The sequence below is a fragment of the Hippopotamus amphibius genome, chromosome 8, assembly GCF_030028045.1.
Source record: "Hippopotamus amphibius kiboko isolate mHipAmp2 chromosome 8, mHipAmp2.hap2, whole genome shotgun sequence".
Classification (NCBI taxonomy): domain Eukaryota; kingdom Metazoa; phylum Chordata; class Mammalia; order Artiodactyla; family Hippopotamidae; genus Hippopotamus; species Hippopotamus amphibius.
This window is the reverse complement of record NC_080193.1, coordinates 119608154-119752332: the sequence shown is the minus strand read 5'-3', so window position 1 is coordinate 119752332 and position 144179 is coordinate 119608154. Positions and strand designations below refer to the sequence as shown.

Here is a 144179-nt window from a genome sequence, read left to right as displayed (position 1 = left end):
TTATACATTCAGGAACTGGGTAATAAAACACCAGCTATGTAATACTGTCCACTTTAACTCAATTTTAGGCTAAGCCTACATCTATCACCTGCCCACCATAAGCTCCCATTTGGATTGGTGGATCATGGTGGATTTGGGGTACCCAGAAATAATATCAATTCATAAGCCATATCTAGTAATCTCTAAAAAAGTCGGGGTATTTCCTTTTCCCCAGTGTGCAATCATTCTAGTAGTGACCCTTTGGGAAAGGCTTGGAGGAGAAGTCACAGTATATACCTGGTGGCTGTGTGTAGCATCCTGGTCTCCCCTTCAGTCAAGGAGTTCTAGGTCTATGAACTGATTTCGGTCTAGAAATTAAGTAGAAATTCATCACTATCCATAAGGTAACTGAAGTCAGGTTTTCAGCCATCAGATTGTGCAGTTTTTCCTGTTATGAATAATTAAGCAGCATTTTAGTAGTTTGCTCATCTTTTTCATTCCTAGTGACACTGTGGTCAATTAGTCAAGATATATCAGCAGGCACATCATGACAGGGGACAAATGTGAGAAACTCTGAACTTAAGCAGAGGATGCTTACGCACTAGTCAAAAATCAAGGTGATATAAGCAGGCTTCCACAAGGCTAGACCAGATCAGTTTCACTGCAATGGAGACCAGAATGAGACAATGAAGGGGCAAAACTCAGGCTAATAGAGCCCACCATGAGTAAATGTAAGCCTCACAACCAATACACACACACACCTAGACACACTCCTGAAATGGAGGAAGGAGAGGAAAGACCTTTGAGAAAGGAGAGAAACAGCCTTTTAGGAAGTTTGAACTTTAAATTAATTGACAATTTCCCCCAAAAAGGTTATTCTAGACAGAAGAGACTAAGTGATCTTTAATAGGCAAAATTGTGTACCTATCCTCCTCCCACCCCAGCCCCAGCATTCACAGAGTTACAAAGAAAGATCAGTTCTCAAAATGAAAGGGTACTTTTTACTTTGGCCCAGTTGTATTTTTAAGGTGTAACTTTTAATACAATAGCCCAACGGGCTCAAGTGCTGCTATGTCATGGATTAAAGTGGTGAGAGTTCATTGTTTTGACAACATCTAAATCATTTTCTTAAACCCAGAGCACCTTTTGACAAATATTCTCATCAGCCAACTAAACTTTGTTGAATTTTTTCCATAGTTTTAATGTTCAGAAAAAAAGAAAATTAAAGGGTTGTTTTGGTTTGCTTATATTTTCAGTCTCTTCTCTAACTTCACTTTACATGTAATTTTCACCCTTTAAAACAACAACCGCCTTCAGTAGACTATTTTTCCTTTCTAGAAGCATGTTATTTCTTTCTTGTCTTCTTGGTTAAGGATTTTAAATGAAGTCTCCCCACAACCATATTTTCTTCACCATTAATTCTCTCTACAATCTCTTACATTTTAAATTTTGTTCCCACACCTTCACTGAAATAACACTTTCAAAAATCCCCATGACTTCCTAACCATCTAATCCAATAGTAATTTCTCAACACTCAGTTTTTTTGACACCTCTACATATTCTGTCTCACTAAAGAGTCTGTAGTAAGACTTACTAAAAGAATTCATTTCGAAGACCTGATAATTCTCCATTCTAAATATTTCTTCCCTCAAAATCTTGCTTTCTGTTTTTACTGTTAATGCTTCGGTAGAACAGCTCACCACTGCACTATTACAGGTGGTTTTCATACTCTTTATCTCTCTCTTTTTAATCTGTTTTTTACACTACCATGAAAATAATCTCCCAGTTAGGTATACCTCATATGTAACTCTCCTGTTTTGAAAAAAATCCAAGATTCCTTCATTTGTTCCCATCTACATGATTTAACTAAATTATAAGAAATAGAATTTCTTAATCCTGGGTGCACAATGAAGTCCCTGAGGAGCTTTAAAAATATATGGATTCCTCAGTCTCATAACAGCACAGATAAATCAGACTCTTCAGAGTGGAGCTCAGCAATCAGTATTTTTAAAGAGGTCTCCAAGTGACTCTAATGTGCAGCCAAGGTTGAGAATCTGTGATCTGGAACTAGATCAAGTCAAAGTAAGAAGATACTGTCCTAGGCCTAGGGCAGTGGTGCATTACAATCACCTGGGAAAGCTTGTTAACATTCCTGAATTTCAGGCTTAGTGAATTAGAATCTCTGGTGGAGATTTCTGAGAACTTTTATTTTTAGCAAGTTTTCTAGGCATTCTTATTTAGCCAAAATGGTCCTGGTTTAGTGACGAGCATTGGAAACCAATCACCTAGCAATGTTTCTCAGTCTTTAATGTGCATATAAATCACCTGAAAAATCTTGTAAAACTGCAGGTTTAATTCATTAGATGTAGGATGGAATCTGAGATTCTATATTTCTAATAAGCTCTCAGTTAATAGCTATACTGCTGGCCTATGGTTCACACTTTTAAGTAGTGTTAAAGAAAAAAAATATTCAATGATGTATTAAAACACGATAAGGAAGACTTTTTCAAGGGAGTGGGGGAGATTATTGAGACGTTTACAGGGATCACTGAAATGGAATATTGAAGTGGGGGATCTCTCCCACTTCTCCATCTGGGCTCAACTCTGTATACAGCTTGGACAAGAGGGAATTTATAACCAAAGAGTAGGGTGGGGGATAAGTGGATGTAAAATTACCAAAATGAAACATCAGGGATTATGGAGGATTCTGGCTAAACCAACTTAAATAGGATTCTTGCTAAAGACAGGCTAGGGTGGGGCTTCCCTGGTGGCACAGTGGTTGGGAATCCGCCTGCCAGTGCAGGGGACACAGGTTCGATCCCTGAGCTGGGAAGATCCCACATGCCGAGGAGCAACTAAGCCATGTGCCACAACTACTGAGCCTGCACTCTAGAGTCCACGAGCCGCAACTACTGAGCCCATGTGCCACAACTACTGAAGCCAGGGTGCCTAGAGCCCGTGCTCCACAACAAGAGAAGCCACTGCAATAAGAAGCCTGCACGCACCGCAACGAAGAGTAGCTCCTGCTCTCCGGAACTGAAGAAAGCCCGCGTGCAGCAATGAAGACCCAAAGCAGCCAATAAATTAATTAATTAATTAAAAAAAAAAAAAGGCTAGGGTGATCAGGTATCACCTGATGGATGGTAGAGGAGAGGAACCCACTCAGATATCCAGGGAGAGGGATACTGATTAAATTGACTTAGCAGGATACTTGCTAAAGTTGGACAATTCAGAGAGAACTTGGAAGTCCAAAAGTCAGGCCTAGTTGAAAAAGAGTTCAGGAGAGTCTGAGTAGTTTGGCCAATGAGAGAATCTTTGTCAATAGCCAGCATTCAAACTAAACAAACCCCATTTTCCCCTATACATATATTTGCTCCATCTTCCTTACTGACATCATTTGCCTCTGTTCTGGTTATTGTAACTTTCCAAAACCTTCTTTCCTTTCTTCATGACCACACACTCCACAGTCCCTCCATCACTTTAGCCCCACCTCGACCTCTGCCTGCTAAACCTCTCCTCTAAACTGCTAGAATATTTATTATCTAAACTAAACATTTTCATGCTTAATAGAATAATTAACAATTATTTAAACATTTTGTTTCTGGTATCCCTGACTAGCTGTCTTCAGAGACTATGCTAAGTAAATAATAGGTATTTTTAAAATACTGGCTAATTGATTAATGGTTATTATAAGGGCCATTGTTATCAGTTAATTGAGACAATATATATTTAAAAATTATTGTAAATTTATTAATACTTTTATATAAACTTTTATTTAATAAAACAACACATACACTTTAAAATAGTTTACACACAGATATTATGAATTTGGACTGAGAACAAATAACTCAGAAATATTTAGTTAATATTCACACAAAAGGTTGCTTTATAAAAGTCAGTCATTAAACACTTTTCAGCAATAGCAAAAACAGAATTTATAAAGCAAAGAGGAGCCAGACTAGAAAAAAAAAAAAACACAGATTCAGAGCAGTGTGTTTGTTTTACTCTTTGGGGGGTAAGCTGATTGGCTGGAAACCATTTAAAAAGAAAAAAGAAAAAACCAGTCTGGGCAGTCTGCCCTGGAACAGGTTGGCTGGTCATTAGCAAAAGCTATTTTAGTTACTTCTGGATTCTCTGAGAAACCTTAAGAGTTTAGCTGAGCCACCTTCATGACAGGGTGCCTCTGTGTAATGTCTGCCAGAATCCTTCTGTTAACACATCCACTTCAGTTAAACTAAATTTACACCATTTGCCCCCTCACAATTTCTCAATTCCCTAGGCAACTCCTGATCTTCATTCTAATTTGTAATAATGATTTTATGGCCCCCAGATTGGAAATCCCCATTCTAAAGCATTGTCCATTTCATCTTCTTACGTGTATATTCAGTGGTTATCAACTGATCCAACAGAGTTGTCATTCTGCTACTGACATCACTCCAGGACTGAATTTTAGAAAACAGAGTAATTTCCCCAGAGTGAAAAGAATGACAATAGGACAGAAAAATAAGCCTGACAACTCCCATAATATCATCAGAATCCAGTTGCTACCAAATATTAGTGAAGATATACTATTTTATAATTAACCACATGCCTTTTCAGTCATTGTCTAACTCAATATGGAAACTTCTATAATTCTGATTATTCCAGATTGATGATTTTGTAAGTATGATCGGCTGAGCTTAAAATTTCAAATTTTGACATGTCTTCATCTGAACATGTAGAGTTACTAAAAATTAATCAGAATATATAAAAGTTACTAAAAATTAATCAGAATATGTAAAGTTGTATAAAAGAGGTATAAGTATTGAGAGACAATTCTCCATGTCTCTTGTTTCTGAACTTCCTATGAGCAGAGACACTGTCTTTTGTTCTAGATCTTTTCAAGTGTATTTGTATAGTGAATAGCTTTGGTAAATAGAGATATTGTTTCATCTGGAGCAAATGGAAGGATCCTTATTGTTCATTATAAAAGATTCAGATTTCCATGAGTTCAGAGTTTCTCTCCTATAACACAACTCACTGTGTACACAGGAATTATCTAGTCCTATTCACATCATACTGTGAGTATAGAGGCTCAGGGAACCTCACAAAAATACTTATATTCTGGCTACCACCACTACTGTAGTTAATTAAATTGTCCTTTCTCTCTCCTCTAGTAATCTCATGTCTTCTGATAGCATCCATGAGATTAACTTGTTAACCTGCAAATAGGGCAAATTTTCAGACCCTTAAAATTTCTTGAGAATAACAAATAAATTAGACTGAAGTTTATATATTGGTTCCTAACAGGTTACAATGAATCATCTACATTTTTTTAGAAATGGGAATTACACCAGTTGCTACAAAATATGTCATTGCAATGAAAGCAGGCTTTTCCATAAAGCACTTTGATAGCAAAGTTTAATTGTTAAGCTAAGAGAAGAGAGAAGACATATTGTTTCTATATAATATCAATTAAAATTTAGTACTAATAAAAATATTTACATAGTTGTGGGAGTATTCAAGAGTCAATCAAATGATTTACTTATGTAGTCTACCTTAAAAGGATCGATAAATTTCATTCATTTTCTGTATACATTTACTTCAAAGATATATCTTTTCCTTTATAAGAAATTCATGAAACTTTAGAATTGGAAGGGATAGGAAAGAAATCTAATATAAATTTCTACTTTTATGTGATGGTAATGAAGCTCAAAGAGGTAAGTAACATGACCCCACTTTTTAACACAGTCTATATGTGTGTTTGTGTGTGTGTAAAGAGAGAGACTGTAGCATGCAAAGAAAAATTAAATGATTTTAAAAATCACAAGAGAACAGTTTTTCAGAAAGTGTCATTTAAGAATATTTTTTCTTCAAGAATTAGCTATTTTACCTTAATAGCACAATGGGACAGCATTTAAATATAATATTAATTATTTTAAATAAATAATATTTGAATATATTGAAATTTAATTCTATTTGAGATTTTTTTTAATTTTGTTTTATGTATTCCATTTTATATATGATTATCACAAACTTCTTTAGATAGCATTTCTTTAAATATGTTGCTTATTCAACTCAAACTTCTAGGATACATTCTGTGATATAATAAAAACAAAGATTATCATAATAGAAAATCTTAACTATAAGAAAATCACCCTAATTTCTCACTTAAAAAAACAGATCACCTGTATTTTCTAGACTTACCACCCCCAAAAGTGGTCACAAATAAGAGCATAGCCATAAAACTAGGCAGAACTTGCCATCCAATAAAAATACTAATGCTTATAGAGCACTACTATATGCTAGGTAATATTTTAAGCTCATATATATGTATAAAACTGATTTAAAGCTAACAATAACAATAACATTATCATCCATGTTTTTATGGATGAGAAAGCTAAGGCACAGAACATATATAGCATTTGACCATAATCACAAAGTTAGTAAGTGGTATAGCCAGAAATTAAACCCAAGAAGTGTGCTACCAAAAGCTATGTATTAAAACATGATGCTACACTATAAACTAAACCACTGTGCAACATGACTGCAGTTGTATTGTCTTCAAAATTGCCTCAAAATTTGTCTCTTTATATAAATATTCAACAAAGTGCCCACAGTGCCTGCCAGTAAACACTATATAAAGATGCAATGGAACAGGATCCCACCCTCCAGTAAACCTTCCCCTCATTATACCCTTTAAATTTTTATTTTTTTAATCTGTGCTCTTACCTTAAATTTCTAATAATCTGGTTAGCTGTATTTGTAGAACTGGCAAATAAAAAGCTGATATCTCTATCAGTATGAACTTTTAGGATGCAGAGCCTAGGACAAAATAAAAATTGCCACACAATTCTGGATTTAATCACATTTGTTAATCACAAAGTTTTATTAAAAAATACATAATACCCCACCCACCCCAGTTCTACACACAAACTTCATAATCTATTCAGAATTGCCACCTCTCATCATAATGAAACAGGAAACAAATTCAGTGGTAGATTCAAAGGCATATACCCAAAGAAGTTCCATTTTCACAACTATTTATTAAAAATTTCAAGAATCCTGCTTTCTACTTACTGTATTTTCTTCTGTACATCCTTGACGTCCCATTTTATCAAGCAATGCTCCACTAGTCCCAGAAATTCTCTTCTTCCTAATAAAATTTGCTTAATAGATAGAAATAGGTAGAAACTTGCTTAATATATTACAGACCAAAATCCAGGGGTTCACTGAGAGGGGAAATACTAGAACCATTCTTTTCAAAGCCAAGAACAAAGACCAGGATAACCACTATAACTACTATTTCATGTTGCAATGGAAGTATTAATTTTAATGCCATTAAAAAAGAAAAGGCATTTAGGGTATGTGAATTGGAAAATGCCCTAAATGCTTTCTCTTTCTTAATAACATAAAAATCGTATTATCTGATATGATGTACACTTGGAAATCCCAGGAAAATCAATGGGAAAAAAAAATCCACAAGCAATAAGACAACTCAGTAAGGTAGCAGGATACAAAATTAATATATGGAAATCAATAACTATCAAAACAACAATCATTTAAATGATATAATGGAAACTAAAATCCCATTTAGCATAGCAACAAAAAATATTAAATGCTGGAAAAATACTTAATAAGTAATCTAAAAACCTCTATGGGAAGAAAATCATGAAAACACTTCCAAAAGGCACCAATATAGACTTGAGAAAATCGAAGACATTTTCTGGAGCTATTTCATGAAGAGGAAGACTCAGTATCTGTGTTAATTCATGAATTTATGTGATTCTATTTAAATCATCAACATCTTTCTTCCTAGAGCTCATAAAATTGATTCTAAAATCTATACAGAAAAATAAGCAAGCAAAAAATAGGACAGGAAAATTCTGAAATATAGGAACTATGGATGGGGGAAGATGGGCAGGAGGAGGATTAGCTGGTTCTACTAGTTATTAAAATAGTATCAAGACTCAAAAAGTAAAATTGGCATGGCATTGGCATATGAGCTGTCAGACTGACCATGAAACAAAATTGAGTGTCCAGAAATAGAAAAGGTACATATTGAAATTAAAGATAAAATCAGTATTTCAAATTATCAGAAAACAGGTGCAGTGAGTTCTGCTGTAACGGAAAATATATGTTCCCTAAAATCACCCATTATGCAAACTCACACAATAAAAAGTCACAGGGTTTATGGGAAAAATGGGTTAGGGTTCAACACTCAAAAACTTTATCAGTGAAATTTTAATAAGATAGGAATCTAATTTTTTAAGTATATCACAGTCTTACACACACTAAATGGTTAAGAAATACATAAATACTATAATAAAAATGGCACTGAAATTTGACAAAGACCTGAAGTTTGTCTGTGGATGTGAACTTAGGAAGGATTGCAGCCTGTGACTCACTATGAAGTGACAGAAAGATTATTACAATTTGTGATGTTTCACAGCCTTAAATACTTGGGCTTGCTTTTCTGCCTTTAAAATATAGGTCCTTCAAGGCATGCATTTTTCATAGATACCTGTTTCATCAAAACTATATATATCGTGTGATACATGATATATAACCTACTTCTTCAATTAACATCTGTTTCACTGCTGGAAATTTTGTGGCTTTCTTTTTGTACTCATCACTTCTCCAGACAGTTGAAGACTTTGAGAACTAGTGATGTTTAAAATCTCCACTTCAGCACTTAAATAAAAAAGGAGTCACTTCTGTAGGACTTGCGATGTCTAAGGTTTTGTATGTAGATTATGCTTTCTCTTTGATTGTAAGAAGGGTTGTTCACAATGCACTTTCGTCTTCAAACCATATTCCACGATCTTTCCATTTCTTCTACTTCTTTAAGTCTTATTCTTGATGACTTCACAGCCATAAAGGTTTCTTTTATTTTTGTGGAGTCTAAATTGTCTACAACGTGAATACCTTTATGCCTTTTGCTTGAGCATTATCACAAACTTTCTCATTTCTTTGAAAATCTTTATTTTAGGTTTTCCAGTTTTACTCTTCTAAGCACTGTTTGATATTTTTGAACCAGGATGCTTAAGCACGTTTGGGATTTTTAAATGAGTGGGTTATTTTAACACAGAAAAGTTTACAAATGTGAAGTAACAGCAAAGCACACCTTGTAGGATAAAACATGTGGTGAACTATGGTAGACAGCTGAGAGGTGTGTGTGTGTGTGTGTGTGTGTGTGTGTGTGTGTTTGTGTGCTTTCATTTTGTGTATTCCTGTATAGTATAGCTCAGATCAGCTGGGTAATTTTCTGTATGGCTCTAGTGTTTCTCACAGATAAATTGTGTGTAAACAAATGCAAAATTAATGTTATGTTCAAACTGTTCCCTAACATATCAATTTCATTGTAACAACTTGTACTTTCAAAACAAGTACTGTAGAAGAACTGGCTATACTTTCTAAATATGGAGAAAGATAAAATTGTGTCTCTAAATATGGAGAAAGATAAAATTGTGCCAAAGATGCACTCCAAATGTATCAACCATCTAAATGTAAAAAATGAAATTATACAAGTACTGGGAAATGAAACTATAGAAGTACTAAGAGAAGGCAAGTATAGGTCTAGAAGAATTTCTAACACTAACTCAAAATGCAGAAACAAAAGATTGACAAGTTCAACTATATCAAACAAATGCAAAATCAAAATTTTTAATGATCAACAAATGCAAAGTCAATGAAAAAAAAAAACAGAGGAAAAAAGCTTGCAATTTTTCACTAGCAAAGGGCTTAACTACTTTTTAGGTAAAGTCCTGAAGAACAAGAAAATGAAAAACAACCATATAGAAAAATAGACAAAAGAATATAATCAGCATAGAAAAAGTAAATTGAATGAAACCCAAATGGCCCTTAAACATGTGAGAAAATGGTGGACCTGATTCATAACAAAAAAATGCAGATTAAGATATCATCTCTTCCAGGATGGATGATGCCTTAGAGGACTGGGACGGGGAGGGTGGGGGGGAGTTGAGGGAGGGAGGGAATACGGGGATATGTGTATAAATACAGATGATTGAACTTGGTGTACCTCAAAAAAAAATAAAATAAGAAAAAAAAGATATCTCTAACTCTCAGATTGGGGATCAAAGTATGACAACACCTTCTGCTGGTAAGCTTTTGAGGAAATTTGTGATGAGAATGCAAAATAGCATAACAATGGATTGTCTTACAATATCTTTTTAAGATTATGTGTAAACAACACACCCAAACTATTTCTAAAACTTCATTACAAAGATAAACTGGCAAAATATTAAGATAATTTGTTTGAATATACTCATATACAAAAATATACAATATATGTTTTATATACTATATATATTATATTTTTATTTTCTAGCTAATTTAGACTGCCAATTAAATATATGAGAAAAATAAGTTACGCAAGCATTTAAGCTAAACAATTCTAAGAAAAACTCACTAATTTACTTCCTAATCTGCTTTAGAGACAAAACCTCAACCTGCAAACCGTTATGTAGGTAATCACTTCAAGGACAGACTTTCCTGAAGAAGGGTTGCTGACAATTATTTTTGAAACTCAAAACATGTAATTTTCAATTGTCCAGATAAATGTTAAAATCCTGATTTGTTAAATGACATATCAGAGAGGATATATCAGTATCATTCATATATATATATGAATTATCTATATACATATATACACATATTTACATATATACATATATTTACACGCATACATATATGTACACATACACACATATACATATATCTATAATTCAGAGAGAGAGAGAGGGAGGAAAAGGATATATACATCCAGAAAATAATTTTGTAAAACCTTGGCTATCAAAAAGAGACAGTTGGCTTGGCTGTATTATTTAACAACAAAAAAAAAAATGGACATTTTCTGCTTCTGAATCTCACTAAAGTTTTTAATGAATCAGTTAATGAAATATCTGTATACTTCATACAATATGTATATGTAATACTCATCTCATGTTCTTATTATTGAAGAAAATGATATAGTTGAGTATCCTTTCCTTTATTTCAGTGGGGAAACAATAACGACTTTGAAGTCACGCAAACTTGAATTAAAATTTGGCTTAGCATTTTAATAGCTGGGTCACTTTGTGCAAGATACTTAACCTCCCTAAAATCATCTCATCATCTAAATATTGTGAACAGTCATAGTGTTAGCATTATTAAAATGCCTGTCAAAAGCTGGGACCATGGGAGGTACTTGAATGTTAATCTCCTCTCCTGTCTACCCTCCCTCTGAATCTCCCTTTCAGGCCTCTGTGATTAAAGCATAGACATTCAGGACTCACCCTAAGCCGAAGGATGAGGTCAGTAAAATTGGTCCCTGAAGTACTTTTGCCTTCTTGATGGTGCACCTTTCTCCCCATCTTAAGTATTCAATATATTTGTCTTCCTTTCCACTTTCCTAATGAAGTCTCCTTTGTTGTAATTGGCAAATGGAGCTGAATACATCATCTCTGCCGAGATAATTTGCATTTTAATAAGACACAAAATCTATTCCATTAGTCATTAGAGCAATCTTAATCATCATATATCATATACTACATAATGAGCTTGATTTAAACCAATTTGAACTTGATTTGGATGGCCTTAGCAACCTGCTCTTCCAGAGGAACTGAAAAAGATTTTCTATACACTTTCTTTCCTTAGTTTCTACTACACAAGTTTATGGACTGGAAAATTTGCTGGTTGCTCCAGAAGCTACCTGCAAGCTGGGGTGAGAACTAAACTGAAAATATACCTTCCAAATATGCCAGAAACACCAAAAAAAGAGAAACATCAATTAATACAATTACATTGATTTTCTTGTTTAATCTGCTAAGGTAATGGTTCATATTAAGAGAGTCCCCAATATTAAACTATCTTTCAACCCTGAAAACCAAAAATTCACTTAATTATGGTCTATAACTCTTTAATAATACATTGCTGAATCTAATTTGCTAATATTTTATGATATTTGTATCTATATTCATGAATATATTTGTTTGAATTATTCTTTCTAGTAATACGTATTAAGGTTGTCTTTGAAAAATTAATTGTAGTCTTTTTCTATGGTCTGAAACAGTAAATAATAGAAGAGTTATTTGTTCTTTGAAAGTTAGATTGAATTCAGGTATGAAACAATCTGGACCTGGTGACTCTTTATTATTACCTCTAAAAACATTTTCCATTTCTTACACAGTAATCAATGTAGGCATGTCTACTTCCTCTTGGATCATTTTAGGTAATTTATATTTTTCTGGATATCTGTGATTATATCCAACTTAATCATAGATTACCTAATTTATTAGTTTTTTTATAAATCTATTTTCCATTTTTATTGCTCTAATTATTTGGCAAAATTTTGGTCTTAATTCCCCAAAGTCCTGTGAAACCGCTTCAAATTTCAAATATAAAAATCAGTGAAACATATGGTGAACTCTGATGTATCTGCCACCAACTTCAACAACTACCAATTTTGGTCAATGTATTCATTTGACTTCTATCCAGTTCTCCCTGCACTATATTATATTGAAGCAAATCACAGATACCATATCATGTTTGTAAATATTTGTAGTATTTATCTACACTTAAGAAATTTTTTTAGCATAATCACAATACTACTGTCACAACTAAAAGAATAAGAATTTCTTTTTTTACTGAGGTATAATTGACATATAATATTAGTTTTGTTTACAACAAAGTGATTCCTTATTTGTATATAATGTGAAATAATCACAGTAAGTCTAGTTAACACCTGTCATCATATATAGTTACAAAAATGTTTTCTTGTGATGAGAATGGATTTACTCTCTTAGCAACTATCAAATATAGAATACACTGTTATTAACTATACTCACAATGCTGTATATCACATCCCCATAACATATTTATTTTATAACTGGAATTTTGTGCCTTTTGACCCCTTTCATTCCTTTCACCCAAACTCCTGTCCTGCTTCTAGTAATCAGCAATTTATACTGTGTACTATGAACTTGTTTTTTGTGGATTTTTTTGTTTTTTATATTCCACATATATGAAAGATAGTACAGTACTTGTCTTTCTCTGTCTGATTTATTTCATTTACCATAATGACCTCAAGTTCCATCCATGCTGTCACAAGAAGCAAGATTTCTTTCTTTTTTATGGCTGAACAGTTTTCCATTGTGTGTGTATAACATTTTCTTTATTATCATTTTTATTCAAGTATAGTTGGAATACAATATTATATTAGTTTTCGGTGTACAATGTGGTGGTTAGACATTTATATGCATTACAAAATGATCACCAAGACACGTCTAGTAAGCATCTGTAACCTTTCAAAGTTATTAGAATATTGTTCACTATCTTCCCTATGCTGTTCATTATATCCCCATGCTTTATTTATTTTATGATTGGAAGTTTGTACCTATTAATCCCCTTCACCTATTTTATCATTTCCCCTATCTCCCTCCTCTCTGACAACTACCAGTTTGTTCTCTGTACTATGAGTTTGTTTCTGTTTTATTTTTGTTTTGTTTGTTTTTTATTGGGGTGGCCAAAAAGTTCATTTGGGTTTTTCCATAAGATGTATGGAATCCTAAGATTCCACCTATAAGAGAAATCATGTGATATTTGTCTTTGTCTGACATGTTTCACTTAGTATAATACCCTTTGGCTCCATACATGTTGTTGCAAATGGCAAAATTTCACCCTTTTTATGGCCAATATTCCATTGTATGTATGTACCACTTATTCTTTATTCATTTATCAATGGACACAAGTTGCTTCCATATCCTGTCTATTCTAAATAATGCTGTAATAAACATAGGGGTGCATATATCTCTTTGAATTAGCGACTCCATTTTCATTGGATAAATACCAAGAAGTGAATTGCAGTATCATATGATAGTTCTGTTTTTAATTTTTTAAGGAATATTCATACTGTTTTCCATAGTTGCTGTACCACTTTACCTACCCACCAACTGTGTAGGATTCCTTTTTCTCCACAACCTCACCAACAGTTGTTATTTGTTGTCTTTTTGAAAATAGACATTCTGACAGGCATGAGGTGATATCTCATTGTGGTTTTGATGTGCATATCCCTGAAAATTAGTGATATTGAGCATCTTTTCCTGTTGTCTCTTGACCAGCTGTATGTCTTCTTTAGAAATATATCTATTCAGGTCCTCTGCCCATTTATCAATTGGATTGCTTGTTTGGTTGTGTTTTTTTTTTTAATTAAGATGTGTGAATTCTTTGTATATTTTGGATATTAATCCCTTATTGAATATATCATTTGCAAATATCTTTCCCCATTCAGTTGGTTGCCTTTTTGTTCTTTTGCTGATTTCCTTCACTGTGCAAAAGATTTTTGGTTTGATATAGCCCCCTTTGTTTATTTTTGCTTTTATTTCCCTTGCCTGAGGAGACAAATCCAAAAAGATATTCCTAAGACTGATGTCAAAGAGTTTACTGACTATGTTTTCTTTTAGGAGTTTTATGGTTTCAGGTCTTAGATTTAAGCCTTTAATCCATTTCGAGTTTATTTTTGTATATGGTGTAAGAAAGATGTCCAGGTTCATTTTTTTGCATTTATCAGTCCACTTTTCCCAGCACTGTTTATTGAAGATACTACCTTTTCCTGTAAATACTTGCCTGCTTTGGTGTAGACTAATTGACCATATAAGTGTGGGTTTATTTCTGGGCTCTCTATTCCGTTTCATCCATCAGTGTGTCTGTTTTCATACCAGTACCATACTATTGGGATTGCTATAGCTTTGTAATATAGTTTTTATTGAAGTATAGTTGATTTACAATGTTGTGTTAGTTTCAGGTGTACAGCAAAGTGATTCAGATATATATATATATTCTTTTTTAGATTCTTTTCCATTATAGATTATTACAAGACATTGAATATAGTAATCTGTGCCATATAGCAGGAACTTGTTTATCTATTTTATATATAGTAGTGTGTATCTATCAATGCCAAACTCCTAATTTATCCCTCCCCATCTTTCCCCTTTGGTAACCATAAGTTTATATTCTGTGTCTATGAGTCCATTTCTGTTTTGTATGTAGATTCATTTGTATCATTTTTTTAGACTACACATATAAGTGATATCATGTGATATTTGTCTTTCTCTGTCTGACTTACCTCACTTACCATGATAGTCTCTAGGTCCATCCATGTTCCTGCAAATGGCATTATTTCAGTCTTTTTTATGGTCAAGTAATATTCCAATATTCCACATCTTCTTTATCCATTCATCTGTTGATGGACACTTAGGTTGTTTCCATGTCTTGGCTATTATAAATCATGCTGCTATGAATGTTATGGTGCATGTATCTTTTTGAATTAGAGTTTTCATCTTTTCTGGATATATGCCCAGGTGTAGGATTGCTGGGTCACATGTAACTCTATTTTTAGTTTTTAAGGAACTTCCATAGTATTCTCCATAGTGGCTGTACCAATCTACATTCCCACCAACAGTGTAGGAGGGTTCCCTTTTCTCCACACCCTCTCCAGCATTTATTATTTATAGACTTTTTGGTGATGGCCATTCTGTCTGGTGTGAGGTGATACTTCATTGTAGTTTTGACTTCTTTAATATGTAGTATAGTTTTAAATGTGGGAGTATGACACTGCCAGGTTTCTTTTTCAAGATTGCATTGGCTATTTGGGACTTTCATGACTTTATACAAATTTTAGGATTATTAGTTCTAGTTCTGTAAAAAATGCCATTGTTTTGATAGGTTTGTATTAAATCTGTAGATTGGTTTGGGGGGGCATGGACATTTTAACAATATTAATTCTTCCAATCCATGAGCATGTTATAACTTCCCATTTGTTTGTGTCATCTTCAATTTCTTTCATCAATGTCTTATAGTTTTCTGAATACATGTCTTTTCTACCTCCTTGGTTAGATTTATTCCTAGGTATTTTATTCTTTTTTTTCTTTTCATCTTTTTGATGTAATTTTAAATGGGATTATTTTCTCAATTTCTCTTTCTTATAGTTCATTGTTACTGTGCAGAAACACAACAGATTTCTATATATCAGTTTTGTATCCTGCAACTTTACTGAATTAATCTATTACTTCTAACAGTTTTTGCCACAGTATTTACAGGTTTTCTATACATAAAATCATGTCATCTGCAAAAAGTGACAGGTTTACTACCTTTCCAATTTGGATGCCTTTTGTTTCTTTTTCTTGCTGATTGCTGTGGCTAGGATTTCCGATACAGTGTTGAATAAGATTGGCAAGGTGGGCATCCTCTTGTTCCTGATCTTAAAGGAAAAGATTTTATCTTTTCTTTTTGAGTATAATGTTAGCTATGGGTTTGCCATATATGGTCTTTATTATGTTGAGGTATGTTCCCACTACACCCATTTTGTTGAGAGTTTTTATCATACATGGATGTTGCGTTTTGTTAAATGCTTTTCCTGCATCTATTGAGATGATCACTTGATTTTTATATTTGGCCTTGTTTTGTATAACATTGATTGATTTGTGGATATTGAACCATCCTTGCATCCCTGGGATCCATCTCACTTGATCATGGTGTATGATCTTTTTAATATATTGTTGAATTTGGTTTGCTAGTATTTTGCTCTGAGGATTTTTGCCTCTATGTTTATCAGGGGTATTAGCCAGTGGTGTTTTTTTGCTTTTTTGGCTTTGTTTGTAATATCTGTGTCTGGTTTTTGTTTCAGGGTAATGGTGGCCTTGTAGAATGAATTTGGGAGTGATCCTTCCTCTTGAATTCTTTGAAATAGTTTGAGTACAGGTAAAAACTTCTTTAAATGTTTGGATGAAATCACCTGTGAAGCTATCTAGTACTGGACTTTTTGTTTGTTAGGAGTTTTTTGGATAAATGATTCAATTTCACCACTAGAAATTGGTCTGTTCAGATTTTCTATTTCTTCCTGATTCAGTCATGGAAGATTGAATATTCTAGGAATTTATTTGTTTCTTCTAGATTGCCCAATTTGTTGACAATTAATCATTCAACAAATCTCTTATGATCCTTTCTATTTCTGTAGTGTTCATAGTAGCTTCTGCTTCATTTCTGATTTTATTTGAGCTCTCTTTTCTCTTTTTTCTTGATAAGTCTGGCTAAAGGTTTATCAATTTTGTTTATCCTTTCAAAGAACAAGTTCTCAGTTTCATTGAGCTTTTCTATTGTATTTTTAGTCTCATTTATTTATTTATTTATTCTCTGATCTTCATTATTTCCTTCCTTCTACTGAGATGTTTCTCTTCTTTTTCTAGATCCTTTAAGTGTAATGTTAGATTGTTTGAGATTTTTCTTGTTTCTCCAGGAGGCTCTCCAAGTTTAGGAAGTGAGTCTATACAGGCACTTTTCAAACTGCTGCTTCTGCACTGGGACTCAGATTGAGTGAGCTGTTGTGCATACCTCTGAGGAGTGAAGTCTTAGGTTCCTACAGCCTTTCAGCTCTCCAGGATTAAGACCTGCTGATTTTCAAATCCAGACAACTTGGTTGGTGATATCAGCATCATGGCAATGTGAGATGCTCGCTTTTCCTTTCCCCTTCCATCTACAACCAGTTAAATATCCATAACTCATTCCTCTGCCCAAAACAACAGGATGCCAGAGTGTTCCACACATCTGTACATCTAAAGCCAGGTGGACTGGAACACATAGAGAAGGCAGATTGAGGGAACAGCAGTGGTAGTACCTGTGATCCCAGATCCCCAGCCTTCACAGTTGAGCTCACAGCCCCAGTGAACTTGGTAGCATCAGGAGAGGTGGCACACATGACTCCAGCCTCCTAATCACAGAGATACACACAGCCAAAGGGAACCAGGCATCAGTGGAAGTAAGGACTGTGATCCCATCCCTCTAGCCACAGAGACACCTGAAACTCTAGCAACTCCACCAGCAGCAGTGAGCTTGCAAACCCAAAAATTCTGGACACAGCAAATGTGCACATGACCCCAGATTCCTGCACCCTCCCCCTCCTCCAGTGGTGGCAGAGCCCACAACCCAGTAGACCTGGACACAACAGAGGCACCCATCATATTGGTGCCCCAGGCAATGACACCAGTAATAGCTGAGAACTCCTAATTACCTCAACACAAAAAGACCTTATCCAAGATACATTATATTAAAACTTTCAGAAGTCAGTTACAGGGACTTCCCTGGTGGTGCAGTGGTTAAGAATCTATCTGCCAATGTGGGGGACATGGGTTCAAGCTCTGGTCTGGGAGGATCCCACATGCCACAGAACAAGTAAGCCTGTGCACCACAGCTACTGAGCCTGCACTCCAGAGCCTGTGAGCCATAACTACTGAGCCCGCCCGCCACAACTACTGAAGCCTGCTCACCTGGAGCTCATGCTCCACAACAAGAGAAGCCACTGAAATGAGAAGCCTGCTCACTGCAATGAAGAGTAGCCCCCATTCACTGCAACTAGAGAAAGCCTGCACACAGCAACAAAGACCCAACACAGCCAAGAAATAAAATAATAATAATGATTTAAAAAAAAATTTTTTTAAAAAGTCAATTGCAAAGAAAGAGTTTTGAAAGTAGCCAGGGAAAAAAGGATGGTACTTACACAGGAACCCCTACTAGGCTATCAGCAGATTTCTCAGCAAAAACTCTACAGACTAGGAGAAAGTAGAATGACATACTCAAAATATTAAAAGATAAAAGCTATCAGCCAAGAAAACCCTACCCAGAAAAGTTGTCTTCTACCTGAAGTGAAAAGGCACAAGTATACAAAACTTTGAGTAAGGTGATAGACAGACAGAATCAAAAAATTGAAACTTTATATTAGAATAGGTTAAGCACTTAATTGTGTCATAAAGGTTAAAGGGGAAAAAGCAATAAAAATAATAATGACTACTTCAATTGGATAATGATCTTACAACATAAAAAAGGATTATTTGAGACAACAAAAACAAAAGGGGAATAGGAAATGGACAGAATCCATATAGGTAAATGGAGATAAGGTGCTATCAGAAGAAAATGAACTATTTTATCTATGAGATTTAAAAAAAAAAAAAAACCTATGGTAACCACAAAATATAAATCTAGAGCAGAAACATGAAATATTAAAAAGGAAGAAACTGAGAAAAACATCATAGAAAACCACCAAACCAAAAGTACACACAGAAACACAAGGGTGAGAAGGAAGGAGATACAGAGCAATCAGAAAACGAAAGATAAAATGGCAGTACTGTCTTCATTTATCAATAATCACCCTATATGTAAATGGATTAATTTCACTAATCAGAAGACACAAAGTGGTGGATGGATTAAAAAACAAGACCCAACTATATGCTGCCTCCAGTAGACTCATCTCAATTCTATAGACAAACATAGGCTTAAAGTGAAGGGATGGAAGATGATACTACAAGCAAATGGCAACCAAAAGAAAGTAGGTGACCATACTTATACCGGACAAAATAGACTTCAATCCAAAAATAGGAAACAAGAGACAAAGATGGTCATTATATAATGATAAAGAGGATAAATCATCAAGAAGACATAATAGTTATCAATCAATAAATATGCACCTAAGAACACCAAAATATATAAAGCAATTACTAACAGACCTAAAGGGAGAAATTGACAGCAACAAAGTAATGATAGGGGACTTTAACAGCCCCCTTACAAGAATGAATAGATCATCCAGACTGAAAGTCAACAAGGAAACAGTGGCCTTAAATGCAACCTTAGACCAGATGGACTTCATAGATTTATACAGAACATTTCCTCCAAATGAAGCAGAATACACATTCTTCTCAAATACACATAGAACATATGTGTTTCTCAAGGATAGACCATAGGTTAGGACACAAAATATGTCTCAATAAATTTAAGATTAAAGTCATATCAAGCATCTTTTCTTACCACAGTGGTATCAAACTGGAAATCAACTACAAGAAGAAAGCTGAAAAAGACACGAATGGAGACTGAAAAACATGCTACTGAACAACTATTGGATAAACAAAGAAATCAAAGGAAAAACTTAAATACCTGAAGACAAATGAAACTGAAAATACCATACACCAAAATATATGGGATGCAGCAAATGTGGTACTAAAACGGAAGTTTATAGCAATACTGGCCTACCTCAAGAAACAAGAGAGTCAAAAGGTACAAACTGGATGGCGGTGAAGTAGAGAGACGTGGAGTGCATCCCTCTCCACAGAAGCATTGGGAATGCACGGAAGGACGCAGTCATTCCCACAGAGAACCAGCTGAACACAAGCAGATGGCCTCGGACACCAGAAAGGACTGCGGGGAGCCCAACATAGCCGGTAGGGAGGCATCTATGACGGCTCAAAGAGGGTGAAGCGGCGGAGCTGTGGCAGACGGGAGGGAGTGAGAAACATACGGAGGGTCCGCAGCGTAGCTCAGCGTTCCCGGACCGAGACATCGATCCGCGGCTGAACGGAGGGTCCAGGAGCGGGAGCGTGGGAACCGGAGAGCTGGTTCAGGGGGAGAAACATTGTTGCCGGTAGGGTGACGGACCGAGAGGACAGGAGGGAGGAGGTCCGCGGAGAGGAGTGCCGGTCCCTGAGAACTGCCCGGCCATGATGGCGGCTGGAGGCTGCAGGCTCCCGGGCGGGGGGGAGGAGCCACGCGCATAGCCTCTCCCTCTCTTTCGGGGCCTCTGCAACAGGCAGCGGAGAGACGCCCTGCGGGCCACCTAAGGGGCTCAGGGATAACAAGCACCCTCAGGCACTCGGGCGGGGCTAGATTAAAACTCCTTGCAATGCCAGCAGCAGGGAGGCTGCCGAGAGAAAAAAAAAACCAGCATCAAAAAGAAAAAACCCCGAGAGAGGCCCAACTCTAAGACTTTCTGTGTACACCTGAGCCACCAGCGCCCTCTGCAACAGGCACCTCCAAGCCTGACTGAAACAACAGTGCGCCACTGCTCACTCACTCCCAGGAGAAGGAGCCACTATTGTACCCTCTCCCTCCCCACACACCGAGGCTTACAGACGAATAATAAAGGAACCTCTGCTGGTCACAGAATAACGCAAAAAAAAAAAACCCAAGGCAAGGAGAAGGACACTTACAGCTGAGACGCTAAGGACACAGAAATAGTAGTATCAATACCTATTGAACTGGTCCATTCTGGGATCAGTTCTGGATTTTTTTTTTTTTTCTTTCTCTCTCTCTCTTTTTTTTTTTTTTTTTTTTTTGATTTATTAAATACGATCTTAGCCCTAAGGGATCTACAAGTTTTACAACATAATTTTTTAAGGATATTTTTTATTCTTTTTTTTTTTTTTTTTTGCCTTTTTATATACTTCTATATCTAGCTAAGTTTTTGGTAGTATGGACAAAATATCTTTCATATTTTCCTTTCATCCCTTTCTTTTATACACTTCTATTCCTTTCCTTTTCTTTGCATATTTCCAACCACATTACGCTCTTCTGTTCCCCTTTCTTCCAGCCATTTTAAGTGTATTTTATCTTAACATACTTATAAGCAACACTATCGGTCTGCTCAGACTCCTTGCTCTATTCTCCAGATGATGCACTGCCTTGGTATTAATATTAGGCTTTTGTCTTTATCTTAGTTCTTAGTACAGTTATCTAATTACATTCTGAGAATCTCCATTCTCTCTGGTGGTACTCCAGCTCATTTCTATATTTGATCCTAGCTTACAAAATCTCCCCGGATTGATGTTTGTATGTGTAGGGTGTTACTTGTTGTTTGTTTTCTTTTGCTTTTGTCTCTGATTTGTTCTGTTTCAGTTGTCAATTTCTGCTGGGTTTCTCTTTGAATATCTGATAGCACACTGGGGTTCTGTCAGGTCTTTCTAGAGCCTTATGTCCTAACGGATTCAATAATTGTGTGTCTTATACATGTATGTGTTTCCTAGACTGAATATTCATTTAATCCAATACTTGGACATTAGTCTGAGGCTTGGACAGTCTTCTATAAACACCTCTATCACCAGGACAAGCAACCCCAAAAGCTTGGACAACCATGAGGAAACAAAGAAACCCCATGCAGGCAAAGGAGCAGGAAAAAAACCCACAAGACCAAATAAATGAGGAGGAAATAGGAAAAATGCCTGAAAAAGAATTTAGAGTAATGATAGTAAAAATGATACAAAATCTCGATAACAAAATAGAGAAAGTACAAGAAACAGTTCATAAGAACTCAGAAAAACAAACAGCAATGGATAACAAAATAACTGAAATTAAAAATACTCTAGATGCTATAACCAGCAGAATGACTGAGGCAGAAGAACGAATAAGTGAGTTGGAAGATAGAATGGGAGAAATAAAAGCCACAGAGCAGGAAAAAGAAAAAAAAATAAAAAGACTAGAAGACAGCCTCAGAGACCTCAGTGATAACCTTAAACGTACCAACATTCGAATTATAGGCATCCCAGAAGAAGAAGAAAACAAGAAAGGGTCTGAGAAAATAGTTGAAGAGGTTATAGTGGAAAACTTCCCCAACATGGGAAAGGAAATAATGAACCAAGTCCAAGAAGCACAGAGAGTCCCATACAGAATAAACCCAAGGAGAAATACACCAAGACACATATTAATCAAACTAATGACAATTAAACACAAAGAAAAACTATTAAAAGCAGCAAGAGAAAAGCAACAAACAACATATAAGGGAAAACCCATCAGGATAACATCTGACCTTTCTACAGAAACTCTGCAGGCCAGAAGGGAATGGAAGGATATACTGAAAGTCCTGAAAGAGAGAAACCTACAGCCAAGAATACTCTACCCAGCAAGAATCTCATTCAGATTTGAGGGAGAAATCAAAAGCTTTCCAGACAAGCAAAAGTTAAGAGAATTCAGCACCACCAAACCAGCCTTACAATAAGTGCTAAAGGAACTTCTCTAAGTAGGAAACACAAGAAAAGGAAAACACCTACAAATACAAACCCAAAACAATTAAGAAAATGGTAATTGGAACACACATGTCAATAATCACTTTAAATGTAAATGGATTACATGCTCCAACCAAAAGACACAGACTGGCTGAATGGATACAAAAACAAGACCCTTCTATATGCTGCCTACAAGAAACCCACTTCAGACCAAGGGATACATATAGACTGAAAGTGAAGGGATGGAAAAAGATATTCCATGCAAATGGAAGTCAAAAGAAAGCTGGAGTAGCCATACTCATATCAGACAAATTAGACTTGAAAGTAAAGACTATTAAAAGAGACAAGGAAGGGCACTACATAATGATCAAGGGATCCATCCAAGAAGAACATATTACAATGGTAAATATCTATGCCCCCAATATAGGAGCACCTCAATACATAAGGCAAATGCTAACAGCTATAAAAGGGGACATCGACAGTAACACAATTATAGTGGGAGACTTGAACACCCCACTTACATCAATGGACAGATCATCTAAACAGAAAATAAATAAAGACACACAAGCTTTAAATGACACATTAGACCATCTCGACTTCATGGGTATTTATAGGACATTCCATCCAAAAACGACAGACTACACTTTCTTCTCAAGTGCACATGAAACATTTTCCAGGATAGATCACATCTTGGGTCACAAATCAAACCTCAGCAAATTCAAGAAAATTGAAATCATATCAAGCATCTTCTCAGACCACAACGCCATGAGACTAGATATCAATTACAGGGAAAAAACTGCAAAAAATACAAACACATGGAGGCTAAACAATTCACTCTTAAACAACCAAGGAATCACTACAGAAATCAAAGAGGAAATCAAAAAATATCTAGAAACAAATGACAATGAAAACACAACAACCCAAAACCTATGGGATGCAGCAAAAGCAGTTCTAAGAGGGAGGTTTATAGCAATACAGTCCTACCTTAAGAAACAAGAAAATGATCGAATAAACAACCTAACCTTACACCTCAAACAACTAGAGAAAGAAGAACAAAGAAACCCCAAAGTGAGCAGAAGGAAAGAAATCATAAAGATCAGAGCAGAAATAAATGAAAAAGAAAGGAAAGAAACCATAAGAAAAATAAATGAAACTAAAAGCTGGTTCTTTGAGAAGATTAACAAAATTGATAAACCATTAGCCAGACTCATCAAGAAAAAAAGGGAGAAGATGCAAATCAACAGAATTAGAAATGAAAAAGGAGAAGTCACAACGGACACCTCAGAAATACAAAACATCATGAGAGACTACTACAAGCAACTATATGCCAATCAATTGGATAACCTGGAAGAAATGGATACATTCTTAGAAAAATACAATCTTCCAAGACTGAACCAGGAAGAAATAGAAACCATGAACAGACCAATCACAAGTACAGAAATTGAGGCAGTGATTAAAAATCTCCCAACACACAAAAGCCCAGGACCAGATGGATTCACAGGCGAATTCTATCAAACATTTCGAGAAGAGTTAACACCTATCCTTCTCAAACTCTTCCAAAATATTGCAGAAGGCGGAGCACTCCCAAACTCATTCTACGAGGCTACCATCACCCTGATACCAAAACCAGGCAAAGATGTCACAAAAAAAGAAAACTACAGACCAATATCACTGATGAATATAGATGCAAAAATCCTCAACAAAATACTAGCTAACAGACTGCAACAGCACATTAAAAAAATCATACACCACGATCAAGTGGGGTTTATCCCTGGGATGCAAGGATTCTTCAATATACGCAAATCAATCAACGTGATACATCATATCAACAAATTGAAGGATAAAAACCATATGATCATCTCAATAGATGCAGAAAAAGCTTTTGACAAAGTTCAACATCCATTTATGATAAAAGCTCTCCAGAAAATGGGCATAGAAGGAAATTACCTCCATATAATAAAAGCCATATATGAGAAACCAAAAGCCAACATCGTTCTCAATGGGGAAAAACTGGAAGAATTCCCTCTAAGAACAGGAACAAGACAAGGGTGTCCACTCTCACCACTGTTATTCAACATAGTTTTGGAAGTTTTAGCCACAGCAATCAGAGAAGAAAAAGAAATTAAAGGAATCCAAATTGGAAAAGAAGAAGTAAAATTGTCACTCTTTGCAGATGACATGATATTATATATAGAAAACCCTAAAGACTCTACCAGAAAACTGCTAGCACTCATTGATGAGTTTAGTAAAGTAGCAGGATACAAAATTAATGCACAGAAATCTCTTGCATTCCTATACACGAACAACGGAAGAGCAGAAAGAGAAATTAAGGAAACTCTCCCATTCACCGTTGCAACCAAAAGAATAAAATACCTAGGCATAAACCTGCCTAAGGAGGCAAAAGATCTGTATGCAGAAAACTTTAAGACACTGATGAAAGAAATCAAAGATGACACAAACAGATGGAGGGACATACCATGTTCCTGGATTGGAAGAATCAACATCGTGAAAATGACTGTACTACCCAAAGCAATTTACAGATTCAATGCAATCCCGATCAAATTACCAATGGCATTTTTCACAGAACTAGAGCAAGAAATCTTACGATTTGTATGGAAATGCAAAAGACCCCGAATAGCCAAAGCAATCTTGAGAAGGAAAAATGGAGTTGGTGGAATCCGGCTTCCTGACTTCAAACTATACTACAAGGCCATAGTGATCAAGACAGTATGGTACTGGCACAAAAATAGAAAGGACGATCAATGGAATAGAATAGAGAACTCAGAAGTAAGCCCAAACACATATGGGCACCTTATCTTTGACAAAGGAGGCACAAGTATACAATGGAAAAAAGACAGCCTCTTCAATAAGTGGTGCTGGGAAAATTGGACAGCAACATGGAAAAGAATGAAATTAGAACACTTCCTAACACCATACACAAAAATAAACTCCAAATGGATTAAGGACCTACATGTAAGGCCAGACACGATCAAACTCCTAGAGGAAAACATAGGCAGAACACTCTTTGACATACATCAAAGCAACATCCTTTTTGACCCACCTCCTAGAATCATAGAAATAAAATCAAGAATAAACGAATGGGACCTCATGAAACTTAAAAGCTTTTGCACAGCAAAAGAAACCATAAACAAGACTAAAAGGCAACCCTCAGAATGGGAAAAAATAATTGCCTATGAAACAACGGACAAAGGATTAACCTCCAAAATATACAAGCAGCTCATGAAGCTTCATACCAAAAAAGCAAATAACCCAATCCACAAATGGGCAGAAGACCTAAATAGACATTTCTCCAAAGAAGACATACAGATGGCCAACAAACACATGAAAAGATGCCCAACATCACTCATCATCAGAGAAATGCAAGTCAAAGCCACAATGAGGTATCACCTCACACCAATCAGAATGGCCATCATCACAAAGTCTGGAAACCACAAATGTTGGAGAGGGTGTGGAGAAAAGGGAACTCTCCTGCACTGTTGGTGGGACTGTAAGTTGGTACAGCCACTATGGAAAACAATTTGGAGGTTCCTTAAAAAACTACAAATAGAACTACCATATGATCCAGTAATCCCACTCCTGGGCATATACCCAAAGAAAACCATAATCCCAAAAGAAACTTGTACCATAATGTTTATTGCAGCACTATTTACAATAGCCAGGACATGGAAGCAACCTAAATGCCCATCAACAAATGAATGGATACAGAAGATGTGGCATATATATACAATGGAATATTACTCAGCTATAAAAAGGGATGAGATGGAGCGATATGTAATGAGGTGGATAGAACTACAATCTGTCATACAGAGTGAAGTAAGTCAGAAAGAGAAGGACAAATATTGTATGCTAACTCACATATACGGAATCTAAAAATGGTACTGATGAACTCAGTGACAAGAACAAGGACACAGATACAGAGAATGGGCTGGAGAACTCGAGGTATGGGAGGGGGCGGGGGGTGAAGGGGAAACTGAGAAGAAGCGAGAGAGTAGCACAGACATATATATACTACCAACTGTAAAATAGTCAGTGGGAAGTTGTTGTATAACAAAGGGAGTCCAACTCAAGGATGGAAGATGCCTTAGAGGACTGGGGCAGGGAGGGTGGGGGGGACTCGAGGGGGGGCATCAAGGAAGGGAGGGAATATGGGGATATGTGTATAAAAACAGTTGATTGAACCTGGTGTACCCCCCCAAAAAAAATTAAATTAAATTAAATTAAATTAAATTAAAAAAAGGTACAAACTTCCCCTTATAAGATAAATAAATCATAGGGTGTAATGTACAAAAATAATTAACACTGCTGTTATGTTACATACAAAATTTCTTAAGAGAGTAAATGCTGAGTCCTTACCACATGTAAAAATATGTTTACATTTTTCTTTAATTTGTATCTATCTATATGAGATGAGGGATGCTCACTAAACTTATTGATAATCATTTCATGATGTATGTTAGTCAAATCATTACACTGTACACCTTAAACTTACACAGTGCTGTATGTCAATTATATCTCAATAAGACTGGAGGTGGAAAAAAAAGGTCTTTAAAGACGTGATTAAATTTAAAAAAAAAGAAAAGAAACAAGAAAAGTCTCAAATAACAGTCTACCCTTACACTAAAGGAACTAAAGAGATAAAGACCATAGTCAGTAAAAAGAAGAAATGATAAAGATCAGAGTAGAAATAAATAGAATGGTGATTAAAAAGATAATAGAAAAGATCAATGATGCTAAAAGCTGGTTCTTTGAAAAGATAAACAAAATTAACAAATCTTTGGCTAGACTCTCTAAGAGCAAAAGAGAGAAAGTTCAGATAAATAAAATCAGAATGAAAGAGAAGAAATTACAGTGGATAACACAGAAATACAAAGGATTATAGGAGAATGCATACCAAGAAGAAATGGATAAATTCTTGGAAGCAAACAACCTTCCAATACTGAATCAAAGAAATAGAAAGTTTGAATAGACCAATCACTAGTAAGGAGATTGAAATATATTTACATATGTATTTCAGAGAAAGAGAGAGAGAAGGAGAGAGATTGCTATATATAAACCTCATGGTAGCCATAAACCAAAATCTACAATAGCTACACACACACAAAAAAAGAAAGGAATCCAAATATAACACTAAAGATAGCCATTGAATCACAAGGGAAAGGAGAAAAAAGAAAAGAACAAAAAGGACTACAAAAACAAGCCAAAAACAGTTAACAAAATGGCAATGAGTACACATTCTTATAATAATTACTTTAAATGTAAATGAACTAAAAGGAAGATGTGATATATGTTTAATGTTTAAGGAATCATTTTAAAATTTTATTTATCTTTTCTTTGAATTTATTTTCTATTCTATTACTTTCAGAGATTTTTATTGTTTCCTCTATATGCATTTGACTTATGTTGTAATCATATTTGCATTACCTACATAGATGTCAAAAATGCATTCATTAATATATAAAATCGCCATACCTAGTAAAAATATAAGCAAATGGGAATGAAAAGAGACTACTATTTAACAAAAGACAATAACAGCTATCATATTAAACAGTAAAATACTAAATTAATTACCACTAAAATCAGCAAAAAACCAAGAAATATCTATCACCTCTAGCATTCAAGAGCCTTATGAAAATCCTAGATAATGATTTAAGATGAGTAATTGAAATATTGAATATAAAGATTGAAATCAGTGAGATAATTTAATTTCTATTTGTAGCTATTATGATTGTATATTTTAAAATTCAAAATAATCTTTTAAAATATTTTATAAATATAAGACAATTAACAAGTATAAATAAGAATTTAAAAGATAATAGGTGTCCTGTGGGATGAATCGGAAGATTGGGATTGCCATATATACATTACTAATAAGAAAATATATATATCAAATTGTACACTTTAAATATATGCAGTTTAGTGTGTGTAGATTATATCTCAATAAAAGTTCTTTAAAAAAAAGATAATAGGTGTCTTTTTTTTTTTTTTTTGGCTGTGTTGGATCTTCATTGATGCTCACAGCCTTTCTCTAGTTGTGGCGAGTAGGGGCTACTCTTCATTGCAGTGCACAGGCTTCTTTTTGCAGTGGCTTCTTTTGTTGCAGAGCTCAGGCTCTAGGCACATGGGCTTCAGTAGTTGCAGCAAGAGGACTCAGTAGTTGTGGTGCATGGGCTTAGTTGCTCTGCAGCACACGGGATCTTCCTGGACTAGCACTTGAACCCATGTCCCCTGCACTGGCAGGTGGATTCTTAACCACTGCGCCACCAGGGAAGTCCCTAGGTGTCCTTTTAATTCACTAGAGAAAATAATTATTTAGTAAGTGATGTATCTTCTATCTTCTGTTTAGGATGTAGAAAGCTGAAAAGAACATCACTTGCACACTAACAGTAAGAAAAATCCAAATAATCTATAAAAGTATAACTTCCCTTGACCCCATCAAAGATCAGAGATGTAACCAACTAGCCTGAAATCTGAGGAAAGATAGATGCCTCCAAGGAGAAACAGGTCATCAACAGTGGCCCATCTAGAATAGAGCACAGGAGAAAAACAGGACAGCCAAATGATCCAGTAAGAGTATTTCAGCTAAAATGAAGGAAGAGAGAAGGTAAAGGCAATAGGAATATATAGGGTTAAACCAATGCTTTATTTTATAAACTGGAAAAAATTAAAATTATTTCCTAGTAACAGGACCATTTGAGATGGCTACAGAGATCTCCAATGATGAGAAACTAACATGTTCAACTACTAAGATACATATTTCTACTCAGAGGTATATAGAATCTCTAAAGATCTTAAGTATAAGCTTTTTCAGATTCCAACAGGCAAATGGGTTAAATTTCACTTTGTATATGGCCAATAATCTACTAAAATACCCACAGGAATATAAACTAGTTTATATTCTGAACTTGGTTCAAGCAAGATGCAGTTTATGGCATCAACATGTTCCACACTCATTCCTTGCTATCTACATGGGATAAGGGAGAAGTGTCCCACAGAGCTACAGGGAGGTTACTTCCTAACTCCAGTCCTTTTTCTTTAAGCTCTTTATTGGAATATAATTGCTTTACACTGTTGTGCCAGTTTTTGCTGTACAACAAAGTGAGTCACTTGTATTTATACATATATACTCATATTCCCTCCCTTCTGTGACTCCTTCCCACCTTTCCTATCCCAGCCCTCTAAGTCATCACCAATCATGGAGTTGATCTCCCTGTGTTATGCAGCTTCCCACAAGCTATCTATTTTACATTTGGTAATATATATATATATGTCAGTGCTATTCTCTCACATCATCCCAGCTTCCTCTTCATCCCCACCTCCCTGCCCCATGTCCTCAAGTCCACTCTCTACATCTGCATCATTATTCATGCCCTGTCACTGGGTTCTTCAGTACCATTTTTTTAGATTCCATATTTATGAGTTAGTATACAGTATTTGTTTTTCTCTTTCTGGCTTACTTCACTCTGTATGACAGACTCTAGGTCCATCCACCTCACTACAAATAACTCAATTTCATTCCTTTTTATGGCTGAGTAATATTCCATTGTATATATGTTCTACATATTCTTTATCCATTCATCAGTTGATGGCCATTTAGGTTGCTTCCATGTCCTGGCTATTGTAAATAGTGCTGCAATGAACATTGTGGTACATGTTTCTTTTTGGATTATGGTTTTCTCAGGGTATATGCTGATTAGTGGGATTGCTGGGTCATATGGTAGTTCTATTTTTAGTTTTTTAAGGAAGCTCCAAACTGTTTTCCACAGTGGCTATACCAACTTATATTCCCACCAACTGTGCAGGAGGATTCCCTTTTCTCCACACCCTCTCCAGCATTTATTGTTTCTAGATTTTTTGAGGATAGCCATTCTGACAGGTGTGAGGTTATACTTCATTGCGGCTTTGACTTGCATTTCTCTAATGATTAGTGATGTTGAGCATCTTTTCATGTGTTTGTTAGCCATCTGCATGTCTTCTGTGGAGAACTGTCTATTTAGGTCTTCTGCCCATTTTTGGATCAGGGTATTTTCTTTTTTGGTATTAAGCTGCATGAGCTGCTTGTATGTTTTGGAGATTAATCCTTTGTCACCGTTGGACACTGGCAAATATTTTTGTTTCATTGGCAAATATTTTCTCCCATTCCGAGGGTTGTCTTCTTGTCTTGTTTATGGTTTCTTTTGCTGTGCAAAAGCTTTTAAGTTTCATTAGGTCCCATTTGTTTATTTTTTATTTTATTTCCATTATTCTATGAGGTGGGTCAAAAAGGATCTTGCTTTGATGTATCATAGAGTGTTCTGCCTATGTTTTCTTCTAAGAGTTTTATAGTGTCTGGCCTTACATTTAGGTCTTTAACCCATTTTGAGTTTATTTTTGTGTATGGTGTTAGGAAGTGTTCTAATTTCATTCTTTTCCATGTTGCTGGCCAATTTTCCCAGCACCACTTATTGAAGAGGCTGTCTTTTCTCCAATGTATATCCTTGGCTCCTTTGTCATAGATGAGTTGACCATAGTTTATCTCTGGGCTCTCTATTGTGTTCCATTGATCTATATTTCTGTTTTTGTACCAGTACCATACTGTCTTGATCACTATAGCCTTGTAGTATAGCCTGAAGTCAGGAAGCCTGATTCCACGAACTCCATCTTTCCTTCTCAAGATTGCTTTGGCTATTCAGGGTCTTTTACATTTCCATACAAATCGTAAAATTTCTTGTTCTAGTTCTGTGAAAAATGCCATTGGTAATTTGATCAGGATTGCATTGAATCTGCAAATTGCTTTAGGTAGTATAGTCAGTTTCACAATGCTGATTCTTCCAATCCAAGAACATGGTATGTCCCTCCATCTGTTTGTGTTGTCTTTAATTTCTTTCATTAGTGTCTTATAGTTTTCTGAGTACAGGTCTTTTACCTCCTTGGTTAGGTTTATTCCTAGGTATTTTATTCTTTTTGTTGCAATGGTGAGTGGGATTGTTTCCTTAATTTCTCTTTCTGATCTTTCATTGTTAGTGTATAGAAATGCAAGAGATTTCTGTGTGTTAATTTTGTATCCTGCAACTTTACCAAATTCATTGATGAGCTCAAGTAGTTTTCTGGTGGCATCTTTAGGAGTTTCTATGTATGGTATCATGTCATCGACGAATAGTGACAGTTTTACTTCTTTTCCAATTTAGATTCCTTTGATTTCTTTTTCTTCTCTGATTGCTGTGGCAAGGATTTCCAAAACTATGTTGAATAGTAGTGGTGAGAGTGGACATCCTTGTCTTGTTCCTGATCTTAGAGGGAATGCTTTCAGTTTTTCACCATTGAGAATGATGTTTGCTCTGGATTTGTCATATATGGCCTTTATTATGTTGAGGCAGGTTCTGTCTATGCCCACCTTCTGGAGAGTTTTTATCATAAATGGGTGTTGAATTTTGTCAAAAGCTTTTTCTGCATCTATTGAGATGATCATGTGGTTTTTATCCTTCAATTTGTTAATATGGTGTATCACATTGATTGATTTGCATATATTGAAGAATCCTTGCATTCCAGGGATAAACCCCACTTGATCATTGTGTATGATCCTTTTAATGTGGTGTTTGGTTCTGTTGGCTAGTATTTTGTTGAGGATATTTGCATCTAAATTCATCAGTGATATTGGTCTGTAATTTTCTTTTTTTGTCATATCTTTTTCTGGTTTTGGTATCAAGGTGATGGTGGCCTCATAGAATGAGTTTCGGAGTGTTCCTTCCTCTGCAATTTTTTGGAAGAGTTTGAGAAGGATGGGTGTTAGCTCTTCTCTAAATGTTTGATACAATTCACCTGTGAAGCCATCTGGTCCTGGACTTTTGTTTGTTGGGAGATTTTTAATCAAAGTTTCAATTTCATTACTTGTGATTGGTCTGTTCATATTTTCTATGTCTTCCTGATTCAGTCTTAGAAGGTTATACCTTTCTAAGAATCTGTCCATTTCCTCCAGGTTGTCCATTTTATTGGCATATAGTTGCTTGTAGTAGTTTCTTATGGTGCTTTTTATTTCTGCGGTGTCTGTTGTAACTTCTCCTGTTTCATTTCTAATTTTATTGATTTGAGTCCTCTCCCTCTTTTTCTTGATGAGTCTTGCTAGAGGTTTATCAGTTTTATTTATCTTCTCAAAGAGAAAAATCTACAGCCAAGAATACTCTACCCAGCAAGGATCTCATTCAAATTTGATGGAGAAATCAAAAGCTTTACAGACAAGCAACAGCTAAGAGCATTCAGCACCACCAAACCAGCCCTACAGCAAATGCTAAAGGAACTTCTCTAAGTGAGAAACATAAGAGAAGAAAAGGACCTACAGAAACAGAAAGAAAACAATTAAGAAAGTAGTAATAGGAACATACATACTGATAATTACCTTGAATGTAAATGGACTAAATGCACCAACCAAAATACACAGACTGGCTGAATGGATACAAAAACAAGACCCATATGTATGCTGTCTACAAGAGACCCTCTTCAGACCAAGGGATACATACAGGCTGAAAGTGAGGGGATGGAAAAAGATATTCCATGCAAATGGAAATCAAAAGAAAGCTGGAATAGCGATACTCATATCAGATAAAATAGACTTTAAAATAAAAAATGTTACAAAAGACAAGAAAGGACACTACATAAAGATCAAGGGATCAATCCAAGAGGAAGAAATAACCGTTATAAATATATATGCACCCAATATAGGAGCACTTCAATACATAAGGCAAATGCTAACAACTATGAAAGAGGAAATTGACAGTAACACAATAATAGTGGGGGAATTTAACACCCCACTTACACCAATGGACAGATCATCCACACGGAAAACTAATAAGGAAACACAAGCTTTAAATAACACAATAAATCAGCCTCCTTGTCTCTTGTAATAGTTTTTACTTTAAAGTCTAATTTGTCTGATATGAGTTGCTACTCCAGCTTTCTTTTCACTTCCATTTGCGTGGAATATCCTTTTCCATCCCCTTACTTTCAGTCTGTGTATGTCCCTAGGTCTGAAATGGGTCTGTTGTAGACAGCATATGTAGGGGTCTTGTTTTTGTATCCATTCAGCCAGTCTGTGTCTTTTGGTTGGAGCATTTAATCCATTTACATTTAAGGTAATTATTGACATGTATGTTCCTATTACCATTTTCTTAATTGTTGTGGCTTTGTTTTTGTAAGTCTTTTCCTTCTCTTGTGTTTCCTGACTAGAGAAGTTCCTTTAGCAATTGTTGTAAGGCTGGCTTGGTGGTGCTGAATTCTCTTAAATTTTGCTTGTTTGTAAAGCTTTTGATTTCCCCATTGAATCTGAATGAGATTTTTGCTGGGTAGAATAGGTTTTTCTCTTTCAGGACTTTAAGTATATCCTGCCATTCCCTTCTGGCCTGCAGAGTTTCTGCAGCAAGATCAGCTGTTATTCTTATGGGTTTTCCCTTATATGTTACTTGTTGCTTTTCTCTTGCTGCTTTTAATATTTTTTCTTTGTGTTTAACTTTCATTAGTTTGATTAATATGTGCCTTGGTGTGTTTCTCCTTGGGTTTATTCTGTATGGAACTCTATATTCTCCTTGGACTTGATTAACTATTTCCTTTCCCATGCTGGGGAGGTTTTCCACTATAACCTCTTCAAATATTTTCTCAGACCCTTTCTTTTTTTCTTCTTCTTCTGGGATGCCTATGATTCGAATGTTGATGGTGCACTCAATGTTGTTACCAAGGCCTCTGAGACTGTCTTCCATTCTTTTTATTCTTTTTTCTTTTTCCTGTTCTGTGGCAATTATTTCTAGCATTCTGTCTTCCAACTCACTTGCTCATTCTTCTGCCTCTGTTATTCTGCTGTTTATACCATCTAGAGTATTTTTAATTTCAGTTATTGTGTTGTTCATTAGTTTTTGTTTGCTCTTTAGTTCTTCTAGGTCCTTATTAAATGTTTCTTGTGTTTTCTCTATTTTGTTTTTGAGATTTTGGATCATCTTTACTATCATTACTCTGAATTCTTTTTCAGGCAATTTTACTATTTCCTCTTCATTTATTTGGTCTTGTGGGTTGTTATCTTGCTCCTTTGCCTGCAAGATATTTCTTGGTTTTCTCATTTTGCCTAATTTATAGCATTTGCTGTCTCCTTTCCCTATGATACCTAGTAGTAATTCTCTTGTTTCTGTTTTCTGTCCCCTGTGGTGGGGTTGGTCCAGGGTCTTGACTAGGCTTCCTGATGGGAGGGTCTGGTGCCTGCTTTCTGGTGTGTGGATCTGAATCTTTTCCCTCTGATGAGCAGGACCATGTCAGGTGATGTGTTTTAGGGTATCTGTGAGATTAATATGGCTTTAGGTAGTCTGTGTGCTGATGGGTGGGTTTGTGCTCCTGTCTGGTTTGTAGTTTGGTGTGAGGTATCCAGCACAGGCAGTTGCAGGCAGTCAGACAAAGCCGGGTCTTAGAGTCTGATAGATGCCTCTGTGAGAATTCTCTGCAGTTAGTCTTCCCTGTGGCTGAGGTCTCTCTAGTAGTCTAGTGTCCTGGACTCAGTGCTCCCTCTCCAGAGCCTCCAGCTTGACTTCTGGTCAAGGAATCCAGACTCCAGAGGTAGCTCATCCTGGCAGTAAAGGGGATTTAAAAAAACTATCCATGCCCCAGGCTAATAGTAAAAGGTTAAGTCATGCAAACAAATACTGAATCAAGGATACACATACATGCACAAGAAACACAAAACCAGAACCCAACAGAACATAAAGCACTAGATTAACCTGACTGAAGAACCCCAGAATGCAACCAGACAATTAAAGGAAAAATCATCAAAAATTCAAAACAAAAACAAAAACAAACAAACAAAACCAGGGATATTGTGAAAACGAGGACCAAATAAAACAGGGACCAAACAGAAACAGGGAGCAAATATAACAAAGAGCAAGAGAGCAACCAGATAGACTGATGATCCCCAAAATGAAATCAAACGATTATAATTAGAACTAACATAAAGACAAAACCTAATAACAAAACCAAAGCAGTGTGTCATTTGAAGAATAAAGCAAGGAAACAGAGCAGACCAATAATATTGATTAAAAGTATAATAAGATAATGTAAAATAAAAAGGGATAGAACACAGAGCAACAGAAGAGCATAGTATGACTGGAAATATAAAAAGAGAAAGAAAAAATAAAATAAAATAGAAATGTAGTAAAGATGAAGAAAAGAAGATAGGGGAGATAAACTCAGCACTACAAAAAACCTAGCTAGAAATAGAAATATGTAAAAAGGCTAAAAATAAAAAAGTAAAATTAAAAATATATTATAAAACATGAAGATCCCTTAGGACTAAGATCTTAGAAAAAAAAAAGCTAGAACTGACGACAGAATGGATCAGAGCAATATAATTAATAATAATAATTCTAATTCCTTAGGGTCTCAGCTGTAAGTGTCCTTGTACATGCCTTGAGCCTCAGGCCAACTTCACCTCTCCAAGAGGCCCTCTTCTGCCTCTGGGTTGGGTTTTGGACTTGCTGTGGGTCCTATGGAGTCCACTTAGGCTCTGATCTAGCCCAATTCCTGTGTGTGCTTGCTCCCACAGTACACAGCTGCCAGAGCTGGACCCTTTTCATTTGTGGGGATATTCATTGTCTACTCAGATATTCCAAAGACATAGGGTCTACCTCGCTGATCACTGGGATTTAGTCTGCAGCATGTATATCTGATGGAAAGATTTTAGAACCTCTTCCTTAGTCTCCCTGTCCCTGGTGTTCAGCTTTGGTTTTGTCCCTGCTTCTGTGTGTGATCTAACTGCCAGAGTCTGGTCCTGAGGCTGCCTTGGAGCTCTTTGGGTCTGCCTTAGTGAGGGTTTCCTCTACTGTTCATCTGCAGACGCAGGTGTGTGGGGGGAGAGAGGCTTTGATAGTGGCTCCTCTCCCTGTGTGTGATGCAACATTAGCACCCTGCTTGGATAGTGGGAGCCCCAGGGATGGCATCGAATGCACAGGGATGCTGATGGCCACGGGTTTAGGAAATCTGGCCTTAGTGTGGTTCTTTACTGGTGCCGGGTGCAAATATGCCTGAGGAGCAGCCCTTGGGGGCTTTTTATATTACTCTGTGACCAGACCAGTGGAGCTTCCTTTATTGTTCATCTGTTGGCGCTGGTGTGTGGGGAGAGAGAGGGTGTAATAGTGGCTCCTTCCCCTGTGTGTGAGTCAGCAGTAGTGCCCTGCCTGGGTCACGGGAGCCCTGATGGTGGTGGCACCAGTTGCAAAGGGAAACTGGTGGGCTGAGGTGTAATAGGAATGTCTCCAGAGTTGTGCTTCTCCACAGACTTCTTCTGGCTCTTGGCCACAGGCACACCAGGCCAACCCTGCCAGTAGGCTCTTTCTATTTCTTGTCAACTGTGACAGCCAGGCCCAGAGGGGGCCTCCCTTTGTTCATCACAGGCGCCAAAAGAGAGGTGACAACAGTGGCTCCTCTCCCCTGCATGTGAATCAGCAGTAGCGCCCCACCTCCATGGCCGCCCAGCTTTCTGTGGTAGGCATTCTCCACTGTGGATTTCTTCCCTCCTGTCCCCTCAGTCCATTTCCCCACAGCCAACAATGTTTCTCACCCTGAACCAGTTCTCTGGTTCCCATGTTCCAGCTCCCAGACCCCCTGTACAGCTGTGAACCCCCGTCTCAGTCCAGGACTCACAGTGCCATGGTATGGACCCTCTGTGTGTTTCTCACTCTTTCCCATCTGCCACAGATCAGCTGCTTCACCCTCTTTGGACCATCCCAAATGCCTCCCTTCTGACCCAATCAAATTCCCCATTGGAGAGAGGGTTTCCCCATCAGATAAGGGGGGTTTCCATGAATTCAGCAATCTCTCCTCTGTTTCAGCTCCCCCTGCCCCAGGGTGTAGGTCCTGTACCTTTCCTTTCTCCTCCTCCTCTTTCTCCTTTTTTTTCCCCTCCATCCTACCCGGTTATGTTGGGATCTTTGCAGTCCTTTCTGATGTCCAAGGTCTTCTGCTAGTGTTCAGCCAGTTTTCTGTGGGAATTATTGCATCTTTTGATGTATTCCTGATGTATCTGTGGAGAGAGATGCACTCCACATCCTTTTAGTTCACTGCCATCTTTTTCCTCCTCAGTCATTTTTATTATTGCACAATTCACTGTTATACTTCCAGCTTTCTTCAAAAGTTTACATTTAATAAGAATTTTTATATGTGAACTAACTCCAACAGGATACACGTTCCTAGACAATTATCATCTGAGTCTAGATTGCTGAACTCAAAATTCCTCTCTTCTGGGCAGCATTGGAGGGCAAGCAGACTGGGGAGCCCTGAGGAAGAGAAGGAGGCAGCAGAGAAGAGGTAGCCCAGGGCTGCATCTACTGCATCTCCAACCCCTTGGTGAGGGAGCACTTCTGTGAGGAAAGCCCTCCCACTCTACGCACAGCCGGGAGACCCCTAACTCTAGTCCTTGATACTACATGCTAGGTTAAGTCCTTGACTGCTACCAAAGTCACACTATTCAAGAAAGGTGTAGGTTTTCCTTCTCCTGGCCCATTGTTGCCACAGGAAATCATAGCCCTGATATCTTGGAGTTTCCATTCTTTCTGACTGTATTTCCTCTTTCATTTTCAGAACTAAAAGTAAAAAAATAAAATATCTCAGCTTTCATTCCTACAAGAGAAATGGTATGGTTTCAAATTTTTAAAAAAGAATATAATATCTAAAGTATACCCCCATGTATTGATCTCTACTTTCTATCTGAGAGACTACTGCTCTAGCTCTTTTTTCAACATTTGTTTCCTAGAGGTAATAGATAAAAGTCTCATCACATAATTGCCATTGATCCAGCTCCCCTCTTTCTAAACTATGGCTCAACATAAATTTGTTTTGTTTTGGTTTTTAATTGAGAAAAAAGTCACATACCATAACATTCACTCTTTTAAACTGTATAATTTTGTAATTTTTAGTAAATTCACAAAGATATATAACCATCATCACTATACAACTTCAGGATATTTCATGAGCCCAAAAATCTCATTAGAAGTCACTGTCCTTCTCCCCACTACCCCATGGCAATTCCTAATTTACTTCTGAATCCATGAATTTGCCTCCACTGGACATTTCATACTAAGGAAATCATAGAATATATGCCCTTTTGTGTCTGCTTCTTTCACTTAGTGTAGTGTTTTCAAAGTACATCAATGTTGTAGCATATATCAGAATTTCATTTATATGGTCAAATAATATTCAATTGTATGGATACACCACATTTTGTTTATACAATCATCAGTTAATAGATTTTGGGGTTGTTAACACTTTTTGGCTACTATGATTAATACCACTATGAACATTTGTGTATGATTTTTGTATGCACACATATTTTCATCATCTTGGGGTACATATCTAAGAGTGGAATTATGGGAGTATATGGTAACTCTGTTTAACCTTTTGAGAAACCATTACAAAGTAGCTGCATCTATTTACATTCCCACCAGCAATGTATGCAGTTTCTGATTTCTCTACATCCTTGCCAACATTTGTTCTTTTTTTATTCTAGCTATTCTATGAGAAGTGGTATCTCTTTGACTTTATTTGCATCACTCTTATGACCAATAATGTTGAGCATAACTTCACATGCTTACCACTCATTTGTATATCTTTGGAGAAGTATCTTTGCTCATTTTTAATTGGGTTATTTGTCATTTCATTGTTGAGTTGTGAAAGTTCTTTATATATTCTGGATATTAGACTCTTATCAGACATATATTTTTCAAATATTTCTCCCATTCTGTCTGTTTGTTATGTGTTCACTTTCAAAATAGTGTCCTCTTAAGAATAAAACTTTTTAATTTTGATGAAATCTATCCATTTTGGGGGGAAGGGCTTGCTTCTGCTTTTGGTATCACATCTAAATGTCAAATACTATTGCTAATCCAAGGTAATAACAATTTATACCTATGTTATATATATTTACACTTATATATGATATATATTATATAATCTTAGCTTTTACATTTAGGTCTTTGATCCATTCTGGGTTAATTTTTGTATATGGTGTGAGGTAGGAATCCAAGTTCATTCTTTCACATGTGGATATCCAGCTGTCCTAGCCTCATTTGTTGGAAGACTACTTCCTTCCTAATGAAGAGTTTTGGCACCTTTGTAGAAACTCAATTGACCACAAAATGTATGGGTTTATTTCTGGACTCTCAAGTCTGTTCCATTGATATATGTCTATTTTTATGCCAGTATCATGCAACTTAGATGCTACAATGAGCTTAGATGAACACTGTGCATTTAGTGGGTCTGTATTGTACCTGAGGAACCCTGGGCTTGGAGAATTCACTGCTTTTACAGCAAGCAGCAGTTAAGCCTACTGTTTGTCTAGAGGAGGATGTATCTTATGTCTTAAAGTATTAGATACACAAACAATCCTGAGAAATGACCCAGGTAAAGGAACAGGCAGGACATTGCAGTTTTGGCACACTCAGAGGGCAAGAGACCCATGAAGGACTGTCTCTCCTGACAGGAGGAAGGCTGCTTAGAGTTGGAAAGGGCAGATGTGTCTGTTTTAGAACAAATGCTTACATAAAGGACACATACCCTTAACTATATAGCCTATTCATATGCTTAAAAATAAGAACCCAGAGAGAAGAAAGTTTAAAGATTCAGGAAGAAGAGGAGTAATTAATGGCAGAAGCTCTCAAGAAAATGGATTATGGAACCCAGAGCTCCAGTGGGAGGAAGTGAAAGACTATTGATTTTACATAGAGGAAAAAAAATGGGCAAAAATTTGTAAGGTAAGAAATACAAAAAAATGTAAAAAGTGATTTTGTGTGATCATGAGATTATTGATTTGTTTTACTTCATTTACTTTTCCATTTTTTGAAAGTAAATTATTTTTATAATCTAAAAAGCAATGACTATTATGGACAAATTTTAAAATCTGGAAAAGCATTCATACTTTGAAATTCAAGAATTTATTAGCTATAACTGATAAAGTATTTCTTTCTTTGAAAGATATCTTTTAGAATTTCATTCCTCATGTGATTTAAAAACGAAGCATTATCTTCTGAAATATATGGAGCAGGAAACAATACTATTTCTTGTAGATCATTGTTATAAAGTCATGATTTAAGTTTAAGTCATAGAACTCAAAAATATTTATGTATCATTTTTTAAGTATTTCTAAATGTATTTTTAAAGTGTTTCTCATTATAAAATGTTGTCTTAGATTTTAGGCATTGACTTTTCACTCTCATTTTTTTGTGTCTTGAGCTTAGTCAGGCTGATTGCTATAGCTGTTCCAAAAGTTGTAGATGGATTCATCATTTGAGAAATGTCAAAAGGCCAAATTCTCCCAAATATCAATCTTTCTGGTCTACCAAGATGCCTGAAATTCCCACCATTAGAGTCAGTCCTATCCCTTAAGATAGTATGTCCCCAGAAAGTCTCTATTTAAATAAGAATGTGCTGGGGGGAAATGAGACCCATGAAGGCAGTAGTGCTCCTTGGCACGATGAAAAGAACATGGGCCTTGGGGTCTGGTTTTGAATGTTGGCTCAGCCACTTGCCACTTACCTATGTGACCTCAGAAAGTTGCTTAACATATCTGAAGCTTAGGTTCCTTACCTATTACAGAGAAGCAGTTCTCCATTGGTTTGCATTGACCAGAAGGCAAGACACTACATAGCCAAGTGGACAGGAAACTGCCTCTTATCTTCTGGGGCCTGCCTGCTCTCTTACCCAATGAGCACCTGTGTTTTTCATCTTTATGTGATAAGCAGACCAAGAGGGCCTGCTTTCTCAACTCCAGCTTTTCACCTGTAAGCAGATAGATAATAACAGACAGATGGATTCCAAAATCTAGGCTTGGAAGGAATTAGGAGGCATTTCACATCCTTCAATCCAACTTTCGCAGTAATATGTCTGAAACCCTGAGCCCAGTTTGAATTGGGTCTCTGATGCTGTATTCCATTGACCAGAACCCTGGAGGGGAAAAGAGGTGAGTGGTATAATTGAGGCAAGAACCCCTACTATGTAACTTAAACAATAATAAATGTAAAATAACAATCACTGTGCCTGGAGCCAAGGAGACACTCAACAAATGCTAGTTCCTCTTTCCCTCCTTGAGGAGTTTACCAAGTTGAATACATGCTCAGTTTTCTATTAAACTCCTCTCGTGCATCAGAAGAGCAGCAAAGTCAGTCAGCATATTCCTCTGGTAGCAATGCTGTTAAATGGATTTTATCAGTGACAGAATGCAACTTCCATATACACCCAGATGCTATTCCTAAAATGCAGTTCCTCAGGACAGCTTTCAAGTACCATATTTTAGAAAGCTGATTAGGTTTTTACTAGGAAAAAGTAGTTCCTTGCCTCCTACTCTAATGTCTTGTGGGAATATAACCTAGATCATAAATATATCTTTGAATTCTAAAATTCAACTCTTGAGAATCTAAAGGTAAGAAATCTAAAACAGCAAAGGTTTTATGCAGAATGATACTTACATCAGCATTCTTTATATTAGCAAAAGGAAATCTAGAAACAACTTTAAAAACTGGAAATAACCATAGGGTGACTGTGTAAATAAATTATGCTAAATCAATTTGGTGAAATATTATACTCTACACTATCATTAAATATATATTTATAAAGATTATGTTGTAACATTGAAAATATTTATGTTAGGAGTTTGAATAGCAAGAACAGAATAAATATTTTCATAGATCTGTAAAACAGAATGAGATGCAAAAAAGTGCTAATAGTAATTATATTGGGGTGGTGGAAGATGAGAGTCATCTTCTTTTTCTACTCCTTTATGTGCCTATTCTTATTATGAAAAAATATATATATATAAATTTATTTTTAAAGCCCAGAGACATTTGCATATAGTGAGCACATAACATATCCCATCACCAAGGCAAAGGGATAAAACTACCTGGCTATGACTTCATTCCCCTTTTAAGGCTGTTCTTAATATTCATTTCAAGTTGATTTCATCTCTAAATATACCCATGTGGGAGAACATGAGAACACAGTGTATTTGGCCCTGAGACCTCTAGTTTCTAAGAAATGTCTACAGACACTTGGCAGCACTTGTAAACTAACAGGAGGAACAGGTAATACTGTATTTCAGTTATTCTTGAGTATTAAAGACTGCATGACTATGCCTGACATAGCCCTTATCAGCAATAATGTTGATGTTTTGATTCCTGTTTGACTCAAATCACCGTGATTATTCTCTTTTAATCATAACTCAAGGAGAAGGGATTAAATGGTAATACTAAGTCCTCAGCACTTACCCTGAATTTCAGAAAGGAAACCAGGCTAGAAATTATACTCATCAAGATAACTTATGCTTCTAGACAAAGCTCTGTGTGAAATAGTTGACTATCCACTCTCAGGAGACAATTTACTCAATTTCTTTTCCCAGTAAAGGAATGGGTATGACCTGCTGATCACTTCAGGTTCACAGGTGTTGCATTTTGGTTGATATACCAAATTTTAGGACCAAATTTTTCTCACTTTTTAGTTTCTAGAAACTGATTTTATCACTTCCCTGAGGAGATAATAAAGCACTATAAGTTTGATGCCCATAATATATTTTAAAAGAAACATTTAAAGTCAAGAATGCAGATGTATGATTTTATACTGTAAGATAATTGTTATCTCACTTGAGCTAATTCCTCTTCAAAAAATAATAGAATATAGGAGGTTACTTAGAGTATGCAGAATTTTAGATGACAGTTACTGGCTCTTAAGAAATATTTCCACTAAGCTTAAACAGCATGATGAAATACCATCCTCTGCTGTAAGAATATTTCTGTAGAAAGAAAAAGGTTGTTTGCTTTTTCCTTTTATGTTACCATTTGTGAATGAGTATCATGTATCAGGCTTTTTAAAGACATGGTCTTTTATAATTCTCGAAACAATTCTGTGAGAGCATAATTATGACTATTTTACAGATAAGGATAAAAGAAGTTAACTGATTTGTCCAGGGCTAAAACGGCATAGCGGGGATTCAAACCTAGGTCTTTCTTACCGTTCTGTGATCTCTGCTCTTGATCATGGTACTGAGGCTGCTGCCAGCACTGCTGGTCATCAAGCCCTGTTTCTCTCCTGAAGAAAATGGACAAGACCTTATTCTCCAGATAAACGTACACATAGGTTGTAGGAGATGCACATCATAAAATATGTGCAATGAATTGTCAGATGGGAGTCAGAAAATGGAGATTCATTGCCTTATTTTTTTTATAATTATAAAAGCTATAGAAAAGATATTCCTGAATAAGGAAATGTATTTCATTAATTAAATGAGGACAATACTTTTTAAAACTATTTCTTAATTATTTAGGTTACTCTTAATTTATCATAGGCCATGTTAATAATTTTTGCTTTCACTAAATCTAAATTCATTAGCAAAGTGACTGATGTTGCTCCCTCACCACACCATTGATGTGACTAGTGTAAATGCAAGTCTTTTCCTGTTAGAAATAAAATTAGTAAATAGGTGGCAGTCAAAATATATCAGTTTGGGTTGTTGTGAATTATTCTCTTCCTTGTGATCTTTCAGATAGGTAAATCACAAAAAGTACTTTCTAAAAAGATAACCATTACTTTTTAAGATTTCAAATAGAGATGAAAGTTAATGATATGAAACCATTCATGTATTTTAAGTTGATTATTATAGTGGAACGGAACCAACCAAGTTGTTCTAGATAGACTAATAGAAGCAGGATAGAATTTCTTTTCAGGAGGGTATATGGGGAAGTATTTCAAGATATATGTTTCCTGTTATGTAAAATATTCTACCTGAAATTTGATCTTATTTTGAATAACTGTTCAGTCCTCAGAGGCAATTTATTTTTTGTATGTGTGCTTATTGCATTAAAGTTTAATAAGGGATGGTGTATGAGTCAGGGAGTATTTTCATAAACAGTAATAGCAATATTAGAAAAAAGAAGTTAGAATATTTAAACACATCCATGTCTTTTTAGAGTAAAATCGGGTTCATCATTTTCATTGTTAAGTGAATTAAAGAGATTTCAAAATAACTATTTTGTTCTCCATTAACCTATTTTTCCATAGTGTCCATAACTTGTCATGACATACGTGAAGTTATTCTTAACTATTGCAAAATTAGACATTATCTTTGTCACAGGTACTGCTTCCAAACTGACAGCTATCAAGGACAGTGTCTGTATCCAGAGCGTATGACACAGATATATAATTAGCTCTGCTACTTATCATTCCTGAATATGGAAAATCATAAAAATACACTAAACATTCTGCTTGACTCTATGTGCTATATATTAAATGCTATTGATATGTACCTGATAGGCAACTTATTTTTAAGTTTCTCTTAGACCAATTCTAATTTACATTCTGGAAAAAACTGGCCACTCATTAATTTTCACAGCCCTTGAAAGGTCAATGACTCCCCATGCTAAAAGATCTCTGATTAAAATGCTTTTATGAGCAGAGGGAACAGTTGGAAATTCTGATTCTGATCGGGGGCTGGAATGATCTGGGAGAAAATAGAAAGAATTTTAACACAGCTAAGTAGGACTCACCTCTTCAGTTGGGTCAAATTTGTGTCTCAAGTCTACAAAAATTATTTATTAAATATCTCTTATGGTGCAGACCTCCCCCAGTGTAAAACCTAAAGAAGAAACATCACAAAAGAAATTGAAAGGCGCCTCTTGCTCACATGGCTTGGGGGACTAATCAGGCCAGGCTGGGAATTTCCACTCTGCCAGTTAGCTGTGCTGCCTTGAACAAATTATTTCACTTCTCCTAACTAGGTTTCCTCATCCATGAAATGAATCGATTATGTATACCTCCAAAGAAACTGAGGATTAAAAATAATAGAAGACGTAAAGTAGCTAATAGAATGTCTGGCATACTACAAACCATCTGTAAATAAGTTTCTAGCTCTAGTCAGGTCTCATTGCCTTGGTTACATGAATGTAGGGGTTACAGGAGAAATATTACCAGTTATAAAACTTCAGTTCTTTGAAGCTTACCATTCCTACTCTTACTTCTTCATACCTCTCCAATCAATTTTGCTTTTCAATCAAGTTGCTATAGGTATTCAGAACTCTGTAGAATTTAAGATTCAAGGTAATTGATCTGGCAGTGAATCTAGAGCTGGAGGGGGAGGTGGGGGAACATAGGATACATAAACTAGAAACAGAGTTGGGGTCATTAAAATGAGTAAGGATCTTAGGTAAATGTTTAAGTACACAGTTCTCAGGATAGAGTGGGAAAAGTAGGAAGTTTTCTGGGCACTCAGATTGATCAGTGGTTCATAAACTCTTGCCTCAGGATCATTTTACACTCTTAAGAATTGGTAACTTCAAAGAACCTTTGTTTACACCTGTTGTGTCTACTGATATTTACCATATTAGAAATTAAACTGAGAAATTTAAAATATTTTAATTCATTTAAAAAATAACAAATCATTACATATCAAAATACATGATTATGAAAAACTTCCCCCCAAAATTAATGAAGATGACAGTATTTTACATTTCTATAAATCTCCTTAATGTCTGGCTTTATAAAAGACAGCTAGATTTTCATATCTGTTTCTAAATCCAATCTACTGTGATATGACACATCATGTGGCCTCTGGAAAATTTCACTGTATACTTGTGACAGAATGAAAGTGAACAAAAATCTCATTATTATTATGAAAATGGTTCTGACCTCATGGATACCTAGAAAGATACTGGGGTCCCCAAGAGTCCCTAGATTATACCTCATGTACTAATGACTGATTGAAGTATTTGAAGACCTTTTTTCCTCAGATATGTCCTGGAGAAAATGTGGCAAACTGCAGCCTATGGTTTTCTTGTTTTTGCAACTGACAAACTGATCGAGTAGAAACAAAATCAAATAAAACTTTTAGTGTTTACCTTTAAGAATATAGAAAACCTCCAAGTATCCTGAAGGACCAAATATCACGTACAATAATTTTTCAAACAACAATTCAATATGAGGTGAAGGCTTGCTCATTGGAAAGACATTTTTCTTTCCCAGCATACTTTGGCAGCCCATCTTACCTAACTAACAGTGGGTGACACTCTTTGCTGGCTCAGTGGCATTTTTATGAATTGAACAAAAACAATAATAATGGAGATAGGAGGAAACAGTTATAGTGACAGTGTGTTTGCTGCCATCAACATGGTGTCAATCTGCTCCTTAGCTTTGTAAATTAAAAAATTATTCAACTAATTAACATTGCTAATTAATAAAGGAATAGGCATTAAGGAGAATATTTTTTACAAGAAGTAGATTAGGTCTTTGGGATATAAATTGATCTTGATAAAGACTAACTCTTCAAATGAAAATTTATGACAAGAGAATCAAACAATTACATTTAACTGCAGAATATTGGTGATTTCATTATTATGCTATAAAACTTTCTTGTAAATGGAAAGCTGCATTAAAGTATCCACTGTTATTGAGAGGGAACATATCAGATTTTCGTAGTCAGTTATGCCAAAAGAATTGTTCAATATAATACTGAGCTTTTGTTGAAAAGTCTGACTGTTATAGAAATTAAAACCTTTTAATGGAGAACAGGATAGATGCCTATATCAATATGTGAGAGGCTGTTGTAAGGTATGACAAGCCCAAAAGTTGTCATCGCCAGGTCAGGCACTGTATCTGGACCTATAGGAACAATGGTTCAGTGTTTAAAAATCTCAAAGAGCCTTTCATTGCCTTTCATAGTCTACTCCCTTCCCTGAAATCCCATTCCCCCATTTAGAGATAGAGAATGCTTGTTCTTTTTATGTAGCATCTCCATTCAACTTCGAGGAAGATTCTCTGCTTATTAGTATGCAACTGAAATTTTAACATTTTTATTTTTAATCTTAGTTTTGAGTATATTAATTTGGGCAAAAGGCACATTCAGTTCTGTTTGATGTTTTAAAATGTTGAGGAGGGAAAAATGAATAACCCTTGGAAACAACATTTAGTAAAGAAATTCTTAGGTATAAAATAAATTCGCCAAGAAGTAAAGAGTCATATAACTTGAGGCTGGTTACAATGAGTGATATATTCCAAGATGTCCAAAGTAAACTTTTCTGATTGAAAAAGACAATTAATGAAGTAACAAGATCTTTTTGTAAAACACCACACCCGTATTCCTCTGTTTTCTTGTTCCGACCATAAAATTTTAAAGGGCACGTGGCTGCTAAAACAAGCAGAAGTTGCACAAAACAAGTAATGGTTCTCTCTTACCCACAGAAAGTCTGGTTAATTAGAGATCAGTTATATGTTAGTAATATAAGAAAGACTGGGCCCTCAAAGCATTTTGATTTTACACTGGTAGTAGCAAAGGAGGATGAAAGAATAAGCAGTGGTTTGAGTCCCAGGGTTTACAGTATCAGAGGTAAGAGAAAATTCAGGTTCTTCCTTAAAGCAGAATGAGGAAACTCAAAGGCAGTGACAATAATAGCTTATGCACAGCAATTATTATGTGTGGGGCACTGTTTCTAAGCAAGTCATTTCTACAATAAAGTGGTTCATTTACTTCTTCACAACAATTATTTGAGGTAAGCACTAGTTTTATTCCCCTTGTTACATCTAAATAACCCATGGGCTAAAGAAGAATTATAAGGGAAATTTAAAATATTTTTAATCGAATAAGAATGAAAACACAAGTGGGATATCATTAAAATGGTACTTAGAAATTGATAGCAGAAGAGGGACCAAGATGGGGACACAGCAGTCTCCTGAACTTCCCTCCTTCCACTAATGCATCAAATGTACAGCTACACACAGAACAATTCCCTCTGAAAGAAATCCAGGAACTAGCTGAGTGACTCCTGCACATTAGTCAAATGAGACTGCACTCACAGTGAGATGGGTAAGAAAAGCTGAGACACATTCTTGCCACAAACCCCACTCAGCACAGCGCCACACAATCAGGAGGGAACCCCCAGCTTCCAACATCTCCCCGAGAAGTGAGAAGTTTGGACCACACACCTAGCCACCCAACTTTTAAGATTCCCACCCAAGGGATGGGTCCCCAAGACACCTGGCTCTTGAGGGCCTAAGGGGCCTGCATCCATGAGATTCTTGGACCTGTGGCAAACAAAGGAGCAGTTCCTAAAGGGTGCATGAACGTTTGCCACAGCTATCCCCCTGGGGCCGAGTGCAAGAGGAGTGGGCGGGGCTCACTCCCACAATAAAACTAGGTCACCAATATCTCTCTGGGAAGAGCTTTTGGAGCTCCACCTTTTCCACCTGCTGCCTGCGGGATGGGGCCCTGAATTGCCTGGCCCTGATAGCCAACATGATTTGCATTCATGAGTCCCACAGGACTGTAAGCAAAGAAGCAGTTTTCAATAAGCGTGGGCATGAGCGCTGGCCATGGCTATCCTGCTAGGGCTCAATACAGAGGGAGCAGGTAAAAATGCCCATTTCCCATTCTTTCCCTGACAGGGTCTTGACTGCACATTTCACAAGCTGCTGCCTGAGGGTCCAGCTTCCAATTTAACACGTATCTAGGGTCTGGCTGTGATCTTCCACGGAGACCGGGGAGCTGGAGGGGCACACCTCTCACCTTCTCACAGGGCTTGCATGCACGGGTCCCCCAGGACAATAACAAAAAAAAAAAGCTGTTTTTAAATGATATAGAAGCAACGCCCACAGCCATACACCTGGGACCTGACAGACATAGACAGAAAATTTCAGCCAATGGAAGCAGAGTGCACATTCTCCTTATACACAGGTCATGTCCCAGGATAGATCATATGTTCAGCCAAAAAAAAGTCTTAGTAAATTTAAGAAGATTGAAGTCATATCAAACATCTTTTCCAACCACAATGGTATAAAACCAGAAATCACTTATAAGAATAAAACTGGAAAATTCACAAATATATAGAGATTAAACAACATACTCCCAAACAACCAATGGGTCAAAAAAGAAATTAAAAGAGAAATCAAGAAACACCTTAAGACAAATGAAAATGGTAATACAACATACCAAAACCTATGGGATGCTGCAAAAACAGTCTTAATTTTATAGCAATAAATGCTTACTTTATGAAAAAAGAAAGATTTCAACTAAACAACCTAACTTGACACCTCAAAGAACTAGAAAAAGAACAAACCAAGTCCAAAGTTCATAGAAGGAAAGCAATAACAAAGATCAGAGCAGAAATACATGAAAGGGAGCCTGAAAAGAACACTGAAACCAAGATCTGGTTTTTTGAAAAGATAAACAACATACACAAGCCTTCAGTTAGACTTGTCAAGAAAAAAAGAAATAGAATTCAAATAAAATTATAAACAAGAGGAGCTGTTACCACTGATAAGACAGAAATACAAAGAATTCTAAGACTACTGTGAACAATCATGTGCCAAAAAATTAGATAATCTAGAAGAAATAAATAAATTCCTAGAAACATGCAACCTACCAAGACAAATCATGAAGAAATCAAAAATCTGAACAAACCCATTACTAGTAAGGAGGTTGAATCAGTAATCAAAAACCTCACAACAAAGAAAAGCCCAGGACCAGATGGCTTCACAGGTGAATTCTACTAAGTATTCTAATTAGAATTAACACCAATCCTCCTCAAACTCTTTCAAAAAATTAAAGAGAAAGGAACATTTCCGAAATCATTATACAAAACAAGCATTAACCTAATACAAAGCCAGATATGGACACTGCAAGAAAAATTACAGGCCAATATCAATATCACTGATGAATATAGATGCAAGGATTTCAGCAAAATATTTCCAAACCTAATTCAAAAATACATGAAAAGGATCATACACCATGATCAAGTGGAATTTTTTTCCCTTGGGTGCATGGATGATTCAACATATACAAATCAATACATTTGATATACCACATAACAAAATAAAAGACAAAAATCATATGATCGCCCCAATAGACACTGGAAAAGCATTTGACAAAATTCCACATTCTTTCTTGATAAAAACTCACAACAAATTGGATGTAGAAGGAACACACCTCAAAAGAATAAAAGTCATATATGACAAGCCCACAGCTAATATTATACTCAGTGGTGAAAAGCTAAAAGCTTTTTCTCTAAAATCAAGAAGACAGTCTCACCACTTTTTTCAACATACTAGAAATCTTTGTCAGAGCAAATAGGCAAGAAAAAGAAATAAAAGCATCCAAATTCAAAAGGAAAAAGTAAAGTTGTCTCTATTTGCCGATGACATGATATTATATAGAGAAAATCCTAAAGATTCCACCCAAAAGCTGTTAGAATTAGTAAACAAATTCAGTAAGTTTGCGGAATACAAAATCAAGATACAAAATCATTTGTGTTTTATATTCTAACATATAACAATGTATATCAGAAAGAAAAATTAAGAAAATCTCATTTACATTAAGAATAAAATACCTAGAAATAAATTTAACCAAAGAGGTGATAGATCTGTACCCAGTACCTTTCACCATACACAAAAATCAACTCAAAATGCATTAAAAACTTGAACATAAGACCTGAAGCCGTAAGACTCCTAGAAGAAAACATAGGCAGTAAGCTCACTGACTTTGGTCTTTTAGACTTGACACCAGAAACAAAGGCAACAAATGCAAGAATGAACAAGTGGGACTCTACCAAATTAAAAAACTCTGCACAGAAAAGGAAACCATCAACAAAATGAAAAGGCAGCCTACTGAATATGAGGAAATATTTGCAAACCACATCTCTGATAAAGACAATATCTAAAATATACAAAGAACTCATACAACTTTGTCAAAATTAATAATAATAATAACACAATTATAAAATGGACAAAGACCTAACTAGACATTCTCCCAAAGAAGATATGGCCAACAGGTACATGAAAAGGTGCTCAACATCACTAATCATCAGGGAAATGCAACTCAAAACCAGCGAAATATCATCTCACTCTTGTTAGTATGTCTATTATCAAAAAGACAAGAAATAAATTTTGGCAAGGATATGGAAAAAAGGGAATCATTGTATACTGCTGGTGAGAATGTAAATTGATACAGCCACTACAGAAAACAGTACAGAGGTTACTCAAAAAGTCAAAAATAGAATTACCATATGATCCAGCAATCCCACTTCTGAATATATGTACAAAAGAAATGAAATCATTACTCAAAAAGATATTTGTACTCTTGTTATGCTGCACCCCACAGGCCTACAAGCCCTGTGCTCGCCCAGCTTCAAGGCTGAAGAAAGAGCCCAGAGTCAGCAACAGAGACATTAACAGTTTAATGGATGGGGGAGCTTACACGTCTGAAGCAAGGTCCTGGAACAACACACTACCGTGTGCGTGCGCGTCAGGACATAGTGGTCGTCTTCACTCCCAGGAGGAAGGGGAGATTACCAGTTATAGGGGAATTGACACCAGGTGGGCTTAGTTAGCAGGGAAATCAGCAGAGGGGCACGCTCCTCTCATTTGAGTGCTCATTTGAGCCTTTAGGCAAGGCACTCATCAACCTTCCTGGGCCCTCCGAGTTTTTTCCCCTATGAATTTAAGAAGTAAACTTTACAACCCCAAAGATTCTACCTGGTTCTAAAATTCCAAATTTATTAAAGAATTTTTTTTTTAACTTAGAAACATTCATACTGTCCTCTCATTCTACTCAGTACACTTGAACCCAGAATTGAGTCCCTGTGGAACACATTGTTTATATCACTCATTCAACATTTACTATATTTCTACAGGTGAGTGTGTGTTCTTCATGCCTCTCCTGCCAGGACAGACATTAATGACTTTAGAGACAATGGGCCGCTCTTTCCTCTTTGCGCATAATAAATATTGATTTTTCATTCCATCATAATACATGTCTTCAATAAGTGCCAAGTACTGTTCTAGCTAGGCACTGAGAAAAAAAGTAAATAATATCTGATGGCTGATCTCAAAGGATTCATTATAGTAGACCAACCACTGAAATGTAATTATGGTGTGATAAATGGAATAATAAAGGATGGAGTGATTAAATATGCTTGAATGACTCACATAAAAATAGTTTTTAGAAGAAATGTGAACTGGATCTTAAAAGATGGATAGCAATTCCCCAGATAGAACTAAAAATGGAACAAAACAGTCCCGTTGTTGTAACATATGTCACACATATATGATGGAGCTACTGTATCAAGTTTTGATTAATTATACTGAAGCTGGGAAGGCTTCGGTTTCTCTGAAGCAAATGGACATTAATTATCTGAAGTAGAGATCTGTCTTCAGACATCTTTCTTGTCCCCACCATGAGCAATTCATCACCAAATCCTATATATATTACCTCCTGCTTTTTTCTTGAATCTGTTCATTTCTCTACATCTGAACTAACTCCGCCCTAGTCCAAGACATTATCACCTATCACCTGGGCCACTGCAATAGTCTCCTGGTCAGTTTTCCTATATTTACTATTGCCCTTTTATTATATATTCTTCAAACTATAGCTAAATTGATTATCAAAAAATAATCCTGGGCCTTCCCCATCCTGAATAATTCAGACCAAAAGCCATGAGGTGGGTTTGGCACAGAGTTAGAGCCCAACCAAGATGAGGAGAGTGTCTATACTGGGTGAAGGCACAGAGATGAGGGAGCGAGTGACTGCATATTGGAGCCATTTCAGGGTGTCCCTGTGGGATGGCAGCCTGGCATAGGTTGGAACCTGTGTGAAGTGAGTGGAGCATCTGTTCAGGAGAGTGACCCAGTATAAAGTGTGGGAACCCAAGTGGAATGAAGAGGGCAACTGCACAGGAAGGGGGCCAGCATCCACAATGGGAGGTTGGTTACATGTATCAAGGATAATGGGAATCAGGTTTCTCATTGTCAGGGAAAGGCATTGCACATACGGAAAGGAGAAAACTAGAATGATTGAAATGACTCCTGTGGTGTCATACTGGAATTGGAGGTACTGCTGTGAGCTCATAGTTTTACATACGCATAAATGTGAACATGTGTATGTGTGTGAGTGTGTGAGTGCACACCCATACATTTATGTATTCCCAGCCTCTATCCACTGATAAGACCTGGGAGTAACAGCATCCCCAAAGCATGGAACATGGTTAGCACCAAGATCTTGCTATCTAAATACCATTCAAAAGAATCAAGACTTCTTATAGAAATGGCTGGTATCAGGGCTAAGGCAGGAAGAGTGCTGGATGAGTCTAGAATATCTTACTGTTCACTAAAAGAAGCATACTCAAAAAATGATGGGGATTGTCAAAGAAACATGAAAGTCAGCTTGAGAGAATTCCAAATAGTCAAATCTAAAACAACTTAGGCATCTAAATAAATGATAGTAGTGGATTTTAACCCTTTAAACAAATAGAAATCCATGAATCCATAATAACGTAAATTAATGAATAAATTGGAAGTTTAATGAGGAATAGGATATTCATAGAGTTTCAAACTATCTACCCACAAAGCACTTCTTAATTACAAAAAGGAAAAATGTAACTTTACAGTGGAAAGTCCTCACAGACAGCTCTTTAATCAAAGGATCCAATTTAACACTACCAATAATGGGACAAATCAAGATTTGGGACCACATGATAACATGCAATGAAAACAACATAATGTCAGTTCTATTATATTCCCAACAAAGATATATAACCTAAATCTATTTTTTTTCCAGATCTTTATTGGAGTATAATTGCTTTACACTGTTGTGCTAGTTTCTGCTGTACAACAAAGTGAATCAGCTGTATTTATACGCATATCTCCATACCCCCTCCCTCTTGAGCCTCCTCCTCCCTCCCTATCCCACCCCTCTAGGTCATCACCAGTCATCAAGTTGATCTCCCTGTGTTATGCAGTTGCTTCCCACTAGCTAGCTATTTTACATTTGGTAGTATGTAAATGTCAATGCTACTTTCTCACTTTGTCCCAGCTTCTCCTTCCCCACCCCCTGCCATGTCCTCAAGTCTGTTCTCTACATCTGTGTCTTTATTCTTGCCCTGCCAATGAGTTCATCAGCACCATTTTTTTAGATTCCATATATGTGTGTGTTAGCATATGCTATTTGTTTTTCTCTTTCTGACTTATTTCACTCTGTATGACAGACTCTAGGTCCATCCACCTCACCACAAATAACTCAATTTTATTCCTTTTTATGGCTGAGTAATATTCCACTGTATATATGTGCCACATCTTCTTTATCCATTCTTCTGTTGATGGACATTTACATAACCTAAATCTAATCATGAGGAAACATCAAACAAACCAAGAAAGGGGTACATCTACAAAATAACTGGCCTATATTCTTCACAAGTATCAAGGTATTAAAAGTCAAGGAAAAATTGAACTGTTTCTAATTAAAGGAGTCTAAGGAATTATGACAACTAAATGAAACAAGTAGCTCTGTGCTGGATCCTACAATGACATTATTGGGACAACTGGCAAAGCCTACAAGGAATATAAGGATTACATAGTAGATTAGATGGCAATAATGTCTTAGTGTTAATTCTCTGACTTTGATGATTGTGTTGTGGGTATATAGGAGAATGTCCTTGTTTGTAAAAAACACACACCACAGTTTTGAGAAATAATGGGAAAACATGTCAGCTACTTACTCTCAAATGGTTGAGGAAAACAAAGTTATTTGCACTATACTTTGAATTTTTTTGTAACTTTGAGATTGTTCCCAAGTTTTTAAAAGTAAAATAACAATAACGATGATGATGATGATATTCCACCATCTAAAACTTGTCTGTGACTTCCTACTGCTCTTAGGAAAAAAGATGCGTATAATTAAAATGAACCATTTAAGATGTTGCGTGATCTTGTCCCTGTGTACTTTACCAGTGTCATACTGTTGACTCTCTCCTTTAGGCTTACTGCGTTGTTGTTCTTTTAGTTCTTCAAACAACCCATGGACTTTTGAAGTACGAAGCCCATGCACTTGCTCTTCTCTCTGCCTAAAACAATCTCTAATTCCTTGCCCATATACATTAAATTTTCTTTTTTTATTTTATTTTGGTGATACATTTTCAAAACCTTTGCCCCACAAAGGTCAGTTCCCCATTATTTATTCTCACAGCACTGTGTATTTTCCCTTTATAATTATAGATTTGCTTGAATAAAAGATTAACATGTCCTCATTATCCTAGTTCTTTGCGGCAGAGTTATACCTTTGCTTACCACACCATCCCAAGGACCTAGCCCAGAGGACAATAAACAATATCGATGAATACATGAGCTGTTTAAGATCAATCCATTCACCAGGGCCCTTGACTCTCTCCTATATCTGCAGCCTCCCTCTCTTTTTTGGCTCCAACCCAACTTTTAAATATGTTCGAGTCTTTTCATGCCTAAAGCATTTCCTCTCTTGAATCCACATCCTCCTTGTATTGCAGAAAGTTTACTTGCTTCTCTCTTCATACAAACTTTCAATAGATTCCTATAGACTTACAATTTCCATTTCCTCAGCTCCCATCCAATCTCTAGTCTGCTGCAATCTAGCTTCCACCCTTACCACCCGCGAAGATTGTGCTTTCTGTGGGTGGCTATAACCTCCTAACTGCCAGACCCAATTAACAAGTTTTAGTCAGTATCTTACCTAAACCATTCTCAGTAACTTCCTTGATGTTTAGTTCTTTTTGAATATATCTAATCAGCTCATTTTTTTACTCCTTGATGAGCTCTTCTTTTTCAGATCACTTTTCAAATTAATTTGTTTTATTCAAAAAAATATTTATTTAGTACCTACCATATGCCAGGAAGAGCTGAGAATACAACCGTAACTAAAACAGACAAAAATGCCTGTCTTTTGTGGAGCTTACATTTTTCTTTTTTCTTTTTTTAAATTAAAGTAGAATACACATGCAGCATTATATTAGTTTCAGGTGTACAACATAATGATTTGATATTTGTATATATTGTGAAATGATCACCACAATAAGAATTTTACAGAATTTTATTCTTGTGATAAGCACTTTTAAGATCTACTCTTTTAGCAACTTTCAAATATGCAATACAGTGCACATTACATCCCTGGGACTTATTTATTTTATAACTGGAGGTTTGTACCTTTTGATTCCTTTCTGCATTTCACCAACCCTCCTACTCCCAGCCTCAGGCAATCACCAATCGTTTCTCTGTATCTATGAGCTTGGTTTTTTGTTTTGAGGGGTTTTTTTAGAATGCACATATAAGTGAGATCATACAGTATTTGTCTTTCTCTGCCAACTTATTACTCGTAGCATAATGCCCTCAAAGACCATTCATGTTGTCCCAAATGGCAATATTTCATTCTTTTTTATGGCTGAATAATATTCTACTATATATATATTTTTTCTTATCTAGTCATACTTCAAAGGACATTTAGGCTGTTTCCATATCTTGGCTATTGTAAATAATGTTGTAGTGAACATATTAATGCATATATCATTTCTAATTAGTGTTTTCATCTTCTTCTGATAAATACCCAGAAGTAGAAGTGCTGGATCACATGGTAGTTCTATTTTTAGCTTTTTGAGGAACCCGCATACTGGTTTCCATAGTGTCTAATCCAGTCTAGATTCCCACAAACAGTGCACAAGGGTTCCCTTTTCTCGGTATCCACTCCAGCACTTGTTATCTCTTATCTTTATAGCAGTAGCCATTCTAACAGGTATGAGGCGGTATCTCATTGTGGTTTTGATTTGCATTTCCCAGATGATTATGCGACAGAGAAAAACCTTTGTATTCTATTACAAGTTAATCAATAAAGGGATGTTGCCTATAAGCTTAAATTAAACATAATGCCCATCTCTGGTAACCCTGCCTCCCAGGTAATGAGCATTAAGGTAAAACACCTTTGTATAGCTCACAGGAAACATCCTGACCAGGCCCACCTATGAATGACTGCAGGAAGGGAGAAATTAACACATACCCTCTGCAGGTTGACCAGAACCAGGAAATGTTTGACTTTACTCTCCTTTTAGTATAAAAGAAGCCTGAATTCTAACTCAGGTAAGATGGTTTTTTGGGACACAAGTCTGCCATCTTCTCGGCCTGTTGGCTTTCTGAATAAAATTACTATTCCTTGTCCCCCCAAACTGGTCTCTTGATTTATCGGCCTGTTGTGCAGCAAGAAGTATGACCCTGCTGTGTATCTTTATTTGGACATAATCTAGAAAACTTGAAATAGATATATCCAAATCAGAATCCTTTATCTTCTTCCCTAAACAGATATTCATTCAGTGAGTGGTACTCAGCCACCTAAACCAGAAGTTAACCTTAGATCCTTCCTCTCTTTTATCTCCCACATCCAACTAATCACCATTTCTTGCCAAATCTACTCTTTCTCTAATGTTCTCCTAACTCTTCTCCCTTTCTCCAGTCACGTCCCCTTTGTATTCACTCTCCCATAGCTACCAGAATGATCTAAAATACAATCTCAGCCCCTTATTTAAAAGCTTTAAGGAGCTTCCTCATTACCTAAAAGGTAGTCTATGTCTTCATCATGATGTAAAACCCACTGTAATCTGGCCCTTCCTTGATTCTCCAGTTTTCTTTTTTGCTCTTCAATTTCCTCTAAAGATCTTGGTGGTTCACAGTGTGGCATAATGATTAACATTACAGTCTTTGGAGCCAAGCTGCTCTATCATATATTTACCTTGGTTTCCTCAACTGTGAAATGGATCTAATAGTCTCAATCATATAAGAGTACTTGGAGGACTGAATTACATGTGTGCTTAGACCAGCTCCTGGCACTTATTAGCTACTATTACACCAGGCTGCTTCTAATATTTGTACCTTTGCTCTGGCTACTTTCTCATCTTTGGGCAATATGTTAGTTTAGCTATGGATCCTACGTGGTCATCATTTTTTTCACAAGCTGACATTTAATTTACTACACATGAAATTGTTACCAATTGCAACTTTTATTAGGGTTGATGTCACAAGCAGGCAGGCATCCTCTTCATCAGGATGTTTTCTCTTTTGGCAGTTGCAAATGCAGCTACTTCAATTGTTCTAGTTATGTTGCTGCAGATCAAAAATGCAGTTTCTATACCATATCATTTAGATGTAAAGGTGGGAGAGAGGAGTATGGCTAACTCTAGTTTCCCACTTGGTTGACTAGGAAGTCAGGCAATACTGTAGAATGTTCAAAGGTTTGTCATCCCCATACACTCATAAATATTTTTATTTCTTCCAAATTTCCTATTGCCTCTTCAACCCTCTAGACTGACACTGCTTTCAATGTCACTTCAGTTAAGTTCCCCTTGTGCCCCACCCACCCACCAGAAAAATCCTCTATAGCTCTGCCTTTCCCTTTAAGAAGAACAGGGTCACAGGGAAATTGCACTCCTAAACCCGCCCTCTGGGGGAGGGTGGGGGGGGTTGGTCCCATCACCACAGCAACGGGAGCCGGAAGGGGCGGGCTTAGTCGTCCAGCGTCCGGCCGGCGGCGTGCGCCTGCCGCAGTGGTGTGGGGGTGCGGGCTGCTTGGTTACCGCGTGTTCCTCAGCTCCGGGTTGGAGCCGGAGCCGGAGCCGCAGCCGGATTCCGCGCAGACGGCCACGTCAACCTAAACCTACACCGCCCGCCCCACCCCGCTGCGCCCGCAGGTCCTGAGGCGTGTCCTCCCAAGCAGCGCCCTCCACGCCTTTCCCACAATGCCCCGCGCCAGGCCCCGCCCCGGCTCGGCGAGGAGACCGCCGCGCGAGGAGCAGAGCGGAGCCGGCCGCGCTCGTCGCTGCCGGTGCGGCTGGTCCTACCCCGTACCGGGCGCGGCGGGCCCGCGGTCAGAGCGTGCGTGCTTGCTTCCCGCGCGCACAGCTTGTGTTTGGCCGAGTGGGGTCCGCCGCCGGCGCTGAGGATGGGGGCGTAGCTGCGGGAAACGACCCCGCCACACCGAGGTGGGCACGGGCCGGGGGCCGGGGCGCTGCTGGCGCTGGCGGCGGCCTGGGCCCTCCGGGAAGGGAGGGGCGAAATGCCTGTGTGCTGCAATCTGTCCTCTTCGTCCCCTACTGCTGGTTTATTGTGTTCTCGCGCCCATCCTCTTCCCTACTATCTACGCCACCATTCTTCCGCCCAGCAGTTCCCGGCTTTTTGCTCCAGTTTCTCACTTTAGCCTCAGTTATCCAGGTTCCTTTCTCCCTAATCCGGCCTGAGATTTCACACAGCAGCAACACCTGACAGTCTTCACCCAATGTCTCCATCTTTCCCCTCTCCCCGCAACCCATTCCGCAGTGGTGGCAGCTAGGAGATAGAATTGCATTTACCTGCAACACACCTGTCGCACAGCAAGTCAGGCACGCCCACGCGGACTGAGAGCCACCGCTAGGCAGGGAACAAAAATCACTGATCCCAAAGTGGTGGCTGAGAATATGTACTCTATTCTAAACGTTGTTTTCTAGTCTGGATGTTGTATTAATCTCCATCACTCTATTTTACAAAGGTTTTTTTCGTGGCGTGAAAAGAATTAGAAATGAACCAGAACCATTCACAGGTAAGGAGAAAAAAATTAAAATAGGCATTTAGGATTAAATGAAGAAAGGAGGAACTGAGAATAGTAGGAAGGTTAGATTTTTTCGAAGCATTGTGAGATGTTTGAAACTGTTGATAAAGTATACGGGTTTACCTGTGATCTGATTTTATTGTTACCCTACACAGGTGAGCATGTCTAAATAACTGATTACTCTTCTCCTTTTGTTTCTTTTTCTGTTTTTATTTATGCCAAATGTAAACTCTGCAATAAAATTACGATTAACTTGCAGTTATTCTGCTAGTTATATAAAATAGTAAATAAAATAGTAACTAAGATATAATATAAGCACCTTCTGAGAAAATTAAGGGGAAAAAAGTCTATGTAAGTTGTCTGTTACAGGGACATAAATTCACTCCTATTCTTGGACCGGTTATATGAAAAATACACACACACCCTTTGGAAGGATCTGGTGCTACTTTCTAGTACCCCCAAAGGATATTTACTACAAATGAAATTTTATTGAAATGAAAACTGAGTAGTCTTAAAGGGGTGAAGAAATAACGAAAAAGGAAGTAGATCAAAAGGGCCAAGCTTAAGCTGGGTAGGAGAAGGAAGGAAATAAATCACCACCCAAAAGCTCCCCCCCCTTTTGTTTTGGTGCCAGTAGAGCAGATTGCTGCATTTGTTTGTTTGTAAAGACAAGGTAGCTGCAACCACACTAGCTACCTTTTACCTTTATCTGCTATCTTGAGTGATCTTACAAATCTGGCTACCTAGATAATGGAAGCAGTGAAGGGGACCCCCAAAGAACAGAGCCTGAGGCACACACCCTGATTTGCCATTTACTGGAGATTGTGTTGCTGGCCATGTTATTTAATAAATGGTGTTATTGATGGGTTTGTTTTTTTATTAATGTATTTCAACTGCCTGATTTTCTCTCTTTAGATTAACATTTTAGGAAACAATTCGTGATGCCTGTTTCACCTTTGGAGTAATGTGGACAGAAGTTCTCAAATTTGCATATTACATCAACTGGAACCAGTGGCATTATCTTAATGTTCACTTAAGTCAGAACTTGTATGAGAAAAACAATGGGAGTCTGGTTAAATAAAGATAACTATGTCAGAGACTTGAAAAGGGTCATGCTCTGTTTTCTAATAGTGTATATGGCCGTTTTAGTGGGTACAGATCAGAATTTTTACAGTTTACTTGGCGTATCCAAAACTGCAAGCAGTAGAGAAATAAGACAAGCTTTCAAGAAATTGGCATTGAAGCTACATCCTGATAAAAACCCGGTAGGTAAAACTTTCTTTTAAACATATCTAATTAATGTGTTTTAGTAAGTTTTGATATGTTTTTAAATTATTTTAAATAAGTGCTCATAATGCTTAAGAACAATCACATATCAAAAATCATAATTCAACTTCTGCACTAAAAACAGAAGCAAAATGTTCTAAGTTAAGAAGAGTGTAAAGGAATGTCAATACCAAAAATGCAATTCTCTCAATTTGAAAGCTTGTTTCCAACAGTTACATTACAGATGTTAATCACAAAGCAGAATTAGTTTTCTTAGCAAAGCAGATTAAAATCAAGCATTTTAGAACAGTAACAGAAAAATTATTTGATTAGAACTTAGAGAGTATGTCTTGCTAAAAGTGGCAGTAACAGCTAATAATAGCATGTTTCAACTTTGTTTTCTCCCATGTGCAAGTCTGAGACCAGAGTCAGGAAGTATTATAAATTAAAACTTGAGAGCAGCCAGATCGAGTTAATTCCAATCATAAATATTTGATTATGTATCCTGTAATCTAATCTTTCAAAACTATGTTAGTTTTAATTCTTAAGGTATTTTTATCTCATTCATTTTTTTCTTAATGAGATTTGATATTCATTACGGAGAAGGATTTAATTATAATTTTCTGTTTCCTAGGTAGAATATTTTTTTACCGTTAACTTCAGTAACTGTAATTTTTTTTTAATCTTCTTATTTTTTTATTTTTGGCCGCATCACGTGGCTTGAGGTTTCTTCTCTGACCAGGGATTGAACCCAGGCCACCGCATTGAAAGCCTGGAATCCTAACCACTTTCAACCAGGGAAGTCCCTAGGTAGAATTTTAAATAGGATTATTTTATTTCGATTATATAAAGCTGAGCAATAAAATCAGTATTTCTCTAAATTGGTGATTAGTAATCTTTTCCTGAGATCTACATTCTATGTGTTTAGGATTTTCATTTTTTTCAGATTTTTCTTTAAAATTTCAGAATGTTATTTCTTTTACGATTATATATGAAAGATGGTAGACCATCTACAACTAAGTATTATTTAGATGAACGCATTCTTCAGAAAACATTCTATGAAACTAACAAATGTAACGTATCAATCCAGTTTTGAGTTGTTACTCTGATATTAGTTTTTATGTCATTATCTGATTGGGATACATTTCTTAAAGTATTGTTTTGCCTCAAATAGAAAAATAACCCACAAATTTCTTTCTGATTGTTTTAAGGGTAACACATAATATTTACAATATTAAGTGTTTCCAAGTGTTCAGTGTCAGTTTTTTTCTGTTGCATCTCTTAGAAGTAGTGACTTATATTGTATGACCACCTCTATCAATCTTTTGAGGCATCAGTTCTCATTTCTATTACTTTTTGTATTTTTTAAGATTGTAGTTCTTTAAAAATACTTTTTTACTTTTTTTATTTCAATGCATGATCACCCATTTCATATTGTACTACTGATCTCGGCAAGGCAGCATTGAGTAGTGACAAGAAGTGAGATCTTAATTTCCTGTCCAGGAATTGAATTTGGGTAGCCTGGATGAAACTTGGGTAGCCAGAAGTCCTAGCCACCAGACCAGCAAGGGCTAGAGGCTAGAAGCTATTTTTCCCTGGCTCTTGTCCCCAGTGAAAAATGTATTTTTCATGAAAACTAAAACTGTAAAAGCAGGTACAAAGTTTATTATTAGAGACATAGCGTAACAACAAGTGGGAGAGCACACAGAGAAACAGTTTGTTAAGACAGAAGCAAGGCAGAGATGTACACCTGGAGAAAAAGGGTGTGGGCGTCCCCCCTGATGAGGAGGAGCACTGTAAAGAGGCGGTTAAGTCATTTATATAGGGCAGTTTTTCCTGGTCTTTGTTTACCTTTGGCCAATTATCTGGGTTTCTTTTTTCACACCTGACCTGTCCTGGGACCCTCCCCATCATGTGTGTGCAACTTTTTTCCACCATGGATTTTAGCCCAGAGGCCTATGGGAGAAGCTTAGCATGACATATGAGGTGGTGTCCCCTCCTTTTTGACCTCCAGGGAGCCTTTTTGTGCATGTATAATGTCTCCCTTGTCCCAAGGTTGGGGAGTGTATGACTTCTTGATCTCTTAACAGGGTTTAGCCCCTCTCTGTCTCTGCCATAAAAGTGCTCAGTGTCCAGTTATTTACCCTATTCCTGTTGTTCTTTTTTATATCAAAGTGTAGATATCGAAATGTAGACAGGAGTCCGGTCATAAATATGTAGTCGTGGAGCCCATTTGTCTCTTGTCTCAGGAAATGTAAACAGGAGGCTGGTAATGAATGTCTGGCCTGGAGCTCATCTTTTTTTTTTGCCTCCTGTGATGTAAACAGGAGGCCAGTTGTAAATGTCTAGCCTGGAGCCCATCTATCTCCTACCTCACTACTCCTTATCTTGGTATCTATTCGCACAGAAATCTGGGGATTAAGTTAAATCGATTGTATATCTGAAACAAATATTATATCTAATATTTTTTAATAGAATAACCCAGATGCACATAGTGATTTTTTGAAAATAAATAGAGCATATGAAGTACTCAAAGATGAAGATCTGCGGAAAAAGTATGACAAGTATGGAGAAAAGGGACTTGCAGATAATCAAGAAGGAGGCCAGTATGAAAGCTGGAATTATTATCGTTATGATTTTGGTAAGATGATATGATACTCCTTAAGAAATTCTTGTTTATTCAAGTAAAATTAGAAAAGTAATTTTGTTTCACCACCTAGCTTATGTATAAGCTGTTATGTAGTTAATATGCGTCTCCTTGACACTCATTTTAATATAACATGGGAGTGGGATTCAAAAGGAAAGTCAAGTAGTATGTAGGTATCTATATCAATATGAAGGTGTTTTGGTCATAATCTTGTTAAATCCTTTTAAAATAAGGATTGCTATTTAATTTTTTAAAATATTTGTATTAGAAGTTAAATATTGAAGTCTTTCAATATTGTTGTAGCGTCATATTTTCCAAGGAAGACTAAAGTTTCCTTTAATAGTGGTCACCTCAGTAGAAATGCCATCCTTAATTAATGGTTTAAGGTATTGACAGGAATGAGAAGTGAGACGAGCAGAGAGAGTAAACAAGTTGAAGAGATCGAGGGAGGGGGAAAGTAAACACAGGTGTCAAGCAAAGAGGGAGCGTTCTGATACCCAGTAGCTCTCTTGGTCATTAATTAGCCTCAAATGCAGGCAGAGAGCTGAAGTATGCTTTTATCTTAGACTAAATAAAATATTTTCAGTTTGTATCTGGAGTATTTGTTTCTCAAGACTGACTTTTCAAATAGTATTTTCAGGTATATTTGCTATAGTTTGGTAGTCTACAACAAGTGTCAGCAATCTATATTTCACAGGCTAAGGCTGCCCTGCCACCTGCTTTTGTAATTAAAGTTTCATTGGAATACAGTTTTGCTCACTTATTTACATATTATTTTTCACACTTCAAGGGCAGAGTTGAATAGTTGTGACAGAAACCATATGTCCCACAAAATCTAAAATATTTACTAACCCCTGGTATATATCCATCACTAATATTTAGATATTTTATATAGTAATGAGAAACTTTCTCACATTGGTATTAATTATAATAAATAAAATTTATATTGTTAGCCTCTACATCTGCAAATATTCTGATTACATCAGACTTTTAACAATACAAAATATTTTTAAACGATAGCACATTAGAAAGAAAAAACATGCAGTCTGGAAGTGAATGAGGTCTGTGATCTAGTTAACAGAAATGTACTAGTGCCAGTTTCCTGGTATGTCACCATTAGGGGAACCTGGGTAAAAGGTAAATTGGAGTCTGAACTATTTTTACAATTTCCAGTAAATCTATAATTATTTCAAAATAAAGACTTTTCTTTTTTAGAACATAGTAGAAATCTTCTGTGGAGGTGAAATTGTGTGAATATTGTGAAGATCCCCCACCACACACATGCCCACCCACCCACACTCATGACAGTCTGTGTCAGGAAACTAATGTCTTTTGATAGTCTTTAAATATATCACCAATGGTATTATTTACTCTTTGCATTTCTCTTAGTGTGTTGCATATTCTTCAACTTGGAGATTTAGTATAGTAATCTGATTTTTGATGATTGAAACAAAAGTAACATTTTTATGTGATAATTTATTTTTATGATGAAGTTTTAATTTTACAATTTTATGTACTTTTAAAAATAGGTATTTATGATGATGATCCTGAAATCATAACATTGGATAGAAGAGAATTTGGTAAGTTTGTGGGTATATGATTTTCTAAAACTAGTTCAAGACTAGTCTCTTAACTAAAACTCTCAAGGACAAATGTATTTAGCATCTAGAAATTTTTTGAATTTTAGCAAGGTAATATGGTATATACTGTATTTTAAATAATGTTCTATAACCATAGTTGAGGTTTTCAGATAGTTTCTTTTATTGTCATCATCACCTCTCCTTTTTCAGATAGTTTCTTTAATTGTCATCATCACCTTTCCTTCCGTTATGTTAATGAAGTTCTATGACATTCCTGTGTGTTAGCTACAGTTATTCCTCTCATTTGGCAGTTGAGGAAATGAAACCAGTGCCAGCAACATCTTCAATGTTCTGTACATGTGTGTTTATGTATAATTGACATATTTGAAATAATGAACCAATATTCTTTTTTTTTCTGTTTTTTCACATTAGTAAAAAGTGTTTCTATTTGAGTATGTTATGTGAAAAGAAAGCCTAATACAAAATCGTATATGCAGTATTAATACAAATCATACAAAAGGTGCACACATATATACACACAGAATAAAAGCTAGATGAGAACAAAATACAAATATCAGCACTGGTAAAAAAAAAGTTCTTAGCAGAATGTGGATAGTATACTATTTTTTAAAAAGCAGTGTTTATGCAGCAAAATGCATAAGTATGTATACTAAATAAAGGAAGTAAAAATAATACAGAGCCCCCATATCAGTTCAGGATAGGTTTGTGTGCCAGGTGAGCTTCCTACAAACTTACAGAAATACTTCTGGTTTTAGAACTTTTGTATTTTAGAGTTTAGAATAAGTATGAGGTTATTTTTGGAAGCAGATTTAATATGATCTATGATTTGTGTGAAAATGGATTTAAAAATATATTTCTACTGCACTTTGCATTGCATTTTACAAAACCTTAGATTCTTATACTTGTAAACTTGTACACTTATAATAAAATATTCTTTTCTACTTCAAACCAATACATTTTATCTCAAATCATATTTCAACTTTATTTTGCTATGTTACAATCTCACTTAATTTAGAAAACTAAAATAGCATACTAGTTGCAAAATAAATGTATATAATTTCTCATATTACCATCATAAACAATGTGTTACACTCACTTGATTTTGTACAGTTCGTCCTAAGCAAGAATTGCATCATATTCTTATTTTCTACATCATGTTGGCAAGTTCAGGCCTACAAGGTAGCTATTCAGTACATTATTTTGTTAAAAGTCTTGTAGTGAACACTTAGCTGTGAGGAAAATGAATATCTTTACAAAGGAAATGGAAGAAAAATTGATTCACTTGTGTTGTTGGTAGACAGAACTGACACCCATGTCACAAGCTGACAGAATCATAACTTTTTGGCCTGTAGTTATGTGAACCTGTTGATTTTTCTGTGATTATTGTCTCGCATCTGCTAGTCCGTCAGTAAATATTTTGTGGTCCTGTGAGGCAGAAAACTTTGGAATTAGAGATAGAATTAGAGGAACTGAATAAAACCTGCAAGCCAACTAATCCATGAATCCATCCAGAATGAAAAACTTTCCTGATTGTTGTATTGCACATAGGTTCAAACTTTTTCAGATTTGTCATTATAGAAAAAAGGTTAAGAACTGCTAATAATTCATATAGAACTCCAAATAGTAGTTAAGAATAAATTAGTCACAAAACCTTAGAGACAATTTTTCAGAAGTAATTAACTGACATCGATGGGTTCGGTGCAAAGTTGCCAGTATTCAGTCTGAACTCTAATACTACGCTATGTGTAACTAGGCTAAGACAAGCTGATCCCTAAGTTTTAGTTGAAGAAGCTGAGGGAGGGTGATAAGGATGGAAAGTCGTATCAATCTGTGCTTTTGTAAATACCACATTCACCAATTTGATTGTGGGTATCTTATTACCAGTAGTTTCTATTGGTTTGGATTACTTAATCTGGTCTTTTGTGTAACTAATTATATAAATAATTGTGGATTTATTTCTAAGTTATGTATGTTCTCTTTCTCCAGAGAGGTTATGTTTTCTTCTGACTAGAGTCACTAACAATCTCAGATTAGCTTTATCCAAACAGAGATTGAAATAATTCAAAAGCTGAGCTTTGGACTTGCACAGGACTAGTGTCCTTCCAGTTCATCTTTATTTATAGGACCCTTCTCTACGTGTGCCCTGAACTCCATCTTTGTCCACCTAGTCTCATGAACGTATTGAAAGCGCTGCTCAGAATCTTGCCTATCAACTACCTCTTCTAGAGGTGGCAAATATTGGCCCCCTGATTTCTACCTCCTCCCATTCCTGGGCCCTGTAATTCCTCACTGCATTGGTAACTCTCTGATGCTTTCAACAGAAGTCTTCTGTATTTTGTCCAGTTCTGCAGTTGTAGTGGAAGAGTTAATCCAAATTACAAAGTTCACTTTTATCAGGATGAAATGTTCAGCTATAGTACAGAAGAGAAAATGTGATTAATAAACTTCACTTTGAAGTTCTTATCCTTCCCATTAAACATATGATGCACATTATCTTTTTATATATCACAGAAAAGTATTACATCATTATTAAAAACGAATTCTAGATAGTATCTACAGAAGCAGAGACCATCTTGTACTTAAGACTAGTCATTTTGAATAGTACCCACGCAATACTTGCATCCTTATGAGGACAAGCTCAAGAAATTAAAGAGGAACTCAAAGCACTTCTGCCTTTTTGTACATTTTTCTAGGCTAACAAGCTATTAGCTGTAATTGCATAGATATTAACAGACAGCTGTATCACATTTTGAAATATACTTGTTCTATTCTGGGTCACTGGGTTATACAGAAACGTCTCATTGAGCTTTGATAATATAGTATTAAAAATATTTTTAACAGTAGTGGGAACTGGGCAAATAACATAGAAGTACTCTATGACAAAGTACCAAGATGGGAGACGTTTTTTTTTTCCACTTTAAATAAAGTTTTGTATCAAATGCCATTATTTTTTTCTCTTCCAGTTTTATTGAGATATAACTGACATACAGCACTGTATAAGTTTAAGGTATACAGCATAATTTGACTTACATCCATCATGAAATGGTTATCAAAAGAAGTTTAGTAAATACTAGATACAGCATTAAAGAAGTAGAAAAACATTGTATTCTTGTAATGAGAACTCTCAGGATTTACTCTTAACTTTTGTATATGATATACAGCATTGTTTATTATATTTATAATGTTGTACATTACATCCCTAGTACTTACTTGTCTTGTAACTGGAAGTTTGAACCTTTTGACCACCTTCATGCAGTTACCCCTCTTCCCCTGCCTCTTGTAACCACAGATCTGACCTATGAGTTTGTTTTTGAAGTGTAATGACCTGTAACACCATGTTACTTGCTGTTACACAACATAGTGATTAGGCGTTTCTATACATTTCAAAATGATCACTACAGTAAATCTATTTATGATATGTCACCATACAAAGATATTACAAAGTTATTAACTATATTCCCCACACTGTACATAGCAGTCTCTATATGTGTGATTATTTTAAGTTGCTAATCTCATAAGTTCAAACTGATTTTAACAACTCTGAATTTTTACTCCCCTCACCAGCACATCTACTGATTTTGACATTATATTTTACATCCTTTTGTATGTTGCTTACTTATTGTGGATATCAATTATTTTACTACTTTTGTCTTTTAACCTTTATACTAGCTTTATACATGACTAACTACCTTTATTGTATATTTGACTCTTAACAATGAGATTTTTTTCCTTCCATAATTTTCATTTTTCTAGTTATGGCCTTTTAGTTTTCACTTAGATAAGTCCCTGTAACATTTCTTGTAAAGCTGGTTTCATGGATGAACTCTTTTAGCTTTTGCTTCTCTGTAAAACTTTTGCTCTGTCCTTCAAATCTTTTTTTTTAATTAATTTATAAATCAGGTGTGTTGGGTCTTTGTTGCAGCACACGGGCTTTTTCTAGTTGCGGCAAGCGGGGGCTACTCTTCATTGTGGTGTGTGGACTCCTCATTGTGGTAGCTTCTCTTGTTGTGGAGCATGGGCTCCAGGCACATGGGCTTCAGTAGTTGCAACACATGCGCTCAATAGTTGTGGCTTATTGGCTCAGTAGTTGTGGCACACAGGCTTAGTTGCTCCGCGGCATGTGGGATCTTCCTGGAGCAGGGATCAAACCTGTGTCCCCTGCATTGGCATGCAGATTCTTAACTGCTGTGCCACCTAGGAGGTCCTTGTCCTTCAAATCTTAATGAAAGCCTTGCTGGGTTGAGTCTTCTTGGTTATAGGTTTTTCCCTTTCATCACTTTAAATATATCGCAAAGATGTTCAAAGAACTTGGGAGAAGATTGAATGAACAGAGTGAGAAGTTAGAAGTTTTTGAACTAAGAGTTAGAAAATATAAAGGACATGAAACAGATGAAGAATGCAATAACTGAAATGAAAAATACACTAGAAGGAATCAACAGTAGATTAGTTGGTACAAAGGAATAGATCGGCAAGCTGGGAGACAGGGGAGTGGAAATCACTGAAGCGGAACAGGAAAATGAAAAAAGAATAGAAAGAAAGGAGGACAGTTTAAGGGACCTCTGGGACAACATCGTGTGAATTAACATTTGCATCATAGAGGTCCCAGAAGAAAGGGGTAGAGAACATATTCGTACCAGTTGATGGTCTAAGTCAGCATGGCAGTTATTTTGACAACCTAGGTCGAGTGGTCTATTTGTCAGACTTTCTAAACTTTGCCAAAGAACAGTTGATAAAATCCTAATGTATACACTTTGCCTGCCATGTGTGGTTTAACTATTTTCCCATAGATCTGTGTGTCTTGTAATTGAAATGTAGGTGAACATTACTGTGCATGTTACCAATTAATGTGAATCAGTTACACATATTTAGAATAGGTATGTTTTGATGTCTTGGTATAATTTATTATAACTTATGAAAACTTTCTTTAAAGATTACTGATAACTGATTTTGATATGGAATAGCATGGGAACTCCTTAACCAAAAGCAAATTGTCTTAACCTTTTTATCTTGGATGTTAGAGCACATCCTTACAATGATAAAATTTTTAAATGAATAAATTTTGTTTATATCAGATCCTGTTATAGATTAGATTATAATGTGTAGTATATTATTGGGTAGATATTATGTAGTGTTCAGATCTATTAGCAAATATTTATTCATGTTTTGAATTGTTAAAAACTTTGATCTAATATTTCAAATAATACAGTTTTCCAAGGAAAATGTCTTACTAAGAGCAAAGATTAGATTTAATCCCCATGGTCCTTACTATGTCATGTAGGTCTCTTCATTCTTTCAGAATCTGGAGTAGTTGTCAGAATTGATTGTGGGCTTAATCAATGCTGCAGATAGTAGAAGAAGAGCTTAAATCCTCTCTCTTGCTGTTTCTCTTCATTTCTCTCATCCACACAAACTGTCATGAGATTTGGCTGTTGCTTCATTTTGTTGCTTCCTTTCTTTTTATAGCTTCTTGGTGACATACATCATGCAGTTCAAGGCCGCTTCTTATTCAAGTAGGGCTTGGAAGAGTTAAAAAAAAAAGGTATTAGTTTGACAGTTGAAATAGTATCTTTTCTTCGTATAGAAAAAATTATACAGAAAATGATAAAGGCAGTATGAAAAACGTGACTTTTTTTTCATTCTGATCTCAAGGAAAATTTTTAACTAAAGTATGTACAAAATTAGGAAATAATTCTAAGTTGTTTCGGTTTTATGTATTTTTAGATGCTGCTGTTAATTCTGGAGAACTGTGGTTTGTGAACTTTTACTCCCCAGGGTGTTCACACTGCCATGATTTAGCTCCCACAGTATGTATTTTTTACATCCTGATTATTAAAATTTTACTATTTACAATTAATCTGTTATTTGAGGCTTTTTTAAAAATATGTTAGGGTTATTTCTATTGGTAGTAATTATAACTGTCAGAAACAACTATTATATTTTTTCATGTGTATATGGTTTTATTTCCTGAATGTATTCTCCTTTAAGAAAGTGTAGCTTGAAGAATGTTCAAGGAAAGATAAATGACCTTTCAGAGATACTTTTTTTTTCCTCATAGTGGAGAGACTTTGCTAAAGAAGTAGATGGATTGCTTCGAATTGGAGCTGTTAATTGTGGCGATGATAGAATGCTTTGCCGAATGAAAGGAGTCAACAGTTATCCCAGTCTCTTCATTTTTAGGTCTGGAATGGTAAGAGATAAAAATTGGCATTTTTTTTTTTTTTTAATTGATAGAACATTATAACAAGGGAAATAACTAGAAAAAACACAGTATGTGAATTTGTAGAATCTTTTGGTTTTTAAGTCTTATTTTAGGTGCCATCTAACTATAAGTCATAATAAACATTTTTGATTATACTATGAATACTTTTAGATGCCATTACTTTGACTTTGTTCTATTTCAAAATTAAATGTTTGCCAATTTCAGTTTCTGTCTTAACATAATGTTAACCAATATTCATGTTATACGTTATAATTTACAAAGTATTTTACAGGTATTTTCTCTCATTGAATATAAAGTTCTGATTTCCCTTTATTTCCCCAGTGTTAAGCGATAAAACTGAAACTAAAACCATTATAAATAGTATTATTCAAATGTCTGACATGGAATATGTGCAGTCAAGATTCTTATTAGCATGTCATTTAGAAATACACTGTACTATTGAGAGACAGATCTTACTTATTCAAAATAATGGAAAATAAAGGTATTTGGTATCAGTTTTTTAAAAAAAGTAAAAGATGTTCCTCTTTTTATTAATAAAAAAATAGGCTGCAGTGAAATACCATGGAGACAGATCAAAGGAAAGTTTAGTGAATTTCGCCATGCAGCATGTTAGAAGCACAGTGACAGAATTATGGACAGGTAATTTTGTTTTCATAATTCGCTTGATTTTTCAAGGATACTTTGAATTGGTATTTTAAGTTTTTTAGTGGCAGTGTTACTGTTCTAGTCATAATATTGACATTTTAAAATATCTTTTCCATGCTTCTTAGAAAGGAATTGTGTCATTTGTTCTGAGCTCTACTAAGTAGTAAGCATTTAATAAATTAATTATATTTATATAGAAACTAAAACAGTTTTTATGTAGGACATGGATATGAGGTGGGGCTAGGTGAAAAGTCAACTTTGAAAGTGCAACTAAATATTTAGTAAACCATTTTACTGCTTTCATAAGTATACTACATCAGGCAGTAAATTCATGCCTATTCAGTTTAATTTTGAAGTTTAAAAACTTCTAATCTTAGGCTTTTAATTCACCAAGTAACTTTAGGTGGGTTATTTAATTACTCTGTACTACCCATGAAATAATAGTATTTACTTCTAAAGGGATGCTCATATCATTCATTGAATCCATTTATGTCTCTGAAACTATCTAGGGCTGCAATAATAAACTATATAATCCCTGCCTTCTAGGACCCCATTAGTAAACCATTAAAATGCAATGTAGTAACTCTTATGATAGAGGTAAGCTTAGGGAAGCATGAAGGATATGAAAGAACTCAGGTGGGGAAAGGAGGGAGGGTTAGGAATGAGGTCAGATCCAATCTGTCTTGAAAGTGAAGAGGAAGCCTTAAAAGGTCACTGTATTTGGGAAACTGGCAATATTTCATGAATCTAACAAAAAGATGGGTAATGGAAAGAATATGGCTGGCTGAATGTGTAGACAAAGCTCAGATTACAAGGAGCCTTACTTGCCAATTTGAGTTTCTTAATGAAATAATGAATTTAGATTTTATGTGATTAAAAAACAAATAGTGAAGGAATTTGACATGCTCAAGAGGAGTTTTAGGAATCCTGAAAACTACTCAGAGTGGATTGGAAATGGGCCAGATTAGAAGGGAAAACCCATTTGGAAAATGGTTCCCATTATGGAGGGATAAGTGATCAGAAATTTTCTTTGTTTTCTCTTAAGGAAATTTTGTTAACTCCATACAAACTGCATTTGCTGCTGGTATTGGCTGGCTGATCACTTTTTGTTCCAAAGGAGGAGGTAATCTTATTTGTTATTTTGTTATGATGAAGAGACCATGACATTTGATTTTTAGGTGATAGTCTTTTTCCCTAATTTTATTGAGATATACTTGACATAGAATATTCTGTAACTTTAAGGTGTACAATTTGTTGATTTGAAACACTTATATGTTACAAAATGATGACCGCCAGAACATTAGCTAACACCTCCATCCCGTCATCTATTTACCATTAGAGTAAGAACATTTGAGATCTACTCTTTATTATTTTATACATGAGAGGTTATAAAGTTATTAATTTCCTTTTTTTTTTTTTTGAAGTTGAAGTATATGTATACAATATTGTGTTAGTTTCAGGTGTACAGCATAGTGATTCAGTTTGGTTTTTTTGTGGAATATATTCTGTTATAGTTTATTACAAGATATTGGGTATAATTCCCTGTACTATTCAGTAAATCCTTATTGCTTATCTATTTTATGTATAGTAGTTTTTATCCATTAATCCCACACTCTTAATTTGTCCCTTCCTCCCTCTCTCTCCCCTTTGGTAACCATAAGTTTCTTTTCTGTGTCTGTGAGTCTGTTTCTGTTTTGTATTATATAGATTGGTTTGTATTATTTTTTAGATTCCACTTGTAAATATCATATATTTGTCTTTCTCTGGCTGACTTATTTCACAAAGTGTAATATCCTCTAGATCCATCCATGTTGCTGTAAATGGCAATATTTCATTATTTTTGTGGCTGAGTAATATTCCATTGTATCCATACCACATCTTCATAAGCCGATTGTATGTTGATGGGCACTTGGGTTGTTTCCATGTCTTGGCTATTGTAAATAGTGCTGCTATGAACATTGGGGTGCATATATCTTCTCAAGTTAGAGTTTTTGTCATTTCCAGGTACATACCCAGCAGTGAAATTTCTGGATCATATGATAACTCTATTTTTAGTTTTTCCATGGAACCGCCATACTGTTTTCCATAGTGGCTGTATCAGTTTACATTCCCACCGACAGTGTAGCAGGGTTCTCTTTTCTCCACACCCTCTCCAGCATTTGTTATTTGTAGACTTTTTAATGATGGCCGTTCTGACTGGAGGTGGTACCTCATTGTAGTTGTGATTTGCATTTCTCTAATAATTAGTGATATTGAGCATCATTTCATGTGCCTGTTGGCCATCTGTATTTTTTCTTTGGAGAAATGTCTCTTTATATCTTCTGCTTATTTTTTGATTTGGTTTGATTTTTTTTGTTGTTGAGTTGTATGAGCTGTTTGTGTATTTTGAAAATTAAGCCCCTGTTGGTTGCATCATTTGCAAATATTTTCTCCAATTCTGTAGGTTGTCTTTTTGGTTTTGTTTATAGTTTCCTTTGCTGTGCAAAAGCTTGTAAGTTTGATTAGGTCCCATTTATTTATTTTTGGTTTTGTTTTTATTGCCTTGGGAGACTGACCTAAGAAAACATTGGTATGATTTATGTCAGAAAATGTTTTGCCTGTGATTTCTTCTAGGAGTTTTATGGTGTCGTGCCTTATGTTTAAGTCTTTAAGCTGTTTTGAGTTCATTTTTGTGTATGGCGAGAAGGCGTGTCTTAACTTCATTGATTTATATGTGGCTGTCCAACTTTCCCAACACCACTTGCTGAAGAGACTGTCTTTTCCTCATTGTTTATTCTTGCCTCCTTTGTTGAAGATTAATTGACCGTAGGTGTGTGGGTTTATTTCTGGGCTCTCTGTTCTGTCCCATTGATCTATATGTCTGTTTTTGTGCCAGTACCACACTGTTTTGATTACTGTAGCTTTGCAGTATTGTCTGAAGTCTGGGAGGATTATGCCTCCTACTTTGTTCTTTTCCTTCAGTATTGCTTTGGCAATGCTGGGTCTTTTATGGTTCCATACGAATTTTAGGATTATTTGTTCTAATTCTGTGAAAAATGTCATGGATAATTTGATAGGGGATTGCATTAAATCTGTAGATTGCTTTGGGTTGTATTGGCATGTTAACAATATTAATTATTCCAATCTAGGAGCATGGGATATCTTTCCATTTTTTTGAATCATCTTCAGTTTCCTTTTTTAATGTTTTATAGTTCTCATCGTATAAGTCTTTCACCTCCTTGGTCAGGTTTATTCCTAAGTAGTTTACTTTGCTGGTGGTGGGGGGGAGGTGAATTTAAAAAGTCTTGTTTTTTTACATTCCCTTACTGTTATTATTTCATTGTTGGTGTGAAGAAATGCAACCAATTTCTGTATGTTAATCTTGTATCCTGCTACCTTGCTGAATTCGTTTATCACTTCTGGTAGTTTTTGTGTGAAGTCTTTAGGGTTTTTTTATATATAGTATATCATCTGCATACAATGACGATTTTACCCCTTCCTTTGCAATTTGGATACCTTTTATTTCTTTCTCTTATCTAATTGCTGTGGCTAGGATTTCCAATAGTATGTTTAATAGAAGAGGTGAGAGTGGGCATCCTTGTCTTGTTACAGATTTTAGTGGTAATGCTTTCAACTTTTCACCGTTGAGTATTATATTGGCTGCAGGCTTATCATAAATAGCTTTTACTATCTTGAGATATGTTCCCTCTGTACCCACTTTGGTAACAGTTCTTATCATGAATAGATGTTAAATTTTGTCAAATGCTTTTTCTGCATCTGTTGAGATGATCACGTGGTTTTTGCCTTTTCTTTTGTTGTGTGGTGTATCACATTGATTTGTGTTTGTTGAACCATCCTTGTGAAAGTAGGATGAATCCCACTTGGTTGTGGTGTATGATCTTTTTCATGTGTTGTAGGATTCAGTTTGCTAATGTTTTGTTGAGGATTTTTCCATCTATATTTATCAAAGATGTTGGCCTGTAATTTTCTTTTTTGTTGTGTCTTTGTCTGGTTTTGGTACCAGGGTGATGGTAGCTTCATAGAATGTCCTTGACAGTGTTCCCTTCTCTTCAGTTTTTTGGAAGAGTTTGAGAAGGATTGGTATAAATTCTTCTTTGTATGTTTGGTAGAAGCTGTCTGGTCCTGGACTTTTGTTTGTAGGGAGTTTTTTAATTACAAATTCTCTTTCACGTCTAATGATTGGTCTTTTCAAATTATGTATTTCTTCTTGATTCAGTTTTGGTGGGCTGTGTGTTTGTAGAAACTTGTCCATTTCTTCTGGGGTGTCCAGTTTGTTGGCATGTAATTGTTCATAGTGTTACTTTATGGTTTTTTGTAACTCTGCAGTATCAGTTGAGATTTCTCCTTTTTCACTTTTTATTTTGTTTATTTGGATTCTCTCTCTTCTTGGTGAGCCTGGCCAGGGGTTTGTCTATTTCCTTTACCCTTTCAAAGAACCAGCTCTTGGTTTTATTGATTTTTTTTTTCTACTTTTTTAATCTGTATTTTATTTATTTCCTCTCTGATCTTTATTATTTCCTTCCTTCTGCTGACTTTAGGTTTTGTTGCTCTTCTTTTTCTAATTCTTTTAAGTGGTAGGTTAGGTTGTTTATTTGAGATTTTTCTGGTTTTTTGAGAAGGCCTATATCACTGTGACCTTCACTCTAAGAACTGCTTTAGCTGCATCCCAGAGATTTCATATGGTTGTGTTTTCATTGTCATTTCTCTCAAGGTATTTTTGAAGTTCCTCTTTGATTTCATCCTTGACCCATTGGTTTTTTAGTAACATGTTGTTTAGTCTGCGTGTAATTGCTTTTTTCTCATTTCTTTTTCTGTGGTTAATTTCTGGTTTCATGCCATTGTGATCAGAAAACATGTTTCAGATAATTTCTACCCTCTTAAATTTGTTGAGGCTTGTTTTTTGCCCTAGTATGTGGTCAGTCGTAGGGAATGTTCCATGTGCACTTGGAAAGAATGTGTATCCTGGGGTTTTTTTAATGTAATGTCCTAAAAATATCAGTTAAATCTAACTGTTCTGTTGTATTATTTAGGATCTCTGTTGCCTTATTGATTCTCTGTCTGGAAGATTTGTGCTTTAATGTGAGTGGATTGTTAAAGCTTCCTACTATCATATTCCTGTCAGTGTATCCCTTTATCTCTGTTGGTATTTGTTTTATGTATTTGGGTGCTCCTATATTAAGTGCATGTATGTTGACAAGTGTGAAGTTCTTTTCTTGTATTGATCCTTTTATCATTATATAGTGTCCTTGTTTATCTTTCTCTATGGCCTTTGTTTTAAAGTCTGTTTTATCTCATAGAAGTATGGTGACTCTCACTTTCTCATCATTTCCTTTTGCATGAAATATCTTTTTCCATCCCTTCACTTTCAGTCTGTGTTTGTCCTTTGCCCTACAGTGGGTCTCTTGTAGGCAGCATATTTTAGGCTTTTGTTTTTTTTAATCCAATCTTGATTGGAGCATTTTGTCCATTGACATTTAATTATCTCTAGATATGTATTTATTGCCATTTTAAGCCTTGTGTTCCCATTGATTTTATATTTCTTGTCTTTACTTTCCAGTTGTGATTTTCTCTTTCCTATAGTCTTCTTTTCTATCTGGGAATTGTTTTTTCCTTTGACCACATTGCATGGCATGTGGGATCTTAGTTCCTTGACCAGGGATCAGACCCATGCCCCCTGCAGATGAAGCATGGAATCTTAACCACCGGACTGCCAAGGAAGTCCCCTGAGACTTTATTCTAATGATCTCTCCTTCTATTCTAATGATAATCTTGTAGGGTAGAGTACCCTAGATTGTAAATTTTTCCCTTTCATGACTTTGAATATATCTTGCCACTGCCTTCTGGCCTGCAACGTTTCTGTAGTGAAATCAACTGATAGTCTTATAGGAGTTCCCTTGTAATTAACTCTGTTTTCCTCTTGCTGTCTTCCGAATTCTCTCTTTAACTTTTGCTATTTTTATTACCATATGTCTTAGTGTAGCTCTGTTTGGGGGTTTATCTTGTTTGGGACCCTCTGTGCTTCCTGTACCTGGATATCTGTTTCCTTCTTTAGGTTTGGGAGGTTTCCAGCCATAATTTCTTCAAATACATTTTCCATCCCCTTTTCTCTTTCTTCCCCTTCTGGTCCCTATTATGCATAGATTGGCACACTTTATATTGTCCCATAGGTCTCTTTTATTGCTCTTTTTTTAAATTTTTTTTCCATTTGGCTTTCTGTCTGCTGTCCTGATTGGGTGATTTCCATTATTCTGTCTTCCCGGTCACTTATTCTCTCTTCTGCACTATTCATTCTGTTCTTCATTGCTTTAGCCCAGCTTTCGTCTCAGCAAATGAGTTTTCTAATTTTTCTTGGTTCCTCTTTATATTTTCTAGTTCCTTTTTGCAGTACTCTGCATTTTTGTTGATAACCTTTCTTAATTCAGTATTTTTATTACCCCCTTTTTGAACTTAGTGTCTGTTAGACTGAAAAGGCTTATTTCATTATTTGTTCTTTCAGAGGAATGCTCTTGATTTTTTGACTATAAGTGGTTTCTTTGCTTCTTCATTTTACTTATATTTCTCTTACTCTGTGAATTTAGGAGAAACAATTATCTGCTGTGGTCTTGGAAGACTACTTATATGTGGGGGCATCCCTGTGTAGCTTGTGTGGGTTTAATTTGGCGTAGGGGCTGTTTTTAGTATAGATGCCTGTTGGCTCTTTCCTCAGCATGTGCTAGTCATTATCCCCTTGATAGGGGGTGTGCAGATGTGGTGGCTGGTGCCCGGTCCTGGAGTTCTCAGTGGTGGTGGCAGCTGAGACGCGCCAGGATGGGAGCAGAGGTGGCTCATGACCACTCCTAGGGCCGGGAGGGAGGCAGTGGCAGCCTTTGACCGACCCTGGCCTCTGGGCAGGCAGTGGTGGCTGCTTGCGACCTCCCCTGGAGCCCATGCAGGCAGTGTCCTGCCCTCTGTGAGGGCACACACAGGGCAAAAGGCTACAACCCGCATCCTGCCTCTCCCCTCACACACCTCCCAAATAATGGCAGCTGGCCTCTAAAGCAGCCCAGGCTTCCTGCATGTACAGCCATGGTCACACTGGATTCCTGCTCCCCCCAGGCTGTCTTCACAGCCAACCCTAGTCCTCTTCCCAGTTCTGATCTTCAAAACCTGAGTTCCAGCCCCTGCCCACACCTGCAAACGTGCACCTCAGGTGGCACTGACCACCTGTGCAGTTCTTCCTTCATTCTGGCTGCCGTAAACCAGCTGCTGCGCTCTGCTCCAAGTCGCTGAAGTGCCCCTTCCATCCTGGCCAGTCTTCCTGCCAGTGAGGGGGCTGGAACTGGAACTCTTTCACAGCTCCCTCTCAGAGGCACATGTCCTGTCTTGATTCCTTTCTCCTTTTTCTTTTTTCCTACCCGGTTACTTGGAGATTTTCTTGCCCTTTCAGCAGTGTGAGGTCTTATGGCAGTGTTCAGTAGATATTCTGTGAGAATCTTTCTACATTTAGATGTATTTTTGATGTATTTGTGGGAGAAGGTAAGCTTCATGTCCTACTACTCTGCCATATTGATCACTCTCTCCTTAAAACCGTTTTGAATTTATGTTGGTATATGGTGTGAGGGAGTGTTCTGATTTCATTGATTTACATGTAGCTGTCCAGCTTTCTCAGTACCACTTGTTGAAGACTGTCTTTTCTCTATATTGTTGTCTCCTTTGTCATAGATTAATTGACCATAGGTGTGTGGGTTTATTTATTTCTGGGCTTTCTGTTCTGTTGATCTATATGTCTTTGTTTGTACTAATACCACACTGTTTGGGTTACTGTAACTTTGTAGTATATTCTGAAGTTGTGATGGGTTATGCCTCCAGCTTTGTTCTTTTTCCTCAGAATTGTTTTGGCAATTCTAAGTCTTTTGTGTTTTCATATAAATTTTAGGATTATTTGGTCTAATTCTGTGAAAAATGTAATGGTATTTTCACAGGGATTGTATTAAGTCTGTAGATTGCTTTGGGTAGTATGGCCATTTTAACAACATTAATTCTTCCAGTCCAAGAGCATGGAATATCTTTCTGTTTCTTTGAATCATCTTCATTTCTTTTACCAGTGTTCTATAGTTTTCAGCATGTAGGTATTTCACCTTCATGGTTATGTTTATTCTTAGGTATTTAATTTTTTTGATGAGATTTTAAGCAGGGTTTTTTTTTTTTAACTTTTATATTTTATTTTTAGTGTATAGAAACATGAAACGTTTCTGTATATTAATTTTGTATCTTGCAATCTTGCCATATTCCTTTATTAGTTTTTATACTTTTTGGTTGAAGACTTTAGGGTTCTCTGTATAGAGTATTGTGTCATCTGCAAAGGGTGACAGTTTTACCTCTTCCCTTCCAATCTGAATACATTTTATTTCTTTTCCTTGTCTGATTCCTGTGGCTAGGCCTTCCAATATTCTATTGAACAGAGGCGATGAGAGTGGGCATCTTTGTCTTATTCCTGAATTTAGAGGGAAGCCCTTTAGCTTTTCACCATTGAGTATTATGTTGGCTGTGCCTTTGTTGTAAACGGCCTTTATTATGTCGTAATATGTTCCCTGTACACCCACTTTGGTGAGAGTTTTTATCATGAATGGATGTTGAATTTTGTGACATGCTTTTTCTGCATCTATTGAAATGATCATGTGATCATGTGGTTTTTGTCTTTCCTTTTGTTAATATAGTGTATCATATTGCTTGATTTGCATATGTGGAACCATCCTTGTGACCCTGGAATGAATCCAACTTGATCATGGTATATGATCCTTTTTAGGTATTGTTGGATTCAGTTTGCTAGTATTTTGTTGAGGATTTTTGCACCTATGTTTATCATAGATACTGGCCTGTAATTTTCTTTTTTTATGGTGTTATTTGTCTAGTTTTGTAATCAGGGTAATAGTGGCCTCGTAGAATGAATTTGGGAGTGTTCCCTCTTCTTCAAGTTTTTGAAATAGTTTGAGAAGAATCAGTATAAGTTCTTTATGTTTGGTAGAATTCTTCAGTGAAGTCATCTGGTCCTGGACTTTTGTTTGCAGAAAGTTTTTGTTTTTATTTTTGTTTGTTTTTTTCGTATTACAGGTTCTGTTTCACTTCTAGTGATTAGTCTGTTCAAACTGTGTTTCTTGTTGACTTAGTTGTGCCAGCTATATGTTTCTTAAAATTTGCACATTTCTTCTAGGTTGTCCAATTCATGGGCATATAACTGTTCATTATATTTCTCTTCTGATTTTTTTGTATTTCTGTGGTGTCAGTTATTTCTCTTTCATTTCTTAATTTGAGTCCTCTCTTTTCTTCTTGATGTGCATGGCTTATTGATTTTATCTATCTTTTCAAAAAACCAGCTCTTGGTTTTATTGATCTTTTCATTCTTTCTTTAATCTAATGTATTTCTCTCTGATCTTTATTATTTCCTTCCTTCTGCTTACTTTGCACTTTGTTCTTCTTTTCCTAATCCTTTTAGGTGGTTGGTGAGGTTGTCCATTTTAAATTATTCTTGTTCCTCGTGGAAGGCCTGTATTGCTATGAACTTATCCCTGAAAATTGCTCTTGCTGCATGCCAGAGATTTTGTAATGTGTTCTCATTTTCCTTGGTCTCAAGGTATTTTTTAATTTCTTCTTTGATTCCATCTTTGACCCATTTGTTTCTTAGCAGCATGTTGTTTAGTCTCCATATGTTTGTTCTTTCTCTGTTTTTCTTTTCATAGTTAATTTTTTATTTCATATCATTGTGGTCAGAAAAGATACTTGACATAACGTCTATCCTCTTAAATTTGTTGAGGCTTGTTTTGTGATCTAGCATGTGGTCTGTCCTATAGAACATTCCATGTGCACTTTGAAAGAAATGTATTCTGGGGTTTTTGGGGGATGTAGTATTCTGTAGAAATCTATTAAGTGCAACTGGTCTGTCATATCATTTTAAACCACTGTTTCCTTCTTGATTTTCTGTCTGGATGATCTGTCCATTGATGTCAGAGGGGTGTTAAAGTTTCCTATTATTACTGTATTATTGTCAGTTATTCCCTTTATGTCTTTTTGTATTTGCTTTATATATTTATGTGCTCCTATATTGGGTACATATATTAATGAGTGTAATATCCTCTTAACATATTGATCCCTTTATCATTATATAATGCCTTTCTTTGTCTTTCTTTATGGCCTTTGTCTTAGTCTACCTTGTTTGATGAGTATTGTTACCCCTGCTTTCTTGTCATTCCCATTTGCATGATATATCATTTTCCTTCTCACCTTCAGGCTGTGTGAATCTTTTATCCTGAAGTAAGTCTCCTGTAGGCAGCATATTGCAAGTTCTTGGGTTTTTTTAATCCAATCAGCCACTCTTTTGATCAAAGCATTTAGTCTGTTGACATTTAAAGTAGTTGATAGGTACTTACTACCATTTTAATCCTTGTTTTCCAGTTGTTTTTGTAGTTCTTTATTTATTTTTGTTTTTTTCTTTTGGTCTGATGATTTTCTTTTGTTGTATGCTTGACTTCCTTTCTTTTTGGTTTTTGTGAATCTATTTTATGTTTCTGATTTGTGGTTACCATGGAATTCATGTCTGTTGACCCCTAACTCTGTTTGATTTAAACTGATAGTCATTCAAGTTCAAACCATTCTAAAAGATGTACGTTTTTATTCTCCTCCTGGTTATTTTGCAATTTTGATATCCTATCTTATATCTTTATACTTTTACTTTTTTATTGTAGAGTCACTTTTACAATTTTTTTTTTTTTTTTGATTGTTTGGTCTACATACTAGCTTGTTTAAGTGGTCTTCAACCCTTATTGTATATTTGCCTTGCCTATTTTGATTTTCCCTTTCCTATAGATTCTTGCTCCTTTTCCATTTAGAGAAGACCTTTCAATATTTCTTTTAGGGTAGGTTTAGTATTGCTGAATCCTTTTAGTTTTTGCTTGTCTGAGAAATTCTTTACCTCTCCTTCTATTCTAAATGATAATCCTGCTGTTTAGAGTATCCTAGGTTGCAGGTTTTTAGGACTTTTAGTATATTATGCCATTCCCTTTTGGCCTGAAAATCAGCTGATAGCCTTATGGAGGTTCCCTTGTAATTAACTCTTTGTTTTTCTCTTGCTACCTTTAGAATCCTCTTTTTATCTTTAAGTTTTGCCATCTTAATTATGATATGTCTTATTGTGGCTCTGTTTGGGTTCATCTTGTTTGGGACCCTCTGTGCTTCTTGTACCTGGATTTCTGTTTGCTTATTTAGGTTTGGGAAATTTTCAGCCATAGTTTCTTCAAATAAATTTTCGATGCCCTTCTCTCTCTCTCTTCTCCTTCTGAAGCCCCTGTTACGCATAGCTTGGCTGTGGTGTGGAGTGGGTGGGGCTGGAGCATTCGCTAGGCTGGGGGTCGGGATGTTGTAGCTGCAGAAATTGAAGTGTCTGTGCTACCACCAGAGCACTGGGCTGACTCTGTGGCATTTTTCTCCCAGGACCTGTCTGCTCCAGCTCCAAGCCTGAGCTGCTGTGTGGAGTGGGTAGAGCCAGAGCACTAGCTCCACTGGGCAGCAAACTGTGGGGTGCTCCTATGGCACTACCCGAGTGAGTGCTAATAGTGGCCACCTCCGCTCCACCCAGATCACATCCCAGGACCCCCAGTCTGTCTCTGCATAGTTAGGCCTAGTCTTCCCCAGGCCTGGTTGACCCAGATCTAGTACCAAGCTGTGGTGTGGAGTGGTGAGCGGAGCCAGGATGTTCAACCAGCTCAGACTGGAGAGTGTGGCAAGGTGGCAGGCAGTGCAGAACTCTCTCCACCCTGATTGTTGTTAAACCAGCATACTCATCATGAGTAGAATCTGGGCTCCTCTAGCCCTTCTATCTGTCCCAGCAGTTCTCCCAGCAGCCAAGGGTGCTTGTCTCCTCCTTGCAGGACCCCAGGACTGGAATGCCCAGTCTGTGGCTTAGCACACTTGCTCCCCACGGTGAGGGTCTGTCCATTGGGACCTTCTCTTCCTTTCAGATCCCTCTCATGCAGGGGTCCTGACCCTATGTGTTTCCCATCATACCCAGTTATGTGGAAATCTTTCTAATAGCCTTGGTTATATAGTTCTTTTGCCATTTTCCAGTTAGTTTTCCATGAGAATTGTTCCACATGTAGATGTATTTTTGATGTTTGTCAGGGGAGATGAGCTCCATGTCTTCTTACTCCGCCATCTTGATCTCTCCTCTGTAGTTACTAATTTCTTTTTTTTATATATAAATTTATTTATTTATTTATTTATTTATTGGCTGTGTTGGATCTTTGTTGCTGCACGTGGGCTTTCTCTAGTTGCCATGAGCGGGGGCTACTCTTTGTCGTGGTGTGCAGGCTCCTCATTACTGTGGCTTCTCTTGTTGTGGAGCATGGGCTCTAGGCGCTTGGGCTTCAGTAGGTGCAGCACATGGGCTCAGTAGTTGTGGCTCACAGGCTCTAAAGTGCAGGCTCAATAGTTGTGGCACACAGGCTTAGCTGCTCCGCAGCACGTGGGATCTTCCTGGGACAGGGATCAAACCCAAGTCCCCTGCATTGGCAGGTGGATCCTTAACCACTGTGCCACCTAGGAAGCCCTGTAGTTACTAATTTCTTAAAGTATCTTGGTTTATGTTCAGTGGGCAGATTTTTCAGCTTAATTATACTTATGGTAAATTATACTGCCAAATAGCTACAAATGCCTTTGGCATTTTGCAAAAAAATTAGTTGTTGACAGATATAACCCTCCCAAAATAATAACTTTTTGCTGTTACTGACTTTCCTTCATACTTACTCATTTCAAAAATGTAATTTTGCCTCATAAAAGTATGTATTTGTGGGACTTCCCTGATGGTCCAGTGGTTAAGACTGCATGCTCCCAATGCAGGAGGCACAGGTTGGATGCCTCGTTAGGGAACTAAGATCCTACATGTCATGGTGTGGCCTTAAAAAAAAAGTATATGTTTGAAGATAACTTTCCATTTCTAGGACCCTTTCCCCTAGTAAATTAAGCTGGAAGTTCAATACCTTACACAGACTGTAAGCTGTAGTCAAGAAATAAGATTGGTTAGAAATTGGTCCCAGTGTTAGAAGATATCCAAATTAATACGTTTTCATATGTTTAATCCAAACATGGATCTTTTCCCCATATTTCATCTCTCAGCCTTTATGCTGCTATGTTGAAAAGATACTGCCACCTTGCAACTAAAATCAACCACTCACCCCATGGGATAAGGCCCATCTTAGGAATGTATTGCCTTGTAGCAAAAATCACCTTAAACTTAGTCTGTCATCAAGGGGTTTTGTCTCCTTTTGGCCTAATGCACATGTTTATGTCCATTCCACACATAAAGAAAACTTTTAAAGCTTTCTGACATTATTTTACTTTTACCGTAGGTAAATTGATTTTACCCATCTCTCTAAGCTCTGTGATGCTACATCTCCCTTTCTTCTAAATCTGTCTCGTATCCTAGCATTCATATTTATGGGACTTTCATAAAAACTGTGAAGAATCTATTTTAAGATTGTATTGTATTTTAAAGATTCCCTGTGTATGTTGTTATTTATCAGGTAGGTTCATTACATTTTATTAACCCAAATCATGAGATCCCTTGGATAAAGGGGACTGTTGATAGGGAGAGACATTTGAGAATAAGATCCTAAAGAGGTACTTGAGAGGGAATTCCTTCTTTTTTTCTTTAGCTGGAAATCCTGAGAAACTAAGGGGAGAGAGTAAAAGACTGAGGAGAGGGAGGGAAGGAGGAGGTAGAAGAATGAGACATTGACCTCTATGTCTACCTAGTAAATAAAGATCTCAGTATTTACCAGTACAGCACAGTTAATTGCCTAAAGAATCAACATGATGGTTTAGGGGAATGACAAATGAAAGTATACTTAATGAAGCTGAAGTTGCCTCATGAGGTCTTTCTTCCCCCCACCAGATTGTTTGACTTCCCAGACTCGTCTCAGGTTAAGTGGAATGTTGGTAAGCACCAATTATTTTGCAAAACTGTATCACCATGTTAAGAAACACATTTAAAAACTGATTCCAGATATTTTCTTTGGTGGTTTCTTGAACATTTATCTCATTTATTTGTAATCTTTATTGTTTTCTGGTAAATGTAGTCATAGCTATAAGTTTCTTTTTAACTAATTACCTGTGTTCAATACATTTTAACATGTGGTGCTTTCATTATCATTCACTTCTAAGTGTTCCATAATTTGAGTTCCTCTTTAACCAGAGAGTTATGTATTAGTGTTTTTGTCATTTCCAAACTTTATTTTTTGTTATTTTGTTATTTTGCTCTCATCACATTATGGTCAGGGAGTACAGCCTGTGTGTTGTTGACACTAACACTATCAAAGCTGCCTCTCTGGGTTGGGAGTATGCCACTCATGAAGATTGTTAATGTTATGTGTATGCTTGAAAATGTTTCCTGTGTAAGGTGTAATTTTTATAGCAGATCAAATTTATTAATTGTTATTCAAATCTGCATCATTTTTTGTGTTCTTTTTAAAAGTTTAATTTACAGTATGAAAGTTGTGTTTTTGCTAAATATAAATCCATTTAACTTTTTCTTCCACTCACAACAGTATCTATTTTTTGTTTCTTTCCATTTTAGGAAGGTCTTGTTAATGTAGGATGGATGGACTGTGCCACCCAGGACAACCTTTGTAAAAGTTTGGATATTGCAACAAGTACTACTGCCTATTTTCCTCCTGGAGCCACTTTAAATAACAAAGAGAAAAGTGGTATTTTGGTATGAATCACTTTAATTTCCTTATATATAAATACACACACATATTCAAATACATCATTTTTGTAAACAATGAGCAAAAAAATGAACCAGTTTATATCATCTGATTGTAGAACACTTATTTAGAACAAATGTTTAATTTCTGGGATTCTTTTTAATGCTTTGGTTTATAAAGTGAAGCTATAAGGATTATTTTAAAACTAGCATAAACCATTACATTTTTAAAAATCCCAAAGGTATGGAATACATTCTTAGGTTAAATGAATATTTATTGGTTTCCATTTGTTTGTGTATTTTTTAATGTTAAAATATAGATCATTGGTAGGTTTAGATGGAATCTGATATCTGTTTTTTTAAAACACACTGTTTGATTCTGGTATTAACTCAGTTTGGTGATCTACTGGTGTGGTTCACCTTCCTAATTTTATGAATGAGGAAACTGAGGTTCAAGGTAGTTGTCAAGGAGCTGAGACAAATACTGGGATATCAGATAGGTCCCTAGGGAACCCACAAAGAAAAAAAGACTCTGATATAAGACAAATTACCTGTAGTTTTCTGTATTTTAACTTTTCCTTTTTTGATATTGATAAAGATTATACATATTACTGAAATTTATATTTGGTATATAAATGTATAAAGGAATATGCAAAGTTCATTAAAACTAAATCACCCATAGGCAGGCATCATCAAATCTTGGTACATACCCTTCTGGATCTCTGCTTACATGTGCATACAATTATGACTTCATGCAGACAATTCACCAGTTTGCCTTTGGCCCAGACCTCTGCCCTCCACTCCAGACATGGATATTCTCCAGCCTGTGCAGTATCTCCCCTGAGATATTAATTGTCTCAAACTTAGATCTGTAACTATACTCTTGATTTTTCCCCATACATCTGCTCTGCCCAGTTTTTCCCCATCTCAGTTGATGAAAACTTCATGTTTTATCATTAAGGCCAAATACCTTGGAGTCGTTCTTGACCCCTCTTTTTTTTCTCATACCATATAACCTATACCCTATTCATCAGGAAAATCTGTGGCTCTGTCTTTAAAATATTTCCATAATCCACCTCCATTGCATTTACCACCTTATAACATACATTATAATTTACTTATTTATTTACTCTTTCATTTTTCTTCTGCAGTAAATTTTAAGTTTGGATTTTCCACTAATAATATATCCCAAATGCCTAGAAGAGTATCTGGCACATAAGTACTGTATATAGTGCCTACTCATGTCCCTTATACTGTGTGTGTGTGTGTGTCCCTGAGTAGTACTATATACAGTAATTCCTATAAATATATATATATATATCAATCAAAAATACACCAACAATTCCTGAATAGTAGTCCTTTGACCAAATGTAACATACTGAGTTTAATCAGTCCTCTTGATAGATAGTTAAGTTGTTTCTACATTTCATGATTATAAGCAGTGTTGTAATGAACTATCTTGTTCACTTTTGTGCACTTCTTCCATTGTCTGTTTAGAATGAGATGGCTGCAACTATTTTAAATTCAATTCATATTGCCAGAATGCCCCAAAAAGCTGGGTTTATTTACGCTCTGCCATTAGCTCATAGGGATTGCCTGTACTGTGGCCAACACTTAGTATAGGCTCTTTCCTTCAGTACTGCAATCTCATATTTCAGTGAGATCTTTGGGCTTTTTGATATGATCTTAGGAAATATAAATAAGTGATGTTAGAAATGTGACAGCACAGAGTGATGAATTAAAAGTCCTTGTCCCTGCTGAAAGCATTCAAGTTTTAAAAAAATGTAAAACACTATGCCAGCTAAATATGTCTGGCAGATGAAATTCAGAGGCTGAACAATACCCTTATAGATGTAACTGCCAAATTTTACTCTGAAACAAATAGGTTTATAAGGAGGTTCTAGTGGACTTATAACTTACATATTTATATAAGCTGCTGTGGGAGTATTTTTAGTAAAATCTTGTTGAATGTGACGAGTAAATGAGCTATAGTACTAAGACATGAAAATTTTGTTTTGGCCTTTTAAGCCCTTCGGTAACAAATTATTTCATAGATTTTTGAGAATACACTATAGATTTTTTTTAAGCAGAAAAGCTGAGTTTTCTGTTCTTATGTTACACACATTGTTTCTATCCACATGATCATTCTCATGTTGAACACAAACTGAATACAATGGTAGTTCCTACAAATTTTTAATGGAGTTTTAGATCTTTCAAGTAATATTTGAATTGTCAAATAGTTTATAATTAAAGACAAACAATAAACTTTTCCATCGACCCCTGTATACATTTTCTTGATGTAACTATTGCTGCATTCTTTGTAATAGCAGCTGCCTCCATGAGAATTAGACCAGCCAAGAGAGTTCTATGAGAAAAATATGCTGAGGATAAAATATGGACAGGAATAAAGAAGGTTTGTTAGAATTGAGATGTGTCTATTTTATTTGTGTTTTAAATTGAGACCTAGATCTACAATATATTTAATTTAAAATATATCTTTTATATATATAAATTTTACTCTGCAAAACTCCTAAGTGGTTCAGTTTGGGGACATTATTTCTAAAAACCTCTATAATAAACAAGGTCTACTCTAGTTTTCCAATAATAAGTTTTTCTTATCTTAATTCCTATTAATTGTTGATTCGGGTGTGAAGCATCTTAGGTCATCAAGTATTATAGTGTTTTAACAATTTTTAAAGAATTTGTAAAGCATTGGCATTCTGTAAAGCATGGTTAACACTAAAACTAAACTGAACACACTACAGCTTTTTCCAGATGAGCCAGAGGTCACTCCAGGTTATTTTAAGGAGTATCGTAGAATACACAGCACAGTTAATAGAAAATTCCAGGTAATGAAATACCTAATAATGAAATTTATTTTACATCACCATTTTTTAAAGAAACAACCCAGTTTAATAATTGTCAAAATGTGATAACTGTCTTTTTTTTTTCTTTTTTGGGGGGGAGGCGGGTAGGAAGGACAACATTTAGGATAATAGCTTGAAAACTAACTTCTATAATTTTTTTCTTTAAAAGTTATTGCTCTCAAAACTGAAAAACTAATGCACTAAAATAAATGAATGTTGATTAAAAAGATTACAATATGATTCTCTTATTCTAGTTTCTTAATTCATTGGATGCTAAAGAAATATATTTGGAAATAATAGATAACCTTCCAGATTTTGAACTACTTTCGGCAAACACACTAGAGGTAATTTTTTTTTTTTTAAATAAGAAACAGTATTAAATGTTGGTAACATTTCAGATCTTAACATTTTAAAATCAGCATTTGTTTTATTCATTTCAGAGAATAAGTAGCAGCTTCAGAGGACTTTATGTATGTCAATTGATTCAGGTTAAACTCTTAATGCCAGGGTTGCTGGGGTTGCAACTTCAGGGTGGATCTGTAGTTTTGGAGACCTAACTAGTCCTGAAGGTAGGCTTCAGGAGGAGCACCAGAAAAGGCAAGAGTTTGATCACAAAGCAACTTTGAATCTGATCTGGAACTCTGTGTTCTCACTTACAGAGCTATTTGTATTGTTCACTGAGAATTAATAAGCAACTTTAGAAGTAATCAGTTTGTAGTAGAATCAATCCTTTTCTTTCTGCTTATTGATCCTAGAGTTTTCTAAGTCTATATCCCTACCAAACTTTTTGTTAAACCTGAAAAAATCAGACTTCCTGTACGTTTCAACTTATTAGCTCTGTGTTATTAAAATCATATTTTTTCTTGGCACAGTCATCTACTTTAAGATTTTATGATTTAGTGACTTTTTTTGTATAATATTATATAATTATATAGCATTATTCCAAATAAACTACAAAATAAGAGTATGACTGGGTCTGAATTTTGGACAATATTTTAAAGTAATGGGTAGGATAGTTAAAGTCAAAGAAATAAAAATTCTTGATAGAACTCAGGATTTCCCATCTCTGATGTTTCTTTTCCTTTGTCACCTTCTTTTTTAATCACTTTCAAGGATCGCTTGGCTCATCATCGGTGGCTCTTATTTTTTCATTTTGGAAAAAATGAAAATTCAAATGATCCTGAGTTGAAGAAACTGAAAACTCTACTTAAAAATGAACATATTCAAGTAAGAAAAGTGTATTCTGCCTAGCCTTCCGCTTCTGTGCTTTCTTCTTAATTTAGTACATAAAGTTATGTTTTAAAAAACATAAAAATGCTTATTTGAAATTCTAGGTTAAGAAACCCCAAATGCTTTTATTCTTCTGTTGCATTTTCTTTTTTCTATCAATAATTAAAATGATAGCTGAAAAAGGTTAACCTTCATTTCTCTTGAGTAGTTGGTATGTGATAAATCTGTATGATAGTTTTTCTGGAATACATACTATAGAGTAGGCTATCTTTCCCTTTTTTAAATTATTTCTTTATGTAAGTAATTCATGTTTATTATTTTAAATTAATATATGTAAATAAGCACAAAAATGAATTAAAATAGATATCTAAAAATTATCCATATTTTCACCACTGTTAATAAACCTAAGAATTTACTGTTCTAACCTTTCAAGCTTTTAAAGTGTGGGTATGTGTATGTGGGCATATATGTATATGTGTGTACATATATATATGCATATTGTAATGGCCACTGTAATAGACACACATGTAAATTTATATGTATGCTTTTTAATCAAATTAGATTCACTGTATTCTCTTTTGTAAAATTTTCCATTTAGTGATATAAACTTTTCCACATACCAGTGTAATATATATGTCTATATGTGTGTATATATATGTGTCAGTCATCATCCTAAAGACTAAGCTGTATTTCACTGTATGGTTATACCATAATTGTTTCACAAATCCTCTTTATTGGCAACTTAAGTTGCTTCCATTTTTATATCACAAAGATATACTGCAAAAATGCAGTATGAGGAATTTTTTTAACCAAGGTTATATATTTTCTTAAAAGTTTTGTATCCTCGTTACCAGAGTCTTCCAGAAAGTTTATATCAATTTGTATTCTTACTGACAGCATGTGATTGACCATTTCTCTATACCAGTGCCAGCCCTGGTATTATCATTCTTTATAATCAGCACTATTCTTTTTTTTTTTTTTTTTTATAATTTTTTTTTTTGGGGGGGTACACCAGGTTCAATCACCTGTTTTTATACACATATCCCCATATTCCCACCCTTCCTTGACTCCCCCCTGCCCCGAGTCCCCCCCACCCTCCCTGCCCCAGTCCTCTAAGGCATCTTCCATCCTCGAGTTGGACTCCCTTTGTTATACAACAACTTCCCACTGACTGTTTTACAGTTGGTAGTATATATATGTCTGTGCTACTCTCTCGCTTCCTCTCAGTTTCCCCTTTACCCCCCGCCCATACCTCGAGTTCTCCAGTCCATTCTCTGTATCTGCATCCTTGTTCTTGTCACTGAGTTCATCAGTACCATTTTTCGATTCCGTATATGTGAGTTAGCATACAATATTTGTCCTTCTCTTTCTGGCTTACTTCACTCTGTATGACAGATTGTAGTTCTATCCACCTCATTACATATAGCTCCATCTCATCCCTTTTTATAGCTGAGTAATATTCCATTGTATATATATGCCACATCTTCTGTATCTATTCATTTGTTGATGGGCATTTCGGTTGCTTCCATGTCCTGGCTATTGTAAAGAGTGCTGCAATAAACATTATGGTACAAGTTTCTTTTGGGATTATGGTTTTCTTTGGGTATATGCCCAGGAGTGGGATTACTGGATCATATGGTAGTTCTATTTGTAGTTTTTTAAGGAACCTCCAAATTGTTTTCCATAGTGGCTGTACCAACTTACAGTCCCACCAACAGTGCAGGAGAGTTCCCTTTTCTCCACACCCTCTCCAACATTTGTGGTTTCCAGACTTTGTGATGATGGCCATTCTGATTGGTGTGAGGTGATACCTCATTGTGGCTTTGACTTGCATTTCTCTGATGATGCGTGATGTTGAACATCTTTTCATGTGTTTGTTGGCCATCTGTATGTCTTCTTTGGAGAAATGTCTATTTAGGTCTTCTGCCCATTTGTGGATTGGGTTATTTGCTTTTTTGGTATTAAGCTTCATGAGCTGCTTGTATATTTTGGAGGTTAATCCTTTGTCCGTTGTTTCATAGGCAATTATTTTTTCCCATTCTGAGGGTTGCCTTTTAGTCTTGTTTATGGTTTCTTTTGCTATGCAAAAGCTTTTAAGTTTCATGAGGTCCCATTCGTTTATTCTTGATTTTATTTCCCTGATTCTAGGAGGTGGGTCAAAAAGGATGTTGCTTTGATGTATGTCATAGAGTGTTCTGCCTATGTTTTCCTCTAGGAGTTTGATAGTGTCTGGCCTTACATGTAGGTCTTTAATCCATTTGGAGTTTATTTTTGTGTATGGTGTTAGGAAGTGTTCTAATTTCATTCTTTCACATGTTGCTGTCCAATTTTCCCAGCACCACTTATTGAAGAGGCTGTCTTTTTTCCATTGTATACTCTTGCCTCCTTTGTCAAAGATAAGGTGCCCATATGTGTTTGGGCTTACTTCTGAGTTCTCTATTCTATTCCATTGATCTTCCTTTCTATTTTTGTGCCAGTACCATACTGTCTTGATCACTATGGCCTTGTAGTATAGTTTGAAGTCAGGAAGCCGGATTCCACCAACTCCATTTTTCCTTCTCAAGATTGCTTTGGCTATTCGGGGTCTTTTGCGTTTCCATACAAATCGTAAGATTTCTTGCTCTAGTTCTGTGAAAAATGCCATTGGTAATTTGATCGGGATTGCATTGAATCTGTAAATTGCTTTGGTAGTAGTACAGTCATTTTCACTATGTTGATTCTTCCAATCCAGGAACATGATATGTCCCTCCATCTGTTTGTGTTGTCTTTGATTTCTTTCATCAATGTCTTAAAGTTTTCTGCATACAGATCTTTTGCCTCCTTAGGCAGGTTTATTCCTAGGTATTTTATTCTTTGTGTTGCAGTGGTGAATGGGAGAGTTTCCTTAATTTCTCTTTCTGCTCTTCTGTTGTTAGTGTATAGGAATGCAAGAGATTTCTGTGCATTAATTTTGTATCCTGCTACTTTACTAAACTCATCAATTAGTGCTAGCAGTTTTCTGGTAGAGTCTTTAGGGTTTTCTATATATAATATCATGTCATCTGCAAAGAGTGACAATTTTACTTCTTCTTTTCCAATTTGGATTCCTTTTATTTCTTTTTCTTCTCTGATTGCTGTGGCTAAAACTTCCAAAACTATGTTGAATAATAGTGGTGAGAGTGGACACACTTGTCTTGTTCCTGTTCTTAGAGGGAATTCTTCCAGTTTTTCCCCATTGAGAATGATGTTGGCTTTTGGTTTCTCATATATGGCTTTTATTATGTTGAGGTAATTTCCTTCTGTGCCCATTTTCTGGAGAGCTTTTATCATAAATGGATGTTGAACTTTGTCAAAAGCTTTTTCTGCATCTATTGAAATGATCGTATGGTTTTTATCCTTCAGTTTGTTGATATGATGTATCACGTTGATTGATTTGCATATATTGAAGAATCCTTGCATCCCAGGGATAAACCCCACTTGATCATGGTGTATGATTTTTTTAATGAATCAGCACTATTCTGATAGACCAAAAGTGATATGTTAATAATACTCATTGTTTGTTTTCTACTTTATTTTCTATGTGTATCCCTGGCTTATTTTCCTTCTCCTGATAGGATGTTTATCTTTTTATTTCTTAATAGATCCTCTGTTTTAAATGCTGCAATTTTTTTTTGTTGTTTTTTTGTTTATCATTTGCCTACTAGATTTTTTTCCATACTGTATGAAAATGTGAACCTTTTCTTTATTATTTCTGCTTCTAGGGTCTTAAGATGTTATCTCTCTCCCCAAGATAATATAAATATCCTCTACATTTTTAGAAGGGTGGGTTTCTTAAACAATTTAATATATTTTCTTAAAACTTTTAATATAAAATTTAATATGTTTTGGAAATTTCCTCTCAGGTTTTTGAAATCTCTAGGAGGCATTTTTTTTAACTAAATTTAGTTTCAGTGTTAAATATGAATTAATGATTTCTGTCTCATTTTCATGGTCCATTAACTTCTGTTTAGAAGCTGTGTTATAGCGATATCATTTTTGGATTATCCTTACGAATATTAAACTGAGTGGATAAGATTTTTTCAATAGTTGAACCTTCTCTTTCTACTTTAGGTTGGCAAGTTTGACTGTTCCTCTGCACCAGACATCTGTAGTAATCTCTATGTTTTTCAGCCATGTCTAGCAGTATTTAAAGGACAAGGAACCAAAGAATTTGAAATTCATCATGGTAAGAAGGGGAAAAAATGATAAAAATTTTTCCATTTTCAAATAATAATTCTTAATTCTACTTTTTACCTTGTTTTATATGGACATGATTATGAAAAATAACTTCACTCGTTTATTAGTAGATTTGTTTCTTGCGGGGAAAGATGAAAAAAATATATATACACACACATACATATATACATACATACATACATATATATATAGTTGTTTTATCTTCTTTACTCTCCTTTTTAAAATAAATCCCTTTTTTCTGCCCAGTATTTTGATCACTGTTTCAGCAAGAGCTCTGATGACTTGTCAGGCTAATAAGGAATTTAAAGGTCTTTCTTATTGACAAAAATAAGCAACACCTACGGTTTCCATTTCAGTGTGCCAAATGTAGCTTCTCAATCATTTTGGGCAATTTCCAGATATTCTTTTGGATTTTTCCAACACTAGATGACCAAACATCTCCATCAACTGCTTGGGTATCCCTCTTGAATTTATATGTCTGCATTTCAGCTTGTTTGGGACTTTAGCCCTGCATCATGTAAGTACAGTTCCATTTCCTAGGGTTTGGGATACATCATCGTCCCTGTCCTAAAAACATCAAATGTAGCAAAAGAAAGACACAAACTACTAACTATAACAAAGTAAATAACAGATATTGATACTATGCCTGTTACCTGACAAGCCCTCTTTTAGGTGTTAGGAATGCAAAATTGTAAGACATGACTCTGCTCTCAAAAAGTTTAAAATATCATCTAGTAGTGGGTGAGAGGAGGAAGATTTATAAGAAAATATGAAAAACACTAATAGTCATTATGTATAAATTATAAGATCAAGTAAAGAGACTTTTGCATAGTATAGGTCAGGAGGTGATGTTTGAATTAAGGTGACATTTAAATACTCAATTTCCCAGAGCAAGTACAGAAAATCAAGTGAGGCCCTGTAGACTGAAGGAACTATGTGAGCAAAGACTTGACAAACTTAACAGTAACTACTGTTTATTCAGTATTTTTTATAAATGAGATGTTTTTCTGAAGGCATTTGCATATTGTACATATCCGTGTTTATCTTCACAACAGTCCAGCAAGGGAGAAAGCTGAGGCTCAAAAAGATAAAGTAACTTGCCCACGACAGTTAGTAACTGCTCAAGGTAGATTTTATCCAAATATGTCTGCCTAGGCTTATAGTCACGCTAAACTGTGCCACCTCCTGGAAGTGCTAGAAATGACCCAAGTTTTAATAATGGAGTTCTGTTCTTTTTCACCTCTGAAATATTGCTCAGATTCCCCCTATATTCTATGCTTGCTGCCTTATTTTAGGTCCATCATCTCTTTCATCTTCTTTAATATTCTCCAGTATAATTGTCTGTCTCATAGCATTTTCTCTTTACAATTAATTACTTGTTTTATTTGCAGATTTATTACCCTAGAATACCTAGAACATCCACATGTCAATATTTTTGCCTTGAAAATACTGATCGCTTTTATTTTTTTTAATCTCTTCATTGGAATATAATTGCTTCACACTGTTGTGCCAGTTTTTACTGTACACCAAAGTGAATCAGCTGTATTTATACATATATCCCCATATCCCCTCCCTGCCATGATTCCCTCCCACCCTCCCTATCCCAGCCCTCTAAGTCATCACCCATCATCGAGTTGATCTCCCTATGTTATGCAGCAACTTCCCACTAGATATCTGTTTTACATTTGGTAGTGTATATAGTTCGCCTAGGAGCAATGACATTGTCTTGCTCGCCACTCTATTTCCAGCACCTAGAATGCTGGTGCATAGTAGGGACTCATTAATTAGCTGTTAAATGAATAGGATACATTCACTCTCTGCCTCTGCCTGTTTTTCCAGCCTCACCTCGCACCTCTGCCCCTCCAAAGAATCTTAGCTCTGGCTACTTGTGGATCATTGAAATGTCATGTTCTTTCACTCCTGTGCCTTTACACAAGATTTTTCTTCCTCCTGCATTGTAATCATTTCTTTCTGCCCCTCAAAATATTTAACAAACTCCAAGTCACCCTTCAAAACTTCATAAAAGCATTTTCTCTCTGGAATATACCATGAATACCCAAGTACTTCCTTTTCTTTGTTGTCACTATATAGCATAACTTGTGTTATTCCTTTGGATTTAAATAGGTATTGAGTATTGGATTTAAATAGAGGTTTATGTGCCAGGTACAGTACTAGAGAGTAGGAAAAAATATGAACTATTCTTTATCTTAAAGTTATGAACTAGTAGAGAAAACAGATAAGTAGATGGGCAACTTTTAAAATGTCTGAAGTGAGGAGTATTACCTATTTCTGAATACTAAATTACTCCAAAACTTAGCAGCTTAAAACAACAAACATTTATTAGCTCACAGTTTCTGGTGTTCAGAAAGCTGAGAATGGCTTAGCTGAGTGGTTCTGGCTCAGATTTTCTCGTGAGGCTGCAGTCAGGGTAGGCAAGGACTATAGTCATCTGAAGGTTAGACTGCAGCTGGCAGATTTGGTTCCAGGTTGACTCCTGGCATAGTCAGGAGGCCTTAGTTCCTCACCAAGAGGGCCCTCTGTACAGCTGCTCACTTCTGTCAGAACGAATTATCAGAGAGAGACACACACATACACAGAAGCAATGATAAGCTGATCTCAGATACTATAAACCATCACATCCACCATATTCTGTTGGTCACATACACCAACCCTGGTACAACAGTAGTATGAGTACCTGAGGTAGGGAGCACTGGGGGCTGTCTTGGAGACTGACTACCATAAGAGATGAGTATGATTATACTTAGGAAGAACACATAGATGGAATAATTTTCTGAGGTTAGAGAAAGCAAGCTCTTCATTGAGATCTAGATTTAGAAGAAATAGTTATACAAATAAAGAGGTGTTAACAACATTCCAAGCCCAGGAACCAGCAAATGTATTCATGGACTCTGAAATAAGAGAGAGCCTTATTCATTCTTAGAAAGCAAGAATTTCAGGTTAACTGGAATGTTGAGTGTAGAAAGGAATGAGACTTGAGGCTGGAGAGGGCACCAAGGGTCCAAATTATGTTTCATCTGTCAGGTACATTAATTTGGACTCTATCCTGGAGGCAAAGCAAAGGCATTCATGGATTTAAGCAGAGATATGATATAACTAGTTCTACATTTTAGAAAGATGACTGGCTGCCTAGAATGGATAGAAACAAAGATTGGAAGAAGGGAGAGCCAGGTAGAAATCTGATGCAGTCGTTTATGTTAAGAGGAGATGGCTACCTTATCTAAATAATGGTAATATGTATGAAAAGAAGTGGACAGAGATTTTAAATACCAAGAACACAAAATCAATATAATTTGATGATTGTGTTTAGATGTAGGGGAATAAGAAAAGGCAACCCAAGTTTCTGACTTGGTGAATTGGCAACTGTGTGACTGACTGCACCATTCAGTGAGGAAGTGAACACGGGGGGAGGAGGTGACATGGAGTAGACACCCCTAGTTCTCAATTGAATATAAGCTTGGTCCTCAGGAGAAGAGTTTGGGCTAAAACTAAATGTGGATACAAATAATCATCATATCAATGGTAATTGAAGCCTTGGGTGAGGATGAGCTTGTCTAGAAGTGAATAGAGAGGCAAGATCAGGGCCCTCTGGATCACTTAAGGGATTGTCAAAGATACAACTCATGAAGTAATTCAAGCAGCTGCAGCTAAAGAGTGAGAAGTAGGAGAATGTGGTGTCATTTATCACACTCTATGTAAATACTTATGAAAATGTCTCTCTCTCTTCTACTGGGCTCTGAACTCCTTAAGGAGAAGGTCTATATCTTTTTTTATTTTGCATGCACTATGGGCATATAAAACAAGGCCTGACACATAGTAGGTCCTTGACTTAATATTGACTATCAAGTGAATAAATCAGAGGGCACATGGGAAAATGGACTATGTGCTTGTCCTAAGAAAGCTTTTATTTGCCAAGCCAAGGAATGTTTTCTTTAGGCAGTGGCCTTTAAGCAAGGGGACAGCATGGTCAGATGAATGTTTTTGTAACTTGCCTGTGGTAGCAATGTAGAAGATGAATTAGTTAATGAAGGCACAACAGAAAGACCAGCTTGGTTATTTCAGTAGGTCAGACTAAATTTAGGCAATAGGGTACATTGGGGCTGGAGGTGGGAAGAGAGAGAACGGATGGAGCTATGATACAAGGGCAAAGAAAGAAGGCACGAATCACCCTGGGAAATCTTATTTAGGAACCTAATGGATGATTATACCATTGCCAAGGTAGGGAAGGTGAGAAAAGGAGCAAGTTTAGGGGAAAAAACTCAACTTCAGTTTGGATACATTTTGTTTAAAATATTTACATGACATCCAGGTAAATATTTCCACTAGGCAGTTGGTAATACAGATTTTGAATTCATGAGAGAAGTCTAGGTTGAAGAAACAGATTTAAGAGGCCATAACAGTAGTTCAGGTAAGCAAAAAAGAACTCAACACTGCAAGGAGATTATTCTGCCTCTGAGGATGAAGGAACTTTTCAAAGAGATCTTGACATTTTATCTGATCCTCCAAAAAACAGAGTAAAGGAAAGGTTTCTCCTGGCAGAGCAAACCTATGTGTATATAGTTTACAGAACACTAAAACCTCAGCCAAATCAGTTTGTTCATAAGTTTATCTTCTCTTTAATATTTCAAGTATAAAAGCTTTGAAATGTTTCTATGGATAAAAAGACAATGTAGATTTTAATTTTTCTGTTTCTCTATTTCAAAGGAAAGAAGATTCTATATGATATACTTGCCTTTGCCAAAGAAAGTGTTAATTCTCATGTTACCACACTAGGACCTGAAAATTTTCCTGCCAATGACAAAGAACCATGGCTAGTTGATTTTTTTGCCCCTGTAAGTTATGTTTATCTGTCAAATCTCGATATTGTCATTTTCTCTTGTCACAACAAAAAAACATTTTCTGGGTAACCTTGAACCATGAATATTAGAATCATGTTAATTTGGCCACTGTCACATATTGCTTCTAAGAAAGACTAATATACTTGCCCCTCCCCTCCAAGGACTTAGTATATAAATGCGTAAGATTTATAACTATGGTTTGTCTTACTTAGCATATTGCTTATTGCAAAAATGATGTGTGTGTGGGTTTTTTTTGTTTCATCTGGTTCAGTGCTTATGAGTATTTTTTCTTTCATAGTGGTGTCCACCATGTCGAGCCTTATTGCCAGAGTTACGAAAAGCATCAAAGCATCTTTATGGTCAGCTTAAGTTTGGTACATTAGATTGTACAGTTCATGAGGGACTCTGTAACATGGTAAGGCAAAGTATAAAAAGTTTATTCTAATTAATGTTTTTGTAAAATGTTTTGGCAGCCTAATGTTAAAGCAGTAAAATAACTTTCAAATGTACATCTAACATTTAGAGTAGTAACAAATTATTTAAAGAAATAACTTCAACAAAATGATATAAAATTATGATTGGACTAAATGTGAATAGATAACATATGCTTCAGTGTTAACAGGGTCTTATTTATGAAACGCAGAAAAATATTTAGTGGACTTGTTAAAATGCATGATTTTTCAATTAAGATTTTTTTAAATTTAATATTACCTTTTGGTGGTCTGTAGTTTTTATTGTCTTCTAAGTGTAGTTAATAGAAAGAAACTAAACAAGCTTTTTGAAACTTTTGTTTACATAAAAAATATTTCCTTAGGTTAATAAATATTCACTCTTCACTTTAGGAAGAACTAGAAATTATCACATATTCTTGGGAGAAGAATAAAACCTAAATCAAATCAAGCCTCCAGATATTAGTGTATAGGAAATCCAATGACAGAGGAACATGTTAAGTGACACCAGGTACATACTATCTTCAAGTGCTAGCATGTAGAGAACTTCACAGGACAAACACCAGTGTATTGGACATAAATATTGAAAGAAGGAAAAAAGATTTATAAGGTACATCATTCAAATGCAGTGTCTAGGCCTTGTTTGGATGCAATTCAAACAAACCAACTCCCCCCCCCAAAAAAAATAGAGATAATTAGGGAAACTTGAACACTAGATATTTGATGAGTTTCAGTTATTATGCAGATATGAAAAGATGCTCAACTTGCTAATTATTAGAGGAATGCAAATTAAAACCATAATGAGGTATCACCTCACACCAACCAGAATTGCTGTCATCAAAAAGTCTACAAACAATAATAAATGCTGGAGAGGGTGGAGTAAAGGGAACCCTCCTACACTGTTGGTGGGAATATAAATTGGTGCAGCCACTATGGAAAACAATATGAAGGTTCCTTAAAGAACTAAAAATAGAGTTACCATATGATCCAGCAATCCCACTCCTAGATATATATCTGGAAAAAACAAAAACACTGATTTGAAAAGATACATGCACCCCGATGTTCATAGCAGCACTATTTACAATAGCTAAGACACGGAAACAACCCAAGTGCCTATCAACAGAAAATTGGCTTAAGAAGATGTGGTGTGTCTGTATACAATGGAAGATTACTCAGCTATTAAAAAGAATGAAATATTGCCATTTTCAGCAACATGGATGGACCCAGAGAGTATTATACTTAGTGAAGTAAGTCAGAGAAAGCCAAATATTACATGATATCATTTACATGTGGAATCTAAAAAAATACGAATATATATACAAAACAGAAATAGGCTCACAGACACAGGAAACAAACTTAATGTTACCAAAGCTGGGGGAGACAGTTAGGAGTATGGGATTAACAGATGCACACTACTAAACATAAAATAGATAAGCAACAAAGACTTATTGTATAGTACAGGGAATTATATTCAATATCTTGTAATAAGCCATAGTGGAAAATAATCTGAAATATATATATATGAATCATTTTGCTATACAACTGAAACTAAAACAATATAGTGAATCAACTATACTGCAATTTTTTAAAAAAGAATGTGTTTTAAAAACATAACAGGGAGATAGGATTACGATGGCAGAGTAGGAGGACGTGCGCTCACTCCCTCTTGCGAGAGCACCAGAATTACAACTAACTACTGAACAGCCATCGACAGAAAGACACTGGAACTCACCAAAAAAAGACACCCCACATCCAGAGACAAAGAAGCCACAATGAGACTGTAGGAGGGGCACAATCGCGTTAAAATCAAATCCCATAAATGCTGGGTGGGTGACTCACAAGCTGGAGAACAGTTATACTGCAGAAGTCCACCTGCTAAAGTGAGGGTTCTGAGCCCCACATCAGGCTTCCAAACCTGGGAGTCCAGCAATGGGAGGAGGAATCCCCAGAGAATCAGACTCTGAAAGCCAGTGGGATTTGATTGCAGGACCTCCACAGGACTTGTGGAAACAGAGACTCCACTCTTGGAGGGCACACAAAAAAATGTGCTCACCAGGACCCAGGGGGAAGGAGCAGTGACCCCATAGAAGACTGAACCAGACCTACCTGCTGGTGTTGGAGGGTTGCCTGCAGAGGTTGGGGGGGCAGCTCTGGCTCACTGAGGAGGCAGGGACACTGGCAGCAGGGGTTTTGGGAAGTGCTTATTGGTGTGAGCCCTCCCAGAGTCCGCCATTAGCCCCACCAAGGAGCCTGTGGGCTCCAGCACTAGGTGGCCTCAGGCCAAACAACCAACAAGGTGTGAACACAGCCCCACCCATTAGCAGACAAGCAGATTAAAGCTTTACTGAGCTCCACCCACCCAGCCCTACCCACCATCAGTTCCTCCCATCAGGAAGCACGCAGGAGGCTCCTAGATAGCTTCCACCACAAGAGGGCAGACAGCAGTATCAGCAGTATTTCATCTTGTGGAACTGAAAACCACAGCCACAGAAAGAGAGAATGAAAAAGCAGAGGACTTTGTACCAGATGAAGGGACAGGATGAAGCCCCAGAAAAACAACTAAATGAGGAGATAGGCACCCTTACAGAAAAAGAATTCATAATAATGATAGTGAAGATGATCCAGGACTTTGAAAAAAGACTGGATGCAAAGATTGAAAAGTTTACCAAAGACCTAGAAGAATTAAAGAGCAAACAAACAGAAATATGCAGCACGATAACGGAAATGAAAAATACACTAGAAGGAACCAATAGCAGATTAACTGAGGCAGAAGGACAAATAAGTGACCTGGAAGACAGAATGGTGATCATCACTGATGCAGAAAAGAATAAAGACAATGAAAAGAACTGAAGACAGCCTAAGAGACCTCTGGGACAATGTTAAACACACCAACATTCGCATTATAGGGGTCCCAGAAGGAGACGAGAGAGAGAGAAAGGACCTGAGAAAATATTGGAAGAGATTATAGTTGAAAACTTCCCTAACATGGGAAAGGAAATAGCTCCCCAAGTCCAGGAAGCACAGAGAGTCCCAGGCAGGATAAATCCAAGGAGAAACACACCAAGACATATATTAGTCAAGTTGACAAAAATTAAAGACAGAGAAATGTTATTAAAAGCAACAAGGGAAAAATAGCAAATAACATACAGGGGAACTCCCATAAGGGTAACAGCTGATTTCTCAGCAGAAACTCTGCAAGCCAGAAGGGAGTGGCATGATATATTTAAAGTGATGAAAGGGAAGAACCTACAACCAAGAATACTCTACCCAGCAAGGATCTCATTCAGATTCAAGGGAGAAATCAAAAGCTTTACAGACAAGCACCAGCTAAGAGAATTCAGCACCACAAATCAGCCCTACAACAAATGCTGAAGGAACTTCTCTGGGCGGGAAACATAGGAGAAGACAAGGACCTACAAAAACAACAAAACAATTAAGAAAATGGTAATAGGAACATTCATATTGACAATTACCTTGAATGTAAATGGACTAAATGCACCAACCAGAGGACACAGACTGTCTGAATGGATACAAAAACAAGACCCATATATATGCTGTCTACAGGAGACCCACTTCAGACCTAGGGACACATACAGATGGAAAGTGAGGGGATGGAAAAAGATATTCCATGCAAATGAAAATCAAAAGAAAGCTGGAGTAGCAATACTCATATCAGATAAGGTAGACTTTAAAATAAAAAATGTTACAAGAGACAAGAAAGGACATAGCATAAAGATCAAGGGATCGATCCAAGAAGAGGAGTTAGCAATTATGAATATATATGTACCCAATATAGGAGCGCCTCAATACAAAAGGCAAATGCTAACAACTATGCAGGAGGAAATGCAAGGCAGAAATAGAGACACAGATGTAGAGAACAAACACATGGACACCAAGTGGGGAAAGCGGGGAGGGTTGGGGGGGAATGAATTGGGAGATTGGGACACCAGATTGTACACTCTAAATATATGCTGTTTATTGTCTGTTAACTATCTCAATAAAAGTTCTTAAAAAAAGAAAAAAAAAAAACTGACTTCCACATGCCAAAAAAATTAAAAAATAAAAATAACAGAAGTAACTGTAGGGTGAAATCTGTGTGAGGAATAATTGCATTCCACGCAGACATGCATGCCTGTGCGTGCACATACACTAAGAATAAAAATTATGAATGGGAATGAATTTGGTTACGCTACATGTTAAAACTATTGCCAAAGACAGAGACATTATAAAGTCAAAACAAATGACAGACTGAGAAAATATTTGCAGCACATATAACTGGCAAAACCTTACTGTCCAGAATATTTAAAGACTACAAATCAATTTTTTTAAATAGAAAGCTTACAGACATTTTGTAAAGGAGGAAGTGCAATAAATATGAAAAATGTTCGACTTCACTAGTCATCAAGAAAGTACAAATTATAGCAATAGTCATACACTCCCTCCATCCATCAAATTTAAAAGAAATTTAGCTGACAGTAACAAGTACATAAATAAATAAATTATCCAGCCACACAGAGAAATAACCATAGAGGATTCAAAACTAGTTCTGTCTTTACCAACATGGGTGAGTCTCAAGAATATAATGAAAAAAGCAGGTTGCAGGATAGTATACAGAGTATGGTGAAATTATAGAAAGTTTGTAAGTGCTCAAACATTACAGTATTCTGCTTAGGAATACATATGCATGTAGCAAAAGTGTAAAACATCAATGGATTGGATACATGCTTATTTCAGGTTATTGGTTGCTCCTGGTGTCAGGGAGGGAAGGAAATGGGATCAAGAAAGAGAACTTTCAACAGTCTGCCAGAATGGCAGAGAAGTTCATCATCATCCTGAAATGTAGCAGAGGCATACACGAGCATTTGTGTACATTATTCTCTCTTTTCATTATGTTTGAAATTTCATTAAAATAAGTTTAAAAAATGAAATAAGGCCCTTGGTTTTGAATGTCTTGTATGCGACTTTAAAAAGATGCTAAGCAAAGATACAAAATTGTGATAAACAGTAATTTTAATTGCAGATTAAATGTAGTTTTTTCTACATTTAATCTCAACTTTTAAATATCCTCTAGATAATTAAGCAAAATGTAAAGATTAAAACTATTGTATCAAATTCACTGGGAATAGAGGCCAGGATTCACTACTCACTAACTGGTTCACCTTGACCAAGTCACTTAGCTTCTCAGTACTTCAGTTTCCTCATCTATAAAGTTGATTTAGTAATTTTAGCTTCTGAATAGAATTGTTGTGAGGAACAGATGAGAAACTACATGTTTCAGTGCTAAAAAGGTGCTCAACACATAATAAGGACTTGCAAAATGTTAGATTAAATTGTTTTATTCATCTAATGGGTTATTTGTGTTCATTTACAAAAGTTTGATGTTTCTGTTGTTTTTTCTAAAATTATTTTTGAATCCTAGTGAAAGATTCCAATTTGCTAGTAAGTGCTTGTCAACTTTGAGGATGCAAAAAGTTCAGCTACAGCAAATCCACAGATAGGGATCTCTTTATAGCTTTTTTAAAAATGAATAAGAAAACTTCAGACAAGTGCTTTCTGGATTAGAGCTCATGTTAATTCTGAGGAGGAAATTACAGTATTTTTTACCATAAAAGCTGTTTTGAGCAAAGAATTAAAAGTTACCTTATTCTTAGGGCATGATTCATACTTCTTTAACCTAAAATATGGTTGTGTACACATGAATTATTAATTTATTTCCTTATTCTTGCAATTTTTATTTCCTTGATTTTCTTCTATTTCAAAACAAACAAGCTAGAGATTAGTCTGCTCTTTACCTCCTCATCCACCTTGGTTCAGGAGAGCAGAAGAGGACCAAGCTCATAATTACCCCTGCTGACTTCTCAGTGCTTCAGTGCCTATGAATTGTGTGGCTAATGGAGTAACTATAAAAAAGGATCAGGTACTCAGGAGTATAAAAGTAAACCTATTTCCTTTGCTAAATTTGGCCAGGCTAAAATTTTTCAGTCACCAACAGTTTAGCAATGAATTTTTAAATCTTGTTCTTGTTATTTAAAGGCAAGCTGGTTATAAATTTGAAACAAATAGGTAAAGTGTATAAAATCTTTGTTTAATTTGTATTCTCCTTCGTAACAGTATAACATTCAGGCTTATCCAACAACAGTGGTATTCAACCAGTCCAACATTCATGAATATGAAGGACATCACTCTGCTGAACAGATCTTGGAGTTCATAGAGGTATTTTAAGTTATAGCCTGTAGCTATAAATCCTTCCATGTATGTTTACACTTCGTATGAATATTTAATAATGTTTAATAATAGGATTTGTTCTTTTTATGCCAAAAGATTTTCTGACAAAATTAATTTTTTAAGTTTTCTATTCTTTTAAATATTATAGACTTATTCTCAGAGTTTATAGCAAGTATATGTTTTGTTTGTTACCTAGTATAGTGCCTTGTACACAATTATTTATTGGTACATGAACTTATAATTTTCACATAAAGCCTTGTCACCCCCTTTCCCTCTTTTCTCTGGTAGAGCTACCACATATTATTTCTTTTCAGTCCCATATAGATGAGATAGCAGTGAGCCCCATTCTTGGATACTTCCAAAAAACATGTGGCTAAGGACAGTCTTACCCCATCCACCAATGGAGGGCTTCTTCAAGCCTCGGCAACTTATGCCTAGCCTGCTGTGTTATTAGCTCAGAAGTGCTCTACATCTGCAGCATCTCCTTTTTCCTCACTAATAGTCTTAATTGACTAAAATAGTTACTGGGGAACTCCTAAGAAAGAAATGAACAATTCTAGCTTATTATCCATGCAGTGGCCATTCTACTCTCTGTCCTACTCATCTCTTTCTCCTCCTCCAAAGTAACAGTTTTTTGTTTTGTGTTGTTTTTGATTGTTTCCACAAGGAAGCTAACATCTTCATTAGTATTACCCTATCATGATAGACTGAAGCACTGTTAAAACAGCACTTGTAGCAAGTGATCTGAGGTTGTGCAGTATCTCAAGTTGGAATGTCAGAAAAATAGAATGGTGGGCTTTCCGTTAATAATTAAAAGGTCATTTCCAAACCAATTATTGGTTCCAAAAAGACTATATGTCCTGTGTAGACATCTGGGCAGATCTTGGAACCCTTGCTTCATCTATCCATAACCTTAATTAAAGTTGTCTCTTTTCTCTACCTAAGATGATTCTAGTGATACATAGAAATAAGGAAGTATACCTTGATTTAATAAGACTGATGGGCAAAATCCAAACTTAAAAAATAAAGATCATTTCTTCCTTTTTAAAATAATTCACTATAGATTCTCTTTAAATATCCTATTGTATCTTTTGATTATTCAAAAACAGGAACTTTTCTAAATGACATCTACCAACAATTTGCCAAGAATATACCCTTGGCAAATGAACTACTCTTTTTTTATATCTGTTATAATGAATGCTGTACTCTCTTTAGGATCTTATGAATCCTTCAGTGATCTCCTTGACACCCACCACTTTCAATGAACTAGTTAAACAGAGAAAACATGACGAAGTCTGGATGGTTGATTTCTATTCTCCATGGTGTCATCCATGTCAAGTCTTAATGCCAGAATGGAAAAGAATGGCCCGGGTATAGTAAAATAGTCTATTGTAAATCTTAACATTTACTAAGAATGTTTATTTAACAATTATTTTGAAACTGAGATGAAACTCACCTCTAGATTATCACTTAACAGTTCTGATCATTTTTTATATACCAATTAGATTTCACCTCTGCTTCTGTCTATATATGAGTAGTATAGAATAATTACCCTTTTTCCTGTGTCACTTGGCATATATATTTGACCAGATTTCTGCCAACATCAACACAAAGATCCCCTTTATTTCCTATTAACATTTTTTTCTGCTTCTTCGTTTTTAGAGCTTAAAGATACAATCTCTTCACAACATTGTGAGACTTTAAAGTAAGAAAAAAATGGCCTTGATCAATGAAACAGATTTTTAAATTTCCTGCAGAGCGTTATAAATCATGAAAGATTGGAAACAAATTATTTAAATATGAAAATGGAAAATGAAATTACTATTTTATATTTATTTCTAAGCTAAATAATGAACAGTTCTAAGAATTAAAATTATTTCTAGTATCTGAAATTCATGATAATATAATTTTCTGCTCTTTTAAATAAAATTTTTAAATTTGGGCGCGACTCAAGTATGCTATCTGCAACCCATGTCTCCATTTGAAAAAGTAACTCTTTGGAATACCGTTACAAAGAACTTCATTAGTTCTCGGTTTCTAACACTTTGAATTTTAAAACTACATAATTTTCCCCGTGTAATAGATGAATGAAACTAATTATTTAATCTGCAATAATTGTAGTAAGTTCTTGACTACAAAATTAGATTTCTAGTGCATTACTGTAAATGTTCTATATGTTTTAAGCCCTTACCTATTTTTATTTGGTGAAAATCCCTGATAATCATCTCACAGTGACTATTTCTCTATTATAAACATATAAAATAGTTATGGTAATTTTATTCTAATTACTTTGATCTATATATGTCTTTTTTTCTTTTATAGACATTAACTGGACTGATCAGTGTGGGCAGTATAGACTGCCAACAATATCATTCTTTTTGTGCCCAAGAAAATGTTCGGAGATACCCTGAGATAAGATTTTTTCCCCCAAAATCAAATAAAGCTTATCAGTATCAGTAAGTGTTCTCTAAAATTTGAAGACATTTATATAACCTTTTATTTATACAGTTAGAATTTAAAAGTTATCCTAACCAAATAAAAGTTAAACCACTCAGTACTTTTTGGGAGCCCACCATGTTTAAGATAGTGTGCTAATGAGTAATTTACAAGATGAAAAGTGAATTGAATAGTCCTACTGATCATGAAGCTGACCATCTAGTAAAGAAGAAAATGAAGAGGGGAAGAACATCTATTAAGCCCCTGTTTGGTTTCAGGTACTCTACTAGAGGCTTTTTTGCTCACATTATTTCCACTAGTCCTCACACATACCCTGAGAAATAAGGATTATTACCCTTCCTGCTATTACAGATAAGTAAACTTAGATAACTTTCCCAAGTCACACAGCTGCTAAGGTTTGAAATTGGGGTTTGAACTCAGGTCTCATTACCCATGCTGTTTCCACAACACCACATGACATTGCAGGTAGGTAACTCAAATACAAGACAATATAGTAAATACTATCAAAAAGTAAAAATGAATTTTTACTGAATATTTAGAGAAAGGATTTTAGAGAAAAGTATCACAACTATGACAGGAAATCATGAAAGGCTGCATTTAGAGGTGACTTTTGACATGGGTCTTAAAAAGTAGGTAGGAATTTGACAGACAGTAATAAATGGAATAAAGGTTCAGAAACTAAAGCCTTGGAGATTTTGAGTTTTGCCATTACCACAGGTCTATAGGAGATGTCCAGCAGGCAGCTAAACATTCAGGTCTGTCTGGAGTACAAAAAGACATCAAGACTGGAGAAGAATATATTTGGAAAGCCATGTAATCAGTATTTGCACCTAGGTATACCTGAGAATAGAGATGCTAGATGAAGTTAGTCAAATAAACTTATCTTTTAAATTGCTACAAAGAGATTGTCTTCTGAATATATACAATAATAGAAAATAACTGTTTACAACTTACACATTTTTTTTCTTCTTTCAGTAGTTACAATGGTTGGAATAGAGATGCTTATTCCCTAAGAATCTGGGGTCTAGGGTGAGTAATTAAAATATATATCATTGTATTTTTTCTGTAAAGGAGCAGATAGTAAATAATTTAGTTTTTGTGGTCTCTGCTTCAGTGACTCAACTCCACTATTACAGTGCAAAAGCAGCCACACACAATTCGTAACTGAATGAGTATGGCTACATTTAAATAAGCCTTTATTTGTGCACAGTGGAATCTAATTAAAACATGTCATGAAAAAAATAAAATGAAATGTGTATCATTGTATAAATTATATTCAGTGCTATTTACCTTCCTCTCATGTCTGTTGCTGAATTTACTGAGTTCTAGCATTTTAAAGTACTTAGTAAAGAATTATAATTTATAAATTATATTTTATGATTGCATTGTCATTCTTTGAAGTCGTTTTTTGACTTAGAAAGATTTGCAATATTCTGTTTTAGATGTTTGCTCTGGTTTTGTATAATGAAAAATAAATTTCATCCCTTGTCACAGATTTTTACCTCAAGCATCTATAGATCTGACACCTCAGACTTTCAATGAAAAAGTTTTACAAGGGAAAAACCATTGGGTGGTTGATTTCTATGCTCCTTGGTGTGGACCTTGCCAAAACTTTGCTCCAGAGTTTGAGCTCTTGGCTAGGGTAAGTCTTGTGTATCTATTTAAATCAGTTGTAGTCACAGACATGTTTTAATAATTAGATAAGACATGGTAAATATAATTTTATTTCTTAAAAGTTTCCTCTGAATTTAAAAAACTCTGTTCCCATCTCTGTGCTTATAATCTTTGCAGTAGATTTCTTCTTTTTCAGAGCTCTTAGCTAACATCGTTACCTTGGTTGACATCATCTTCTTAACCAAAATAGCCAGAAACCTCACTTCTTCCACTTGTTCCTTGTTTTCTTCCCATCACCATTACTCTGCTGCCCTACAGGCAGTCACTAGAGCCTGTCAGTTCTATCTCCTAAAATGCCTTTCAAATCTGTCATCTCCTATCATCTCCTCTGTTAGCCTTTTGTTCAAGTTTTCATCTCTCATCTAGACTCAGTCATATGTGCCTCTTAACTAGTCTCATATTGCCAGTCTACCTTCTTCAGTTCCACCCTGATGATCTTCCTGAAATATTGCCTTCTCTGATTTCCTGTTAACCACGTTTCTTGACCTGCATTCTTGACTACAAGTCTCTGATGTGACCCTTCTGACCTCTTCAGTTTTACCTCTCTCCCTGACCTCACAGCTTACACTCCAGGCACAACAAAGTACTCCAGGTTCTCTGTCCTTATGGACATGCTGTTCCCTCTCTAAAATGCCTTTTCCTTACCTTGGTCATCTGGATTTTTTTTCTCCCTATTGTACAAAACCCAGCTCCAATGTCATTATGTATTCTCTGCCCTTCCCACTTAAGCAGTGTCACCTGGCTATCTTGTACTCCATCAGCATGCTTATACAATCCCTATTAACTATGTATTTAGATATCTGTCTCCTGTATAAAACTGTGAGCTTTGTGGGGGCAATATACATATCTATCTGTATATCCCAGTGTGTTAACTCAGTAAATGCCTATAAAATTAAGCTAAATGCAGTCTGTTTTGGTGTTTCCATCATAACATCCTATTAACGACCTCATCCAGACTGATAGCTGCCTCACCTCTGTACTCAAGGAACTTTGCCTTTGGCTACGAAATATTCATTAGAATGAGAAAGTCAGCACCAGTTCCACCAGTCTAAAACAAAAGCTGAACATCCCAAGCCAGGGGAATTTTTTAGCAAGGGGATTTCAAAACCCCTATGGAGCTGTAAAAAAATTTTTACTGACTGGTCTTTGAAATAAGAGGTTATGCATTTTTTTCTACTTATCGTATCTTGTTTTCCTCTTATGCTTCCTTTTTTAAGTACCGTAAAACTTAACTTAGTTATGTATTTTGTAATGCAGCTATATCTTGAAGATTAGCAGAAAATTGTTTAAAAGGTCATTCAGCAAATCCTAAGCACCAAGTAAAAAGCATTTTGCCAAATATTAGGTCTAAAAAATGGAAAGACAAAAATTCCATGTCTTTAACTAAAGATTTTAATCTAGTGGGAAGATAAAATGCAAATAAATTTATATATATGTATATATATATAAATCAATAGGATCATTACTATAGTGAAATTAGTGAAACGAGTATGGGAAGAAGACGGTCAGAGTCACGCCAGGAGGAGACAAAAGGCTCCACAGAAAAGTTAGTATTTGAGATGAGAATTACAACATGACTAGAAGTGTGGCACTTGAAAGGGCTGGCTAGAGAGAACTCTAAACAGAGAAGACAGAATTTGCCAAGATGCAGGGACACAAGATAGTGGAGCATGTTCAGGCTTCTCTGCTGTTGGTCCAGGATTACCAGAGGATAAAGACAGAGCAACATGGCAAAAACTGAGGATCTTAAATAGACAAGAAGGAGATGGTTTGGTCTACTTGCCTACACTATTCACATTGTACACTCTTTCTCACTGCTTTCATACTGTTTAGCATTGGAGGAGAACTGTCAGATATGTCAGGATCCATTTTATATTTTAGAAGGATCATATTGAATGGACTGAACATGGGCCCTCAAGACCAGAAGAAGGTCAGAGTACCAAAAACAATATGGTGTCCTTCTGTAACCAAAAATAGAAGTCAACTAGACTTCTCTGACCTTCACTCTGAGTGTGTGTGTGTGTGTGTGTGTGTGTGTGTGTGTGTGTGTGTGTGTTAGTTACTCTGCCTGTTGAGTACCACAGCCTTGGGGACAAAATTAGGGGTAGCAAAGATATTTTAATTGTCCTGAAGTGAGAGGTGATAACCTGAACCAGGATTATGGCAGTGGTGATAGAAAGAAGGGAACAAATGTAAGAGAGAGATAAGAATGACTAGGATTTAGTGTTTATTTGTGATAAGTGTAGGACAGAAAGGAGTCTTGGATGGCCCTAGTTTCTGGCCTGAACTGAGTGGATAGTAGAACAGAAGAAGTAGTAGGTTGAGTGGAAGGGATTCATTTTAGAAATGTTATGTTTAAGGTGCTTATTTAACTGAAACAGGCCAGTACATAGTTGACTGAAATCAAGGGGAAAGATGGGGTTCAGCAGCATATAGGTATATAAAATCTCCTTAGGAGATTTTTCACAGTGAAAAAAATTGTTGATGAAAGATAGAACTGTGATTGGACATTTGAATTTGAGGTGTAGGAGATGTCCCCATGCTAGAAATGAAGAAGAATAGCCAGAGGAGTAGAGTAGCCAAGAGAATAGTGATAATTGCCGAGAAACAAAAGGGGAAAGGAAGGAGTGGGTCAGTAAGTAGTGTCAAGATACCCATTAAGAAGACTGAAAAGTGTCCATTCAGTTTGGCCAAATAGAAATCATTGGTGATCTTAAAGCAGTTTCAGTGGAGGGAGCAGTAAGAACAGAAGCTAGCTAAAATGTGTTGATGATAAGTAGATGATGAGGAAGTGGTCGAAGAATAAACTGCTCAGAAAGACAAGGAAAGAAGCAGGGTGTGATAGCTAGAGGAACCAGTGCAATTAAAGAAGGAATTCTTCTTTGGTCATATGTGTATATGCTGAAGAGCGAGAAAGCTCTGACAGGGAGGGACCAAAGAATGTAGACATAGTCAGCCTCCCACAAGAGGAAGAGTGCCACCTCAGCAGATGAGACCAGAGATAGGAGGTGGGTGGAGGACAGAACCTGAAATGTTTGTGGTGTGACACACACATTGTGTGTAACAGGAGGAAGGCGAGGTAGTACTGGGTAAAGCTTCTCAATTTTCTTGATAAGGCAAAGGAGCATTTATTTGCTGTTGGAGGGGCTGTGCTAGGTAAATAAGTGTTCAGAGCTAGTAAGAATTTGGAAGCAATCTTGTTTGAATGGAAAGGATTAAAACTATTTTTCTTTTGTAACAAATCCTTAGATTTATAAATATTTAAAGTTTTTAGTATATTGCTTTGTGGTTGCCAGAATAGTATATGTCAAAGAGAATAGCAAAGCATATTTTTCTCTTTTTAGATGATTAAAGGAAAAGTGAAAGCTGGAAAAGTAGACTGTCAGGCTTATGCTCAAACCTGCCAGAAAGCTGGTATCAGAGCCTATCCAACTGTTAAGTTTTATCCCTATGAAAGGGCAAAGGTATGTACACGCCTTCCTCTGTGCCTTTCCTTTAGCAGGTGATGCTTTTTTCTAGTTTCTTTCCCTTTGTCATTTTTTATTTTATTGCATGTCACTGAAACAAGCTTCTTTTCACATACACACTAAGTGATTTTAAAAGATTTTTCTGCCTCACAATTGATATGATCTCCATTGCCTTAAAAATTTTTATGCTCATGAATAGGGAACTACTAAATAGACATACCAAAATACTAATAGTGATTTTCTGTGGGTGGTAGAATTCAAGGTAGTTATTTTCTGTGAAGCTTTGTATTTCCTACTTTTATAGAATTAACACATATTACCTTTATAATTAGTTTTTCCAGGAAAGGAAAAGAAAATTAAGAGAATACTGTTATAATACTTTTGACAGTACCTAAGCATTTATCTTGAGGAATATTTTTTAATGGTTTAAACTATAAAATAAAAAGTAGGGTTCCGTGGTTCATGCATAACTTTTTTCAATACGCTTTTTTGTTTTTTTTTTAATTAACAAAACTAGACATTTACCAGTGGGTCTCTGTGGTTGTTGATATGGTCATTGATACAAAAGTGTATATCTCTCAGCCTGTATAACTGCTAACTGAAAGGACTCATGACCTTTGCTGTCATCCCAAGTGAAAGAATAAGACATTTTTGACAGTGGAGCTGTGGTAAAATAAATATCTGTCATGCATTCATGTTTTCTGATAAAACATTGAAATAAGTAATTTCAAATGTTTTAATATATACTTTCTGAGAATATCAGAATTAGATCTTATTTATTTTTGATTACAATACATCTTGAAATAGAGCTAAAGAAATTAGATGATGAATTTCAGAAATGTAGACTTGTCAGATATCTAGATTTTTTCAGTGAAGGATTTTAATTTCTGAGGAAGCTATCTCTAATCTTAAGAACAGTCTGGGGTTCTTAAGAATTCAGTGAGAGTAAAGGAGCTTTATACCAGAGCCTGAATCTTAATTTCTTTGGAATCACTAGCTTCCCAGTTCTCAAAACGCCTGAGAATTAGGTGACATAAATAGGTGTGTTATTCAGGTAGAGTGGTATTAGGGAAGTATCAGTATAATAAGCAGTCACAGAATTAACCAGGCCATACAGGGAGCTGTTTGAAAACATGATGTTACCATGTGTCCAGAGGAGTCCAGGGGGTGAGATTAGGACCCAAAATATCCCTGTCCAGACAGAAAGGCAGGGGTAGAATCAGAAATCCAGCAGACAAGGCCAAAGCAGAATGATGATTGAAGTGAGAAATGCAAACCAGGTGGGCAGCTATACACAGAAACACAATCTTAGCATACAGTTCAGAGTTCCCACCAGGAAGAAGGAAACCAATGGCTCCAGATCCAAAATAAGCAGGCCTGGATGCATTGGCCTGTCCCCTTCCCTGCTTTTCAGCCACCTTCCTGCTGTGGGCAGATGAGAACCAGGAAATATACATTGCTTTGCATTGTTGTAGTTGGTCAAGTTTTTCTCTGTACCAGTGACTTTAGAATGTTTTGAGTCCCCTGGAGACATCTTTTCTTTTCTTTTTTATAAATTTATTTATTTATTTATTTTATTGGCTGTGTTGGGTCTTTTTTGCTGTGCAGGGGCTTTCTTTTTAGTTGTGGTAGGTGGGGGCTACTCTTCATTGTGGTGTGCAGGCTCCTCATTGCCGTGGCCTCTCTTGTTGCAGAGCACAGGCTCTAGGCGCGTGGGCTTCAGTAGTTGCAGTGCATGGGCTCAATAGCTGTGGCTCACAGGCTCTAAAAGCGCAGGCTCAGTAGTTGTGGCTCACAGGATTAGTTGCTCCACAGCATATGGGATCTTCCTGAAACAGGGATTGAACCCGTGTCCCCTGCATTGGCAGGCAGATTCTCAACCACTGCGCTACCTAGGAAGCCCTGGGGACATCTTTTCTTAAACAGTTAAGATGTTTTGAGGCGTTTGGAGTTAGCAATGCATTTCAGCCAAGGAATTAATTTACATGTTTCCATAGAAGTATTGTTAGTATTTAAAATATTTCACGTAAATTATTGGTTAGCTGCTTTTGCAGCAGCATTTCCTTGAAGAAATTTAACTTTTTAACACTTGGAACTTTAAGGAATATTTAATCAAGTTTCTTAGATGGAAATGTCATGTTTTCATTACATACTTAAAAGGTTATAAGAAGAATGTTTTCAATTTTAGAGAAATACTTGGGGAGAGCAAATAGATTCCAGAGATGCAAAAGAGATTACTGCCTTAATATATGAAAAATTGGAAAACCTCCAAAATCATGGAAAGAGAAATAAGGTAAGTACAAAATCTAGAGCTGACTTTGGCAAACATTATCTAAATTTATTCTTACTATATACAGTATATGTATCAACAAACAGTAAAATGAAGCTTCAAAAAATAGTAATTAGAAATTTCTTCTTTGGGAAATATGACAATTAGAATGTAGCCTCTAGACACTGAAATGCTTAGAAATTTGGACAAGTGAAACCATTTAACAGAAAAATAGTGACTTATGGTCATAAATTATTTAAATTTTGTTTAAATGTAAAAACATTGATTTGAGCCTCATAAGACTTTTTAGATACCAAGTTTTCTTTTGTTTTTGGTATAGTCAGGATATATTAGAACCCATCTTCATCTTGTCGTCCCCCACCCCCTTGAATTATTAATCTGTCAAGAAACAGTGTAGCCTCTCTCCTGCTATTCTTCAGAGGGCTGTTCATGTTTTCCTTTTTTAAATCAACATCATTCTAGGACATACTTAGAAACAGACCAAAGAGTTTACGAATGCTATAGTGCTTTCTGAGTGGAATTTAATACAATCACATATGAAGTTTCTTGAATTCTTACCATATAAAGTGAAAAGACAAAGGAACAGCACAGCCTCTGAAGAGGGCTAGAGATGACTGGCTTTATAGAGCCATACTAGAACTACAGACCCTGGTACAGGAAACTTTACAACCTGCTTCAAGAATTATGTTTTACCCAAATCTAAAAGATAGAAAAGAGATAGTTACTAAACTTTTTTTCGTTTCAGTGAACAAAAATGTTTTTCTGATATTTTGACTATGTTTATTTTCTCAAGATGTTTTATTTTTAAAATTGTGACTTTTATCTTAAGTTAAACATCTGAAATCGAAAACATTAAAGTAGAATATCATAACTGAAATTAAGTTAAAGAGCATATCAAATTATGACTTTGAAAGTGTGGCAAGTTATAATTGGTATTATCTGCCATGGGCAGGTGAGAATTGTGAGATCCTTTTTTCGTTGTTATAACAAACAAGGTATACTTCATGTGATCTATTAAATAATTACTTTTGAAAAGTTAAAACTTAGGTCAGTTTATTATTTTTACCTTGTTTTTAATATTAGATGTTGAAAGAGAAAGGAATTCAATCCCTTTTATATTGTTATTGTAGGATGAACTTTAATGATGTTGAAAATGAAGAAACAATTGAAAAGAAATTGACAGATGACCTCAGAAGACACCTTTTCAGAATGTTACTATGTTCTTGATGAGAATAAATGAACACTATCTTGGACTTGTAATTGCACTGCCTGAATTCTGTACAACATTGATATAAGTGAAAGGTCTCCAGACTTTTTCTGTAAAGGGCCAGATTGTAAATATTTTAGGCTTTGTAGACCATATATGGTTCTTTGTCACATATTCTCTATTTTTGTTTTGTTTACAGCCCTTTAAAAAATATAAAAACCATTCTTAGCTCAGGGCTGTACACAAATAGGCCACAAGCCACATTGAGCCCATGGGCCACAGATTGCTAACCCCAGAAAGATATTTAGGCTTACTGACTCAAACATGAGCCTGCTCTATGATCTATGTACATGCTAAGTTATACAAAGTGTACTTCTTCACTTCAAGTTTTGTGGCTGGCCTAAAAAGAGAGCTTGGTTTTTAGTCACCACTTCTCCTAAAAAGTCTCTGAAATTGATTATCTGACCATGTATTTCATTTAAAAAAAACATACTCAGAATGTGGGGAAATAAACAGATACCCTATTTTCATGCCATATTATAGTGAAGAGATTCTTCATTTTCTTTCCTTTCTAAAGGTTGAAGAATTGGTTTTAACTTTTCACATGTGAGAAAAAATTTTTGTAACAATAAATAAACAAATCCTGTCGACTTCTACAGTATCCAGATATACCTGAGGGGAAAAAATATTTATAGCAATTAACTGGGCATTGTAGAGTATCCCAAATATTTCTATATTTTAAAGATAACGTGTTCATTTGTTTTCTGAATTGCTTCACAGTGTTTTCCCTCTGATGGTAATTGATTTTTGAAGCATCTTTCTAATATTTGCTTTTGACTTCTGGACTTTGTCTTAATACATATCCTATATTTACATTTGCCTGTTTTCCTTCATAGCTTTGGTTTTTCACTGTTGTCCAATCTTTATTATTCAAGAAGGAAAAATTAACTTTGTGGGTTTGTTTCATTATAGGTCATAATGATACTATGTTTATTCCAAGTATTTACTGTTAGAGGCTGCCATTTTCAGATAAATTTTGGCATAACAACTTATTTTTCTAAGAAAATCAAGTATAAAAATTTAAGGATGGAATCTTTTAGTTTCTTAGTTGTTCAGGTTCAAAGAATCCAAATTTTTTTTCCTTGCACATTAACAAAACGTAACATGTAGTTATTTAGTTGTAATTCAGAGGTGGAATGGTAAAAATCCCAGTTGATCAAAAGAGGTCAACAGGTTTTTTTTTCTTTAGACTTAAGTTTTCCCTAAAACCTATTTGAATTATGCTTTATGATGTAGGGAGAGTTTTGGGTTTTTTGTTTTTTGTTTGTTTAAATATCACTTTACTCCCCAAAATTTCCTCATAAAGGTTAATTTATCACTGCAATTTATCCAAAAAGTAATCAATTTTTTTTCAATTTCAAGTCTAACCCTTCTCTCCCATATTGTTTCTTGTGTATCTTGTAACTTCTTGTCTTGAATTCCACTTTACACATGTAGGCACACAGAGAACAGTCACCACTCCTAACCTTAATTTTACACCACCTTTTTGACTTATGATCAGTAATGGCAAGTGCCTTTCATTTATTAAATTTTCAGAGCCTAGAAGATTTTCAAAATTGGCTTGTTTCTACAAGAATTCCAAAATGGAATTCCCAAAGACATTTTGGTAAATATTTACTTAACTTGTACCAATTATATGAGTACCACTATGCTGGACATTAACCCAAGGCTTAGTCCCTGTCTCCCTAGTGTCTCTAATTTCACAATTCTGACATGGAAACCATAAACAAGCTTACAGGTACCTATACTATTACCTATAAATAGAATTCCAAACTTACTGGTTGAGAAACATCTTAGGCAGTAAGTGAAATAGTGAATATTATGTATCCTGTAACTGGGTCTACATACATCTGTGGAATCAGCTCAAAAGCCAGGACTACCTGGGAGACATGTTAAATAATAGGTATCATAAAAGTAACATACATCAGAATTTTCTGCAGTCATATCAGTATCACTGGGTATTTAAAAACAGCTGACCGAATTAAAGATTTTAATGGCCACATTAGTGAGTAGAGCACCTCTAGAGTGCCAGGTAAAAACTGCCATTTTTCTCAGCAACACCATTTTTGTGTGCACCAGCCTTGGGTAACACAGCACCAGTTTTAGCAGACGAGAGTATCCGGCAGCTAGACTTGCAAATGAGACACTTTTAATGGGGCCGTGTGAAACTTTGGAATGTGTGACTGGGGCATTAATGATGCTTCCCAAATTTTATTTAATGCCTTTCATATCTTTTTCATTTAAAGGATATGGTTAAAATTTTAAAATAAAATAACTATTTCAAAATAACTGTTTTAATATTGTAAAGGTTTTCTTTAAATTTGTCCTTGTTTTCTAACAGTATTCAAAGCAGGAATTTTCTTTGAAGTATATACTTATTAGAAAAGCATTATGTTATTTCCTGAGACATTTTTACAAAGACTCGTATATAAGTAGTATTTTTAAGCCATTTTAACTGTTTTTGTGTAATAGTCTAGTCTTAGGTCTACCAACAAACTCAAATGTCTCAAATTAGACATACTCAGTCCATCATGACTACTTAAGAAATAGTACAAAGTTTAAATTAACAAAATGCATTTTAAATTTTCTGTAATGGTACTTGCAGGATAAAATTGATTCTGAAGATGAGAAGGTAGTATACCACTTTATATAGTCCAAAACTTTAAATGTACCCATCTGGCACCCCAGCTATTGTGGCTGCCACACAGAGGACACACCTTTATCACCTGGCTCTGTTGGCCAGCAGTGCTTGTGGATCTCATATAGGACTAGCAAACAGTTCATAATGGGCTATCCCCTCAAGCCTCAGTGCAGAGAGAGCAGACAGAAATGCCATCTCCCAGTCTTCCCCTGTAGGAGGTATATTTGCATGCTTTAAAAGCTGTTGCCTGAGAATACGGTTTCCAATCAGCCTTCATCTAAGTGCTGACTGAGATCCTCCCCTTTGGATCACAAAGGTATGAGAGCCAAGAGCTAGGGCATGGTTAAATGGTAAGATTCATCTACAGGAGACCACTCCTCCAAAACTAGGAGAGGTGGTTTTACCTATCGCATAGAAACCAACATAGAGTCAAAGAAAATGAAGAAACAGGATGATGTTCCAAACAGAAGAACTAGATAAACCCTCAGAAAAGGACCTGAATGAAATGGAGGTAAGTGATTTACCTAATAAAAGTTTCAAAATATGGTCATAAAGATGCTCACTGAGGTCAGGAGAATGATGCATGAACAAAGTGAGAATTTCAACAGGGAGAAAATATAGGAAAGAATGTAGCAAATAAAAATTGCAGAACTGAAGAATACAGTAACTGAACTGAAAAATTCAACAGAGGGGTCAACAGTAGACTGAAGTAGAAAAAACATCAGTGAAGTCAAAGACAAGAAAGTGGAATTCACCCAATCAGAGCAGCAAAAAGTAAAAGAATGAAAAAGTGAAGATAGCTTATAAGACACCCTCAAGCAACCCAGTATTTGCATTACAGGGTCCCAGAAAGAGAAGAAGGAGAAAGGAGCAGAAAAATTTGAAGAAATAATGGCTATAAGCTTCCTTAACCTGGGAAAGGAGACAGACACCCAGATCCAGGAAGCTCAGGGTTCTAAATATGATTCTCTAAAAAGACTCACACTAAGACAAGTTATAATTTAACTGCAAAAGATAGAATCAAAAGCAGCAAGGAAAAAAAAAGCTTTTTACATACAAGGAAACCCCCATAAGACTCTAAGCAGGTTTTTCAGCAGAAACTCTGCAGGCCAGGAGGGAGTAGCATGGTGTATTCAACATGCTAAAAGAGAAAAACAAAAACAAAAAAATATTGCCAACTAAATATTCTACCTAGTAAGGTTGTCCTTCAGAATTAAGAGTTTTCCAGAAAAGCAAAAGCTGAAGGACTTCATCACCACTACACAGGCCTTACAACAAATGTTAAAGGGAATTCTTTGTGCTGAACCAAAATGGCACTAATTAGTAACAAGAAATATATAAAAATATAAATCTCACTGGTAAAGGCAAATATATAGATTCAGAATACTCTAATTCTGGTGAGTTAATCACTTACCAATCTAGTTATGAAGGTTGAAAGACAAAAGTAACAAAAATAATGAACTACAATAATTTCTTAATGGATACACAAGATTAAAATATAAATTGTAACATCAAATACATGAGGGGGAAGTAAAAGAGTAGAGTTTTTGTTAGGTTACTGAAGGTGAATTGTTATAGCATAAAATAGACTGGTATATCTAAAAGATGATCTATGTGAGACTTATAGCAACCACAAAGCAAAAACCTGCAGTAGAGTTACAAAAGATAAAGAGAAGGGAATTAACGCTTATCTCTACAGATAACCATCAATTCACAGACAAAGGCAACAGAGAAGAAGAAAACAAAGGAACTACAAAATAGAAAACATGATATTAGTAAGTCCTGACCAACCTGTAATTTATCTAAATGTAAATGAATTTAATCTCCAATCAAAAGACATAGGATGGCTGGATGGATAAAAAAAAAAAATCAAGACCCAACTATATGCTACTGACAAGAGACTCACTTCAGCTTTAAGGACACAGGTAGTCTCAGAGTGAAGGGATAGGAAAAGATTTCATGGAAATGGAAACCAAAAGAAAGCTGGGATAGCCATACTCATACCAGACAAAATAGACTTTAGCACAAAGGGAGTAATAGTAACAGAGAAGGTCATTATATAATAAGTGTCAATCAAACAAGTATAACATTTGTAAATATTTGTGAACCCAACATAAGAGTACATAAATACATAATTATTAACAGAATTAAAGGGAAAAATTGACAGCAATACAATAATAGTAAAGGAACTCAATACCCCACTTTAATCAATGGATATATCTTCCAGATAGAAAATCAATAAGGAATTGTTGGACTTTTAAACATGTTTGGCCAGATGGACTTAACAGACATTTACAGAACATTTCATCCAAAAGCAGAAAGATACACATTCTTTTTAAATGCACATGGAATATTATCCAGGATAGATCATATGTTAAGCCACAAAACAAGTTAATTTAAGAAGTTTGAAATCATATCTAGCATCTTCCCTGACCACAATGATATGAAACTAGAACCCAATAATAAAAAGAACACTGGAAAATGCTCAAATATGCAGAGATTAAACAACATGCTTCTGAACAGCAAATGGATCAAAGAAGAAATCAAAAGCGAAATCAAAAAATAACTTGAGACAAATGAAAATGGAAATACAAAATGCCAAAAGGTATGGGATGCTGCAAAAGCAGTTCTAAGAAGCAGACAGCAATAAAAAGCCTACCTCAAGAAACAAGAAAAGTCTCAAACAGCCTAATGTTACACCTAAAGGAACTAGGTAAAAAAGAACAAAGCCCAAGTGTAGAAGGAAGGAAATAAGTATCAGAGCAGAAATAAATGAAATAGAGACTAAAAAGAACAGAAAAGATCAATAAAACTAAGAGATGGTTTGTTGGAAAGATAAAATTGACAAAACTTTAAATTGGATAAATGAGAAGAAATGGATAATTCCTAGAACATATAACCTAACAAGACTGAATCATAAAGATACAGAAAATCTGAACAGACCCATCACTAGTAAGGGGCTTGAATCAGTAATCAGAAACTCTAAAAAATAAAAGTCTGAAGCCAGGTAGCAGCCTTTCTCAAACTCTTCCAAAAAATAGAAGAGGGAAACTTCCAGACTCATTTTAGGAGACAAGCATTACCCCAATACCAAAACCAGTCAAGGAAACTATAAGAAAGAAAAATTACAGGCCCATATTCCAAATGAACAGAGATGCAAAAATCCTCAACAAAATATTACCAACCTTAATTCAAAAATACACTAAAAGGATTAAACACCATGATCAAGTGGGATTTATTCCAGAGATGCAAGGATGGTCCAACATCTGCAAATCATCTACAAATCACATTTTAAAAAATGAAAAATAAAAATATGATCATCTCAGATGCAGAAAGGGCATTTGATAAAATTCAGCATTAATTCATAATAAAAACTCTCATGAAAGTAAGTATTGAAGGAATGGTACCTCAACAAAATAAAGGCTATGTTTAACAAGCTAACAGCATACCCAATGGTGCAAAGTTGAAAGCTCTTTCTATGGGATTAAGAACATGATAAGAGTGCCCACCCTTGCCACTTTTATTTAGCACAGTACTGGAAGCCCTAGCCAGAGCAAGTAGGCAAGAAAAAGAAAGAAATGGCATCCAAATCAGAAGGGAAGAAGTAAAACAGTCTCTACTTGGCGACAACATGATATTATACATAGAAAACCCTGAAGACTCTACCAAAAAACAGAACTAATGAATTAGTAAAGTTGCAGAATACAAAATTAATATACAAAAATCAGTTGCATTTCTATACATTAATAAACTGTCAGAGAAGTTAAGAAGACAGTTCCATTTAGAATTGCATCAAAAGGATATCTAGGAATAAATTTAACCGTGGAGGCAAGAGACCTGTACACTATAAGCTATAAGACATGATGAAAGAAATTGAAAAGACTCGAATAAATGGGAAGACATTCCATACTCATGGATTGGAAGAATATTGTTAAAATGTCCATACTATGCAATCTGTAGGCTCAATGGAATATCTATCAAAATTCCAATTGCATTTTTCACAAAAACACAACAATCTTAAAATTTGTGTAGAACCACAAAAGACCCCCAAATAGCCAAAGCAATGTTGAGAAGGACTATATTTCAAAGTTATAGTAATCAAAATAGTATGTTACTGGCATAAAAACAGACACATAGATGAATAGAACAGAATTGGGAGCCCAGAAAGAGACCTATGCATACATGATCAATTAATTTATGGCAAAGTAGCAAAGTATATACAATAGGGAAAGGATAGTCTGTTTAATAAGTGGTGTTGGGAAAATTGGGCAGCCACACGCAAAAGAATGAAACTAAACCACCACCTTACACCATACACAAAAATCAACTCAAAATGGATTAAAGACTTGAACATAAGACCTGAAGCCATAAAATTAGATGAAAACAGACAATAAGCTTCTTGACATCTGTCTTGGTAATGACTTTCTGGATTTAACACCAAAAGCAAAGACAACAAAAGCAAAAATAAACAAGTGGGACGACATCAAACTAAAAGGCTTTCACACAGCAAAGAAAACCATCAACAAAATGAAAAGGCAGCCTATGGAATGCTAGAAAATATTTACAAATCATATTTGATAAGTGGTTAATATCTAAAATATATAAAGAACTCATAATAGCAAAAAAACCCAAACAATCCTATTTTAAAATGGGCAGAGGATCTGAATACACATTTTTCCAAAGAACATAAAAAACTGCCCAACAGGTACATGATAAGGTGCTCAACATCACTAACATGCGGGAAATGCAAATCAAAACCACGAGATAATAGCTATTCTAGCAGGTGTGAGGTGAATATCAGAAAGACAAGAAATAATAAGTGCTGATGAGGGTGTGGAGAAAAGGGAACTCTTGTCCACTGTTGGTGGAAATATAGATTGGCACAGGCACTATGGAAAACAGTATGGATGTTCCTCAAAAAATTAAAACTAGAACCACCATATGATCCAGCAATTCCAACTCTGGGTATTTATCTGAAGGAAACAAAAACACTAACTTTTAAAGATATCTGCACCCCCATATTCATTGCAGCATTCATTATTTATATTAGATATATAATGGAATATTTTTTAGCCATAAAAAAAGAAATCCTGCCACCCTACTTAATGGGATGAATCCTGAAGGTGTTATGCTAAATGAAATAATTCAGACAGAAAGACAAATACTATATGTTCTTACTTATATGTAAAATTTTTTAAAAAGGAAAAAAAAAAACAACTGAACTCAGATACAAAGAACTGACAGATAGTTGCCAGAGGTGGGGGAGTGAAGGAGTGGCAAAATGAGTGAAGATGATCAAAAGGTACAAACATCAAGTTGTAAGATAAATCCTGGTGATATAATATACTGCACTGTATATTTGAAGGGTGCTAAGAAAGGAGATCTTAAAAGTTCTCATCATGGGACTTCCCTGGTGGCTCAGTGGTTAAGAATCCACCTGTCAATGCAGGAGCACTGGTCTGGGAAAATCCCACATGCGGTAGAGCAACTAACCCCATGCACCACAACTACTGAGCATGTGCTCTAGAGCCCACCAGCCACAACTACTGAGCCCATGCACCACAACTACTGAAGCCCATGCACCTAGAGCCCGTGCTCCACCTGGGTTGAATCCCTGGCTGGGGAACTAAAATCCCACAAGCCACAAGGCAGGGCATAGTATATACATTTTAAGTATCTTTTACATTCTATGTTGTTAAACAAGTGGAAAAAAAATGTTTAATTTATAAAAGTGATGTGTATTTATATAACAAAATTTTCAGGCTTGGAACAGCAATGTTTCATACAGTTTACTATAAAAACTGAGGTTATTGCTAGATGAACTACATTGTGATTTTTAAAACTACCTCAGCAACTCATTCTCTCCCAAATAGTCACCAAAGAACATGACTCAATAACATGACCTATCAAAAGGCCTTAATATAAATCACCATATAAGGGGTTTGGAAAGCTAATTTAATCTGTATTAACTATAATGATAAATTCAAAATGCAAAAAAGAAAAATACCTATTTTTCTGCAGAGATTAAGTTAATTTCAGAATTCATTTTGTTGATGTGTTTTGCATAAACTTAGAAAAAGCCTAAATGATAAATTTTTCTACCTCCTCCTCCCAATATTTACAATTATCTTCTCTTAGAATCAAAGCCATGGCTTTCTTATGTTCTGCTCTGTTTCCAGAACCTAGCTCATACATGTATAATATACGTTCTAATTAACAACCAGAAATATTGTTCTATATTGTTAAATTTATTAAAATTAATTTGCCAGTAATTCAACTTTGTTAGAATTGTTGACTAGAAGTTATACTCATTTTTCTTCTTTTTTACATTTTTATTGTTATTATTTTCAGGTGCGCAACGTAATGATTTGACATTTGTATACATTGTGAAGTGATCACAGTAAATTTAGTTACCATTGTACACATTTAATTGACCGTGCAACCAAGAGCATTGTCAACAAATATCAAACTTAGCATTGTCCAAAACTGAACTTATATTTCCCTTTCAAATGTGTTCTTCCTTAGAATGTACACTTTGTTAAGGGAATTTTTCTAAGGATCCAGCTAAAACTTGGGAGTCATCATAATTCGCTCTTCACTGTCACTGAGCCATCAGTCAGTCATTTCACCAACATATTCTACCTCATGCCCTTCACAGATCTCTACTATCTTATTTCATTCAGCCCTTTATCATTTCTGACCTGGTATTTTATAACAACATTTCAGTTTCTTTGCTTACATTTAAATATAATTTTAATTTTGCTCTATAGAAGTTATATTCATTTTATGCCTCAAAAGTTGTATCAGATGATCTATAAGTTTAATTAGCAACTTTTATAATGCTTAGAGGGTGTTATAATAGATATTATAGACATTTTTAGAAGTTGGTAATTTTTATTGTACACTTAAGCTAGCTTTACTTATTAAAGAAGCACCTATTCCTTTGAAAGGAACTTTCTCAAAGAATTTTTATGACTTCATAATTTCTTTTTTCTCCATTAAGTCCCATCTTTCAGACTTCCCTAAAAGATCTTAATCAGAAATAACATCAGGCACCAGTAGATGGCAGTGACAAACAAGCAGAGACGTAGAAGGTATTTCATTACTCAGAAAATGGATCTACCTCAGTACTGAATAAGAATTCACACAGCTTAGTTTGCCTTTGTTTTTCACCAAAAATCCTGAATATCAGTCACATACATTTGACTATGAGAAACTGCAAAGAAACTAACACTGTACTTTGCATCCAAAAGTTTATAATCTAGTATAGCAACTAAGACAAAGAAATACTCAGATGTGAATGTTATGAAAGAATACATTTAAGACGGTCACATAAGCACATATACTACTGTAGACAAGTAAACATATATACATATATTGAAGCTCAATGATTCCCATTCATGAAAAATGGTGCCTAGATAACAGTGTATATGGATTACTTTTAAGAAATCATAAAACATTAAACCGTACTAATAATACCTTAATTTTTTTATTCAAAAGCTCCTCAGGGTTTTTGGTGTTTTAATACTGCTTTAATTCATGAAATAAAAGGCTCAGTGTTTGGGTAAAAAGAGCTGCTCTCTGGTCTAAGAAATGTGTTTCCTGGATTCTAGTTTTGGTTCAAATACTTACTAACTCCAAGTTTGGACAAGCTGCCTTATCCCTCTATACCCTGATCAACTTCCTTTGCTTGATTGTAAATTATCTCTTCTGTCTACTTCATCAGGTAGTTACGTAGACAAAATGAGATAACGTTTTAAAAAATATATGGAGGCAACAGAAATCAAGAATGTGAGAAATCTGTAGGACAAATGACATGGTTTCTTTTAAAAAGATAGCAAGAAAAAAATACAGATGGAAGAGTAATCTATAGATTTAAAGGGGGGGGTGAGTTATATCAGCCAAAGGCAATGTATGGACTTTATTTAGATTTTGATTTGAACAAACAGACTGCAAAAAATTTTATGAAACAGTTGGGGATATTTAGAACACTGAGTGGATATTTTATATTAACCACATATTCTTCGATGAAGGGGAATTGTTTTCAGGTATGTTAATGGTATCTACAAAATGATAATGTCTGGGATTTGCTTGAAAGTAATTCAGGGACTAGAATGTGGGGGAAAATAAAACAAAACCAAAAGGGGGGGGCAAAAATAATAACCCAGGAGCTGGAAGTGGTAGTTAAATGAAAAACAATTGGGATATCTTATTAAGTATTAGAGCTGAATAAAATGGACAAATAGGGGTTTAGTATAGTATTCAATTTTTTCTATTTGAAAATTTCCATAATAATGTGTTTAAATGTTTCATTTTTAAAAAGCAACATATTGTCTTTATAACTAAGGTATTATTGAAATTTTATGCAGAACCCCAAATGACAAATTTATAATCATCTGTTTGCCAGATATAAATCAGTTCAGTGAATTAGGAAAGGTAGGAAAATTACTACTGGATAAAGATGGAATTGGTTGGCACTAAATAGGACTATTTTGGAAGAGAATATGTGCAATTTATTTTCCTTTCATTACTCCCTCCCAGCTTGGAACCTAAGAGCCATTTCACTATTTAGAGCCTATGTAATTGGCCCAAGTTGTCAGAATGCTTGAAAATTATGATACTGTTTCCTCACTCAGGTCATAGGACTGAATTCTCAGAAAGAATTGACTAGAGGTTGTCTAGTCAAACCAGACTAATAAAACTAAAGACTGAAGACACACAGAAGTCTCACCATCTTCTGCAAAGGTGACCCAAAGCAGCGGGGTATATCATCTCCCTAAAGTGACATTCTCTGCTGTTCCTAAGGGCCGTTTCCTTGCCTGGCAGCACCTAGCCCTTGCCCTTGATGAATACCACAGCTTCGAACTGCCAGCCGTCAGTGGCTGCTCCTCGCAGGGGTGCTCTTTCCTGAACTGAATCTCTCCTGCCCTGGCTCAACTGATCTCTTTCTCTCTCTGTAGCCCAGCAGTTTACTATTATTCTCTCAGTACTGCTTCTATACAAAAACTTGTGTTTATGAGAAACTAGACTTTTTCTCTATAAACAACTTTAAGAGAGTTTTGTGCATTGTGCAGCATCTATTTGAATAAGATGATTCTGAACACCTTTGAATAACATTATTCATTTAAGAAATATGGTTGGACTTCCCTGCTGGCACAGTGGTTAAGAATCCATCTGCCAATCCAGGGGACATGGGTTCAAGCCCTGGTCCAGGAAGACCCCACATGCCACAGAGCAACTAAGCCCATGCGCCACAACTACGGAGCCTGCACTCTAGAGCCCACAAGCCACAACTACTGAGCCCACGTGCCGCAGCTACTGAAGCCTGTGAACCTAGAGCCCGTGCTCCGCAACAAGAGAAGCCACCACAATGAGGAGCCCGCACACCGCCGCAAAGAGTAGCCGCCACTCGCCGCAATGAGAGAAAGCCCATGCACAGCAACAAACACCTAACAAAGCCAATTAATTAATTAATTAATTATTTTAAAATTATATAAAAAAAGAAACCTGGTATACCAAAGGCAATACAGATAAACAGTAAATTGTTGTATAATTAATGTATGAAATGGACTTACATGGATTCTAGTCTGGAATATATTCAATACAACCCCTGCCCCCTCAGCTCCTTCCTTCTGTGTTCTAAGGCAGAGCACAGGCTCTCCCCTTGGCTTTGGATGTGCTTCCATAGCCCTTGGAGTCACTGCTTTTCTTGCCCTTGCCCTGTCTTATTGAGTAGAGCCCATCATTCCTTCTAATGCTACCCGAATGTAGTTCTCCAGGGAATCTAGGAGCAACTCTCAAGATTCTTTGCACGTCCCAGCCGTGAGGTATACATGCACACATACAAACTGGGCCCAGAAACATTCTTAGGTAAGCCATAGTGCCCCGAGTTGGAGGCACAAATTCAGTCCTGCTAAGTCTAGTAGCTTTCAAGAGGGAAATTTGCTTGGTTTGAGAGGAGAAAATTGGGAAGGATTCAAGCACCTTCCCAAGCAAATTTTTGCTGTAATATTATTTTCAGATTTCACAACAGTCTATGAATAATTATTTTGAAAGACTATGAAGAGAAAGTGCTGCTCATATCAGGAGGTGAGAGTTCCAATGGAAATAGTGGGGATAAAAGGGTCAGAATGAGTAGGAGCTCTGCAACAGAGACCTGTGGTTTGAAAGTCTGTTTGAAGGAATTAGTGATAGAAGTAATTTTATAATGATCACCTGTCTCCTGCAATACAAAAAATTAAACTGGGGTGGTACTTCACACACATGATAAAGTTCAATTTGAAACAAAGTTATCTCCAAAAAATCTCTCATTCATTGAAAAAAAATATTGGCTGGCACCAGCTAAGGAACAAATTCACCTAAGCCCAGTCTTGGCCTAACCCCTAGTGTTTCCTACAATTGCAGTCCCATATCCAAATCAGTTGCAGCCCCACTGGTCACATGAACACCAGAGGGGATGATCCGTAGTCGCGGTGTTACCACTTTCCATATTCAGTTCAGCTCCAGCAAGGGACACATCACCCACTAGTTTGGGGGGCCTCTGCTTCTTACGGCTCTAGAAATTGGGAAAGGAAATATCAGCTTTATCTACTGTTGACCTGATGTTTGGATTTCCGAATAGTGTACAAGTTCTACTGTTAAAGAAGTTCAGACAAACGTATGAACTGCTAACCAGATTGTCCTTGAGTTAGAACAAAAATGTGCCTGTCAAAACCACAGACTTTAGATTTAGGTCCTTCTATGCAAGACCACTATTGAAGGCTTACATGGTTGGTCTTGCCAGTTGAAAAAGTCAAAGAGATCTAATTTAATCCAAATGGGTATAGAAGTGAAGGTAGTCATACAGAATGGTCTGAAAAGTTAGATGCCTCTGAGTTGAAGTAATGATGAGTAGAAAACTAAGACATACTCTTTCACTGTAATCTCAGATGTAAGTGTAACAAATACTTTAAAGGGCCACTATTTAGGGAAAATGAGAGAAAATTAGAATAAAAATAAGAAAGGATAAATAAGAAATATTAAAAGTTGAAAATTATCTAGAAAGTAAGGATAGAGAGTTGAAATATTATCTCAGAAGGGAAAGGGTTAGCAATGGGTGTAGTCATAAGTTCTGCTGCAAGTAATGGTCTTATCTATGTTCTTTAGTCGTGGAGGAGAAGGAAAGTAAGCAAGCTCCTGCAACATGAGGTACTTTTATTTATCACAGGAATAAACCAGGTAACTTCCTTCCAGGGAAAATACAAGGATAGAGTATCTAGAAGTCTTCTAAAATGGCCTTGAGTTCTGGGACTTTATGATCACTAACAATGACTATTTTTCACTAGAACACAGAGGTGAGAACTACTGTCAACTATTTTTAACTTAGAGAAGCATCTGCTAACTCTATGGCAAGAATATCAAGTACGTCTAGGCTTTATCTTTGGGGGGAAGGAGGTTTCAAATTAATAAAGGCCATTTTGTGTCTTCCTTAGAACTCTCGATTCCTTTAATTTTTTTGATCATGGTTAAATACACATAACATAAAATTTAACACTTAATCACTTTTAAGTGTACAGTTCAGTGGTGTTAAGTATTCACATGGTGGTGCAACCAATCTCCAGAAATTTTTCATCTTATGAAATTGAAACTCTATACCCATTAAACAACAACTCCCCATTTTCCCTTCTGCCAGTCCCTGACAAATACCATTCCACTTCGCTTCTATGAATTTGACTACTCTAGATACCTCCTGTAAGTGGGATCGTATGGTACTTATTTGTCTTTTTGTGACTGGCTTATTTCACTTAGCGTAACATCCTCAACGTTCATCTATATTGCAGCGTGTCAGAATTTCTTTCCTCTTCAAGACTGTATAATATTCAGTTGAATGTATACACTACATTTTGTTTAGCCATTCATCTATTAAGGAACACTTGGTTGCTTCCACCTTTTAGAGTTTGTTTAATGTTGCTATGAATATGGGTATACAAATCTCCCTGACATCCTGCTTTCAGTTCTTTTGGATATTTACCTAGAAGTGAAACTTCTGGATCATATGGTAATTCTATTTATAACTTTTTGAGGAATCCCATAATGTTTTCCTTAGTGGCTGCACCCTTTTACAATCCCATCAACAGTTCACAAGGATTCCAATTTCTCTAACTCCTCACCAACTCTTGCTATTTTTTTCTTTGATAATAGCCCTCCTGATGAATGTGAGGTGATACCTTTCAGTTTTGATTTGCACTTTAAGTTTTTCAAATATTATTTTTTCCATACAAAAATATTTTGTGGGAAGTTAGCTAATTTATATTTTCATACTTTGTTTCACAGTATTTTCCCATCTGGATGCTTTTTTCAGCCTTTAAACTCCAACTACATCTTCCTCTATGAAGCTTTTGCTGACTTCTTTACTCCACATTGATTTCTAAGTTTCTAAAACTATCTCACTCTCTAGCACACAAATAGTATTTGTTTATAAGGAAGCATAAGCTTTTATTCAGCCCTTTACTATTCTCCCATTATTCCATATTTTATCTTCCAAAGTAGATTGTTAGATCTTCAAGAGCAAAAGAAATTTTTCTACTCATGACCTTTGAGAGTCTCTAGTGTAATTTAGGGGGCTAAATGCTTGGTATTCATTTAGTTTGCATGACTTTCTACATGAGAAATTTGAGAAGTTTTCAAAGTAAATATTTTGGCATTATAGAACTTAACAACACTTAGATGTGTTAAAATGTATAAACAACAAGATCCTATTGTATAACACAGGGAATTATATTCAATATCCTGTAATAAACCTTAATGGAAAAGAATGTAAAAAAGAATACGCACACACACAAACCACTTTGTGGTACACCAGAAACTAACACAACATTGTAAATCAATTTCAGTAAAAAATAAAAAATAAAATGTCAAATATAAAAGCCATTATCTAATGAAGCATGTTTTCTCTTTTCTTAAAATAAATTACAACAGTATAATCATGCCTTCCAGCACCAAGAATCAAATAACTTTAGTTGCTCAGTATATCAATTACATAATAGCCTTTGTCGCTTAATATATCAGTTATATTGCCTGCTAAGCTGGCTTGTTTTTTGCATTGCCTTTGCTTTATTCTCTATCTTACTTCTTCCAAGTAACTGTATCCCTTCTCCCCTCCTGCCCAACTATCCTTAGTCTTTCTCCCTTGTTTACTATTTAAATTTTATGACTTATTTTCAAGTAAATATTTTTAATGTTCCTCATTTGGGATAAAATATACACTATATAAATTCAGTGGATAAATACCCACACACAGATCTACCCTACATGAAATGTGTTCCCTCAGAAGTAGGCCAATTCATCCATTATGGGATCAAGCCATAAAAACTGAATCCAAGCAATAATTCTCCAATTAAAAAAAAAAACTCTATAGAGCCTAGTTTTCAGTTCTCCTGAATCATAACTAGTTGGCAACAAAAGTTGGCATTTCTTGGTGTGAATAAGCCTTAACATAAAAACTCAGTCTCAAGAGTTAGAATTTAAGGGAGAAATGTATTCAGGTGGCCATTTATAGACAGTATTTTTAAATACCATTTTGGCCAAATTAGTACCAAGTGAGTTGCTGTCAAGTGAAATTTTAAAAGCATATAAATGTCTTGAACTTTAAAAGTTTAGCCCAGCTAGAGGTCATTGTGTGTCCTGACACTATGCAAGGGAAAGTAGATTTGTCCACGATGATTATATAGCTGTTAACAGAATATTGGTCCAAACTGCTCCAATTCCACGTCTCATCTTGAAGATACTCTTACAACTGGCCTCTTCTGTGAAATTTTCCTTGACACATGAAGCCTGGCTCCATCAATGACTGCTATATTCTGCCTCTCACTTCTTTTCTGCTTAATAAATCCAGCATCCAGGCATACATATTATACACAGTCTCTTGAGACACTCAAATGTAATGTGGATAAAACACTTCAAAAATAGGAATATTGTCATTATAAGATGCAATAAGATTTCTAGTTAGAAGTTATAGAACCATGTTTTAATTAATTGCAACGTGAGTATAAAATAGATGTTTAAAAGTCAAAAGTGCATCTCACATTTCAACAATGGATGTTTAAAATGTTTGTAAATTAGGGAACTTCCCTAGTGGCACAGTGGTTAAGAATCTGCCTGCCAATGCAGGGAACACAGGTTCAAGCCCTGGGCTGGGATGATCCCACATGCCGCCGAGCAATTAAGCCTGTGCGCCACAACTACTGAGCCTGCGCTCTAGAGTCCTTGAGTCACAGCTACTGACCCCATGTGCTACAACTACTGAAGCCCGCACACCTAGAGACTGTGCTCCACAACAAGAGAAGCTACTGCAATGAGAAGCCAGCACACGGCACCTAGAGAAAGCCCACGTGCAGCAACAAAGACCCAACACAGCCAATAAATAAATAAATAAATGTAAAATGTTTGTAAATTATATTTTGCTTTTGACTAAGTATCGAAGATGTGAATTTTAAATTAAACTCTAAACAGTATTCTAGAGAATCAGAAAACTGGATTCTAACACTCACTGTGTAAGTTTAGGCCTGTTCACTTGTCTTGTTTTCTTGATCTAGACTGCATGAACCTTAAAGGCTAGGACTGTATCTTGTTCACTTTTGATCCCATGGATTCAGCATTCAACACATTTTTGGAGAATAAATGAATGAAAGAAAAAATAGGTATGCAAGTCCACTTATAAGCAATTCTCACAAATGTAAATAAACCATCAATGAACAATTGTTCTTTAAACTCTATGCTGTGGTCTTTCAGTTTTCATTAGAATTAACTGCATCAGCTGAAGTATGTGTTTTATTGAGTTCACTAAGTTTACACAAGTGTAGTTGGTTATCTTCATGAGGGATTTGAGGATAAGGAACAGGATAATATTTTGAATGTAAAGTAAAAGACATATTCATTCTTTTTTTCCCCTAAAGCTTTTCATTAAAGCTGTTACCAACCCTGGTAGAACTGGTTGATTTCTTCCACAGCTTCACATTTGGTCCCTCAAATTATGTCCAAAAATTTCCATCCATGGATTTGGTGTTTAACATATCCCATCTTTTGAAAGGACAACTCTTTGCACCCCACAAACTACAGAGCTCTTGACTTATACAAATCCATCTGAAATGCAAGCCAGTTTCTTTCTTGATAAATTGCAAGACTGTAATCCCAAAGTGAGTACATGTTAGGCTCAACTCTTCCACTGATGGAGCACTGTGATCCCCTTTGTCCTCTTTCCTTTGGCCTGCCTGAACAGGAATCATTTATGAGCTAGCTGTATGAGTTCAACACAACCATATCCTTCAACAAAAATTTATTGAGCACTTATAAGGTACAAGGCTCTGTTCTAGGCATTTAGGATAACAAATTAATCTTCAATTTGTGAAGATTTGATTCTCTCAGTGAGAGAGATAATAAACACTTAGCATAAGTAAATGCTATAGTATGTTACAGGAGACATGTTACAGGCTAGAGAAAAAGGTAGAACAAGGTAAGAGGGATTGAGAGTACAGGGGCAGCAGCAGGAGGGTTGCAGTATTAAATACGGTAGTCCGGGTAAGTGTGCCTTTGAAGGAGGCTTATCAATTGGTGAAGCATATCAGAAGCAAGAATAGGTAAAGCAGAGGCTCCATTACATGCTAGGCAAGTTCAAGGAACAGTAGGGAGGCTCCTGTGGCTGGAGTGGAGTGAGCTAGTAAGGAGTAGGAAGGGGAGTAGTAAGGTTTGAGGAGAAACTGAGAATTGGGAGCCAGACCATAGAGGGCCTTGCAGGTCATTATAAGCACTTTAACTTTTACTCAGCATGAAACTGTTAAATTCCAGAACCTAACAGGAGGTCCTAAAAACTTGCATACAAGAAACACACACACACACACACACACACACTAAGTTACCTACAGAAGAACAAGAATCAGATTGTAATTGGAACTCTGGATATATTGGAAAACTGTGAAGGAAAGACTTTCAAGTTCTTGGAGGAAAATATTTTTAACCTATGCTTCTATACATGCCTATCAAGACACAAATAGCAAGCAGGTAATAAAGATATTTTCTCGGGAATTCCCTGGCAATCCAGTGGTTAGGACTCCGCACTTCAGGGAGTTTGATCCCTGATCAGGGAACTAAGGCCAAAAAGAAAAAAAATAAGTTTCCTTAAGGACTCAGCTGATGGTGCAGTGGTTAAGAATCTGCCTGCCAACGCAAGAGACATGGGTTTGATCCCTGGTCCAGGAACCCCACATGCCACAGAGCAAACAAGGCCATGTGCCACAACTACTGAGCCCCTGTGCCACAACTACTGAACCCGTGTGCTGCAACTACTAAAGCCTGAGCGCCTAGAGCCCATGCTCCACAACTAGAGAAGCCACCACAATAAGAAGCCTGCACACTGCAGTGAAGAGTATCCACCACTCACAGCAACTAGACAAAGCCCGAGCACAGCAATGAAGACCCAATGCAGCCAAAAAAAAAGTTTCCTTAAAAAAAAAATTTTCTCTTAGGCAGTTAGCTGATGGTATGCCTCCACTAAATGAAGGCATTACAAAAATGCATGAGATCCAGGAAACAATGGCTCCAACCCAAGAGAGCAGTGAAGCAAAATCACAAGACAACAGCTGAGCAAGAAGATTAAAGATGACCAGGTCAGATTGGAGCCAGAAAGAGAGGCCCTGAGAAAGAAATTTCTGAGGAGGAAGGGGGAGGTGTAAGGGCACAGTCATGTTTGGGAAAAATTAAGATATAAAGGAAGCAATTGGTGGGGTGTAGAAATGAAGAATGCACTCAGACTCTCTCCTTTGAGTGATCATAGACTTCCTGGTGGCACAGTGGTTGAGAATCCACCTGCCAATGCAGGGGACAAGGGTTCAATCCCTGGTCTGGGAAGATCCCACATGCCACAGAGCAGCTAAGCCCGTGTGCCACAACTACTGAGCCTGCACTCTAGATCCCGTGCTCCACAACAAGAGAAGCCACTACAATGAGGAGCCCATGAACCACAATGAAGAGCAGCCCCTGCTCGCCACAACTAGAGAAAGCCCATGTGCAGCATCAAAGACCCAAAGCAGCCATAAATAAAATAAATAAATAAATAAATTTATATATATATACACACACACACACTTACCCACATAAAGGGAAGGGTAGGAGCACTAATGTCGTTATCTCTCAGAGAGAAGATAGACTCTGTAGTTGAGGGGTTGCAAACTCACATAGCCCAGTAGGCAAAGTAAGTGAAGGCAGTTGGCACATGCCCTATCTAGATGGGGCAGCAGCAGCTCCTGAGCTCCAAAGGATTGTTGACATGAAGAAATAGAGACCCAGAGATTCCAATGTACCAAGAAAAGTCTGGATTTTTATGAAAAATCTTTTAATGTTGACAACTACTTTAAAACATTTTAAAATATTATTAGGGCCAAACAATGCCAGATCGAGCCCAGGATTTCCAGTTTATGACATTGCTATAGCAGATAGACAGGAAAATAAAGGAAGGTGTTTGAAGGTACAGAGTTAACCAATGGAGAAGCTGAGCTGGCAGCAGCAGCTTTAAAACATGGGAGGTCACTCTTGCTATTTGTATTTAGCATATTATTGGAAGTCCTAGCGACAGTAATCAGACAAGAAATTAAAGGCCTCCAGATTGGAAGGGAAGAAGAAAAACTGCCACTATTTGTAGATGACATGATACTACATATAGAAAATTCTAAAGTCTCCACCAAAAAACTATTAGACCTAATAAATGAATTTAGTAAAGTTGCAGGATACAAGATTAACATACAGAAATCTGCTGCTTTTTATAGAAAAGCAACACTATAATGAACTATACACTAAAAATGAACTATCAGAGAATTCAAGAAAAAAATCACATTTACAATTATATCAAAAAGAATAAACTACCCAGGAATAAACTTAACCAAGGAGATATGCTGATAAATACATAATATTGATAAAGGAAATTGAAGAGGATGTAAAGAAATGGAAAGATATTCTGTACCCTTGAATTGGAAGAATTAATACTATTAAAATGTTATACTACTCAAAGCAATTTACAGATTTAATGCACTCACTATCAAATTATGCAGGACATTTTTCACAGAACTAGAACAAATAATCCTAAAATTTATATGGAACCACAAAAGACCCTGAATAGCCAAAGCAATTTTGAGGAAAAAAAAGAACAAAGCTGGAGGTATCATCATTCTCCCAGACTTCAGACTACACTACAAACCTACAGTCTGCAAAACAGTATGGTACTGGCACAAAAACAGACACATAGGTCAATGCAAGAAAATAGCAAGCCCAGAAATAAACACATGCACTTATGGTCCATCTATGACAACAGAGGCAAGAATATACAATAGAGAATAGACAGTCATTTCAACAAGTGATACTGGGAAAAGAATAAAATGAGAACATTTTCTCCACCACAAACAAAAATAAACTCAAAGTGAATTAAAAGCCTAAATATAAGACTGGAAACCATAAAACTCATAGAAGGAGACACAGGCAGAACACTCTTTGACATAAACTGTAGCAATAATTTTTTGGATGTCTCTTTAGGCAAAGGAAACAAAAGCAAAAATAAACAAATGGGACCTAATCAAACTTAAAAGCTTTTGCATAGCAAGGAAACCACTGACAAAACAAAACCAAAGTCTACCGAATGGGAGAAAATATTTGTAAATGATATGACTGATAAGGAGTTAATATCAAAAATACAAAAACAGCCATAAGACTCAATATAAATTTTTTTTTAATGGGCAGAAGGTTTGAATATAAATTTTCTATAGAAGACATACAAATGGCCAACAAGTACACGAAAATGCGCTCAACATTGCTAATCATCAGAGAAATTCAAGTCAAAACCACAATGAGATATCACCTCACACCTGTCAGAATGACTATCATCAAAAAGACCACAAATAACAAATGTTGGCAAGAATATGCACCAAAGGAATAGCACACTGTTGATGGAAATGTAAATTGGTGCAGACACTGTGGAAAAAAAGTACAGAGTCTCCTCAAACAACTAAAACTAGAACTACTATATCATCCAGCAATTCTACTCCTGGGTGTATATCCAAAAAAAACAAAAATACTAATCCAAAAAGATATATGCTCCCCTGTGTTCATAGCAGCATTATTTACAATAGCCAAGATATAGAAACAACCTAAGTGTCCACCAAGAGATGAACGGATTAAAAAGATGTATGTGGGTATGTGGGTGTGTGTGTACACAATAGAATATTTCTCAGCCATAAAAATAAATAAATAAATAAAATTCTGCCATTTTCAACAACATTGATGGACCTAGAGGGTATTATGCTTACTGAAATAAGTCAGACAGAAAAAGACAAATACTGTATGTTATTACTTATATGTAGAATCTAAAAAACAAAATGAAAGAATATAACAGAACAAAAACAGACTCACAGATATAGAAAACAAACTAGTGGTTACCAGCAGGAAGAGGGAGAAAGGAGGGACAAGACGGGGGCAGGGAATTAAAAGGTACAAACTACTATGGATAAAATAAGTGAGCTACAAGTATTTATTGTACAGTACAGGGAAATATAGCCATTATCTTATAATACCTTTAAATGAAGCATAATCTATAAAAATATTGAATTACTATGTTGTACACCTGAAAATAAAGATAACACTGTAAATCAACTATGCTTCAATTAAAAAGAAAAAATTTTTTAAAATTTAAAAACACAGGAGGGCCATCTACTGAAGTCAAGCTAGGGGACTTATCTTAAAGCTACACTGGCATTGCAAGCATACTGTTTGTGTTTATTTCAGAAAAGGGCTAACAGAAATTATGGGAGATAACATTCTTTTCCCTCAGACACTTGTAAGTGCCAACATTGGGGAACAGTGATAAAACCATTAGGAAGAAGAAGGAAGAGAAAAGGTATGAGTGTACAAGTCCTCACCTATCATAATAGGAAATCAAATGCCAATGTCTAAATTAATATATTTTTAAAAGCACTAGAAGCATGTTACTTAAATACTTGAGGAAGAACTCAAAAAGAGAAGTTAATTTTTAAAAAAACAGTTGTTGCAACATATAACAAAACTATTTCTGCATTTATCTTTTGTCCAGCAACCCTACTTCTAGGAAGTCTACACTGAAGATACACCTCAACAATATGAAAATATGTGTGCACAAAATTTGTCACTGCAGCATTACTTGTAATTGCAAAATACTGTAAACAACCTAAATGCTCATATGTAGGAGATTGGTTTTATAAACTATAGTATGCAGTCTCAATAGAGTACTAGGTAGCTGTGAAAAAAAATTTATTTCTTGAGAGTAAGTTCATATAAACAGATATGGAGTGATTTCTAGATATTTTGTTAAAGGAACAATGCAACATTCAAAAGAATATCTGTAGTATGGTCCCTTTGTCGAAGAAAGAAGGAGAAATATGAAGTACATGTGTTTGCTTATTTTTGCAAAAAGAAACACAAAAGGATAAATAAGAAATTAATGCAACTGGAAACCTACAAGGGGTGTGGTAAATGGGGTAGAAGGGATAGAAGAAAGAACAACACTTCTCTAAATAAACCTTTTTGTACTTTTGGAATCATGTGATGTTCTCCATATTCAAAAAATAAAATTAAGCCAACAAAAATGAGAGTAAAAACCCAAAATTGAATGCAAACAAATATAAATGAACCCAACTATATTTCAAATGAACAATATAACCAAACTGAGGGAGTGGGGGGGGCTAATCCAAGGAATTTTTAAATCTGACTTAACCATATGCCTACAGTCCAGCGGAAATGCAAATAAACCTTGAACTCTTTTAACTGGTTTGTTTTCAGTAGTGATACGGGTGTAGTAATTCTTAAACAATTATTTGTATATTATAGAAATGAACAAGTGAATTAACATGTTAATGTTGCCGAGAGCTGGGATTGTCACCATGGAAGAAGGGAGGTTAAAATAGGAAATGATTGATGTCAAGGAAGAAACCTGAGGGGTTGGATTGGAATTAGAGGAGTAGGTATGTAGGTAGGTGGATAGATGGACAGGTAGATAGATGAGCTAGCAAGATTAGCTAGGGTGGATGAGCTAGATTAGTTAGATTAGCTAGCTAATCCTATTGGCTCACGAGAGCCAACTGTGCATTTCTTTCCAAAGATGCATTCAATGACTTCATGATGGTAGCTTGAAACCATCTATAGTGGTAGTATTTACACCATGGAAACTGGTAAATGCTAAAAATTAGGGCTCCCCACCCCTCACAAGCTCTCCCCTACTAACTAGTTGTTAAATTTTTCCAGTTCATAGATAGATGATTGATAGATAGATAGATAGATAGATAATTGATAGATAGATGATGATAGATAGATGATAGATAGATAGATAGATAGATAGATAGATAGATAGATAGATAGATAGATAGATGATAGATAGATAGTTTCCCTGGTCAGGGAACTATGATCTCTCCCAAGCTGTACAGCGAGACCCAAAGAAAGGGGAGGGGATGGAGGGAGAGATAGGTCAAGTGGGCTTTCTCTTATAGCAGCATGTGAACTGATAAATATAGGAGTGCTTAAATTATAAAATCAACACATTGCAACAATACTAGTAAAGACTGGTTCAGGATGTCATCATGAAGTGATACTAAATCCAGGGAGAAATTTGATGAGGAGCAGGACCATTTCCATGGTCTCAAAGTCTCTCCCCACAAATTGCTTATTAGTTGAAAGAGGGAGAAGAGTAACTATGGGGTAGGAAGACTAGGCCACACATTGACCAGCGGATTTATTACCAACATGGAGCAGAGAGATGAAGTGTGCCTCCAGATAAGATGCTCTGAGAAGGAAATATGATGTTTATGTTATTCCAGTTGGGTATGCACAGCCTAAAACTAGTAACAGGGAAATATCAGGAAAACCCAAATTGGGAAACATTCAAAAGTCTCACTATCATGGAAAAATTTTGAAAATACACTTCACCAAAGAAAATATACATATGACAAACACACCAAACATGCTTAGTATCGTTAGTCATTAGGAAAATGCTTAAAACCACAATGAGACACTTTTACACACTTAGTAGAATCACTAAAATTAAAAAGACTGACATTCTAAATGTTCCCTAGAAATTGGGGGATCTGAAACTCTCCTATGCTGCTACAGGAATTATAAAATAGTACAACCACTTTGGAAAAGTTTGGCAGTTTCTTAAGAAATCAAACATGCACCCAAAATAAAGTCCACATATTTCTTTATAGGTCTTTATCTAGAAAGTAAATATGTCTATACAAGACTTGTACATCAATGTTCATAGCTTCATATGTAATTGCCAAAACTGGAAACAACACAAATGTCCGTCAACAGACAAATGGATAAACAATCTATAGTATATCCATACAAAGCAATACCTCAACAATAAAGAAGAATGGAATATTTTTTTAAGATTTTTATTGGGATATAATTGCTTTACACTGTTGTGCCAGTTTCTGCTGTACAAAAAAGTGAATCAGCTGTATTTATACATATATCCCCATATATCCTCCCTCCCACAACTCCTTCCCACTCTCCCTATCCCAGCCCTCTAAGTCATCACCCATCATCAATTTGCTCTCCCTGTGTTATGCAACAGCTTCCCACTAGCTATCTATTTTACATTTGGTAGTGTATATATATATATATATATATATATGTCAATGCTACTCTTACTTAGTCCCAGCTTCCCCTTCGCCCCCCTGCCCCCTGTGTCCTCAAGTTCATTCTCTACATCTGCATCTTTATTCTTGCCCTGTCACTGGATTCATCAGTATCATTTTTTTAGATTCCATATATATGAGTTAGCATACAGTATTTGTTTTTCTCTTTCTGGCCCACTTCGCTCTGTATGACAGACTCTAAGTCCACCTCATTACAAATAACTCAATTTTATTCCTTTTTATGGCTAAGTAATATTCCATCGTATACATGTGCCACATCTTCTTTATCCATAAGAAGAATGGAATATTGATGTACGCATCAACATGATGAATCTCAAAATAATTATGCTGAAGTAATTATGTCAAAAAAATAGTACACACTTTATCATCCCACTTACATGAGTCTAAAAATATAAACTAATCTAGTAATAGAAAGCAAATCAGTGGTTGTATGGGGAATGGGGGAAGATGGTGGGTGGCTGGAGAGAGAAATTACAAAGGGATATGTGGAAACCTGTACACATATTTCAAAACCTATCAGATTGTACAATTTAAATACAGTTTACCATGTG

At 36.0% G+C, this 144179-nt stretch overlaps 1 protein-coding gene across 1 annotated transcript; it reads left to right on the top strand.

Moving 5' to 3' along the window:
• The first annotated feature begins 59328 nt into the window (after window positions 1–59328).
• DNAJC10 (DnaJ heat shock protein family (Hsp40) member C10) lies at window positions 59329–118659 on the top strand. Its single transcript, XM_057744995.1, has 24 exons — window positions 59329–59575; window positions 60118–60168; window positions 61093–61442; window positions 63919–64084; window positions 65620–65670; window positions 71413–71495; window positions 71747–71878; window positions 72457–72550; window positions 73602–73679; window positions 86478–86521; window positions 87159–87296; window positions 90409–90498; window positions 91268–91381; window positions 95474–95588; window positions 100322–100449; window positions 100754–100870; window positions 107016–107117; window positions 108345–108500; window positions 109452–109585; window positions 110562–110615; window positions 111081–111228; window positions 114605–114724; window positions 116916–117020; window positions 118148–118659. Exons 3-24 carry the CDS (start codon window positions 61227–61229, stop codon window positions 118157–118159), a joined length of 2397 nt encoding a protein of 798 aa, XP_057600978.1. The 5' UTR covers window positions 59329–59575; window positions 60118–60168; window positions 61093–61226; the 3' UTR covers window positions 118160–118659.
• The last annotated feature ends 25520 nt before the right edge of the window (window positions 118660–144179 follow it).

Bases quoted from the DNA above. Each gene is read 5' to 3' on its own strand.
- DNAJC10 (XM_057744995.1), top strand. From the start codon at position 61,227: ATGAGAAAAACAATGGGAGTCTGGTTAAATAAAGATAACTATGTCAGA. The intron at 73,680-86,477 runs GTAATCTTATTT...TCCCCCCACCAG, and splicing joins TTTTTGTTCCAAAGGAGGAG to ATTGTTTGACTTCCCAGACT. The intron at 108,501-109,451 runs GTATAGTAAAAT...TTTCTTTTATAG, and splicing joins AATGGAAAAGAATGGCCCGG to ACATTAACTGGACTGATCAG.